This window comes from Acomys russatus, chromosome 32 (genome assembly GCF_903995435.1).
Source record: "Acomys russatus chromosome 32, mAcoRus1.1, whole genome shotgun sequence".
NCBI lineage: Eukaryota > Metazoa > Chordata > Mammalia > Rodentia > Muridae > Acomys > Acomys russatus.
The window spans coordinates 35210367-35352102 of record NC_067168.1 but is presented as its reverse complement, the minus strand read 5'-3'; the positions used below and the strand labels follow the sequence as shown (position 1 = coordinate 35352102).

Here is a 141736-nt window from a genome sequence, read left to right as displayed (position 1 = left end):
ACCAGGACCTCAACATGGGTATTCCTGATCTTAGATCCTGACCTATGACCCTAGGCTTTCCACAGAAAGGTGGCGTCACTGGCACACAGTTCCACTGGCCCTGACCCTGCACCTGATTGTGGGTCCTATGGATTCCCAGCAGGAAGAGGAGCTCGGCCACTCCCAGGGCAGCTGCCACATTGGCATGGATCCCACGCACATTGGACTTGAGGCTGCGCAGGCTCAGCAGGACAGCAGCGGTCAGTACGAGTGCAGTCACAGACACTGCCAGCACCACATGAGTGAACACTGCCAGCAGCTCCAGGTCTCCCTCTAGCCGCTGTGGAGTTGAGGATGGTCACCGGGATGTCGGGTAGAGCATCCCTGCCCCCTTTGATGTCCCACTTCTTTGGGTCACAGAACCCAAGTCTACCTCACGGGGCGAGGCATCCATGAGGACTCCAAAAGTGCCTGTCCGGCTACAGCGACACCGTGCGTGGGACCCATTCCTGTGTACCAGCTCACAGTCTCTGGCTGTCCACATGCCATGCTGGTCCGCCCTGTATCCAGAGGAGAGTTAGACCCACCAGTTCTCTCGGGGATGCGTGCGTCTCATCACACGCAGAGATTTGTGAGATGGTAGGGGAAGGGGAGGGGGCCTGGAGTTGGGGAACAGCGTTCTTCATGGGCCTAATTGCACAGGGCCATAGATAGGGGCCTCAGGGACAGGCTGGGACACCTCCTAGAGGTTTAATAGGGACAAAAGGTTTCCAGTGTGGGGTCCTCACGGGCCAGGTGGGTCCCACTGCACACAGATGGCCTTGCTCCGATTCGCTGTCTGTAGTAGGCGGAACTCAAGGTTGATTGGGGACACCAGGACACCCCTGAGGAAGTTGCGTCCATGGAAAACAGCCACGCTGACCACCGGAGAGTTCATAACAGGGTTCTGGGGGAGCCTGCCGAGATACCCATCTGGTCTTGAACACTGCTGACCAAAGACCCATTGCCCACCTCTCCCTGTCTTCAAACCACTTGCCATGGCTGACCAGGGTCTGGGATACCCCCAGAGCACATGCTATTTCTAAGTACACCAGCTAGCTTCTGCTGGGCTGCCAGGGACTTCAGACTCGCGCCTAGACTGGGCTCTGAGGTCTGAACAGCTCCAGACTGGGCTGTAACTGTCAACCCTTCTCTTCTCCCACCTCCATCTGGCCTCCCCAACCAACCTGTGTTTGCCTTTGTGTATCAGTCAGCTGGCTTATCTACACCTGGGTCGTGTACCCTTCCCTCTCCCATGTGTGTGTGTGTGTGTGTGTGTGTGTGTGTGTGTGTGTGTGTGTGTGTGTGATGGCTCCATATGGGTCTCTGCTGTCACCCTGCACCTCTGCTACTCTTTATAACCAGAGAAAATCCACACGGAACCTGGTTCAGGTAAGCTCCCTGGAGGTGTGTACAGGATCGTCTCTGTTTACCTGTGGACCCGTTCGTCTGCCCATTCAGGGAAGGAGTTCTGGGTGGGCTAGAAGCTCACAAAAGACCCAGGGTTGAAAGGGCTAGAAGCAGCTCTATGCCCGGTACCTGGCGCCCCGGCGCTCAGCCTGGAACTGGGCAGGGAGGAGCCCTCCCAAGGTGCGGTACACCAGAAGAATGACAATGGAGATGCCAGGCTCAGACTCAGGCTCCAGGGAGGCGGGTGGGGAGACCACACTTGAAGCTGTGGTGTTTTCTGCGTTGCTGCGGGTGGGCAGAACTGCCAGAGGAAAGGAAGGGGCCACCAGGGACTTCTTACCACGAGTCACCCACAAACCAACCCAGTCTCAAGCACAGAAACTGGGGAGTGGAGGATGCAGGAGCCGTGGAGGGAGCACGGGGAGGTAGCAAGGCTGGTGAGGTGAGGTGAGGTATATGGAACCGTGAGGTGGGGGAGGTCTGGCAAGGACAGAATTGGTGACAGGGTGACACATGTCAGGCTATGGGGGTGGATAAGGAGACAGGCCCTGGTCCAGCACTCACCAAAAGGGCTCCTACCTGCAGATGGGGATGGCTGTGGGGACTGGGAAGGCAACAGCACATGTGTATGAGGATCCCAGGAATCCTGGCCCCGGAAAAGGTTGCTATGGTAGCGGGGGTAGCGACGGGCTCCCTGAGTTGAACTAGGATGTTCCATTCGGTCAATGCTGAGCACTGCCCCCCCAAAAAGAGAGGTAACTCCTGTCAAAGACCTCCCTCCTATGCCAAGAGTGACATTCCCACCTCTGCCCACGCCACACCCGAGCTTCTTGGTTGGTATGAGTGCAGGGCCTGGCCCTGCAAAGCCCTGGGGGTTGTGGGAGTAGTGTGGCCCAATAGAGTTAGCCCCAGAGCCCCCCCTGCCCTTCTCCCATCCCATCTACCACTCACTGATATTGGGTGTGACTAGTCCGACAGGGTTCAGGTATGTCAGTTCCATATTCCTTGCAAGTGTGGCCGCATACTCTTCCAGATGTCTCACTAGTCCTGCACTACCTGGGGAGCCCCCGGGTGCTCGCTGCCCCAGGGCTGCCCACAAGTCCCCTGTCTCTGGAGCAAGCAGTGCAGAACCAGCCCACAGCAGATTCTAGAAGGATGGAGATAGAGTTGGACGCATGCAGGTGGTGATGAGGAACAAAAGGTTGGGGAAGGCATGAGGGGGTCTAGCAAGGTATTAGTGGGGGTGGGCACGGGGCACAAGAGACAAGAGGGCGGGGCTGGAGCGGACAGAAAAGAGTGAAATTGTAGCACCTTCACTTTTCCAGAGGTCAGGAGGGGACTAAGCTGGGCTTCCAGAACTAAAGAGGAGAAGCCATGGAGCCAGGGCCATGGAACTGGGAACACAGAGTACAACTCACTTCATTGAAGTGGGCATCTTGCGTGGCTGTCAGCCCAAAGCCCTGCTGATGGCTCTCAAAAGCCAGCAAGTAGGCCAGCAGGCGGGCAGTGACTCGGACATCTTGGCTAAAGTAGTGGTCAGTCTGGCCAGTCACCTCCCGCAGCCTTTGAGCCAGCTTCTTGGCCTCCACAGTGTCCAGTGCTGTCTTGTTCAGCTCCAGGCCATCCAACTGCCAGGACAAGGATGGCAGTCGTTGCTCTGTGGTCCTGTAGGCCTTTCTCAAAAGGCCTTACAGGGAGAAAGGCTTGGACAGATAAGAGGGCAGCTAGGAAGTGGATGCCCAAGAGGCCAAGGGCTGAGGTATGTATTGGGCCCATCAGACGCCTGAAAGTCTTGGGTGTAGGAGGGTACTATCTGGGCAGAGTCTCACCAGAAGACTAAGTTCTCGAAAGGCAGGGGAGGTACAGTTGAAGAGGTCGGGCTCCAGCCAACCCTGGTCCTCATCACACAGCCGCACTGCAGCACCTGGGGACGGGCAAGCCTTGGTCAGGCCTGGAGCCTGGGTACTTTTGCTGATAGGTGGCCACAGCACCCTCTTCTATCCCATAAGGAACTGTGAGGTGGGGGTGGGGTGAGGTGGGGCACAGTGACAAACATCTACAGCTGGTTACCTAGATGCCACAGCCTAAGCCCAGGTGAGTCCCAATAGCTTGTTGGTCAATTCTCCCGAGAGGTCTGTGAGCCATTCTCACCACAAGAAAAGTATAAGGATGTGCTATAGACAGATACACACACACACACACACACACACACACACACACACACACACACACACACACGCACATCCATTAGCTGCACACGCACACAGAGACACTGCTTGCTCTCTTGTATACTCACAAGCATGCTGACATAGACAAGATCTTCCAGGAGTATCATATGACCCAAGTGAGGGGAAAGTAGGGTTCTCATACAAGTTTTAACCACCCCAATAGCGACTTCATTATCGCTGCCTTCCCTCAGCTATGGGCTTGGGATAGAAGCTAAAGAAGTTGTGTCCACCAGCAAGAGACCCTAACTTAAATTAAGAACCCCATCCCCTCAAGACAGACGCACGGACACATGCACAGGCACAGAAGGACACACGTGTGAGCATGCACACACAGACAATCTCTGTGCAGCCACTGCAGAGACCTCAAGCAGCAGGGAGGGTTCTGGGAGACCCTCAAGCAGCAAGGAGAAGCTGGCGGGTGACTCTGACCAATAGGGAGAGCCCTACAAGGACCTCAGGAAGCAGGAAAGAGTTTGCAAGGTCTTAGGAAGTGGAAGAAGATTCTGAAGGGTCCCCAAGTGATGGGGAGGGATCCTTTAGGACCTCAGGCATCAGAGAAAGTCCCTAGGCTTCCCAGATCACAGGAAGGGGTCTCCAGGAGACTAGGAGGAGGTTTTAGAGAGCTCAGGCAGCAGGGAGGGGGCTGCAAGGACCTTAAGCAGCGGGGGGGGGGGGTCTGCAAAAGCTCTGGCAGTGGGAGGGGGCAGCGCACCTGAGCAAACACGTACCCCTTACCTGTACCCCGCAATCCTGCCCAGAAGCCAAGAGAAACAGATGGAGGCTGAGTGAGAGTACAGGAAAGGGACCAGAGCCACTAAGAAGTATAAAAGGCCCACGTGAATTTCCACCCTATTCCCAGATCTTTGTGGAGATCAGACCACCCAACGTGGTATGAGAGAGGTGGCTGTAACAATCAGAAAACAGGCCCACCCCACCCTTAGCAATAATACTGTCCACCAAATACTCACCCAAGGCCCCCCGGGGACAGGGTACTGTGGCCAAAACACCAAACTTAGTCTGAGGCCACCACACACCAGATCTCAGGGACTTGGGGCAGGCATCGTAGAGTACTAGGGAGAAAGGGATTGCTAAGCCTGGTGGCCAGGTTCTCAGGAAGTGACACCATACCTAATGTTTTCCATCCCTCCCATGCTCAGGCCCAGAGTCTACCACTCCCCTGATGGCTTCTCAAGAGCTAGCCTGTGAAAGTCTATGAGAGTCAGCCACGTCTGGTAAAGGTTGGGCTCCCTGGCACCTCTGGTCTCCCTCAGGAAAAGTTTCCCCTAGCCCTCCACCTCCAGGAGCCAAGAGTACCACTGCTTCCTTAGCATGCTAGAACCTCTACAGGTGCAGGTGGAGGGACCCTGCTTACCTCGGCAACCACTGGCTGTCACCTCTGCAAAGGGGCTATCACAGCTGTTACACTGTCGGCCAAGGGCTCCTGGACGGCAGGGACACTGCCCACTGTGGGGTGCACATGAGCGCGAGGTGGAGCCCACAGGGTAGCAGTCACACGGGAGGCATGAGTCACTGCCCCTCGGTCGATAGTGGAACTCCTGTTTAGGGATGGGTCAGGGGCCTGAGGTCAGAGGTCAGGCCTATGGGAAGGGTCTTAGGTGAAAAGCTTGGGGAATGAGTAGAATCAAAGGCAAAAGTAAAAAATAAATAAATAAAAAGAGCTCATAGGCTAGAAAGATTTGCCTCAGATGAAGACAAAGAAGTTTAAAGGTCAAGGATGAGAGGTGGTAACTAGATTGTAGGAGACAGACTAAGAGGTAAGGGCCCAAGTCAGGTGGCAGGGAGCAACAAGTTTGTCCAAGGGAAAGTTAAAAGGTCAAGGGTCAGAATCTAGGCAAACCTTGCAGTGGCACTGCCCGCTTGTCTTGTTGCAATTGGGGTCAAAGCCCTTGTGAACATCACAGTTGCAGGGACCACAGGTCGGGCTTCCCCACCAGCCCCGGGGGCACTGCTGGTCCATCCTGGCAACGAGATAAGGTGAAGGGCATCCATGATATTTCAGTGAGCCTGCTTGTTCCTGTAAGGTCTCTCCATCATCTTAGCCCGGAGCCTCTCACCTGTGCTCACAGTGCTGACCAAAATAGCCACTTGCACAGTCACAGGTATAGCCATGGGGGGCTCCTTGGAGGTGCCGGCAGGATCCCTGGTTTTGACAAGGGTTCAAGAGGCAGGCGTCCACACAACCTGGACCGTAGTAACCTGCAGGTTGGGTCAGGAAGCTCAGAACACTGGCCAACGAGCATCGCAAGAAGCAGAGTCCTAACGCCCTGGTTTCTTCCCTAACTCCCTCAACACCCACCTGGCCAACAAGTACAGGAAAAGGTCTGCCAGAGGTCTTTGCAGTCGGCATGGGGAGGGCAGGGCCCCGATGCACAGGGGTTGGTCACAGTACAGCCAGGCTCCACGTTCACTCTGTGGCTGGGAGGTAGCAGGGCTGAGGATCCAGAGGGTGTAAAGCCAATCCACACGCCCTACAGACACAGACAGGAAACGGTGAGACTCAGGTCAAGGCAGCCCTATGGAACCAGCCACCCAGCTGATGATCCCTGACATACAGTCTGTCTCTACCCCTCCCACAAAACCCATCGGCCCCCACAAGCATCCCTAATTGTGCTGTTTCTGAAACGCACTCCAGACAGTCCTTGATTATCTAAGCTAGGCTCTTACTTTCACCAGTTTGACTTGTCTCTGATCTCTCTAGGTCATTAGTTCCCCACCCCATGCCAACATGAACTTGAGTGCTATTTTTCAGGACCCTAATGACTCCACATCATGTTCTCATGGTGATCCTCACCTGTATACAGCCAACCAGACCCTGAGGACCCTCCTCCTTACTGCTGGGGGGCAGGCCTCCCACGTGGAGTTGCTTTACTTTCAGGCCCTGCAGCTCACCCCCGACAGCCATGGTGTCCTAGAAGATGGGGCACAGTCATCACTGAAGGAGAGGCATATAGTAAACCCTCGTCAAACCCCAGAGTCAGACTAGGTTTCTTCTAGCCCTGTACAAGTACGCTTTGCCCCGTGTATCAGAACAGTTTGGGAATGAGTTGCTCCCGAGGATGGAGAACTTGCTGTGGCACGGGTGACATAGCGTAGAAAAGCCTCAGTTAAGAGCTGAGCTTGGGGCTGCAGAGATGGCTGAGGACCTGGGTTTGATTCCCAGCACCCACATGAGAGCTCACAGCTGTCTGTGTGACTCTAGTACACATACACACATGTAGTACACATACATGTATGGAGGCAAATACTCCTATGCATAACATAAAAGAAAAAAGAAGAAGAGTTATGCTCAGATGGGCTCCTCCCTCCCAGGCCCAGAGCCAACCTTGAAATTACATGATCTTATGTTTTGGGCATGTGTACACATGTGGTGTGCCTACGAGTACATAGATGTTCATGTGTGTGTGGGTGCATGACAGTGTGTAGGTGCATGTGTGTGTGTGTACACGTGAAAGCCTGAAGTTGACACCTTGATGGCTCTTCGTTTTACTAATTCAGCTTGCTAAACTCAGAGCTCATCAATTCTGGTTAGTTTAGCTAGCCAGTTTGCTCAGGGGGTCTCCTGTACCTGCCTCCTGGGCGCTGGGATTACAGGCTTGCCTGGCTTGTACACCTGTTCTGGGGGTTGGAACGTGTACAGCTGTACACGTTGCTTTATCCCCTGAGCCATCTCCCCATCACTACAATGCCTGGATTTTGACTTGGGGCAGGTAGATATTAGGGAAGATACCAGAAGGGGCTTTCAGGGTCAGGCAAAAGCAAAGTCCTAACTACAGAGGGTACTCCAAGATCAAGCCAAGAATTTAGGAGCCCACACAAGTAGGGCTCCCTAACAGACCAACCTGGCTGGTGAAGTGGGATCAAAGCGAAGGGGGGCTAGGAGAGGGTCGGGTCTGGTCGTTGGAGGAGCGGAAAGAAGCTAGACGAGAGGTCAAATAAGGCAATTCGGGTGGGAAAGCTGAGAACAGACTACCCTGGGGTCAGAGGTCAGACCTGGAAGAGGCTGAAGTCCAGTGAAACCATAAAGATATGATGGCCTCTTCGGCCACCTGGCTCCTCCTGCAACTCCAGCCGAAGATCATGCCACCGGCCGTCACTGACAGTCATCTGGTCCAACAGGAGGTGGACAGTGTGGCCTGAGGCCCTACTTAGTGCCACAGACAGCAACCCCCGATCTACCTGTAGGTAGAAATGCACAGCCCCAGGGTTAGGTTGGGATGAGGTTGGGTGGCTGGGTCAGAGGGCTCCACAGCTAGAAGTATGAGTTCAGAACAATGGAGCCAAGGCTATGCCTACCACATAGAGAATTGTTCTGGAGCCGGGTGTGGTGGCGCACACCTTTAATCCCAGCACTCGGGAGGCAGAGGCAGGTGGATCACTGTGAGTTCGAGGTCAGCCTGGTCTACAAAGCAAGTCCAGGACAGCCAAGGCTACACAGAGAAACCCTGTCTCGAAAAAAAAAAAAAAAAAAAAAAAAAAAAGAGAATTGTTCTGGAATGCCATGTTCAGATGGGTGGATACAGAGCCGGGGGTCATGGGTTGGTACGGTTATAAGAAAGAGCTATGTGTGCCCTGCATATGCAGGGAACGTTATGGTAGGGAGAGAGTCAGGGTCCAGGGTCCAGAGCAGTATCCAGTATGTTAAGACAGCTGGCAGAGAAATATGCTATAGCATCAGGCCCAAACTCAGCTGTTGGGGAGCATCAGAGATTAGCAGAGAGGGGATGGCAAAGGATTGGAAGAACAGACATACCTGGCAGAGGAGGACACTATGTGGCCCGAGCTGCACTTGCAGCAGGACCCCTTTTGTTGCTCGCGTTCGAAATGCTAGTCCTAGGTACCATGGCACAGACACAGCCATGTCATTTCCAAAGTCCCAACTCAGTGTACCATTGCCATGGAAACGGTAGGGATGGGCCAATGCTGAGGAGACAAGAGAAGTAGGGTTACAGATCCACCCCAAGAACAGACCTTATTACCCTGTGTGGCCCTCCCGCCCCAAGATGCCCACTCACTGAGTCGGCAATCTTTGCCACCAAAGCCCACAGGGCAGTCACAGCTGAAGCCACCCCAGCGCTCTGAGCAGAAGCCATTGTTCTTGCAGGGGCTGGAGGCACAAAAGTGCAACTTGGCCTGACAGCCTGGAGAGAAAGGGACAAGGCAGACATGAGAACACCCGGTGAGGGACCTGAGTGCTGGGAAGGATATTGGCGCCCAGAGTGGATGAGAGTGAACATGGTTTCATCCTCTTGTTCTCCGGAAGTAGAGAGTAAGACCAAGGCCCCACAGGCTGGACCATAGTGTGGATCTTGCCGTCTAATGCCAGATTCGGGTCAGACGTAGAGCCATCCCAGGCAACCCTCCACCTCCTTATGATGATGGAGACAGGGACAAGAGTGGGGACAAACAGGAGCTTTTGGGGCCTACCTGCCACCGTGCCATTGTTTGCAACAAAGGCTGCCATGTCCATTCGGCGGCCGTCAATGTGCAAGTCTCGCATGCAGCCAACGAAGTCCTTGTGGGACACGGGGAAGTTCTCGGGAAGGTTGGGAACACCCCCCAAGAGCAGAGGGCCTGTCAGGTCCAGGGACCTGGGGGTCAGGAGCCTGGGTTATTGGTGGGTCTAGAGCCAGAGTAGGGGTGCTCCTGGGGGGGCACAGGAAGTCGGGGGTAGGGCCAAAGGAAGGAATGGTTAGGCGAAGATACAAGACCAGGCCGGGGAAAGGGTTAAGGCTGTGATTGTGAGGATGCACAGAAGAGACCATGATGGTCTGGGGAAAGGTGGGGCACTCGAAGACTCTGACGAAGCATTTGGGTGGCTGGGAGGGGTGTGGAGGGGAGGGATTGAAGGATTGAGATCAGTGCCCTCAATGTTCGCAGGGTCTGTTTATGAGACTTATGGACTAGAGGCAACTGTGACATTGGAGGCTTAAAGGAACGTAGAGATTTTAGAGGACAGAATGCCTAGGGACTCTCTCTCTCTCTCTCTCTCTCTCTCTCTCTCTCTCTCTCTCTCTCTCTCTCTCTCTCTGAGGACTGTGTGGAAGCCAGAGCCAGGGGTGGGACACAGTATTGGGAGCTAGGCCGAGTAGGCTTTCAGGGTCTTTGGGGAAAAAACGAGGAGTTTGGCGGGCTACGTGAAGGGTTAAAGTGGGCTCTGATAGGCAGAGGACATGGGGATCAGGGGTGGGGGCCTCACTTCTTGGAGCTTGTTTGCACACCAGCAGCTGCACATGAGTAGTTGCCAATCTCGGCACCAAACTGCAGAGCTACAGCCACATTGCAGTCATCCACACTCAACACGGCCACCTTGTCCTTCGAAGGGCCCTGAGCACCCCCTAGGGCATCTGTCCGGGGCTAAAGACCAGGCACGACAATCAACAACGCCCCTATAGTACTTCTTGAGGACTCAGAATCCTGACTCCCCTCCACACACCCCACCCATGCTATGCCAGGGGCGGTGCACACCTTGTTGTAGTATCTCAGGTGCACTGTATGCCACTGTCCATCAGTCAGGCCTCCTGGAACTGTGGGGCTGACCACTGTATTGGATTCACCTGTGGGGAATACATATGTGGAGTGCTGTCTGGGGCTCCAGAGTGGCACCATCCCACCCTGTTTACATAGGTACAGATACTCTTGGGGGTCATGCTGGGTAACTGGATCACCATATCCTCTGGTGACCATACTGGCTGAACCATAGTGTCCTTGAATATAGGACGAACACACAGGAGAAACACAGAGATGGGCCTTTCCGGAGGGAGTGGCCACAGAGCCTGGTCCTCACTGTTGACTGGCACTGTCCAGGTGCACAGTAAGGGACACCTGAGGGGAATCATGCATTGACTCTGCCAGTCATTCCAGGAACACATGCACCCACTCACTGTCACAATAATCCAAAGGATCACCCACCCGTGGAATATGTAAGCCGTACTTGGCCGGCCACAAGCTCTAGAGCCAAAAAGTCATGCTTTTCATTCAGGCGCCCGTTGTAGAAAAGTAGCCCGCTGGGTTGTGCTGTTGCAAACCTGAGTGAGGTGGAACGGGACCATTAGGAGCAGGCATCTCACACCCTCCGTTTGAGAACCAGCTAGCTCATTACTGAGCCTAAAGAATAGCGTGGGAGATGCCAGTGCAGTGACTCTTAAGACACCCCAGCAGAGATCGGGGAGAGGATGGTGTCCGGTGAGGACCTCAGGACCGGGCAGTCAGCAACCTGGGCCAGAGTCACGTAGGTAGGGGCAGTGAAAAGACGTGCAGGGACACGGGGCGGGCACCTACGAGAGGGACAGCGTGAGGTGGAAGCGCTGCCGCAGACCGCGGAACATGACGAAGGAACTGGGAGGAAAGGAGCGTGCGGCCACCTCACAGCGCGGGCCCTCGAAAGCACCACCCGCGGGGCACTGGCAGCGAAAGCCCCCATTGGGCGCGTTGGTGCAGGTGCCCCCGTTGCGGCAGACCCCAGGCACGCAGCGTCCAGCTTCGGTGTCCAGCTCGCAGTCTTCCCCTGCAGGGCGGGACCCGTCAGAGGACGCCCCGCCCACGCCCCGCCCCGCCCCCTCTCCGTCACTCCAGAGGCCAGAGCTGCAAGGCCCAGCCCCTCGGCCTCTGAATGGCTGAGCTGTCTGTGGTCACGCCCTCATAAGATCTTTCTCTCCGCCAAGGCTCCACCCACAGCCTCATTGCTTAGGCCCGTCCCCTAACTCTTCTTGCCTAAGGCTTTTTTAGGCTTCCTGCAAGCAGGGATCAGCAGCGCCTCTAAGGGGTCTCAGTTGCCTCAGAAAAGATGCCCGCAGCTCACTCGCACTCCCTAGTCCCTCCGCTAAGCTTCGCCAGAGCTTCATCCAAGGCTGCACTCCACTTACCCGTGAAGCGTGGGCGGCACACGCAGGTGTAGCCGCCCTCGCGCCGCGCGCACGCGCCGCCATTGCGACAAGGGTTAGAGTAGCAGAGGTCGAGCTCAGTCTCGCAGAAGTCTCCGGTGAAGCCAGGCGGGCAGCGGCAGCGCAGACCGGCGATGGGTTGGATGGGTCGGAAGAGCGTGGAGGCGGAAGCCAGAAAGGGCGCGGAGGAGTCAAAGCGGAGTACCGACACGCATTTCATGTAGTTCTCGCAGGGCTCCCGCAGGCATACGTTGTCGTCAAAGGGCAGCACGTCGAGCAGGGAGCGGGCGGCCAGGGCGGCACGGCGCACGTACAATTGTTCCTGCAGCTCCTCGGAGCTGAACCAGGGCCCTGCAGCACCTGCCCCGGCCCCACGAGGTGCCAGCGCCGAGAAGCTCACGTTGAGCACGGTGCCCCCCACATCCGTGTCGTTCTGGATGTTGAAGATGAAAACATCTTCGGTAGGTGTTGCGAGCACTGCAGCCACGCCTTCAAGAAAATGACCCAGCAGCGGGGACAGGAAGCGCTCTTGCCACATGTTCTCCAGGCGCACAGTCAAGCTGTTGGCCAGCAACTCCTCGGTGATGATAACTACGCGCAGCACACACTGTGCTGTAACACTATGCAGGCCATCTGCAGGCAGGGGCAGGGACAGGGATCAGTTTCAGGTCAAAAGCTGCCTCTCCTTAGAACACAAGAGGTCTGGGGCCAGTAATTACCTAGAGTCAGCAGACTGACCCCTGACAAGGCACAAGTGAGTCTGGGGCTAGTAACTACCACCTCCCAGCTTCAAGGTACTACAAGCTGTTGCTGTCTAACCCAACGGTTCCCATCATGGGGAGAGGCTTGAATCAGTAATTTACCCAGCTCAGGTCTGGCGTTTTGCACTAGGGAGCTCCACCAGCCCTGCCCTCACAATTACTCATGAGTCAGTAAGTCAATCTACTAACACACAAGAGTTCCCTAAATGCTCAGCAATCCATACTCCTAGTCACTGCGATCAATAGGCCACCTCCACTCAGGACACAAGGAGAAACCAGGGCCACCACCCATCCATCCCTAGCTTCCCATCTTTCCCAGTGTACTAGAAAAGGCAGGGCACCCCCTGCAAGAAACAATGTTGGGGGGGGGCGGGGAAGCCAGGCATGTGGTGGCGCACACCTTTAATCCCAGCAATTGAGAGACAGAGGCAGGCAGATCTCAGAGTTTGATGCCAGCCCAGAGCTACATAGTGAAAACTGTCTCAAAAACAAACAAACAAACAAAAAGGAAGGGAAGAGGAGGAAAGAAGAAAATGAAAGAAACAAGAGGGGTGGGTCCGGGGCAAGGATTACAGAGCTCCTGTCTTTGGCCAGCAAACTGCTCTCCCAAGGCACTAGTTGAGGTCCTGGACCAGTGAACACTCCAGAACAACTCTAGCTCAGCAATATCAAGGACCTCGAGATCTCCCCACACTCTGCATCCTCTTCAGCATGTTTTAGTTAGCAAACTGCCTAACACTCTAGACGTGGGCTTTGTGATATGTGGCCATTCTGAGATAAAAGTAATGTTCTTATCTGGTCTTTGGTTGGTTGGTTGGTTTTGGTTTTTCTCAGATTTAGCATGTGTTGGGTGCTCCATAAAGATTGGCTGTTGAGAGAACCTTTTTTGCCAGTGCCAGGAGTCCCAGCTCTAAGGCGGAGGCAGAAAAGATTCTCCAAGTCTCTGGCACCATAGGAAGGAAGCACTTTAAGAGTCTTTCCTGCCACATCCTTTCTCTGAGGGAAGAAGGGTTTGTGAAAGCCCTGTGGAAAGGAAGGCCGTTGGATCTCTGGACATTTTCCAAAGGAAATGTACTTGGATTGCTCTTTGGAGAGCAGCATGGACCCACTTCCTGCATGACCTACCTGAGGCTGTCAAAGTAAGCTGTTCTTCCTGCCCACTGATAGGAGTAAGGGGCAGACTAGACCCCAAGTAACCTTTATCTAAACATAGGCACGGAACGAATGAACTGACATTCTGACTGTCCCTAGAAATACAAGAGCATCAAAACAAAAACAAAAAACCCTCTGGGGGCTGGAGAGATGGCTCAGTGCTTAAGAGCAGACTGCTCTTCCAAAGGTTCTGAGTTCAATTCCTAGCAACCGCATGGTGGCTTGCAACCATCTATAAGGTGATCTGATGCCTTCTTCTGGCCTGTAGGTGCACTGTATAAATAACAATTAAAAAAAAAAAAAAAAGAACCTCTGTCCCCTCCCCTTTGAGAGAGGAGCAATCCCTATAGGAACACTTGATGCCCTAAAATCTTGAGGGTTCTGTAAAAACCATCCAAGTACCTAAGCAGAATCTCTGAGGTCCATGAGAGATCTTACTGGGTACAAGAACTCACCACTTTAGGGATTCTGGTTTGGACCCTGACAAGTTAAGATCATTTGCTCACTTTCCTGCACCCCTCACCTGTTACAGTTACCAGCATGGAGGCCACCAGTGGGCGGTTGTTGTCCAACTTTCTGCTGAGTCGAAGCTCCCCACTGCTCTGGTTGACCACTAGCAGCTGTAGTTCATTACCCCTCTCAAAGGAGTAAAAGAGGTGGTCAGAGACATCAGGATCATAAGCTGGGATGCGCCCAATGATGCCTGAGGGGAAAGTGTCAGAACGGTTGGATACATAGTTGTTAAAGAGGATCTGGAAGTTGTTGAGGACCGGGCTGTTGTCATTCTGGTCAACCAGGCGCACGTGTACAGTGGCACGGCTGACCAGAGGAGCAGATGTGGCCTGCACCACAATCACATATTCCTGACGAGCCTCATAATCCAGGTCAATGAGTGCTGTGAGCTCTCCAGAGAAAATATCCATTTGGAACAGCTCGGGGATGTTCCCTTCCACAATCTGGTACATGATATGAGCATTGGGGCCGTCGTCAGGGTCCACTGCAGTGATCTGGGCCACCACGGACCCTACAATGCTGTTCTCCATCACCCTCACTTCAAACTCCTCAGCTGGGAAGACAGGTGCGTTGTCGTTTACATCTTGGACAGTCACCTGGATGCTGACCGGAGTCCTCAGCGGGGGCACACCACGGTCCACTGCGTAGGCAGTCAGCTCATACACTGGCACTGCTTCCCGGTCCAGCCGCCTCACAGTCCTGACAATGCCAGAGGTGGGCTCAATGGTAAAATCCCCATCCCCGTCTTCACCACTCTGGAAAGTGTATTGGACCCGGCCATTGGCATGAGCATCCCGGTCAGTGGCTGAGATCTGCAGAACACTAGTGAAAGGTGGAGCATCCTCAGAGACCAAGCCGGTATAGTGGGAGGCCACAAACTGTGGAGCGTTGTCATTTACGTCATTGACCATCACCTCCACATATGTGGTATCTGCTTTCTGTGGTATACCATTGTCCCGAGCAGTAATGGCCAGTGTATAGGTCACTTGGTCCTCATAGTCCAGTGGAGCTTGTAGTGTAATGGCCCCTGAGTCCGCATCAATTCGGAACTGGGGCAGGTTGTCTTCCAGAAGATAGGTGATCCGGGCATTTTCACCCACGTCATCATCAGAAGCACTGATGACCACCACAGTGCTGCCCACTGGGCGATCTTCATTCATGCTCACTGAGTAGTGAGCACTTTGAAAGACAGGCCTGTGCGTATTGGCATCTGTGATGTTGACGTGCACATAGCAGTGATCGTGAAGGGCACGGTCAGATGCAGTAAGCACCAGCTTGAAGTAGCGTTCCTGCTTGTAATCCAGTGGCAGAGCCAGTGTCACCAGGCCCACGCCATTTTGAGTGCTGATGGCAAATCGGTTCCGAGTGTTGCCGCCTGTGATTTGGTAGCTGATGGCACTATTGGCATCTCGGTCTACTGCAGTCACACTGACCACGCTGGTGCCCACAGACGCATCCTCATTGAGCCGAAGGTGGTACTCTTTCATGGTGAACTCAGGCCGGTTGTCATTGACATCCAACACAGTTACTGTGACACTGGCTGAAGCAGACAGTGGGGGCGAGCCGTGGTCTCGGGCCTCCACACCAAAGAAGTAGTGCTCCACAGACTCACGATCCAGGGGACCACTCACAGAGACCCAGCCAGTGGCACTGTTTATCACAAACGGTGTGTCTGATGCCACGCCAGTTAAAGAGTACTCCAACCTGGAATTCTCCCCATGGTCTGCATCCACTGCCTGGATGTGAATGACTGAATGACCCATGGGTGCATTTTCCAGAACGGAGACCTGAAAGGGTGTGCTGACAAAGATAGGAGTGTGATCGTTGATGTCTACCACCTGGATGCTCACTAGGCCTGTGTTGTTGGACAGAGGTGGCCGGCCTGCATCTTGTGCCCTGATTCGCAAAGCATACTCTCTCTCTGCCTCAAAGTCCAGAGGTGCCACTACCTGTATCTCACCCGTGAGACTGTCGATGGCAAAATGGCCCCGGCTGTTGCCGCTGATGATGTTATAGTGCACCAAACCGTTGGCATCCTTGTCCTTGTCCGTGGCCGTGACGCGTAGCACCACCGTGTGAGGGCGCACATCCTCACGCACCTGCGCCACATAGCGCTTCTCACTGAACTGAGGCGCGTTATCATTTTCATCTAGGACAGTTATGTGCACTCGCACGGTGGCTGAACGTGGTCCAGGCTCCTGGCCCTGGTCACTAGCCTCCACCACCAGCTCATAGCTTTCCATGTGTTCCCGGTCCACGCGGCCACTGGTGCTGATAAGGCCAGAACGTGGATCAATCTCGAAAGCGGCGGCCGCGGCTGTGCGCGCAGCTGGCGACCCCACGAAGCGGTAGCGCAGGTTAGCGTTAGGTGGTGCGTCGCCATCGGTTGCACGCAACTGCAGGATGGGGTAACCTTCTTCCACATTCTCACGAAGTGTCTCCCGATACTGGGCTTGCTCAAACACAGGCGCGTGATCATTGCGGTCAGCTACTGTCACTGCTACCATGGTGGTAGCTGAGAGGCGCGGTGAGCCGTGGTCCTGTGCCGTCACTCGAAGGTAGTGGCGTTCCATACTCTCACGGTCCAGAGCCGCTGCCGTGCGGATGAGTCCACTCTGAGGATCAATGCTGAAAAGCTCCAGCGAGCGGCTGTTCATGAGAGCCGCCAGCGAATAGACGAGGCGACCGGCCTCGCCTGGATCCGGGTCCTGTGCCACTACCCGCAACACCTCTGTGCCCGCTGCCTCATTTTCAGGTACCAATGTCTGGTAGTTGTATTGAGGAAACTGCGGGTGGCGGTTTGCAGCACGACGGGGACGACCCTGGTTTGTTGAGAGAGTTCGCTTGGCTTCAGGACCAGTTGGGAACCCGGGAGGGTGCGGCCCAGGGCGCTGAAAGAGGAAACGGCGGCGGAAGAAACTGCGGGAGCGCATGCGCTCGGGAGCCGGCTCGGGAGCTGTCCGAGGCTCACGGGGTGCTGAACCCGGCGTAGGAGCTGTCCTCAGAGCACGTGGTGCTGAATCCTCCTCTAGGCTAGATCCCAAAGAGCCGGGAAGGCAGTCCCGCCGAAGGGGTCCCCTCTCCATTTGGGAATTCGCGAATCTCTCACCGTGACCCTTGTGTCCTAGCTCCCACAGTTTCCCGCAGCAGCGAGAGGTTTCCACTCTCTCGCGGATGCTTCTCCTAGCATTACGCTGGAAAGACACTGGCTTGGAGCCACCAGTCTGAGCCAGAAGGTCCGAAGGGTGGGGAGAGCTGTTCCCCAGATCTGGATCCCCTGAGGACAGAGCCTTGAGTGGCACACTACCTCTTCGTAAAGGCCCTGTCCTCCCACAAGAAGAGATCTCTGGGTGCCAACATAACAGATATCCTGGACCCTGACCTGCCTCTTGCTCGCGACTACCCAAAGCCTGGACCACCATCTCCGCGTTTGCTTGCTCAGGGGGCCCTCGACCATTCCGGGCGCTTTGCCTACCTACTCGGAGCCTCATGAAGACAGGCTCCCTGACTCCCAGGCCAGGATCTCCATCCTCCCAGACGCCGGGAGAGTCGGGACAAAGAGCTACAGCTCCACGGCCGATCTGTGCTCTTGGCCGAGAAGCAGTAGCTACCCCTGGGTCCCAGCCCTGGTCCCCGCCGCCCCCCAGCTCCTCCCGGCTAAAAGGAAACAAAGAGAGGAGAAGGAACAGTAGTATCGGGGTTGACGGTCCCCGGAGACCCCACCATAGAGGCCACCTCGCCATCACCCCCCTCCTCCCAGCACGGCCTCCGCCGCCCCCCGCCCGGGTCCGGGCCTTGGGCCCGCCCCGCTGCTCTGGCCCCCTCCTGGGCCCCTGCCGCCGCCCCGGCCCTCCGCCCCTCGGCCTGTCGCTCCGCGCCGCCGCTGCTCTCTGGGCACCATCTACTCCACGGCCAGAGCCCCTTTGGCATACGGCCCCGGCTTTTGCCGCCCCCACCACAGCATCGCCGACGCTGCTGCCGCCTCCCGACGCTCCAACATGGCTCCCAGCCGCTCTGATGGTTTGCTCCACCTCCGCCCCTATGCCCCAGACCCGGTGGTATAGCCCCTTGCGCATGGCAGTTCGGGCGACAGAAGCCGTTTCCGCCATCTTTATTGAAGACAGAAGTGCTGCCCACGGTGCTGAATGGAACGGGGAGTTTCTTCGCTACTCCTCCCGTGCCCTCCCTCTCCTCCTAGTACGCTGTTCCAGCTTGGTTTCCTAGCCTTTCTTCCGATTGAGAATCTCGTCTCCCTTCTAGAGCACTGGTTTCAAGCCCTAACACCCAATTTTGGTATGAAAATGTGTTGTCATGATGTTCTGAGTATTGCCAAGTAGAATCCTGGGACAGGAGGATAATGACCCGAAACTGGCCTGGATCATTAACAGTTTAAACAATAGCGTTAACTATTAACAAGTTTAACGTATTAAACAGTTCACAAATTTCTTGTTTTCTCCTACAGAGTAGAATCTAAAAACGACCATCCTGAGGCAGAAGGAGAAGCCAGCTCTTCTGCACCTCGACAGTCGCCAGCGGTCTCCCAGAGTCGGGGCCCCTGTACTAGACACCACGTTACTCCAGGCTATGATTCTTTCCAGTGTTCTGAGATGCCACGTGGAACCCAGGGTTGCACCACAGCGGAGGGCCCAGCTTCCTCAGATCTCCGCCCCTCGCCTGCGACAACTGCATCCTTTAACCCCTTGAAGAGCCTGACAGAGAGAGGCTCAGTTCTCCCTAGTCCTGATCCAATCTAGCTTTCCGTCCAACTCCTGGTACGCGCGCGTCTCAACTGACCAATGGCTGGACGTGGCGCAACAGACGTCACAGAATACCAGAGAAAGGCGGTGCATTCCAATCAGAGAGTCATTGTTTCTATTGGCACAATGGGAGACCCCGCCCCTCTCGGAGGACTCCATTGTATGACGGAGGAAGGAGGGCCTCTCGGGTTCCAAGCCAGCCCGCAGAAATAATCCAAAAGGCATGCTACCCCGGCCGGTCTCCAAACGTGGCATCGGTAATGAGCCGCAATACAAGGTGCAGAGCACTCAGGCATTCTGGTATCGAGACAGGAGTCAGGCGCAGGACCCCAGAACACTGAACTGGGTGCGGCTCCCCCGGCTGAGTGGTTACTGCTTCAAACAGTCCAAGAACTCCCAGCCAAGAGCTCCGGCCCGCCCCCCAGATGGTAGCTATGACATCACCAGCAACCAATCAACGCATTCTCCCTCTCCTCGGTTTCTTAGGCTCCGGGAGGCCAGACGGGTTTGCACTCTTGTGGCTGCAAAGATCTGGGCCTTGAGCTTCAGCGGCAGTGTTTGGGGTCTTTGAGTCTTTTTTTTTTTTTTTTTTTTTTTTAATGTATATGAGTGCTCTGACATGTATACCTGCATGCCAGAAGAGGGGATTATAGGGTTTAGATGGTTGTGAGCCTTAAGAAGCTCTTCAGACTCTGTCAGGTGCACCATGTGTGCTTGCAGGTAGAATATCTACCGCGGCACTAAAGAAGGCTCTCTGTATGACTGCGGTTCCCGACTGGAGGAGAGGGAAGCGGGACCTGGTTTTCACAGTGCCCGGCGCCCTGTGTGTAGACAGACTAGTTAGTGGAAAGCACAAATCTGAGGCCCAATAAGGAGAAGAGAACCGGGACCACAGAGGAGGTGCCTGAATGACCTTAGGGAACTGGACTTCAAGTACAAGATACCTGAGTGGCACTTTAGGAAGCCATGCTGGCTCTGGCCACGTCGGCAGATGTGTTAAGGCACCACCGCTGAAGGGAATCGAGCTCCGTTTCCCCCGCCAACAGGGTTGGTAGCAGGCCTCCATCCACCCTTAATCGTGGCATCCAGTACAGATGGCATTTGATGTAACCCCCTGTATGTAGCTGCGTCCATTCTTCCTCCGGTTGTGGCTGCTGTATTCTGGAGGCTCCTCAACTTTGTTTCTCGTAAGCGCCCACTTCTGTGTCTAACCAACCCACAGCAGTAGTTCCTAATGCACTGCCTGGAAAGACAAAAATGAGGAGCCTGCAAGATGATGGCTCAGCTGGTAAAGGTGCTTGATATCCAAGTCTGAACTCCTGAGTTTGATCCCTGAAGCCCACGTAAAAGTGGGAAGGAGGGATGCACTCTACAGAGTTGTCCTCTGACCTCTCTACGTGCCACTCCACTCCACTCCATAAGGACCCACCACATTTTTTTAAATGTATACAGTGCTCTGCCTACATGTCCCCCTGCATGTCAGAAGAAGGCACCAGATCTCATTATAGATGGTTGTGAGCCACCGTGTGGTTGCTGGGACTTGAATTCAGGACCTTTGGAAGAGCAGCCAGTGCTCTTAACCTCTTGAGCCCTCTATCTCTACAGCCCCACATTCTTAAATGAAATGTTTAGAATTCCTCCCTCTACTTCCAAGGCTAGCTTTGTCCCTACCTCCTAGGATCAAGTAAGCCCTCCACATGGTTTATCCTCATCCTCTTCTCAATAGTTCCAATGACAGGGTTCATTTAGGGCTCAGAGGCCGAGCTAGATTTGATGTGAGACAAGGCCAGACAGCAGAGGTATGGTACATATATGGATAAGGGATTTGAATAAGCATTACAACAGAGAGTAATAGTAAATTGATGAAAAGGTGCAAGTTATGCCCTTTGAATATCTTTCTTTTTGTGGTGTGTTATTCTTCTATTAAAAGGGGGAAAAGCAGCTGGGCATGGGTGGTGGTGCATGCCTTTAATCCCAGCATTCGGGAGGCAGAGGCAGGTGAGTTTGAGGTCAGCCTAGTCTACAAAGTCTAGAACAGCCAAGCTACACAGAGAAACTCTGTCTCGAAAAACCAAAAAACAAAGAAAAGAAGAAAGGGATGGGGGAAGGCAGGGCTGGGGAGATGGGTCAGTTGTTAAGAGCAGTCTCTGCTCTTCCAGAGGTCCTGAGTTCAATTCCCAGCAACCACATGGTGGCTCACAACTATCTATAATGAGATCTGGTGCCCTCTTCTGGCATGCAGGCACACATGCATGCAGAGCACTGTACACATAATAAATAAATAAATAAATAAATAAATAAATACAGTCTGCATTCAGGAATATTTCTGGATCATTTTTTAAAAAGTGGAGGAAGGAAAGGCAAGCTGGCTTCAGTGGCACACATCTGTAATTCCAGCACTCAGGGAGGCAGAGGAAGGCAGATCTCTGTGAGTTCAAGGCTAGCCTAGTCTACAAAGCAAGTCCAGGAAAGCCAAGGCTACACAGACATACCCTTTCTCAGAAAACAAAGAAATGGGGGTGGGGCGGGGCTGGGATGATGGCTCAGTAGCTAAAGCACTTACCAAGTAAGGGCGAGGACCAGAGTTCGGATCTCAGCACCCACATGAATATTGGGTGGATGTGGCAGTCTGCTCCTAACTCTCTAGCTCAGAGGGCAGATGGGTATCTGTGAAACATCTGGCTAGTCATACTAGCTGTATTGCTGAGCTCTGGGTTCACATGAGAGACCCTACTTCAATGAATAAAGTGAAGAGCATTGGCCTTGGGGCTCTACCTGCATGTGTACCTGCACACACGCGCGCACACATACACACACACACCACAGATATATTAGTAGAAAGAAAATTTCTCATTGTAGGCTCAGTCACTGTCTTCTGAAGAAAGAGGTGAGCTCTCCATCTCTCACAAGGCTGTGCATGAGTAATTTAGAGTTCAGTGCATGTCCCACATGGGCCAGACCTTTGGGCATCCACTTTAGGAGCCATTTCTGGTCAAAATAATGCTCAGCCTACAGATTCCTACTGCTCCCCTTTGCTTCTCAACTCCATCCAAATGCTGTCCTTTCTTGACAGAGCTAAGTGCTCTCTTTCATCCTTTCCCCGCCTAGCCACATCCCACAACTACCCTTCCAAGCAGCTGGAGAGGCATTGTCTCAAGAACACCTGGCCCTACCTGAGAGAAAATCTTTTGGTTCACTACAATCTACCGTTATGCCTACACTTTTATGCTGTAAGACCCTCATCAGGGTGTTTGCTGAAGGAGTTTTGGGAATATGACCCAGTGTTTATGTAGCTCTTAGCTAGCGCTTCTCTGTCTCTTACCAACATGTGCAGGAGCCCTTGGACAATCCTGCAAATTTGAATGTGGGCTTCATAAAGCTAAACCTTGTTTATCTAGGAGCCAGCCCTCCAACAAAGCACAGAACAGCCCAGCTCTTGCCACAAAGTGCATCACAGCAAATGGCGGATGCGGACCAACCCATGTTCCTGCCTCAGCTTTCTGGGAACCCTTTGCTTTCACCATCTCGGTCAGCTGAGAGCAATGGTTTCCAGCCTGCAGTCCTCTAGTGGAAGCAGTCATGGCTGGAAATCAGTGCCATTGACTCTGGATGTGACAAGGAGGCAAAACAACTCAGGGCAAGGAGCAGTGGGCACGTTGTCCCTCTATCCGGTGCCTGTGAGCTCAACATTCTGACAGAGCCAGTGGCTAAGGAGAGATGATGCCTGGAAGATCACTAAGATTCCCTCTACCATGGCCAGGGTTCCTTTGAAATGTCCCTGCGTCATGTTCACTTTCCTGAGCAACTGTGGGGGCCATACCCTTAGCCTCTATTCTGCCTGCTACATGTTTTGTGTGTTTGTGCGTACACGGTAAGGCTAGATGATGGTATCAAATGTTCTTTTCTACTGCTTTATACCTTTAACTTTTAATTTACATTTAAAAACATTTATGTGTATGAATGCTTTGCTTGCATGGACGTATGCCTACTACGTATGTGTCTGCAGAGGTCGGAACAGGGCGCCAGATCCCCTAGAAGTAGAGTTACAGGTGATTGTGAGCCACTATGTAGGTGCTGGAAACCAAACTTGAGCCATCTTCAAGAGGAGATGGTTCTCTTAACTGCCGAGTCACCTCTCCAGCCCCTCTACTTAAGGAAAACAATTTTCATTTTTCATCACATGCATATAGGTGTTGAGTTTGTGCAGTTCCTGAAAAGGCCAGAAGAGGGCACTGGATCCCTGGAACTGGAGGAGTTAACAGGCCAGTTGTGAGCCTCCTGATGTGGATGCTGGAATTGAACTGGGGTCCTTCCCAAGAATGTAGGCACTCTTAACTGGCAAGTCCTCTCTCTACCTTTTTTGTTTTTTGATTTTTGTTTTTTTCGAGACAAGGTATCTCTGTGTAGCTGTCCTAGACTAGCTTTGTAGACCAGGCTTGCCTCGAACTCACAGCGATCCACCTGCCTCTGCCTCCCAAGTGCTGGGATAAAAGGCACGCGCCACCACACCCGGCTTTATCACCTTCCATTTTTAAAACCAATTTTCTTGTGTGTGCACACATGTCGAGGGCAGCTTAGAGTTGCTTCTCTGGCTACTTACTATGTGGGTCTTGGGGATCAAGCTCAAGTGCATGCCGCCACACCTGGCTTTTCACATGGGTGCTGGGACCTCCATGCTGGCAAGCACTTTACTCACTGAGCCATCTTTCCCGCCCCTGGCTCCAGCAGCCTGATGAAATCCTGGATGTGTAAATCTGTGTGCAGAATAGGGCTGCAGGTTAATAAATGCCTGAGGAACCAGACTTTGCTGCTGCCCTTGGGCCCTCACTTTTCCCTGCCCACTTTTAGTGACAGCTTCTATACTGACCTGGAAGAGAAGGGATCTCTGGCCTGTATCAAAGCAGGGAAGTACACCTAAGCCCGGCCTGGTTGACACAGTCTTTCAGTACAAAAATCATAAAACCCCTGCTGAGGTTACAAAATGAAGGAATCATGATGGACCAAGTAACAAGAGAAAGTCAGCTGTGCTCAGGGAGAGCGGAGCTGGAGAAGAGCCTGCTCCACTTAAGACGAGGTACACAGGAAGCACGTGAGGCCTCGGCCTCCACCCACAGCCTAAGAGGGAGATGGAGGACGGAAGAGAAGGGGAGGGACGGAGAACGGCTGGGACTGCAGGACTAGGCGACTTTTAAATCTGACCTATTTTTCCAGTGAGACAGGCTCTTACTATGTACCCCTCGACAGTATGAGCTACGTAAATTAGGCTGATTGTAAGTGTCCACCTGTCTCTGCCTCCCAGGTGCTGGGATTAAAGGTATGCACTACCATGGCCAGCAAGAAGCTATGAATGAAACCGAAAAGACAGAGACCTACAGGTGTGTCCCAGGGTGCTTGGCTGTCACTGGGCCCTCAGAGAAGGGGAAGCACAGGGGGGAGGCCAGTCTTGTCAAAGTCCATCAGCTCTGGGCTGCACGTATCAGTATAAGCTGGAGCAGAGAAGTCCTGAGCCCCGCCCCACCCCACCCATCCTCTCCCCCAGGATCATACAGGGGAGCTCAATTCCTGATGCCTAGAATTTATTTCTGAAGGTGAGCTGTAGCGCATAGGAAAATACACATGGCTTTCAGTCTACTTTTTTTTTTTTTTCCAGAGAAAATAGATTCTGTCATTGGCTTTCTCAGCACCATCATCCTGTTCCATGAGGCTCCAGGATGGATGGCCTGTCTCTAGGATCCCGCTTTCAAGGCAACAGCCTAGCCAAGGCCTCTGGGGCTGAAAGCAGGAGTCTGGGGGACAGCGGTCCATAAGGGGGTAAGGGCTGCACATGAGCAACACTCACTGAAAGCTAAGGCAAAGAACAGAGCTGGCAGAAGGTGCCTCCCTCACCCTAAAGACATGGCTTGCTGAGGCTCAGGACTCAGACCAGGCAGCTGGGAGGGATGGCAGTGGCCCAGCCTGGAGTAGCAGCAGGACTCAGGGTATGCACGTGGGTATGGGGTGGGTGGCATGCTGAAGAGGCAGCCTACCAGCAAATAGAGGGTCTTCAGCTTGCACATTTCCTCTGTCCCAATGTAGTTCCCAGACATGGTCCCCACTCCTACACTTGGCCCCTTACATTGACTCTACTTCAGGAAAGGAGCTCGGCTTAGGTCCCTTGCAATCCTTTATCCCCTCACGTCAGTGCAAAACATCCTTAAACAAACGCCCCAGGTTCCCTGAACCCTGACCAGGGCTGCAGGGAAGGGAGAAAAGAGAACTGCTAGCTGGGGACCTCTCCCAGCTCTGGGAATTCCTTGTACATCTCTTGGACAATCATGCGGTCCATCTGGCACTGGGGTGAGGTCTCTTCCTCAGTCAGGATGCGCCGCAGTGTAGCCTGCAGGTCTGATAGCCGATGGCGGTGCTGTAAGTAGGATGTGGAGCGGACCACGGCATGCATCAGGGAGAGGTACTCCATGCGCAGCTGTGGGAAGAGCAGGCTGGCTCAGCAACCCCCGGAGAAGTACTGGAATTGCCCCCAAAGAGGAACTGGCCACTACTGCCCGATGGACTCTGCAACAACAAAGCAGCTTGCACTCCTCAAATACCAGAACTACATCTTCAGGACCTCGCATGTATCCAACACTAAAGGGCTGCATACGTGAATGAATGAATCATGCCAGGCACGCAGCACCCCAGAGTGTGGCTACCCAGACCCTGCCACTCCTCAGGTGCTAGGTCCCCTAGGTACCACGTGTGTCAGAGCCTTGGCTTCCCCTTCTGTCTCCTGCCCCAGAAGAACTTAATTACACCTGCGACTTGAAACAGCAATCTACTCTCATACATCTCACGCAGACCTGTCCTGTGAGCACCCAACAGGAATATCCAATTGCCTGCTTGTCACTGCTTTGACCCAAAAGTTCAGACCCGAAACGCATGTGTCCTCTTTGATTCTCCTGCATCCGGTCCCACTGGTTTCCCCTGCTGCGTCTACTGCCTATCTTCTGTTTTTGAAACCTGAGCTGCCTGAGCAGCTGTCTGTGCTCTCAGCACCCACCTCAGCACCCACCCTTCACCTGCACAGTAAAGTCCACCACTCTCAGTCCCCTGCCTCATCTGCTCACCTGTTGCCGTGGCCCACTCCGCCCAACACAGGGTCCTTTTTCTCTATGCTTCCCCCTACATCAGGCCATGTACCAGCACCCCCCACCTTTAGAAGATCCTCCATTATCCAATAGTTTCCTTTTAGCACCTGGCTCACCTTTCTATTTCCCAGTACAGAAAATTGGCTACCTTTATTTACAGCTTCCAAGTCCTTCCTCGTTTCCACTCTCCTAGTAACTTAAAGTGTTCTCAACTCTCCATTCAGACACTGCTGGCCGGGCACCGCTGGTTCCCATGCGGCAAATTCCAAGACTAATTCTCCACCCCACCTCCGGCTCCTGGCAGGGCGGCTCCCCTCAGGCACACAGCCTGTGGCTTGCTCCTCTTGCTCACTAGGTTTTGTTCCTTGGTTTCTCCGTGGCTGAGCCTGCTGTGTCACAGCTAATACCCAAGCTTCCCAATCGACCACGGTCATCTCATTTCCTAGGTGGCCACGGTGTCACTGGCTTTCTGTCACATCTCTGCCCAGACAACTCCAACACGTCTCTAGCTCACTCGCTATCCGGAAGCCTTGGTGCCTGGGTATCTTGTGGGTATTTTATTGTTTGCAGGTATCTCCAAATATTTTATTTTTTCAGTGCTGGGGACCAAAGTCAGAGTCTCAGGTATGCAAGGCAAGTACTCTATAAACTGAGCTTTCCCCCAGCCTTGTCCTCAATCTTTTATTTTATTTATATAATATATTTATTTTTGGTTTTTCGAGACAAAGTTTCTCTGTGTAACCTTGGCTGTCCTGGACTCACTTTGTAGGCCAGGCTGGCCTTGAACTCACAGCTATTTATTGAGACAGAGTTTCTCTGTAACAACCTTGGCTGTCCTGGAACTTACTATGTACACCAGGCTGATGCAGGTGGATCTGCCTCCTGAGGGCTGGGATCAAAGGTGTGCCCCACCACATCACATTGCTTGGCTTGTCCTCAATCTTGACCCATTCAAAACACAACTCTATCTTTCCCTAAGGAGCTCCTTGGCCTCCATCATTAATCACCAGTACTCCATCCACCTAACCGCTTAAAACCAACCCAGAAGCAAGCTCTGCTGGGCCCCCTTCCAACACACCCCCGAACCTGACCTATTTTACCATCAAAATGGCCTCTCCTCACCCACTCACGCATGGGCTTCCTTGTCTCCACACTGCCATCACAGGAAGGCCGTGAGCTACTTCCTCTTCTGAGAAGCAATTCCAACTCTCCTCAGACACCCTGCTCCAGTTGCCACAGAGCGGGCTGCCATGTCCTGGTTTCTGAGTGGCCTTCCACGCTTACCTGGCTCTTGCAGCAGCAGCCTTGGCCCCTCATCTCCACTCAATGTCATATACACACCATTTTGGTTAAATTGCCATTCAGCTCCCATCCCCACTGCAGTGACTTTAAGGCACCTTGTCTCCAGGCGACAGGTCTGCAATCTGCCGCACAGTGATGTCAATCATTGCCATCATGTCTGTATGGTAGAAGATAGTGGCTGTGGCAGGGCTGCTGAACACATCTTGCAGGAACTTGAGGACAGAGTGCGGTGGTTGTGGCTCATGTTTGAAGATCCGTACAGGATCATCTAGAAGACAAGGGTTCCCAGGAGTCAAGGGGGGCCTGGTTGGGGTCCCAGAGTCACCAGAGGTAGAGGACTCAAAGCAGGGGGGGGTGGTTATGGAGTCGAGTGGCACCAAAGTGGCACCCATGTGCAGACTTCTAGGCTCTCACCCCCTCTGTTCAGAAGCAAAAGCAGCTTCTCAGAGAAGATCTTAACATTGGTGTGTTTGCTCAGGGCAGCCATGATGACATTCTGGTCAGGAGCTGAGGAAAGACACAGAGGGAGACAAGAGAGGAGTGTGGGTGCAGAGCCTGCAGAGCCCCACTCTGGTCAGCCACCTTCCAGACAGGCACCACCCACCCACCTGTCAGGTGCAGGTTGAGAGCCAGCAGCAGGTTCATGCAGAGGTCTGGCAGCTGTTCGGTGGTGTCCAATGGAAGGCCGTCCTCAACGATGCTTAGCAGGAACTGGGCAAAGGGGGTGCCCAGGTGTTCTGAAAGAGGGGCCATAAAGAAACCTACAGACCCAACTTTTCCTTCCCATATAGTCCAGTCTCCTTGGCTTTCTGTGAGCCTTGGGAACACCCTCTCCTTGTCAGGCTGTGGTCAGTAGGTCTCCAGGGCCTTGGGGCACGTACGGGGCCTACCTCTGGGAATTGGATTCCGCTGCTCAGTGATTCTTACCATAGTGTGCGTAGGGTACTGCCTCTCCCATGGAGAAGACCATGGCCAGGACGAGGGCGGAGTAACAGAGCTTCTGGTGGTCTAGAGGGGTAAGGGAGGCAGTTAGCAATCCTCAGAGGGCCCAGAGTCCCCAACAGGTGATGGGAACACCCTCCACGTAGCAGGGAGCGCCCCACCCCCACCTCACCCTGCGTGTCAGTCTGCATGTCCCGTGCCAATTCCACAGGCAGCACGGATGATACGAGTGTGGAGATGATCGCTGCGTCTAGGCTGCACATGGCACCGAAGCACTTGAGAAGCAGCAGCCGTAGAGACGCGCGGTGTTCCTGGCAGAAGAACCTGTGTGCTCAGTGCCCTTACTCCTGCCCACGCTCCTCTGGGCCCCTCCCCTTGTCTTGTACTTACCATTTGGTAGTAGGCCACCAAGGCTAGGACAGACTCAAAGTCATTCCTTTTGCACATTTTTTTGCACACTTCAGGGTCTGCATCAGTCTGTAGAGAGGAGAGTCACCCAGTGAGACAAGCAGGTGTGAGCAGAAGCGACCCAAGCATTAAAGAGGATGGTCAGGGTAGGAGTCATGTCTCCCGTGCTGGCAGAGCCCTCACCAGGATGTGCAGCAGCTCTTCCAGATAGCAGCGGATGACATCCTCATCCTCATACAGCGCCCAGCTGCGCTGCTGAGCATCATCCTTCCTCCGAGCCAGGTCTGCAAAGATCACCTCAAGTCTCTGCTGGTCGTGGCAGACCTGCCCTGAGGGTAGGGCTGTGCTCAGGTCCTAAGGGAAGAGGGCAAAGCATGACTCAATACCTGTACACCGCCTGCTCCAGGAAGCCTCTAAGGCCTGGCCCCCTAAGCCTAACACTCTCTGAACTGAGGTCTCACAAAACCCACACTGGGTCGGACGATTCCAGTGCTGACCTCCCAGCAGAGTGCTTAAGACTCAGCTGAGGGAATTTCCAACATCCCAACTCTCACTCTAGACCTGGATGAGCAGATCCCACGAGGCAGACACAAAGCCTGTCGCTCCTTGAATATGACTCTGAATCTTTGGTTCCCTGTTCCACAGGTGACATGGGGCCTGTTGTACCAGACCCCGGCTGTTCTGCCCAGCACTGGCATGCAAACCACTGGCCTACTGCACCCTACTCACTCCAACCAAAACCACAGCTGGAGCCTAAGGAAGTCCCTTTGGCCTACTCCAATGCCATCGTGCAGTCAGGACTCACTACTCCCGTTCCTCCTGACCAGTAACCTCATTTCCCCCCAAGACAGGGTTTCTCTGTGTAGCCCCTGCTGTCCTGGAACTCACTCTGTAGATCAGGCTCGCCTCAAACTCAAAGATCCACCTGCCTCTGCCTCCGGAGTGCTGGGATTAGAGGGGTGCGCCTTCATAAGGGACTACAGACATCTCGAAAGGCCCACGTCTCATTCACTATCATCCAAGTTGGCACCTCGGCCCCCATCACAGCTCTCCAAGCAACTTTTCTCTACACTGCCAAGGCTGGCAAGGTACTGCTCTCACCCACATCCTCTGTCTATCCTTTCCCTGCACCCAGAATCCCAAAGACAGAAGGAGCATCACAGACAGTGCTAAGCCCCTCCAGGCGGCAGGGCGCTTTCTCTGCTCCTACCACATCCTGGTCTCCTCTGTTGCCTGCTTCGGGCTCACCTACTCCCACACCATCCGCTCCCACACTGCCTGCGATCCAGCCATCCACCTTCCAACTCCTCCTCCTGTGAGCCACGCTTGGTCCTGCCCCTTGGTCCTCATCCAAGCTGTGCCTCTGTCTAGAATGTTCTTCCTCCCTTCTATGGGTCAACTCAAACGACCCCAGTGCCCAGCACAATGAAAGCCAAGAGTCAGAGCTCGACAGATACCTGTCACAGACAGCCTGGACAAACGTGTGAGGGCAGGAAGGGGGTGGGACTAGCAGGCTGGCTGAGGGTGGGAAGGCTCCTTGGTCATGCTGCCCACCCTCACCTTGCCCTCTACCAGTGAGAGGAGGACCTGTTCCATGACAGGTGAGCTGGCTGGTACGGAGGCCTGGATGTGTCCCACCACGACACCAATGGCCACACGACATAATTCATGGCTCAGACCAGTGTTTCTCCGCACAAGCTCCATCAGCTCTGCCCCAATGGTCCGTGGCACAGCTGTCTCAGCAGCTGGCTTCTCCTCGGTGGAGTGCTCCGGGCTCAGTGCCTCCAGAGCTTCCTGGTCTTCAGGGGCTGGGTTTGTATCAGCTGCTGCCTCCTCCACAGGGGGCTCAGGAGAAGGTGCCTTGGAGGGAGAGGGCTGGGCCTGGGACACGGTGGTGTGGGCACCGCGGCGAGGTACAGGTGGGGGTGTGGGTGAGCAGCTGAGACCTAGCACAGAAGGGCTGGAGCCAGTGTACAGTGTGTCCACGGAGGTGCTGCTGACCGATGAGCCACTGGATGCGGAACTGCCCCCAGAGGGTACTGTAGCACGGCCACCTGTGAACAAAGAGCAAAGGTGATGTTGGGGCAGCCTACTGGGGAGCCCCATGCTTCCTGGCCTTGAGGCCCTGACCCTAGTACAGGACCCAGTTTATCGGCCGGGCTCTCTCCTTGCCATGCCTGGGGGACCCGACTACTCAAACAGGAGGACTCTATATTCTCCCCAAGTTCAGAGTTCCTGTTTTCCTAACATGGGCAGCACAGCCATTCCAAGTGCAGGGTGCTCCCATCCCAATTACCCCAGCCTGGCCCTCTCACCACTCCCTGAGATCACCAGGGCCTCTCGATCACGGCGCTTCACTGGTGGGGGAGGGGTGGTGGGTGCTGCTCGTCGAGGCTGTGGTGGGACCTGAGAGAAGGGAGGAACGATCTGCGGGAGGGCAGGCTGCACCTGCGACCCGAGCGGACCCCTTGAGTCCCACACACCTCCTTCTAAAAAGATACCCTCGCTCCATACCTGGTAGAGGGCTCCATCTGTCCCGAGATGCTCAGAACTGGGTAGGCTATGCTGCCGTTCAAACCCGGTTCGACACACCCCGTTGGGCTGCCGAGATGCAGCAGCATCTAAATGGTGGTCACTGGTGGATGGGGTCATGACCGAAGCACTGGACGCTGAGGTGCCCCTTCGAGACAAGGTCTCTTTCCGGTGATGGATCAGCTTCCTGATAGAGAGACAAGTGGACCACGGTGGTGAGAGGCTCCTCCCTGCTCCCAAAGATCTCATTTTGTACCTGTGGGATGTTGAGACCTAACAACAGCACAGGCCCCTCAGACCGCCATCTTTCCCATGGTCCATTCCGCTCTGTGGTACTTCATAGCAACACTGTAGTATCTCTAGCCCTCATACAGGAGTCATCACACTCAAAGGAAAGTGTTACCTTCTCTTCCCAGATACTCACTGAAGGACTCCACGCTGTTCCAGGCTGTACTTGCCACCATCTCGCATGGCTGTGTTATGCACAGCCTCAATGGCCCGGTCAATAGCTTGGAGGACATCTTGCTCCATGCCCTAAAGGTAGGTGGGCAGTTAGACCTGGGGGCCAAGTGGGGTTGGTCAGCCCAGCCCCAGCCCAGGCTGGAACTAGCTTAGAATTCTGGACACTAGCAGACAGCCAAAATGGAATATGGAATGAAGTGCTCAAATTGTGTCACTCAGGAAGCAGGGGGGCACAGGGCAGACTCTGTGTGGTACTTTACATTTAGAGGCCCCCCCCCCTCAGGATTTGATCCCATAAAACGACTCTTGGCAAAGACAGTTCTGAAAACTACAGGTCTAGAGCGAATCCAATAGGAATCCCAGACTGCGACCAGGAGTGTACACCTAGCCTACCCTTGGGCTTGGCTCAGAGCCTAGCGTGAGATGCCAAAAGGAAGACTCCAGTGTCTGGAATGCTTAATCAGTCACCCTGGATCCTTCACAAAACCAAGGTCACATTCCCAAAACAGCCTTGTCTCCACAGGGACCTTCCCAAGCGCTGGGAGGTAAGACTAGTCCGTCACAGGGCCTTCCCCTTTCATCCTCCCGAGCTGCCCTACCAGTTTTTCAGACCACCTCTAGGAAGCCACTCTGTGCCTGTGGTAAAGGAGAGACTTGAAAGACAAGCCGGATCCCAGGATGTTGACATCCTTGGTTACCCTGAGTCTGGCACAGAGGGAGATGTGGGTTACAGCCATGGGGCTGGCCAGTGTGCACACTCCACAGGAACCCCAGAGCAGAAGCGAGCACACTCTGGGGTCTAGAACTCGTAGTAGTCTTCCTGAGAGTGTAGGCATAAACCACCATGCTTAGCTCCAGAGTGAATTTAAGAAGCTTCTCAGATGGAGGCAGATGGATACAGGGGTCAGCAAAGTCCTTCGGGCGGCATAAGGTATGCAGAGGTGCTGGGTGGGGGGGGCAGGAAGACAAAAGACAGACAGATGGGGGGCGGGGGTTAAAGGGTAAAGCACAGACAATGTGACACGTGAAGAGGGAAGGCCTAGGGGCAGACAGTGAGAGTCAAAACAGGAAGACCCAGACCCAGAGACAGAGTGGGAAAGTTTGAGAAGGATAGGCAAATACAAGGCTGGGTGAAAATGAAACATAAATGCGCAGGTGAGGGGAGGGGGGGGTTAGAGGGGACTAGGGGGGGATGACACAGATGGAGACTGGGAGTGTGCAGAAAGAAACTGAGGAAGTAAAAAGCCGGGCGTGGTGGCGCACGCCTTTAATCCCAGCACTCGGGAGGCAGAGGCAGGCGGATCGCTGTGAGTTCGAGGCCAGCCTGGTCTACAAAGTGAGTCCAGGATGGCCAAGGCTACACAGAGAAACCCTGTCTCGAAAAACCAAAAAAGAAAAAAAAAGAAACTGAGGAAGTGATCATTTCAAAGCCCCAGCCCTACCAGTGCTGGCTGAGCAAGGGGACTCCACAGGCCGGGAGGAGAAGGTAAGACTCCCCAAAAAGTGTCCAGTGAGACCCCAGGGCTTCAGAGGGTGGACTGGGCGTGACACGGTTTAGATTCAACTGACCTGGTGCCTGTCACCCAAGCACCTCTAGATAGGATGAGACTGAGGGTCTATAAAGGAAGTCCGTGGAACCAAGGAAGGGTCCCTTTCCGACAATAAGGGCCAGAGGACAATTCCAAATTTATCACATTATTTCTGTCCTTAATGGGCTGGCACAGGATGTTTTCCGTAGCTGGGGACTAGGGCAAGGGAGGAGTCTGGCACAGCCCAGGCTGCTCTGGGTCCCCCTTCCTCCTACAGTCAGAATAGACTAACTGGAGACACTGCAGCAGGACTCTACTCCCGAGGAAACAGGAACTGGAGCCGCAGCCGGCCCTGGAAGGAGACCAGGCCATCTTCAGAACAGGGGAAGGCTGTGGAGGAGGCTCACTTCCTCACAGTGTGGACAGCTCCCATGCCAGGATGGAGCTCCCAGATTTCAGAAAAAGGAAGTCTCAGAAGGCGGGACTGATGAAGGCTTGGGGGGTAGTGGAGGCAGTACCAGGGAGCCTGTCAGTAGGGGTTAGGGGCCTTGGTTCTGAAGGGGCTGGGTAAATAGTCCTTGGGGAAGAGGATGATAGGTGGGTGAGTTCAGGATACAGAGATATTACAGGAATTGTGAGTCACAGAAGGGACAGGGATGCCTATGGCTCTGGGGTCCAAGTGTGTGGGTTAGGGGTGGGGACTAGAGGGTGTATGAGGTGCCACAGCATCAGTGGAGGGCACAGTGGTCTTCATCTTAGAGGTGGCAGCTCCAAATGGGGCGGGGAGGGAGGCAGGAGTGCGGCCTCCTAGGGGCTCAGGGACAGGGAATAGTAAGGGTCTAAGGGATTGGAGTCTCTGGGTCCTGGTCGAGAATTCTATTCAGATGGAGGCTCTGATTCTGGATACGAGAGAGCCTGAAGTCCTAGCCCCGGAATTAAGCTTCTCACAAGCCTGCGGTTAGATGTCAAAGGCCTAGGCTTTGGTGGGTACTGGCGGCCCCCAGGGTCTCAAGTCCTTTTGGCTCTTGGGACTTACGGTCAGATTCTCAAACTCCTAGTCTGGTAGAAGTCCCGAAGAATTTGGCTGAGCTTCCTGGATCGGTTCTGCGTGTTGGCAAAGGGGTTCGGCCAGGAGGCCTGGGAAGGAGGGACACTCACCTGCAGGCGATGCAGGTAGGCAGGCGGCACGTATCCCGTCTCGCCGCTGCGCGCCCGTGCCGCTAACCACCAATGCGTGCTGCTGCGCTCCAGCACCAGGAAGGTCTCGCCCGCCGCGAACGCCATGGCGTTGGGCTCCGCCGAGCGGAACGCATACAGCGCGCGGTACATGGGGCCGGGCTGGGCCGGGCCGCACGGAGCCGGTGCTGGGTACGCAACGGGGGTTGCGGTGCCGGGAAGCCAGGCCCCGAGTGCCGCGGCGCGCTCGCCCCGCCCCGCCCCGTGACCCACGACGCGTGCGCACGCGCGGCCGCCATAGCCCCGCCCCAGGAGCGAATCGGCTCTAGCTTTGGAGCGCTGCGCCCCCTCGTGGCCCCGCGAGATTCGACGGGACGGAGTGGTGCCCCAGTCTCTAGGCCCCTCCAGGCCTCAGACTCCAGTCAGGTAATTTCGGGTCCTAGATCCCTAGTCAGGGCCTTCTTCCTCCTTAGCCAGCTTAGGTGTGAACAGTGCGTTCCTTCCCACCCTCTGAGGAAATGCGCACCGACCCGGGAACTGGGATATGGTGCTTTGCTTTGAGGAATCCTGATCAGACATTAGAAGTCCCTTCTGGGGAGGGGTCTCCCTGCTGTGTCGCTGAGGTGGTGTACAAGTGTGGGGGGGCAAAACCAAGTCATACGCTCCCCATCTCACACACACACACACCCCCCATTGGCTTCGCATCTGCTCTATTTGGGCACTTCCTCTGGCCCACGCTCCGACTCTGGCAATCATCATTTTGATGTTTTTTGTTGTCCCAAAGGACTCAAAAGTCTATGATCTTAAGGTTATATTCATAATAAATCGCTCTCTCTATATATATGTATGTATGTATGTATGTATCTTTTTTTTTTTTTTTTTAAGTCTGTTATGTAACCCTATCAACCTTACAAAGGTCCTTCTGGAAGGAGGGCGTGGGGCAGAAAGCTAATAGGGCAGGGATTTGAAAGCATGGGCTTTAGAGAACAAGCTCCGAATCCTAAATGATGCTGTTATCAGTCCCAGCATCCAGGAGGCAGAGCCAGAGGAAGGTTAAGTTCAAGATCAAAGAAGGAAAAAGCACCCTTGACCTTCAACTTAATACTAAGCTCAGACCTCCAAATCTTTGAAATCCTTGACATCCCTGAGCCTCAAGGCTTCTGAAGAGTTGCATACTCCCCACCGAAAGCCTGAATCTAGGCAGCACAAGAGGTATACACCATCAAAGTTTGTTTTGGTTTTTCAAGAGTTTTTCTGTGTCACCTTGGCTGTCCTGGGCTCAATTTGTAGACTAGGTTGGCGTCGAACTCAGAGATCTGCCTGCCTCTGCCTCTCAAGTGCTTAGATTATGTGTGCACCACTGAGGCTAGTTTTCTTTCTTTTCTTTCAAGGCAAGGTCTCGTTATGTCGCTCTAGCTGTTCGGGCACTACGTAGACCAGGGTAGCCTCGAATTCAGTGATCCACCTGTCTTTGCCTCCCAAGTGATGGGACTTTAGGGGCATGTGCCACCATGCCTGGCCTTTTCACCCCCCCCCCCAAAAAAAAGACCAGGTCTCACTAGCTGCCCCGACTGGCCTGAACCTAACAGCAATCAACTGCCTCTGCCTCCTGGGTCCTTTAAGCCAGACTACACGCAGCCTTCACTAATGCATTTTTTGGCATGATAGTTATGCCCAGTGCCTAGAAGTCTAAAGCTGGACCCAAGAACTGGAGCACTTGTAGTCCAACTTTCCCTTAAGCTGCACAGGCACATGGGGAAAGCTATGCCAGTTCTACTTTTGTGGAAGAGTGGTAGAGACCCAGCTACACAGTGACCTGGCCACATAAGCATATGGTAGAATATCTGTTTTTGAGGACTGCAAGGTGCTAGACTGGACCACTTTACACAAAGCCAAGACTGTGTCTTGGGTGCAGTGGGTGCAGGCCTGGGTATGGCGCAATACAAGGTAAGGCTTCTCACAAGTTGGGAGGTTCTGCATGCTCCTAGAAAGAATGACAGCATCACTGTATACAATAAACAAAAAGATCTGTATTAGAACATTTACACTCAGGGAAGAAAGAGGTATCTGCATCATCAAATGTGGAATGTTGAAGAAATAGTTAAAATAAATAAAAGACTCTGAGCACGGCTGGGGCTGGCTCAGGCTGGGAGGGGTCAGAGGCCACTGTCTATCAGCTCCAGGCTGCAGAGGCCAACACTTGGCCTTACTGGCCTCCTCCCCGACAGCACAGCTGTAGGGGGGGGGGACGGACACACAGAGTCTCTCAGGTACTGGAGTAGCCAGCAAGCTCACTCCCCACTCTCCTCACTTATCTCTGTGACAATGTCTATCAGGCTCTGGAGCCCAAAGATATAGCCAGCATCCTGGCCCTCATGCACTACACTGTCCTCGCCGTACAGCCTGCAGGTGGTGTGTGCAAAGTCGATCATGCGCACGTCCACTGAGCTGGCACCGATGGGCTTATAGGCATAGGCACCAGCAGACTCATCAGCCGACTCTTCAGAGAGGTCCTCCAAGTCCTCAGCATCTGAGTCCAGGGTTACTTCTGGCCACTCCTTGCCATCATAAATGACCAGTAGGGAACTTGAATAGAAGCGGTAGGATTCCTGTCGTTCCAACACGGCCTTGAGCTCAGTTAGCTTCTTGAGCACAGGGCCCAGGAGCTCCCGGCGCAGGTACCGCCCATTATGGAAGAACTGGAAAAGTGCCTCCTTGAAGCCCTGCACCGAAAGCTTCCGCCCATGGTACTTGTTCATGAACATGAGCTGCCCAGTACCTGCCTGGTACACCTGTGGGAGAGACACCAGCAAGTCAGGGTCAAAGGGCCATCAAGACCTAGACACTGGGAGAGGCAGGGTGCTGTGACTGGCTGATGAGACCCTGTAACCTGAGTGCATCAGTCATAAGGAGCACCCACCAGGACAAGCCCCAACCCTAGGTCCAATCACTGTTCCCCAGCCCCCTATTCTGCAACTAGATCAACAGGGGTGGCTTGACTTTGGATCCTTATATATAGACACATACAGATGGACTCAGCCATCCAGACTAGCCCCTGAGGGCTCAAGTAAGCATACATGCTTTCTTTTTTAAGCAGAAAGAAACAAACTCAGGTAAGGTCAAACCTGAATTTAAAATCATTCATTCACTTATTTGTTTTATTTATTTATTTATTTATTGGTTTTTTGAGACAGGGTTTCTCTGTGTACTCTTGGCTGTCCTGGAACTCACTCTGTAGACCAGGCTATCCTCAAACTCACAGAGATCCACCTGCCTCTGCCTCCCAAGTGCTGGGATTAAAGGCTTGTGCCACCACCGTCTAGCTAAACCTAATTTTTTTTTTTGTTTGTTTTGTTTGTTTTTTGTTTTTCGAGACAGGGTAGCCTTGGCTGTCCTGGACACAGCTTTGTAGACCAGGCTGGCCTCAAGCGCACAGTGATCCACTTTCCTCTGCCTCCTGAGTGCAGGGATTAAAGGCATGCGTCACCACCACCCGGCTAAAAATGTAATCTTTTTATATTCTGGAGATGAGGCAAACTCTCTACCACTGAGCTGTATCTTCAGCCAGCTCAACTCTGTTTTGTTTGGGGAACTAGGTCCTGAAGCCAGAGTCTCATGCGTGCTGAGTGCACTAACAGCTGAGGTGGGTCCCTACCAAATCTGTCTTGTTTTAAATAAAGCAGACTGAGTGTATTAACAGGCGAGTAGGGGAAACTACCTGGAGGAATGTGAAAATTCCAAGGGAGAAATACCTCAAATTTGAACTCTTTGGAGCTTTCAGAATGCTGTACCACAGTGAAGTGACAGCCGCAGGATACCCCAGCAGTGTCTGAGCATACTCCTCACCTGCATGCCACACACGCGCACACCAATGACCGCAGAGGTGCTCTGCTGACACTTTCGGATCTGGTTGGCTGCCTTCTCCTCTGAAGCGTCGTCGCCATGCTGGCGTGTGCCCATCTTCAGGTCTAGGACACAAGGCACCTCATAGCGGGAAGTCAGGTTCTCCAATAAGATGAATTCTGAGTGGTTAAAGACAATACCCCCAAAAAGGGTCTGAACGTAATGGCTCAAGAAGTTCAGGCCCACAGGGCATGCCATCCATTAGCTGCAGTCTCCCATGGAGGGAGTTCAGAGATCCGAGGCACCCACGCTTAGTTTGTCAGAAAACTAGCCTAACTACAGGAGCCAGTGTAGACTCTACACAGGCCTCTAGCCAGGAGCACACACACCATCTTCCCAAACTCAGCATGGAAAAGAGTCTAACAATCTGCCTTTCAATCACAAATCCCGCAGCCTGAAACCTGAACTATGAATAGGGCTATGAAATATATACTTTAATTTAAAAATGTTGGTTTCCTAGTCAAGTCTAGAAGTAGTTTCCGCCCTAGATAGTTTGATGTAGGGTTTTATTGTGTAGCTCTGGCTGGCCTCTTACTTGCAGTGATCCTCATGCCTGTGGAATCATGGGATGGAAGACCATGCCTGCTGTAAGCACCCACACTGCTGCTCCACCATTCCCTACCACACACCAGTGCTGCCCAGAACAGTAATCGGTAAATCCCAGCCCACAACTGCACAGTTTATAACCTAGGAGTGGATTTTATACTTTTGGGGTCTAGAGTTTGGACCCAGGGCCTTGTACCTGCTAGGCAAGTACTCTACTACTGAGCCATAGACCCAGCTTTCCTTTTCTCTTTCTTTATAAACAGAGCCTCACTATGTAGCCCTAGCTGGCCCGAAACCAACAGATTCACTTGCATCTGCCTCCTTAGTGCTAAGATTAAAGCACATGCTACTGTACCAACCTAATTTTTTTTCTTAAGATTTCTAGCCAGCATAGTGGTGTACAACTTTAATCTTTATCTCCAGGAGGCAAGAGAAGAGTACTGCTCTGAGTTCAAGGCCATCCTGACCTATGTAGTGAACTCTAGAACATCCAGAACCACATATAGACCCTGTCTCAAAGAAAAAAAAAAAGGGAAGAAAGAAAAGAGGTCTGGAGAGATGGCTCAGAGGTTAAGAGCACCAGCTGCTCTTCCAAAGGTCCTGAGTTCAATTCCCAGCAACCACATGGTGGCTCACAACCACCCATAATGAGATCTGGTGCCCTCTTCTGGCATGCAGGTGTACATGCAGGCAGAGCACTGTATATATATATATATAATAAATAAATACTTTATGGGTATGTATGCACAGGTTCATGCATGTGTACATATGTATGGAAAGCAGAGGTTGAAACTGTTGTCTTCTTCAATCACTTTCCACCTTATTTTTTGTTGTTGTTGTTGTTGTTGTTTTTTTGAGACAGGATCTCTCGGTGTTAGGCTTGGCTGTCCTAGACTCACTTTGTAGACCAGGCTGGCCTTGAACTCACAGCGATCCACCTGCCTCTGCCTCCTGAGTGCTGGGATTAAAGGCGTGCGCCACCACGCCCGGCCTTCCACCTTATTTTTTTGAGACAGGGTTGGGAGGCAGAGGTAGGAGGCCAGCCTGATCTATAAAGCGAGTTCCAGAATAGCCAAGGTTACACAGAGAAATGCTGTCTCAAAAAACAAAACAAAACAAAAAACCCACAAGTGTCAGCTGGGTATATGCAGATAGTCATGGCATGAGACTGATTCAAGTAAGTCAACTTCTGAGTGACAAGCACCAAGAAATTCTATTTTTAACATTTTTTCCTAGTTTAAAAAAAAAAATTCTGAGCCAGGTGGTGATGGCGCACGCCTTTAATCCCAGCACTCAGGAGACAGAGGCAGGTGGATCTCTGTGAGTTCGAGGCCAGGCTGGTCTACAAAGTGAGTCCAGGACAACCACGGATACACAGAGAAACCTTGTCTCAAAAAAACAAACAAGGGGCTGGAGAGATGGCTCAGTGGTTAAGAGCGCCACCTGCTCTTCCAGAGGTCATGAGTTCAATTCCCAGCAACCACATGGTAGCTCACAACCATCTATAATGTAATCTGATACCCCTCTTCTGCAGATAAAGCACTCATATACAATAAATAAAAATAAAATAAAATAACAAATGAAACAAAAAACTCCAAAAACCAAACAAACAAAAAACTTGAGGAATTTCAACCTATAAGCAGAAAGGAAAAAAAAAAAAAACTCCAAAGGGCGGACAGGGGAAGCACTGAGGTGGTTCCGTGGGTGACCACATGAGGGAGAGAACAGACTCCTACAAGTTGTTCTCCTACCTGTACACACACTGTGTATACCCCTGACCCCAGCCAAATCCCAACCCTGAGTTGGATTCCCAAAATTGCAAAAAAAAAAAAAAAAAAAAAAAAAACAAAGTGTGGGGCCAGGGAATGATAATTTAATGGGAAGATCCTGGTACTCTCTTTGTGAACAACTTATACGGCAGACTCACTCCTCTCAACTGGTGCAGGTTAAAATCTGTGATACGTTCTGCAAGAATCTGCAAATAGGGACCAACAGCAGCCTCTTGGCCACCTGGGCTAAAGCTTATCCAGCACAAGATGGCTTTTCCATGAGCTTCTCACAGAACCTCTTATTCTCCCTTACCTCAACTCTGAGGCCAGGCTCTCTTCCATAGGGAGGCACCAGCTGCACAGTTACCACACATGGTGCCCTGAGCACAGCTCTAACAGAGGTGATTAGCCATAGCTAAGACAGGTTAGGTGGCTCTGTGGGTAACACACCTGCCACCAAGTCTGATGACCTGAATTCAATCCTTGGAACCTTCTTGGTGGAAGAAGAGAGCTGACTCCTGACCTTCTCATGGATGCTGTGGTTCATGCAGGAGAGCATGCATCCCCACACCCGTAAACGGAACACTTTAGGTAGGTGTAGTGGCAAACGTCTGTAACCCCAGGAGCAGCAAAAGAGTGCTCTAGTCCTGCTGGGCTATACAGAGACCCTGCAACCACAAACCAACCAGCTGCCCAACTTCTCTCTTCAAGCCCTCCTCGCTTCCTCTCCACCCTCCTCCCAGGGTAGAGGCGCCTTGTGGAAAGGATACTGTACTGGTTCCGATGCTTTGCATTCTCCTTCATCCTTTGTAACTGCTGTTGATGGCATTTCATGCTCCAAGGGTTATAGTGTTTAAGCTGGGAACTTATATTTCCTTTTTTTTCTACACTGTAGTATAAGACTTCAGATTTCTTTAGCCATTCAAATTCTTCTTCTAACTTATGGCTATAAAGAAATAAGAATTCAATAAATCATATTATCAAAATTAAATGTGAAGTAGTGAAGAAACTTTCAAAAATGATGGAAATTCATGTGCAATGTACATATGCGTCCCACACTCATTAGCTATTTCAATGGGCTCATTTTAACACGTGTGCACTTGTATAAAGTTCATTGAAAATTTCAAAGAGGAACAGCCTACACCAATTCTACAGCAAGATGCCAGCAATGGCTTTTCTACCCAGGTCATGAGGCAGGCAGATGTCATTCCCCCTTTCAGGGCACGGTGACCCCTGGTCTGGTACACGAGGTCCCCTGACTCTAGAGATGGGAAAAGCAAAGTGAAACTGCATTGAATGAGTTCAGTCTCCTTCCCCACAGTACAGGTCCTGCCAACCTGGGGGTCTTCCAAGGCCCTGCGCACACGGGTCTTAACTTTTGTAGAGGCTGACTGATCACTGTGTCTCCCACCATTAACAAGTAACCTGAGGGAAAGGGATGGCTCCAGTCGGCCTGTGGCCTGGCACAAAGCAATTGTAGAAGGAATGAGTCAATTTCCTTTACAGCTGCCACTTCAGCTGTTTATGCAAAATGGCATGTTCTAACCCAGAGCCAATTAGAGGCACCAGACATGTGGGACAAGCTACTGAGTCACTCCCAGGTCTACCATGAGTTCTTGGCTACAGGGAACCAGGCTATGCCACCCCCAACACTTGCTTTCAGTTTTCACCCACCTCTTCATCTTCTCCTCTTTCCGGTGCTGGCGTACCCAATCCTTGGGATTCTTTTCTGTTTCTAAGACATGATGTTTTTTGTTTGTCCATCTCAGCAGCTTACTTTTTGGTTCACAGTCTGAATTGTCTACAGTGCCCACAGTTCCATGGTCCCCCTTTAATGGATATGCTATTAAACACAAGTTCCTGTCTTCGTCTTCTTCAAAGCACACTGACACCACACCTGAAATGGGGGTGAGCAGCAGAAAGGACTTTTAATTCCACAGAAAAATGCATTCTAGCGACATGATTGTAACATTTGTTTTGTTTCTTACCCTGTTCCTTAGTGTCTATGTTGCCAGAGGCCCCAAACTCATCTGCAAACCTAACAAATATCAAAACAGCTAGAAAAAAAGTGACACCATACAAGACAAGCAATTAGGGAGCAAACATGGCCGAGAGGCTCCCTCTCTAATGCACTCAACAAGGGAAAGCAAGGGCCAAAGAATTACAAGACACATTTTTCCATTATTGAAAATGTTTATTAATTTTTATGTAACTCTTCTAATCCCGAGAGACACAAAAACATTGCTCTAGATGTTATGCCCTAAACAGAAACTCCGACAACCTAGAGGCTTGCTTTAAAGCAGAGCCTGAATGCAAGGGAACACAGGTGTGGCCTCAGGTGGAGGCGCTGAGGGGTGAGGGAAGACTGGGCAAGCAAAGCAAAATAAAGCAGCCAACAATCCACACAGCACAGACGCCCTGGCAAAGGCACCCACATGGTGGGCGAGCCAAGCCTTTGTCCTTCTCAGTTATGCATTTATTGGTTTTTTGTAGTTTGTGTCACAAGAACAAAATGAACACCAGCAGATGAGGGGGAGAAACACAGACACATGGTAGCCGTGAAAGCAGCTCTCCCTTTTGGAGTCTCTAGGACCTGCCCCGTGTAACTGGACAGTCTCTGAGGAAGGGGCTGTCAGGTGGGAGCACTTCAGCGGTGCCGACGAGCGCCTTACAGCCGACTGGCTGAACACCTTTCCTCCTAGGCCTCTCTGCCCCACGATCACTCAATCTGCTCAGTCTTTGCTGCCCGCCCGCTTGCTTGCTGCAGGGGAATGAATGCTCAGAGAGAGACGACACTTCTGAGGTGGCCCCAGCTCTGGGCGCAGAGGAGCGAGAAGGGGGGTGTCTGGGGACCACACTTCCCTGTGGGCATAAGGAAGGACCAAGGGGGTAAAAATGGGGCAGGGGTGGCCAGCTAACAAGGGAACTTTGGCTTTGTCCTGGAAAAAATAACAGAAAAGGACCAAGTGAGGGTCCCCAACACCCCCAGTCCCACCACATGCATTTCCAAGTAGAGAGAGGTGACCCAGTCCACCCTGTCTTAAAGAACACTGTTTCAGTTGTCCCAGGGGAATCTAAGTTGTTCTAGTCTTCTTTATACCTGGTAATGCGCATTTTAAATTAATTTCTTAATGAGTTCTCTTCTGATTTATAAAAGGTTACCCCACTCCCCAGAAAAGACCACACCATGCTGGCAATTGATGGTCCCTCAAAGCGTATCATTATAGAAAGAGTCACTACACGTGAATCAAAGGGTTGCCTTCACAGAGCAATCCTGAGCACATTCTGTAACAGCAAAGGGCTGGAGCTAATCAGCACAATCCTCCCACTCCTGCGTTCCATCTGACTCAACCCCGCTCCGGGCCTACCTAATCACCAGGGCTTCTGGTTTCCTGGAGGACAAAAAGCAGGCAGGCAGCAAGAATTCTGGGTTAAATCTTCCTAGTCTTCCCGAACTGTCCCCGTATGGGGACTATGGGTTACCTTGAGCAAGAGACAGCTGAATATAAAAAATAACTATACTTCTACCAAAAATACACTCAAAGCAAATCCAGAAAACAAAACAATTGAGCAATCTTACCAGGGCTTGAAAACTGAGGGTGTGAGGTGCTGGGCTGAGGGCCAAGAGGAGGAGAAGGGAAAACAAACAGGTAAATGGGAAGGGGTGATGGCTCCCAAGACTGCTTCCAGGGCCTTCCACTGCCAAACTCACTCACGCCTCACCAGCCTGGCCACCCCTCTAGCAGCTGGGGGCTCACCTTTGTACTGGGGAGTGAATTTGCGCATCTCAGCTGGGAGAGTCTCGTAGAACTGATGCTCCCTTGGAACCAGGGGCTTGCACAGAGTTGTCTCGTTGAATCGGAGAACGCACGAGTGGCCCCCAACCTGGTGGACAAAGGGCTCCAGCAGGACGCCCTTGGTGCGGGGCTCCACGTCCATGGTCCTGAAGGCTGGGCTCATCCTCCGGACACAGGCAGCAGGGAGAAAGGGGAGGCAGCGGGGTCCAGCGGCCAGCGCGTCCTCGGTTTACTGTCTGTCTTTACGTCCGGGACACTCTGGCGGAAGCAAACACAATGACATGAGGTTTTGAAGTGGCCAGGGAACCGCCTTACAGTCAGTTACCAGCTTTCTCAGCAGGAAGACAAACAGCCTGAGCTCACACAAGGTTCCGCCCACACAGCCTACCCCTGCCCCGCCTTCCTCCAGAAAAGACAAACACTGGGAGAGGGAGGGAGAATAGGGGTGCGGCAGATACTGAGGAGCAAAGACTGGGCTCCAGGGGCCCCTAAACCGCCAAACCCGCCCACCACAGCATTAGAAAGCCACTACAGCAGTCAAAACACAAAGCCACGATGGCGTAAAAGCACAATTTCCAGTACAGTATTTTCTAATTAAGGTTGTCACACTTAAAGGTAAATGGTGCCTAAGTTATTCTAATTATATTTTTATAAAGTGGATTTTAATACAGGGAAAACCAACTTACGCATTGTTTAATAAGATGTACTCCCTTCAGGGTGTCCACAAACAATACCCCTTGCCCAAAGCCAAAGGCAAGCCTCATTAACCTTATTAGCAGTGGAGCGCTGAACCTGCTTTAATGATTAACGTCTGTATCTAAAAACAACCGATGGAAGTTGGCTGAGTCCATTAAAAAGATACACAGTGTTCTAGGTCACCAACTATTTTATCAGCTCTATCCTGATGGCTAAAGGCTGAGGCACAGCTTTAAACCAAAGCTGTGTTCCTGGAACAATCAGGGCTCTTTCATCCACCAGAGTGTGGTCCTTAGATCTGTCTGCCTGGTCACCCACAGCCACACACAGCACACAGCACACAGCATGTACTCAGGTAGCTGTTTGAGGGCAGGTCAGGCTAGTTGTTTCCTGACTACAACTGACAACGGCAGGTGTTCTCATCACTCCATTACACATCACCTTCCAGGGGCTGCTCAGAGACCTGGCTGGTGAACTCCAGTTTCCAGGATTTCCCCCAGAACTGGGAGTAATAACAAAGAGCTCGCTGCAGGTGTACCCACTGTGCTCTCCCACGGGTAAGCACCCACCACGGCACAGGCCTGTTACTGCACTTCTGACTCCGCCCTCAGCAGACTTTGTACGAGATGGATACCACTCTCTTAAAAATTTATATGGGAGGGTAGGGAACATCCAGAAGGAGTGCAGAAGGTGAGCCATAGCTCCCAAAGGCACCCTGGAGGCTACTGATGGGCTCCCCAACACAACTTCCTCTGGCACCTAAAGTCTCAGGTACTCCTGCCCAGGTCTGGCCTTCCTAGCATTCACACAGGACATTAACTTGTCCCATGAGTGCTCGCATTCAAAACGTTGTCCAGGACTCCCGTTGTAGACCAGGCTAGCCTCAAACTCGTAAGAGATACACCTGCCTCTGCCTCTCGAGTCCGTGTGCCACCACACCTGGCTTCCCATTTTTCTATTTTCTACCTGAGTAGCATCTTTCCGGAGAGATTTAGTTAGTGTCAATGTTTTATCTTTTTTGTTGGTGGTGGTGGTCATTTCTTCCTTTCAGAGAGAACTTAACTGTGAACTCAACAATAATAAATTCATAAACTTTCCTATATGGAAACAGAGATCCAAGGGTCCTGATCTCACCTGACATTACCTCTCGGACTCTAAGAATGCATACACTGTCTGACACAGTTTGAGCTTGCAATAGCAACGAAGTCTAACCTATTCCAGTGTTCTCTTCCCCACAAGGCAAGTGTTATTCAGGCTCAAAAGATAAAAAGAACACACACACCCTAGCATTGCAACCACCACTCTTCAAATGACGGGGCTCTGCTCTGCCTCAGCACTCAAGCTTTCTGTTTCTGTGGATGCACAGAGAAAGCAATGTCAAAGGAGAGCTACTGAGTCACGCCAGCCTGTCAGCACCACACAGGGCAGGACCACACTCTTTAAACAGAGTACAACCTGCTCCCCAGTGCCCAGGCCTTGGGAACATGATCCAACATCTCTGTCAAGATATAAAACTGCCTTTGCTCCAGGAGCAATGCTAGGCACCAGGCAGCCCCAGAGTTGAGAGGCCAGGGCAGGAAAACTTCCACAAATTTAAGGCCTGTTTGAACTAAACTGGATTTTTCAAGTCTTTTGAAACCACTTTTCAAAAAAGAGATGGCTCAGCATACCTTTCTTCCAAAAAGCCACATACCGGTGGAAGATGAGAGACTCCATAGAATTGCCCTCCTGACGTCTACACCTGCATCCACACAAGCATCCACACACGAGCCATTGTTAAACATCCCCGCCAACGGACTAGAGCAATAACAAAGTCAAACCGAGTACTTGAACCCACTGGAATGTGGGAAATCATGCCTGTAATCCCAGTGCTGGGGAGGCTGAGACAGCACGATTCTTAGCATTCAATGGCCGGACTGACCTATGGATTCTATACTCATGTGCACCTGTACACACACACATGCTCCCATATAAGCATGCATACACACACACACACACACACACACACACACACACACACTCTGCATGCTGTTCCCTAAATGTAGTCAACTAAGAAAAGTATCTTTCCAGGTATCTCTCTCCATCTACCCCTCCAATGGAAAACTTCAAATGGTTCCATGGTATCTCTGTACAGTGTGGTCCACTGGTGCAGACAGAGGCTGAAAGGCCCAGCATCTTAGGTCTCCAAAGTGTGCATTAATTGCTAGACATAATATGGCAACTTTGCCGCCACCTCAACCTAACTAACTCCCGTCTCCCCACCCCTCTTTCTGAGACAGGGTTTCTCTGTGTAGCAGTTGTCCTGGCCCTCACTATGTAGAGCTGGCTATCCTTGAACTCACAGAGATTCACTTGCCTCTGCTTTCCAAGTGCTGGGATTAAAGGCGTGCACCACACCTAGCTTCACCCAACTCTTGAAGTTCATGTACAGTGATGTTCCCAAGAGAATCATCTTGGGTAGATATAGGAAAAATAAAGCTCATTCTTGCCTGAGCCAAATCTGATGACAGAGAAGCCTCCCAAATGTTGAGGTGGAATGGGGAAACCAGTTAGCCTGTGAAGTGGACCAGATTTCTTTGCCACTGACTCCAATCCTTGGTTCCCTTCCTCCTTTGGGGATCATTTTCTGGTCTGTAAAATGAGGCTTTGAGTAGACTCTGTTCCTCCAGTTGTAACCAAACAAGTGAATAGTAATTGGTAGCTTTTTTTTTTTTTTTTTTTTTTTTTGGTAAACGTTTCACATAAGGTAAGCTCTATTCTGCAATTCTTTTGCTTCAATTATGTTTAATTTCAAAACATGAATTTAAGAGTGACTTCACTGTGCAAGGTCTCACACTTTGCAGCAGTAAGAAGGGGCTTCTAAGTACTCTGTGCTATCCAAGCCTTACAAAGCCCATCAACTTTTCCCCTTAAGACCTCAGAAGAGGGGCTGGAGAGATGGCTCAGTGGTTAAGAGCACTGCCTGCCCTTCCAAAGGACCCAGGTTCAATTCCCAGCACCCACATGGCAGCTCACAACTGTCTGTAACTCCAAGATCTGACACACATAAATTAAATAAAATATTAAAAAAAAAAAAAAAAAAAAGACCTCAGAAGAAAGAAACGCCCATGCCAGGTGTGGTGGCGCATACCTGTAATCCCAGCACTTGGGAGGCAGAGGCAGGCAGATCTCTGTGAGTTCAAGGCCAGCCTGGTCTACTACAAAGTGAGTCCAAGACAGCCAAGGTGAGAAACCCTGTCTCGAAAATCAGAAAGAAAGAAAAAGAAAGCAGAAACTCCGCTTCCCTTGGCTCTCTCTGCTCCACATGCAGTCTGAGTAAGATGTTACTAATTTTTTTCTCCAATACAGCAGTTTTGCTATATAACCTAAAACTTTGGGCAATCTTCCTGCCTCAGACTCTGAAATGCTGTGTAGTTATAGGTATGCGCCCCTGTGCTCAGTCTGTTAGTGATTTAGGAACATCCAAAGACTAAGGGTCAGGTCTTCGGGAGCTTCAGATCAGCAATGGTTATTGCAAAGCTCTTAGAATCTAGAGAAACCAAGAAAACATACAAAATCTTAGTTTCTGATTTAGCAGCTGTGTTAGCTTTCCACATTGGCTCACAGTTCTGTGACAACAGAGTAAATGCAGAATATGGCATGTCCTAGAACAGGACATACAATACAATAAGCCCCACAGCCACCCCAAGATCAATTAACCATCAATTTAAGGATCAGCTTAAACAGCACCTTATCATTCTTAACTTTCGTTTGTTTTTGTTTTTGGTTTGTTTTTTTTTGTTTGTTGTTGTTGTTTGTTTTATACTGCAAGTTAAACACCAGAGACTGAAGCCCCTGGGCTCTTAGCTCACTCGTTCAGAATTTACTTAATGAGACAACAGTGGGGCCCACAGGAGCCACTTACTCTGTCTCAAGAAAAGCCCCAGGGTCAACTAGTCACCCAGGACTGTGTAAGATGCCATGGCCTCATAGTACAAAACAACCCTTTCCATTCAAATCTCCGTGAGTCCTAGGGGCACCACTGACATCCGCTCCCTAGGGGCACCTCTGACATCCGCTCCCTAGGGGCACCTCTGACATCTGCTCTGCACAGCTGTCACACTGTCCACAGCTACACAAGCAGGGACGGTCGCTGAGGCTTTCCTACACTGGTACACAAACCACAGTGACAGAAAGAGCTAAGCAGTCACTAACAGGCCAGACTGAGGCCCCAGACACTTCCAAGAGTGGTAGCTTGAAGAGCATGTGACTGGGATAAATCTGCCAAGAACTCATCAATTCATGGATTTAAAATTGCCTCTCTTGGGCTGGAGAGACGGCTCAGAAGTTAAGAGCACTGGCTGCTCTTCTACATGGCAGCTCACAACTGTCTGTAACTTCAGTTCCAGGGGATCTGACACTCTCACACCAATGCATATAAAGTAAAGTTAAATTAAAAAACAACAACAACAACAACAACAACAACAACAACAAAAAGCCAGACAGTGGTGGAGCACACCTTTAATCCCAACACTTGGGAGGCAGAGGCAGGCGGATCGCTGTGAGTTCCAGGCCAGCCTGGTCTACAGAGTCCAGAACAGCCAAGGGTACACAGAGAAACCCTGTCTTGAAAAACCAAAAACAAAACACACCAACCAACCAACAAAACAAAAAAACAAACAAATATATATATAAAGTCTCTTTGCCTGACAGTGTTTGCGCACACCTTGCACGCCTTTAATCCCAGCACTCGGGAGGCAGAGACAGATGGATCTCTATGAGCGTGAGGCCAGCCTGGTACAGAGTTTCATTGAATATCTTCAGTCACATACATCAACGTAAGCCTTTTTCAGACGTGTGTGTGTGTGTGTGTGTGTGTGTGTGTGTGTTGCCCAGGCTAGCTTTTTTTTTTTTTTTTTTTTTTTTTTTTTTTTTTGGTTTTTTGAGACAGGGTTTCTCTGTGTAGCCTTGGCCATCCTGGACTCACTTTGTAGACCAGGCTGGCCTCGAACTCAACAGCGATCCACCTGCCTCTGCCTCGTCTTTTTTTTTTTTTTCCCGAGACAGTGTTTCTCTGTGTAGCCTTGGCTGTCCTGGACTCACTTTGTAGACCAGGCTGGCCTCGAACTCACAGCGACCTGCCTGCCTCTGCCTCCCGAGTGCTGGGATTAAAGGCGTGCGCCACCACGCTCGGCTCCCAGGCTAGCTTTGAATTCACAATCCTTTAGAATAGCTTAGCCAGGATCAGAAATATATACCACCACATCCAGCTTTCAACTCACTATGCAAGGGTCAAATATTGGCTTTTCCTATCCACAATTTCCTCATTAATCTGAGTCTTGAGAGAAGAGGATGTCCTGCTGTACTGCCCATGATGGCCTCAAACTGGGATCAAGTGATCCTCTAGCTTGAGCCTCTGGATCGCTGTGAGATCGAGGCCAGCCTGATCTACAAAGCGAGTCCACAACAGTCAAGGCTACACAGAGAAACCTTGTCTCAAAAAAACAAAAACAAAAACAAAAAGCTGGGCGTGATGGTGCACACCTTTAATCCCAGCACTGGGGAGGCAGAGGCAGGCAGATTGCTGTGAGTTCCAGGCCAGCCTGGTCTACAAAGCAAGTTCAGGACAGCCAAGGCTACACAGAGAAACGGTTTTGAAAAACAAAAAAATAAAGGGGCTGGAGAGATGGCTTAGTGGTTAAGAATACTGTCTGCTCTTCCAGAGGACCCATGTTGAATTCCCAGCACCCATATGGAAGGTCACAACTGTCTGTAACTCCAAGACCTGACACCTTTCACACAGACATACCTGCAGGCTAAATACCAATGCTCATAAAATAAAAATAATAAAAAAATAAAAAATAAAATAAAATGTCACTCTGTCCCAGACACACTCAGCTATGCACCTTGTTTTGTTTTCTTCTCCTTGCTTGTCAACACATAACACTATTTATATTGTCTGTCTCTTTTTCTCATCTCTGCTTGAAAACAAATTCTGTAAGCTAGGATTTTAAAAATTGTTTTGAGATAGAATCTCTCTACACAGCCTTGGTGGGCCTAGAACTCGATGTACAAACCAGGCCAGCCTGAAACTTAAAGATTTCTGTTTGCTTTTGCCTCAATGTGTGGGATCAAATGTGTGCCAGAATTTTTTACAAAAATATCTATTTTCTATGTATGAATTGCTTGTGTGTCTGCATCACATGCAGGCACAGACGCTACAAGAGGGTGTTTCATCTTCTGGGACTGGAGTTACAGAGGGTTGTGAGCCATCACGTGGATGCTGGGAATTGAACCTTGGTCCTGTGGAAAAGCAGCCAGTGCTCTTAACTGCTGAGCCATCTCTACAGCCTCAGACATGAAATGGTTTTGGCTCTTCGGTTTACTCGTGAATCTCCAGAATACAAAACAAACAACAAAACTCAGCAGCACAGAATAGATGCTGTCTCAAGTCACTACTACATCTTGTGACTATCATCACAGACCATCAGGATGCAGAAGACCCCACAAGTGTGTCATCTAAACTCACAGCAACCATGCATTGAGCACAGCTGTTAAAGTAAGGCATGCTACACACTTTACAAATACGCTCCAAGCACAGACAGAGTTGTTCTGCACGCATTACTGCCACCTTATCAGGTCTGCACTAACTAAAGTTCAACATAGGCACATGCACCTGAACACTCGCCTAGGACCTGCTGCTCTGGAAACTTTCCATAGAATCAAAACCTGAGCTCTTTGGTGTTTGGTTTTAAGACAGGATCTCACTTGTAATTCTGGCTGTCCTCAAACCGAAACCCACTATGTGGACCAAACTGGCTTCAAACTGAGAATTCTATCTGCCTCTGTCCACCACCTGACCCCCCACTCCAAGCACCCAGAGTAAAGATACGCACCACTACAGCTGGTTGGTTTTGGTTTTTAAGACATTTTTATTTATATATTTATTTGTTTGTTTGTTTCTGAGACAGGGTTCCTCTGTGTAACCCTCGCTGTCCTGGGCTCACTCTATCAAACTCAGAGATCTACCTGCTGCTGCCTCCTGAGTGCTGGGACTAAAGGTGTACACCATCACTGCCCAGAGACTTTTTTACTGTTTGAGGCAGTCTCACTGTGTAGCCTGGCTGGCCTTAAGCTTGCAGTGATCCTCCTGCCCCGTCTTCCTTGTGCTCGGATTGTAAGTATATGCTATCACAGCTGGCCAAAACCCAAACTCTTTTTTACTTTTTAAAAAAATTTATTATGTATATGGTAGCCTGCATGTATGCTTGCACACCAGAAGAGGGCACCGGATCTCACTATAGATGGTTGTGAGCCACCATGTGGTTGCTGGGAATTGAACTCAGGACCTCTGGAAGAGCAGACAGTGCTCTTAACCGCTGAACCATCTCTCCAGCCCCCCAAAATCCAAACTCTTAATGCTATGACAACTAACCTTTTAGAAAAATCTTTCTTGTGGAAAATCAAGCAAAACAATTGTTCAGTAGAGTCACATCTTAGAATGTGATTGTGACATTCCTATTCCATTACAGTTTAACACAAACTAGTATTCAGAAATTCTTTATTAATCACAAAGATTCAAGGAGATCAGGCTGTTCTCCTATCACTGAAAGACAATCATATTTTGCAGTTAACCCAGTGCTATGAGCTGTTCCCAGGTATATACAGCAAGCCTGTCCAACAGTAAGTCCGCCACACAGCCTGAGGCTAGGTGTCTCATCTCATTACCCGGGTCTCCATGGAGGCTGGGCAACTAACGGAATACAGTCCATTAATGAATATAAAGAAGGGATGTTAGCAACCTTTAGGCACGAAGGGCACATGCCTATACTCCAAGCATTTGGGAGTCAGAAACAAGGACTGACACGTTTGCCCACCAAGCAGAGATACAGGTTACAAAGTAGGACATATTCTCAAGACAAAATACACAAAAATGCTACATAATCTCTATTGTTTGAACTATAAAGACTCAGAAAAAAGTACCAGCTAGCAGGGTGTGGTAGCACAGGCCTCTCTAATCCTACTCTCAGAAGGTGAAGACAGAAGATCGAGAGTCATGGCCATCCTGAAACAAGTGGCCAGTCTGGGCTACATACCATGACCCAATCTCAAAAAACAAGAAAAAGAAAGGAAAAGAAGAAAGGAGGGGAAGAGGAGAGGAGAAAGGGAGGGAGGGAGGGAGGGAGGGAGGGAGGGAGGGAGGGAGGGAGGCAGAAGAGGTAGTTATCAGCTCTGTCACAAGGAACTGTCATTTAAAATGCTGAAATCGGGCTGGAGCTGGTTTACTGTGTGCTGGAGAAATGGCTCAGCAGTTAAGAGCACTGCTGCCTTCCAGAGGACTTGGGTTCAATTCCCAGAACCCACATGTCATCTTACAACTGTCTACAACTCCAGTCTCACGGGACAGCCTTCCTCTTCTGGCTTCCGCAGGCAGCAGACATGCATGTGGTGCACACGAATGCATGCATGCAGAACACCCATGCACATACATATATTTTTTTTTTTTTATTTTAAATGGTTCACTAGGTAAAGGTGCTTGCCCTGGTCGTCTAGGTTCGATTCCTGAAACGCACAAAGTGTAGAGAACTGATTCCCCTAAGTTTCTTCTGACCTTCACATGCCTGGAATGTTTGAAACTCCTTGAAACACTCCCCAGTTCTGAGCACACGTCACCTTTTAACACCAGGAGAAAAAAACAGAACTGTGGAATATTCCCAAGACTGATACAAAACCCTAAGACGGCTGTGCAGCTCTTAAAGGTTTTAAACCACCCACAAAGCAATGCTGATATAGCACACACTTTGGGCCTAAGAACTTCACTCCACGTTGGAGACCTTGATAAACGGTCCACGCTTTAACAAGTGAGGATTATGGCCCAGGTGTATGTAAGACACAAGATGGTCAGAGGAGAAAACAATCAACTTCTCAACTTGTTTTGTTTCTGTTTTCCGAAACAGGGTTTCTCTGTGTAGCCCTGGCTGTTCAGGAACTCTCTTTGTAGACCAGGCTGGCCTCAAACTCAAGAGATCCTCTTGCCTCTGCCTCCCAAGTGCTGGGATTACAGGTGTGCACCACTACACTCAGCTTTCAACTTTTCAACTTTGGATAATAATGGGGAATGACTTTAACAGAAATGACAGGTCCTGGAGCTGGAGAGATGGCTCAGAAGCTAAAACCACTGGCTGCTCTTCCAGAGGACCGGACTTCAATTCCTGGCACCCACATGGCAGCTCATAACTGTCTTTTAACTCCAGTTCCAGAGGATTCAACACCCTTTCCCAGACATAGATGCAGGCAAAATACCAATGCAAATAAAATAAATAATTTATAAAAAATAAAGAAAAAAAAAAAAAAGAAGAAAAAGAAGAATTAGAGAGGTCCTGGGAGTTTTGCTTTCTTTGAAACAGGGTCTCCTGTAGCCCAGGCTGGCCTTGAACCTGGTAGGTAGCTGAGGATGACTTTGAACTTCTGATCCTAAGTATACCTCCTAAACACTGGGATTACAGGTAAATACCACTACCCTCAGTGTATGTATCCTGGGGACTGAATCCAGGGCTTTACACAATACTAAAGAAGAGCTACATTCCAGCCATCTTTTGTTTTTGAAACAAGAGTCTCCCTATGTCACTCAGATTTGCCTTAAAATCACCATCCTAGCCGGGTGTGGTGGTACACACCTTTAATCCCAGCACTTGGGAGGCAGAGGCAGATGGATCGCTGTGAGTTTGAGGCCAGCCTGGTCTATAAAGAGAGTCCAGGACAGCCAAGGCTACACAGAGAAACCCTGTCTCGAAAAACCAAAAAATAAAAATAAATAAATAAAAATAAACTAAAATCACCATCCTCCTGCTTTGAGCTCCTGAGTGCTGAGATTATAGGCCTGAACCACCACAAGCTCCTGTTTATCAGGCACTTACTGTTTACATGGCTCCTCTGTTCTGCCCACTCCCTGGGAGAGACAGGCACTCATTATTGTCCTTACAGGTGTGGACATGAGGCACTTATCATCCAGGTCTCACCTCAGAAAAACAGCAGGAACCGGAAATCAAAGACTCACTGCTAAGAGCAGCAGTCATTCTGCCTCAGAGGAGTCACTCTATCTTGGGCTCCAGAACTGGGTGTTCATTGTTACCATCAATGCCATTTTCTACAAGTTTATTTCTCATTAAAAAAAATGTGGGCTGGACAGATGGCTCAGAGGTTAAGAGCTCTGGCTGCTCTTCTAGAGGTCCTGAGTTCAATTCCCAGCAAGCACATGGTGGCTCACAACCATCTACAGTAAAACCTGGTGCCCTCTTCTGGCTCACAAAATGCAAGCTTGCAGAATACTATATTCATAATAAATAAACCTTTTTTTAAAAAGTGTGTATGCCTGTGTGCAAGTGTGTGCATCTATGCATGGAAGCTAGAGACTCTTGGGGGGGACATCCTAAAAAATGCCAGCCACTTTCTCTGAGATAGGTTTTTTTGTTTGTTTTGTCTTTTAAGTTTTTTGAGATGAGGCAGTCAGTTATCTTCCAGGAACAATCCGGCCAAAAAATGAGCCAGTCTTGTGAGAAAACGCCTCAGACTGTACCAGGCACAGCACTAATACAGAAGTACCTGCTGGCTAGCCTTTACAAAGATGGTTTCTACACCATCAGCCCACGCCCACCACCCCTGCTTTTTTCTTAACCATTTTTAAAGACTACTTCAAAGATATAAAATCCAACTATATTCACAGTCACGTTTAGAATTTAGAATTTAGAATCTAAAGATCACTTTTAGAACTACCTCCTTGTGAGAAGCGCAATGGGCTCTGGTCAAGGGAAATCAAACTGGAGGATGAGGAAGGAACACCATAAGGCACTTCTCCTTTACCATCTCACCACTCAGTGTGTCCACGTGCTCACGCATCCTCTCATTCGTTCATTCGTTCGTTCATTCATTCATTCCTGTCCTCGCTCTCATCACAAAGCTTATGTAACTTCCAAAGTAAAAACATTCTTTGAGAAACAAATACCATTCCTGTCCCTTCCTCTAGACCTAGGCTTTACTTAAGTGTCAGCCAACTCACCAATTCAGCCACTGAACCTACAAGCTGGTACCCAACAAGGTCTGTACTCCCAAATGCCCCAGGACCCTTCACCCTGGGCTTACAGTTCTCAATGTAGATGCAGCATCCCAACTAAGCAATGATGTCATCAAGCATAGGCCTTGGGAAGGTGCCCTTCAGTTGCTGAAGACCCTACCATGAGCAAAGGAAGCGGGACTGGCACTCCCACATTCAGATGTGGACAATTAGTAAGAAAGCTGCAAACAGCCTGGCATGATGCTGCACGCCTTTAATCCCAGCTCCCCAGCAGGCAGAACTCTGTGAGGTTTGTGTAAAGATATTCAAGACAGTGGCAGGTAAGAATTTAGGTGGTAGCATGTCTTTGATCTCAGCACTCGGGGACGCAGAAGCAGGCAGTTGTCTGTGAGTTCAAGTCCAGTCTGGTCTACAAAGCAAGTCCAGAACAGCCAAGGCTACACAGAGAAACCCTGTCTCAAAAAACCAAGGGGCAAAAAATAAAAAATAAAAAAATAAAAATTAGGAGATAATGATCTCTTAAGTGGACTTCATCTCAAAAAATAAAGTGCTGGGTGTGGTGGTGCATGGCAGGCAGATCTCTCTAAGTTCATTCTGCCTGGTCTACATGTCAAGTTAGGCAGGGTGACATGATTTTTGTTTTGTTTTGTTTTGCTTTTCGAGACAGGGTTTCTCTGTGAAGTCTTGGCTGTCCTGCCCTTTTCAGGGTGACATGATGAAACTCTGTCTCAAAAAAACAAAAGTTCTTTGCTCAGCTATGTTAAAAACTTTCATTGTCTCCAGTAACCTATTTCCAAAACTAAAAATATTAAAAATTAAAAATTGAGTAGGGAGAACAGTTTTAGAGAAAACATTGTTATCGAACGTTCATTTTATACTTGCAAAACAAAAACAGTCTATTACTCTCATAAAATATGCAGTGAAGGGTGATACAATATTTTTGCATTTCCCAATGGAGCCAAGCGCCTGCAGCCCATGGGCCATTGCGTTTCTGTATGTGTGCAGCAGGAGTTTGGAAAGGCTGTTAGCTCTGAAGCAGCCACAGCTAAAAGTGAAACACAAAGCTCAAGACAGGCCAGGTGTGGTGGCACATGCTTTTAATCCCAGCACTTGTGAGGCAGAGACAAGTGGATCTCTGTGAGTTCGAGGTCAGCCTGGTCTACAAAGAGAGTCCAGGGCAGCCAGGGCTACACAGAAACCCTGTCTTAAAAAACCAAAACCAAAACAACCAACAACAATAAAAGCAAAGACCAGGACAAGGAGTGGTACTGTGGGCTAGTATGAATGGATGGGTTAAGACAGAGTGATGGCCCAGAGAGCTGGGGCTGTAAGTACCACAGGGTCAGTGGAGAAAAGCGAGCATCCACTCATAAATCTAGCCTCCTGAGATCCAGAGGTAGGCAAATCTGAGTTCAAGGCCAGCCTGGTCTACAGAGCAAGTTCCAGGACAGCTAGGGCTACACAGGGAAACCCTGTCTTGAAAAATAAAAAATAAAAATATGCATTAAAATGTAACCATATTAAAATTTATGATTATTTTCCATCATAAAAAATTTGTAAGATAATCCTCCCATGACATAACTTCCCTTGCCAGCAGTGGAGGCAAATGCCTCTAATCCTGGCACACAGGAGGCAGGGGCAGGCAGATCTATAGGCTCAAGGCCAGCCTGATCTACATAGTGAGTTCTAGGCCAGCCAAAGTTAGAGTGAGACCCTGTCTCAAACAAACAAACAATAAACCTCCCCTTAAGAGGGAAAATTCTTCCCTAGTGCATCCTCTTTATGAGCATACAATGGAAAATTTTCACCTCAACAAGCCCGCCCCAGGAAGGCTCACGCTCACCCTGGTTGCCTAGATACCAGCGACATCCCTGGGGCTTACAGAAACCCCTGACAGCCTCTGCAAAGGAAACTAAATTCATCAGGTAGCAATTACTCCTCCTGGCACATTCCAATGTCCAGATACTTGATGGTACAGACCAAAACCTGTCTCCTAGGAAACTCCAAAGCACCAAAGCCTATTACATATGATAAACTGGTTTCTACGACTGTAACAGGTCTAGTTCTACTTCTTATGCACTTGAATTCTAGTCTTAAAATCAGAAGGCAGGTAAACCAGCCTAAGTAATAGCCAACAGTTCAATCTACTTGACCTCCAAAAACATTTAGTAGACAATCAAACGCCTTACTCATGCCAAATACATGCACTGACTTTATATTTCTATCTGAGATAGTGGCTAAAATTAAAACAAACCCCTGCAATCACACACTCTCCACGGCAAGGACTTAGTAAATAAACATCTTCTTTCTCTTAAAATGTTATTCCAAGAAAAATGCAAATACAGCAAAATTTTAAGTACGGAAAATGAACAAAGTGCTATATAAACAAGGTCCTTTAAACTTTTTAAATGTTGGCCTGCAACGTATGTGCTAGGTTTCAAAACTTCCAGTACTTTTTTCGTGAGTCTTTTATTTTGATAAATACTTATTCTTTGACCATTTGAAACATGCATACAATGCACCGTGATCATATCCCCTCCCCCAGCGTCCACTCTTATCACCCGACTGTCCTACATCCTCCCTCAGTACTTTCTCTTACAACTACTGGAAATTATTTTGTTCTTGCCCTATGTCCATTTTGCTAAAAATGTTTATTTACATGTGACGATCCTTTGGCATGTAAGAGCACTAGGTTTCTCTAGTTCCTACATTTTCCACTCATCTTTCTGCTAGTACAGCTTTCTTGATATTTGAGAGAAGTTAAAATCCCAAAATGAAACAAGTCATTAGGAAGGATGCAGAAGACAGATGCGGCCTTGTCATCAAACGTGAAAGAAATATCCCACTGGTGGTAGAAACACCAGTATAATAATAATAATAATAATAATAAGAAGAAGAAGAAGAAGAAGAAGAAGAAGAAGAAGAAGAAGAAGAAAAAGGCATCTTCTAAACCATTTTAAGGTCTTTTTAAAAAAAAAGGTTAGATACGCAGATCTCCCAGAAGAAGAAGAAGAAGAAGAAGAAGAAGAAGAAGAAGAAGAAGAAGAAGAAGAAGAAAGAAGAAGAAGAAGAAGAAGAAGAATGAGAAAAGGCATCTTCTAAACCATTTTAAGGTCTTTTTAAAAAAAAGGTTAGATACGCAGATCTCCCCTCCTCCGCGATCAAATACCTACTGACTGACTGGCACAACTGACGTTCAATACGCAAAATGGCTGCACGTCAGCGGGCCCAGGTAACAGTACCTGAAGATCAGGGCTGGCCCCTTCGTCCAATGATAGAGACCCCATACTCAGTGAAATGGGAGATTGGGGCCAAGGGACGACCTTTTTCAGACAAGAGATCTTGCCCACCGGAAGACCCCCGGAGACCGCCTCCAAAACGGAGAAAGATACTGTCGTCGTTCCCTGTCCCCCAAGTTCCAGTAGACCCTCTCCATGGCCGGGGGAAGATTCTGCCCTCCCATCAATGACCTGGTCTCCCCAACGACCAGAAGGTACATAATGCAACCCTCCCCCGGAAACAGAGGAAAAATGACTCCACAAAAAGGGGGAGGCCGCTTTACAATGACAGCGAGAGGACCCCCTTTTCTAAATCATCTGGGAAGCCTCCCCAGTGATCGGGGAGCCCGCCCGCTAACAGCACCGAAAACCTCTTCCCTGAAGCCCGTGGGGCAACCGGGCCACGGGCCGGCGGGGCGGGCGTTACCTGCGGCCACAGCCCAGTCCCGCGACGCTTCCGTCCTATTGTTTCTCTTCCACCAAAATGGCTGCTGCCGCGCTCAGCCCCGCCCCCCGAGCCTCGCTCCCGGCGCCCCTCGCTATTGGCTCGCACCCGAAGCTGCGCAAGCGGACTGGGCAGTCTGAAACACTCTGTTGCTAGGGCGCCCGGATTCGCTTGGGGGGGGGCGGGGGGGAGGGGGGTTGCTGCTTCCGGAATGGACGTAGGTGAGGGGGGGAGGGGCAGGCAGGAGGCGGAGCGTTGTCCTGGGTGAGGAAAGTGACCAATCGGGTCTATTGCGTAGTTGAAGTAACTGATGGGCTGTGTGCCAGTTGGGTCCACTGCAGGATGTCTAGGATCCGGGAAGATGGATGGACGGGCAGACAGGCCTGGTTTGCCTCGCATTGGGGAGCTTCTTAGCGTAACAGGAATGTCAAGGCCGATATTCTTTCTGTGACGAACTGCAAAGCTGGTCACCCTAGCAGATGGATGGACTGAACTGCATGAGAGTTACGGCTAAGATGGATAAAGGGGTAGCTAGCTATAGGAAGCAGGCCGAGGAATGTCTCCAGACCATCATAGACAAACAAACGGCTAAGACAGGAGGCCAGTGAGGCGGCTCCGCGGGTTAAAGGCACTGATGGGAGTACAGTGCTTGGGACTCATAGGGTAGAGTGAGAGAACCAAGTCCTGAAAGTTGTCTTCTGACCTCTGCAAGAGCATTGTGACAGTCTTCGCCCCCCTACCCCCATCAAGGGGTGGCCAGGGGAGTGGGTAGAGAGTCCTTGGTGATAGACTGGTGGCTCTGAAGACAGGTCTACCAAGCTGCAAACAGAGAGCTCATCCAAGACTCCTTTGTTTTGTTTTGTTGGGTTTTCAAGACAAGCTGTGTAGCCTGGACCCTCTTTGTAGACCAGGCTGGCCTTGAACTCAGAGAGATCTGCCCGCCTCTGCCTTCCTGAGTGCTGGGATTACAGGCCTGTGCCACCATGCCGGGCTGACTCACAACTTTTTAAACTCAAGTATTTATTAAGCACCTACCCGCCACAGGAAATGCAGTAAAGCAGTTTGGTTTTGTTTTTTTTTTTTTTTTTTAATACCCTGCTCTCTAAAGATGGGCAAGAGAGACTCCTGTTAGCAACAGAGTCCCCTGGAATCCCTCCCTGAGAGGCTCTCACAGCGCTATGTTCATAGGGTTTCTTCTGATTTTTCACTTTTACATTTTCCCCTTTGTCTCTATGCACTTTTACCCAGCCTCATAGTTTTGTTTTTAAAATACCGGTTGATTGAGTTGAGATTCCCTGCCCCGCCCCCCAGCCTTAAAATTTCAGCACTCCTCCTCCCCAGCCTCCCACTTGGCTGGGATTGCAGGCATAAACCAGGGTGCCCAGCTTTCAGCTCATGTTAATCATGTTAACCCCGAAAGTGCTCGCCCAGGTCAGACTCTTCCTGACCCAGTGTTCGGCTGTTGATAACCAACCTGCACTTCGGCTTCCTGTGCCCCTTGGCTTGTGGTGTTGTCTCTGCTCTTGTTCTGCTCTTTTGCACTTATCTGCTGGGTAGGGCGTTGTGCTGTGTCAGGCACGAGGTCACTTTTTGACATGACTGTGACTGGAATATCTGAACCCCCTACATGTCTCTCTGGCTCAGAGTCCCAGCTCTCTCCCTGTCCCATGCTGTTGCCATAGATGCCTTCAGCCCACTCGCCACACGCCACAAAGAGGGTCCAGAGCCAGCTGGCCTCTCAGGATTCTCTACTCCCACCTAACTCCATCTCCTCTCCTGGTCCCCGGGTTCTTCACACACCCTGCCCGGGGCCACCCTTTGGCTCAGTGGCTGGCCTCCAGTTGTTCTCCATGGCTGAAAGCACAGGTTCCCACAGGCTGTACCCCGGCACTCTCACACTCTCTCACTAACTGCTCTCTTGGTCCCCAGCACTGGAGGGTTATCTTTGTCTTCTACCCAGTTCTACTTTCTCTCCTTCATAGAAATCATCTCATCACATTATGGGAGGTTCATACACCCCAGGCTGATCTTCCTGCCTCCGACTCTCAAGTGCTGGATCAGGTGTGCACTCCCTGGCTATTTTTGTCTGTTGGAAATTAAGCCTAGGGCTTCATATGTACTAGGCAGGTACTCTATCCATGGCCCTCACACGGATTTAAAGATTTATTTATTTATTATATATACAGTGCCTGCATGTACACCTGTACGCCAGAAGAGGGCACCAGATCTCATTATAGATGGTTGTGAGCCACCATGTGGTTGCTGGGAATTGAACTCAGGACCTTTGGAAGAGCAGCTAGTGCTCTTAACCTCTGAGCCATCTCTCCAGCCCCTTCTCACCACATATTTTTTAAAGTAGGCGTTTGCTATCCTTCCACAGTGCAGTGGTTGGGGGTGGGGCGTCTTTGTTTTGTTCATTGATGATGTGTCTTGAGTACCTCAAATATCAACTAAGTTCCAGAAATATTTGCAGATTGATTTGCCCTAAAGAAGACCGATGTCCAAAACAAACAAACAAAAAAAGAAAAAACAAAAACTGCCAGGTGGTGGTGGCACAGACCTTTAATCCTAGTACTCGGGAGGCAGAGGCAGGCAGAGCTCTGTGAATTTGAGGTCAGCCTGGTCTACAAAGTGAGTCCAGAACAGCCAGGGCTACACAGAGAAACCCTATCTCAAAAAACCAAAAAAAAAAAAAAAAAAAAATTTTTTAAAAGACCCGATGCTCATCAGTAATTATTGTAGAAAAAAAAAAATAATAATAAACCGGGCGTGGTGGCACACGCCTTTAATCCCAGCACTCGGGAGGCAGAGACAGAGGCAGGTGGATCTCTGTGAGTTCGAGGCCAGCCTGGTCCACAAAGTGAGTCCAGGATGGCCAAGGCTACGCAGAGAAACCCTGTCTCAAAAAACCAAAATAAATAAATAAATAATAATAATAATAATGAAAGCGAGAAGTTGGGGCAACGAGAGAATGTGGACGCTATTCCAGGAGTGGTGGCTGTGTTGTGCTGTTCCAACGTCAAGACTGCTTTTTACCTCAGATTAGGCTGGTCTCAGAGCAAGGCTCCTTTCTCCTCTGAACAGGACCAGAAACATTTAGTTTATCCTAAAAGTCTGGCTGCAGTCTCTCTTAGGGCAGCCCCACACAACGGTAGGAAACGCCACGCTCCAATGAGCAGACTCAAGCACTCACAAGTTTGGTGCCTGGAGTCCCACACCTGCCTTGCATAGCTAGCCATTCCAGAGGAGAGACCGTCCACACGCTATAATGCATTCCTCAGCAAAATAGATCTCTGCCAGACGATGATGCCGATATGAGCCCTTCGCAGCTGTTCCACTGGATAAGAACACTAAACAAGCAGACGCTGGGACAGGAAAACACTGCCCGAGCTGAGCAGTTGGGAGAACACTTGCCTCCGACGCCTGCTCAGATCCCCGCAGCTCTAGAAACACAATGTGCTGTAGCACATGCCTATAATCCCAAGACTCAGGAAGTGGAGGCAGGAGGATCAGAAGTTCAAGTTCTGGGTTATCCTTGTCTATATAGCAGGCTTGAGGCCTAGGCTACAGGAGGAGACTTGTCAAAGAAAGAAAAAAACCAGCCTGCTTGCAGCACCTTCAAATGTGTGTGTGCAGTATCTATATGGTTTTTTGTTTTTTGTTTTTTGTTTTTTGGTTTTTTTGAGACAGAGTTTCTCTGTGTCGCCTTGGCTGTCCTGGACTCACTTTGTAGACCAGGCTGGCCTTGAACTCACAGCGATCCGCCTGCCTCTGCCTCCCGAGTGCTGGGATTAAAGGCGTGCGCCATCACGCCTGGTGCAGTATCTATATCTTGACCACTGTGCTTATATTATCTAATTTTATTTCTGTCCCTGCAACTGCCACTATCTCCCTCCACCTCCTCCTCCTTCCTCCTCCTTCCTCTTCTTCAAAGTAAGTCAGCATAGATAAATGAGATAATAGACTCAGTTTGACCCCAAATTGCCAAGAGCAAACTTTTTTTTTCCGAGACAGGGTTTCTCTGTGTAGCTTTCGCTGTCTTGGACTCGCTTTGTAGACCAGGCTGGCCTCGAACTCACAGAGATCCACCTGCCTCTGCCTCTCGAGTGCTGGGATTAAAGGCATGTGCCACCACCACCCAGTCCAAGAGCAAACTTTTCTTGCCCTGAGAGAGACAGGTTGGCACCCCACTCCCCGTGGTTAGTGCCCAAGGAGAATGAGGCAGTCTGAGGGTCGGTTTTTGTAGTGAGAGCAGAGAGCAGGAAGGATTAGTCAAGTCAGGCCCACAAACTACTTTTTGGGTAAACAGGTTTTTGAAACTGCGGGTTGGGAGACAAGTCAGACCGTCTGTTTTTCAACCTCCAGGCACTTGGGTCTGCGATGGAGTTGGCTGCTTTGTGGGATTCGATGGGTAGCAGATTTCTTGAAGCCTTGGACCTGATTTATGGCCTCCCTTATTTGTGGGGGAGGGGGTCCTTTACTTCTTCTTTGTTTGATTTTTTTTTTGAATTTTTTTTTTTTATTAATTTATTCTTGTTACATCTCAATGTTTATCCCATCCCTTGTATCCTCCCATTCCTCCCCCCCCCCTTTGTTTGATTTTTTGAGTTACAATCTTACTCTGTAGCTCAGACTGGCCTGAAACTCACCCCACAGCCCAGGCTGGCCTCAACACTACAAGCGCGAGCCACTGCAATGAAGTGGATCTGCCTCCTTCTGTCATCAGCAAATTCTTTCACAGCCTAAACTGCTGCCAGCTGTCACTACTGCCCCTAGCACAACAAAGATTAGCCCTAGGGTTGGGCTCAGGAGCCACCACCCCAACCTAGGCAGATAGCTAGAAAGCCTAGCCCAGTTCCTGACCCAGATATGACTGCTGAGTAGAGTGGCCCTATAGACACCAGGCATTCAGGTCCTTGAGGCCACTGTTCTCCCTGCCCCCCATCCAAGCTTCCATCCCAGGGCTCCTACAAGTGGACAGATGGGCAGAGTAGCCCCAGCATAACTAATTCACTCTCATTCCTTCTGTTAAGTGCTTGCTAGGGGCTGACGTGGACTAGAGCCTGGGAGGATGGCAAGAGTGGCTTTAGCAAGACAGTTAGTGAATGGTGCAACATCTGCCCTGTGAGGTGATGGGGGATGGGAGACAAGGGGTGGACGTAATGGACATCGAAAGAGCAGATCTTAGTCCAGAGGCAGCAGGAAGGAGCCTCTGAGCAGGCGATCCCATCCCGGAACTGATTACCCAGAAGGTACCTTGCTGCGTAGGGAACCCGACAGAGAGCACAGAAGGTGCACAGATGCTGAGGAAAGAGCAGGTTTGGCAGGGTGAAGGAATGTGGCCGAGTGGAAAAAATATCTCAGAACTCCGCGGAAAGATGCACATTGCTCAAAGGCAGTAGATATCCGTGACCTCAAGGCCAAGCCCAGGCAAACAACCACAATCCAGAGGGAGGAAAAAAGGACTGCCGAAACCGATGCAGCCAGCTCGTCAACTTACAGAGGCAAAAACCTTCGTGGAAGGACAAAAAGGCCGCCTCAGCTAAGGTGAACTAGGAAGATCACAGTAAAACTCTTGAAATTTTAAAAAAATTGTATTTATAAATTTTTATTTATTTATTTATTTTTTTTCAAGACAGGGTTTCTCTGTGTAGCCTTGGCTGTCCTGGACTCACTTTGTAGATCAGGCTGGCCTCAAACTTACAGAGATCTGCCTGCCTCTGGGATTAATGGTGTACACCACCACGCACAGCTGCTATTTGTTTTATTTTTATTTATGTGTATGTGCCTGCTTGTCAGAGTGTGCATCACTTGCAGGAACCAACAGAAGCAAGAAGAGGATCTTAGGCTCTCAGAATGAAACCTAAGTCTTTCCAAGAGCGCCAAGTCCTCTTACCAGGTGAACCAAATCTCCAGCCCCACAATAAAATTCTTCAACTCCAAGTAGAAAAATATTTGAGGCATTAGATCAGATAAAAACAAGTCAGTCAGGTGCAGTGGCACACGCCTGTAATCCCAACACTCGGGAGGCAGAGGAAGCCGGATCTCTGTGAGTTCGAGACCAGCCTATTCTACAAAGTGAGTCTAGGACAGCCAGGGCTACATAGAGAAACCCTGTGTCTTGAAAAACAACAACAAAGAAAACAAAAAGTCACATATGGAGGAAGAGGGGGCCAGGCAACCCTAAACTCTGCTCTATAACACAGGCACAATATGGGCCCACCTACACCCACCAAAGGACAGTCCTCCCTCTAGGCAGGATAGAAAGAGGGGACGTCTGTGGCCAGAGCACTCTGGACAGACTCATCTGCTCTCTGAAGCTGGGTAGGCAGGGTCAGCCCTGAGTGGGAAAGACAGAAAGTGGTCTTCACTTGGGAAGAGGAACCGCCTTACTCTAGAGGCACCTGAAACCTCTCACCAATTCAGAGTCAAGTCTGTTTGCCTTTCCCCCTTCCCCAGCGAAAACTCTACAGATTCCTAGGAATCCCACCCCAAATCCCTTTTATGGTAAAAGGAAATGCCCCAACCTCCCTGCGGTACCTTAGTGGCTCCTGGTTTAATCTTGCCTGACTATAATGCTATCCACGGACTATCCAGGGCTAGCCTATAATCTCAATTATATGAAAAAGGAAATAGAGGGCTGGAGAGATGGCTCAGCGGTTAAGAGCACCATCTGCTCTTCCGGAGGTCCTGAGTTCAATTCTCAGCAACCACATGGTGGCTCACAACCATCTATAATGAGATCTGATGCCCTCTTCTGGCCTGCAGTCACACATGCAGACAGAACACTGTGTATGTAATAAATAAATAAATCCTAAAAAAGAAAGAAAGAAAGAAAAGAAAAAGGAAATAGAAATAGTAGAAAAGACTGTCCCTTGGAATCCTGTTAACAGTGAAATTCTAAAGGCTTTAAGAATCCTTCACACAGTCACCATTAATATACATGTCCCAAACAGCACCACCAGCCAGGGATGAAGTGTTCAACAGCGGGAGCCTATGGGAAACATTTCGCATTTAAAGTACAACTTGTTGATTGCACCCTATACTCTAGTCTCATGACCATCTCTTGACACAAAATACAATTGTTTTGATTTTAAAAGTCCCCATCAGCCGGGTGTGGTGGTGCACGCCTGTAATCCCAGCACTTGGAAGGCAGAGGCAGGCAGATTGCTGTGAGTTTGAGGCCAGCCTGGTCTACAAAGTGAGTTCAGGACAGCCAAGGCTACACAGAGAGACCTTATCTTGAAAAACCAAAAAAAAAAAAAAAAAAAAAAAAAAAAAAGTCCCCATCTGCACACGCCTTTAATCCCAGCACTCAGGAGGCAGAGGCAGGCCGATCTCTGTGAGTTCCAGGCCAGCCTGGTCTAGAAAGTGAGTCTAGGACAGCCAAGGCTACACAGAGAGACCCTGTCTCAAACACAACAACAACAACAACAACAACAACAGACAGTACATAAAAGAAAGCTTTAACAACCCAAATTATAAAAAATTAGGAATATGGCCGGGTGTGGTGACGGACGCCTTTAATCCCAGCACTCGGGAGGCAGAGGCAGGCAGATCGCTGTGAGTTCGAGGCCAACCTGGTCCGCAGAGAGAGTCCAGGAAAGCCAAGGCTACACAGAGAAACCCTGTCTCAAAAAACAACAACAACAACAACAAAACACAAACAAACAAAGAAAAAAGAATAAATTCAGTAAGGAGGGGGCTGGAGAGATGGCTCAGAGGTTAAGAGCACTGACTGTTCATCCAGAGGTCCTGAGTTCAATTCCCAGCAACCACATGGTGGCTTATAAGCATCTATAATGAGATCTGGTGCCCCCTTCTGGCCTGCAGGTGTACGTGCAGGCTGAACATTGTATACATAATAAATAAATAATAAAAATAAATAAATTCAGTAAGGAAAGTACCAGGTAGGAACTGTTTGACTCAGCAAACCCATCGGACTTGATTAAAGGAGAAGAACCACACAAAGGGCTAGCCTGTGGTCAAGTGGGAAGACAAACTAAGTTCATGACTTAGTGCGTGGTCCAGATAGCAGCTCTCAGGTTTGTCTTCTCAGGGCAAGGTCTTCAGCAGAAGGCAGTACCTTACAGAGGGCTAATCAGTCTCTGTTCTGAAGGCAACGCTATGATCTCCCGACACTGTCTCTCCTGAAGAAGTCGTTGCAGTCCTAACTCCTGTCATAGATAAAGCCCACCCATCTTAAAACAGTGTATGCAGAATTATATAATACCCTTTTTTTCTGAAATTATTTTTGTAGTCTTTGAATGTTTCATACATGTATACAATGTATCTTGGTCATGCCCATCTCCCGTCTTCCTGGCCCACTGCCCCCAACTTCATGGCTTTTAAAAAAGATTTACTTTATTATGTTAGAGAGAGAGAGAGAGAGAGAGAGAGAGAGAGAGAGAGAGAGAGAGAGAGAGAGAGAGAGATATTTAGGTGCCTGTGGAGACCAGAGCCGGATCCCTTAGAGCTGGAGTTACAGGCTGTCGTAACCACGACATAGTGCTGGGAACCGCACAAGAGTCCTTTACTGTACGTGGTCTTAGCTGCTGAGCTTGTTAGTACTTCAGCCCGCTCAGGTGAGGACCTCCAGTGCGAAGTGGGCAGCCCACCAGTGGCCACGCCCACAAAAGAAAAGCCGCTTTCCCTCCCCCACTTCTCCTCCTCCTCTTCTTCTTCTCCTCCTCCTTCTGTTTTTGTTTGTTTGTTTGTTTTGGGTTTTTTTTGTTTTGTTTTGTTTTTTTATGGTTTTTTGAGACAGGGTTTCTCTGTGTAGCCTTGCCTGTCCTGGACTCACTTTGTAGACCAAGCTGGCCTCGAACTCACAGCGATCCGCCTCCCTCTGCCTCCCGAGTGCTGGGATTAAAGGCATGCGCCACCATGCCCGGCTTGTTTTGGTTTTTTGAGACAGGGTTTTTCTGTGTATCCTTGGCTGGTCTAGACTCTCTTTGTAGACCAGGCTGGCCTCAAACTCACAGTGACCCGCTTGCTTCTACCACCCGAGTGCTGGAATTAAAGGCGTGCGCCACCACTGCCCCGCCACTTTTCTTTTTTAAAGAGTTGGGAGGTTGTGTTGTCCGGGCTAATCCTGAACTCTTGGATGCATGGGTTCTGTCAGTTTCCCAGGCGCCTCGGACCACTGACCAGCTTGTGCTACCACACCCAACACATCCAGCTTAAAATTTACATTCCTATATTTATTGTGTTGTACATGCATGTACACACAAGTAGAGGTCAGAGGACAGCATTTGGGAGTCAGCTCTTGCCTCCCACCATGTGGGCTTTGGGGGTCAACCTCAGGTCACCAGGCTTTCCTGCAAGTACCCTCACTGCAGAGGTGCCTTCCCGGCCCCACAGCTAGCTTCTTAAATTCAGCATTACAGCTGCAAATTTTACTCATATTTTGCTCTATTGTATATAGTGCTAAGCTTCTCTTTTAGTCACTATATATTATTCTATCATATAACTATAACATGCTCGACTATTCATCTGTTAGTGGGCATCGGGTTGATTTCAATTTTGGCTGTTGTGAATATGGCTGCAATGGATGTTCCCTTTTCAAGTCTTTGTGGACACGTCACTTGTTTCCACTGAATAGAATTTAGTCTCCTTGTGCTTTTCCACCACCATCCCTAATAATCGGCTTCTGAGTTCGTGTTTGAGGTTTCCGTATCGCAAGCCGGCAGCATCCTTTCCACATATTAAGGCAGCAGCATCAGAATCCCAGCGGAGGCTAACACTAGCCCCGCCCCGCCCCGCCCCGCCCCTTTATCACTAAGCAAACATCCTCTCACAGCCTCCGCGTGTTCTTGCCGACCCTCGGGCTACCTACCTATGGCTGCTTTTAGATGCTAGGAGGCTGAGAAGTCAGGAGGAAATGGTTTCAGGATTGTCTGTGAGTCGGAACAGGACATTTGATATTCTGGACAAAGTCTGGACTTGTTAATTTAAAAATAATGAAGGAGGAAAAAAAGAAAAGAAAAGAAAGAAAGCTACAACTTTAACCCCAGCACTTGGGAGGCAGAGGCAGGCGGATCGCTGTGAGTTCGAGGCCAGCCTGGTCTACAAAGTGAGTCCAGGACAGCCAAGGTTACACAGAGAAACCCTGTCTAGAAAAAAAAGAAAGAAAGAAAGAAACAAACAAACAAAAAATACGTAGCAGAAAAGCTGTGGAGAGAGGTAAAAGATCAGCTGCTGGCAGGAGTGAGAGGATAAGAGAATGCAGAACCTAGAAATGTGGGGCGGTGAACTGGTCGAATATGATGCTGTCACAATCGGCACCTCCATTGCACACCTTCCGAGCTCCTTGCCTATATGCTACGGCCTGAATGCTTGTTTCTCCACACAAACTCCTATGTTGAAACCTAATTACCTACGTGATGGTATCTGGAGGTAATTAGGTCATGAGAACCCCTCTTCATGCACAGGATGGGTGCCCTTATACAAAATGCCAGGGAGCTGCTTCAACCTTCAGTCATGTGGAAATGAAGCGAAGGTGCCATCTACGACCAGGAAATGAGCCTTGCTTAAGACACCAAATCTTGGGGGCTGGAGAGATGGCTCAGAGGTTAAGAGCACTGGCTATTCTTCCAGAGTTCAATTCCTAGAAACCACATGGAGGCTCACAACCATCTAAAATGAGATCTAATACCCTTGTCTAGTGTGCATGAAGACAGAAAACTCATATACATAAAATAAATAAATCTAGCCAGGCGTGGTGGCGCAGGCCTTTAATCCCAGCACTCGGGAGGCAGAGGCAGGCGGATCGCTGTGAGTTCGAGGCCAGCCTGGTCTACAAAGCGAGTCCAGGACAGTCAAGGCTATACAGAGAAACCCTGTCTCGAAAAACCTAAATAAATAAATAAAGAAATCATTTTTTAAAAAGTCACCAAATCATCCAGTACTTAACTTTGCCTTTCTTGGCCTTCTGAATAGTGAGAAGTTCTTTTTTTTTTTTTTTTTTTTTTTTTTAAATTAAAAGATTTATTTATTTATTTATTATGTATACAGTGCTCAGGCCAGAAGAGGGCACCAGATCACATTATAGATAGGTGTGAGCCACCATGTGGTTGCTGGGAATTGAACTCAGGACCTCTGGAAGAGCAGATGGTGCTTGTAACCTCTGAGCCGTATCTCCAGCCCCCACCCCCCGCCTTTTTTTTTTAAGCTACTTTGCCCGTGATACTTAGCAGTTTGAATAGACACAGACAACGGACATCACAGTGAGCCACATGCAAACTGTGGCTCTTGTTGATATGTCAGTATTGCTTCATTCATTGTGTCGGGAATTGACTGTGGGTGTGGGTGTGGGTGTGGGTGAGGCCATACGAGGGCTCTGTAATTTGGGGTTTGTTTTGTTTTTGAAACAGAGTCTCCTGAAGCCCAAGCCTCACACTCACTATGCCACCAAGGCTGTCCTGGGATTCAAGAGTCTCCTGCTTCTTCTGCTTCCCAAGTTGACTACAGGCATGCGCCACTCCACTGGCTGGGACTCTGTTATTTCATCCCCATTTGGCTGTATCCTTACACTTTCAGGGGCCAGAGGCATGGCTCACCAGCTAAAGAGTGTTTGCCGTGCAAGCATATCGTCCAGAGTTCTGATCCCGGTGCCCACAGAAGAGTGGCACACACCTTTAAACTCAGCACTCCAGGAGGCAGGGGCAGACGGGATCTCGGTGAACTTGAGGCCAGCCAGAGCAAGTTCCAATCAGCAGCCAACAAGCAAACATTCAGGAGTCACCAACTTGGTGTCGTGGAGCATGCCTTTATCACAGCACCGGAGAGACAGACAGAGCTCTGTGAGTTCGAGGCTAGCCCGGTCTACATACTGAGTTCCAGGACAGTCAGGTCTACATAAAGAGACCATGTCTCAAAAAAGAAAAAAAAAAAAAAAAGTCACACTAACTCTTGTATTCCAGGATGTGAGGAGATGCTGCACAGAGGTGAACTTGCCTAGAGCAATTCAGCATACTCAAGTTAAAATTCATAAAGCCCGTGGGGCTGGAGAGCTGTCTCTGAGGCTAAAAGCACGTACGCCTCTTGAAGAGTACTGGAGTTCTGTTTCTAACACCCATGTCACGCAGCCCTGAAACTCCAGCTCTAGGAGGCTCTGAGACCTCTGACCTCCTCAAAGATCTGCACACATGTACACACACACACACGCACAAACACACACATGCACGCACAAACACAAACACACACACACACGCACGCACTCACACACACACACACACATACACATAATTAAAAAACAAAAAAACCTCCCAGCACTTGGGAAGCATAGATGGGCAGATTTCTGTGAATTCAAGGCTAGCCAGGCTTACAAAGTGAGACTGTGCCTGAAAAATAATTAAGTAAGTAGTCCGTACAGCCCTGTGTGAAGGGGATTTCAAGTCTTGAAGCCAACCCTAGACTACTTATTACTGAGAGTTTATATCAATAAGCCAAAAACAGAAAAACCAAATATACACATTTGGGCCTCATTTGGGGGTTCACATTTACAGAAATGAAAGCCCCGTGAGGGTGGTGGGGGCAGGAGGATCAGGAGTTCAAAGCTGTCCTCGGGTACATAATCAAATTTGAGACTAGCTTGGGCTATATGAGACCCTGTCTCAGGAAAAACCTGAGGAGATGAAGGAGAAGAAAAGCGGGAAGGAGGAAGAGGAAGAGAGGGAGGAGGAGGAGGAATTAATAAAAACACTGAGAAAAGAGCCAGATGCCTGGTGTATTTGTTCTTCTATAGTGTTTGGTGTGAAATGATGGCCAGCCCCAATCATCCAGAGCACTGCTGGAGATGACGTAAAACCTCCTCACTGTTGTAGTTTCAAATGCTATAAGAAGTTAACCAATTTAGTTCTTAAAACAGTACTTGGGGGCTTTACCAATTTATTCATTTTATGTGCGTGTCTTTTGTTCACACATACACGTCTGTGAATCACATATGTGCCTGCTGCCTGTAGAGTTTAGAAGGTGGTGTTGGAGCCCCTTGAACTGGAGTTACAGATGGTTGTGAGCCACCACATAGGTGCTGGGAATTAACCCAAGTCCTCTGAAAGATCAGCCAGGGCTCTTAACCACAGAGCCCTCTCCAACCTGATACACATGTGGAAGCCAGAGTTCAACCCATCCAACTGTTCTCTCCTTCCTCCAATCGGGTCCTAGGCTTGGTGGCAAACATCCCTAACAGCTGAGCCATCTCTCCAGCCCTGGTCTTTCTTTGTTCCTTCCTTTCTTATTGTTTTTTTTTTTTTTTTTAAACATGGCTTCATTCATGTTGGTGGGCCTCTCCTATGTCTTGGGTGCTGGGATTAAAATGATGCCTCAGTAACATGGTTTATGGAGTGCTGGAGATTAGTTGTAGGGCTTTGTGCATGCTAGACAGTTGCCAACTGAGCCCAAGGCAGTATTTGTTTTTCTTACAAAGCTGCAATTCAAATTGGATGTGGCCACAAATCTCAGCACTTGGGATGTAGAGACAGGAGAACTAGGAGTTTGAAGCCAACATCAGCTACATAGGGAGTTTGAGGCTAAAGAGATTTTTGTTTGTTTGTTTGTTTGTTTTGTTTTGTTTTGTTTTTCGAGACAGGGTTTCTCTGTGTAGCCTTGGCTGTCCGTGACTCACTTTGTAGACCAGGCTGGCCTCGAACACACAGAGACCCGCCTGCCTCTGCCTCCCAAGTGCTGGGATTAAAGGCGTGCGCCACTACTGCCCGGCGAGGCTAAGAAGATTCTTAAGAATGACCTTGGGGGTCTGGAGAGACGGTTCAGTGGTTAAGAACAGTTACTGACCTTCCAGCTGGCAGAGTTAATTCCCAGCACCCACATGGCGGCTCACAACCATCTGTAAAGCCGGTTTCAAGGGATGTGGCGCCCTCTTCTGGCCTCCACAGGCACTGCACACATGTGGTACACTGACATTTTCAGACAATGCATCCATAGACATACAAAAAAAATAAATCTTAAACTGGGCGTAGTGGCACACGCCTTTAATCCCAGCACTCGGGAGGTAGAGGCAGGCGGATCACAGTGAGTTCGATGCCAGCCTGGTCTACAAAGTGAATCTAGGACAGCCCAAGGTTACACAGAGAAACCATGTCTGGAAAAACAAACAAAAAATATTATTTTGTTCTTTTCTTCTTTGAGACAGGGTCTCGCTATGTAGTCCTGGATGACCTGTAGCTCACTATGTAGACCAGGCTGGCCTTGAAGTCACAGAGATCCACTGACCACTGCTTCCCAAATCTGGCAAAATTAAATTTAGAGGGCTGGAGAGATAGCTAATCAGTTAAGAGAATTTACTGTTCTCCCAAAGAGCCCAGGCTTGATTCCCGGCACCTATATGTTGGCTTACAACCACCCACAACTCCAGTTCTGGGGGCTCTAATAGCCTCCTTTGACCTTCATAGGCCCCACGTGGTACCCAGACACATATGTAAGCAAAACACTCATAAACAAAATATGAAAAAATGTTAGATATGATACTTACGACTATATAAAACAGGCATGTGTCAGTGCTTATAATCCAAGATGTCTGGAAGGTGATCATCAGTTATACAGCAAGTTCGAAGCTAGCCTGTGCTTCATGAGACCCTGCCTTTAAAAAAAATGTGTTTTGTCTAAGACTATATACGATACAAGGTTAACTTGCTTTACTGCCGGTTGGGGCTGGTGTGTTTCTTTTCTTTTTTTTTTTTGGTTTTTCGAGACAGGGTTTCTCTGTGTAGCCTTGGCTGTCCTGGACTCGCTTTGTAGACCAGGCTGGCCTCGAACTCACAGCGATCCACCTGCCTCTGCCTCCCAAGTGCTGGGATTAAAGGCGTGCGCCACCACGCCCAGCTCCTGGTGTGTTTCTTGTGTTCTATCTTTGCACTTTCTTTCAGCAGCTCAAACACTAGAAATCCCCTCACAAGGCCCAGACTAAATCCTAAGGCCATCACTGTTCTCATAGAGGGAGAAAGAAGAGCCCAGGGCACAGCGATCTCAGTGTTTGTCTACTATACCTGCTTGAGATAAGAATGATCAGGGGAGACGAACATCTCTTAAGAAGGTAGGTAGGGGGCTGGAGAGGTGGCTCAGAGGTTAAGAGCACTGGCTGATTTTCCAGAGGTCCTGAGTTCAGTTCCCAGCAACCACAACCACATGGTCGCTCTCAACCATCTGTAATGGGATCTGGTGCCCTCTTCTGGCCTGCAGGCACACATGTAGGCAGATCACTGTATACACAATAAATAAATAAATATATATATATATAAAAAAAAAAAAAACAACAAAAAATAGCTGGGCAGTGGTGATGCATGCCTTTAATCCCAGCACTTTGGAGGCAGAGGCAGGCAGATCACTGTGAGTTCAAGGCCAGCCTGGTCTACAAAGTGAGACCAGGACAGCCAAGGCTACACAGAAAAACCTTGTCTAGGGGGAAAAAAAAAAAGGAAAGAAAGAACCAACAACAAACATAAAAGAAAGTAGGTATCGAATCTCAGCATTTGGGAGGCAGAGGCAGGTGGATCTCTATGAGTTCGAGGTCAGCCTGGTCTACAAAACAAGCCCATATGGAAAAACCAAAGACCAAAGCCAAACCAAACCAAAAAAAAAAAAAAAAAAGGTGACCCTTGAAGCAATAACTAGGAGTCAAGCACGGTGAGTTCTGCTGAGTTGGCACATGCACTGGTTGTCACAAGATATCTCTGGGGAGGATGGAGGGAGCATTGGCAAGTATGGGAAGCAATGAAAGAATAATGGTATGGTACTCACAAGCTCATCTCCAGGCTGTTGTCAAGAAGGGAGCGGATCAGTGAGGCAGGAGTTACAGAGGATTCTGACATTTGTAACCTATGGCTTGGTTTTCTCCCTAAAAACATGCTAAGGTCATTGGGAGGGTCATGGTAGGGGACAAGACGTTACATGTGGCCTTCAGGTAAGGCAGTGAGCACTATAGGAACCCTGAAGAAAGATGCATAAGGGAAACTGAGGCACATCCTCCTCCAAAGTCTGCTGGCATTGGGTCTGGTGTCTGTGCTAGTGTGTGTTTGGCCTACGCTCCCTGCTCTTCACTGACTGTAGCTAGAGACTAAGGAAGCACCTTTCTTTGCTAATAGCTGGGTCTGGAAGCAGGTAAAGTTGAGTTGGGACCAGGTGTTTATGAGAATTCCCTTCCCTTTATGCTTCTACATTTGCAGCCCATTCTCCTTACTCCCAGTCCCCATGGCAAAAGTCTGCCTGGGCCCCTGGTACCGAAGATTAGACACACAGCTCAAAGCTATAAACATGATGTTCTCATTGGGGCTAGAAGTGGGATTCAAGTCTTCTGTGACCCCATCCTTACCCACAGCCACAGACCATGGGTCAGTCAGGAAGGGAGCTGGCTGCCACAAATCATTGCACAGGAAAATTACCAAGAAAAGGGTTTCACAGGGCCAGGGTGGAGGCAGTTTCCAGGATGTCCTGGACGAGTACACTTTGTCCCCAGTGCTTGCAGGCAGCACACAGCCCTGAGGAGGCAGCTGAACAAGTCCCTTTGTGCTGGATAGCTTGCCCAGTCAGGGAGAGTCTCCCCCTCCCACACTCAGTGCACCCTCGCCTTCACATTGTGAGCCATGCCTTTGTGGGTTTGTAAATACGTTTTTTTTTTTTTTTTATTTATTCTTGTTACATCTCAATGTTTATCCCATCCCTTGTATCCTCCCATTCCTCCCCCCGCCCCCGTAAATACGTTTTTAAAGTTTTTAACATTGTATAGGGCATGGGAAGAAAGCGCATGAGCCGGTGACAGTGCGTGCGCTCACACACACACACACACAGCGAAGGGCTGACAGAGTGAAGGTCAGATGACAAATAGCAGGAATAGGTTCTTTCTGAGGACTGAATTCAGCTCGTCATGTTTGATGGCTTTTAACATTGGGCATCTTGCTGACCCTGAGCTTGGCCTTCAGTGTAAGGTTTAAGGAGACTAGCTTTGTTTGGTTTGGGGTTGTAAGGCCCATTCTATCAGAGAGTAGGGTCTGGTTTTGCTATGAGTCAGAACATTCCTGTCTTGGACTGAGCACAAGAGAACACATCGGCCACAGGACCCTAATGCTTACTAAAGCCCCTAGCTGACTGGGGAGGGTCTTTAGGCAAAGCCAGGGGCAGAATGGATGGACGCCCTCCTATAAGTCTGTTGCTGTTTCACAGAGGGACAACCTGAGTCCCAGATCAGAATTCCCATCTGCCCTCTGGGCAGCTGCCACCAGGAGCTGTCAGCAGAAATGAAACATCCAGGAGTCCCAGGTTTGTCCTAGGGAACTGTCCGTTTGGGATTCGGATGGACGGAGATTTGGAGGCTGATGGTGAATCGGAGTTTGGGATGAGGTTTCCAATTCTCCTTTGCGATTGACTGGAATTCTGGGGTTGGAGGCCAAAAGCGCAAGGCAGCCCAGGGATAGACTGGCCCCTGCTGACTAAGGTGGAAAACTGCACGTTGCCGCTCACTTTCAAGATGGAGTGAAGGTCACACAAGGCAGATACGGGCAGGAAAAATGGATTTTTGCCAACCATCTCAACAGAAAACAACCTAGGCCCAAAATGCATCTCTGGCCAACTTTTCCTGAGTTTCAAGTGACATGCAATAAAGATGAGAAATTCTGAGGAGTCCATACCTCACCAATCCAACCTTCTCTTTTGCTTCTGCTGGGAGCCATCTATACAGAATCACATGAAAGGAGGGGCCACCGGGTCCTTATTTGTTTACACCGCGTGTTTAAGAGGCAAGAAGCCAGGCAGCTGTGGGTGGCACACACCTTTAATCCCAGCACTAGAGATGCAGAGGCAGGTGGCTATGAGTTCAAGGCCAGCCTGATCTACCAAGTTCCAGGACAGCCAGGGCTACACAGAGAAACTCTATCTTAAAAAAACAAAAGAAAGAAAGAAAGGCACTCGCCTTTAATCCCAGCACAGAAGCAGGCAGATGTGTGAGTGTGAGGACAGCCTGCTCAAAACAGCCAGGGCTACACAAAGATACCCTGTCTTGAAAAACAAAACAAATGAAGAAAAGAGACAAAGGGGGCTCCAGAGGTCTTCAGTTCAATTCCCAGCAACCACACGGCGGCTCACAACCATCTATAATGGCATCTGATGCCCTTTTCTTACTTATAGGTGTAGGTGTACATGCTAAATCAGAGAGAGAGAGAGAGAGAGAGAGAGAGAGAGAGAGAGAGCACACTTTATATCTCAAGATTGTAGACACTGGAGTCATAACCACTTAAAGTAGATGGCCTTAGCTGCTGTCCACAGGAATCCAAAAACATAGGCAATGAATTCCATCAGCACGAGTAGAAAGGTCTAGAACCCCCTGGTGGACTACATCACTGTTGGAATTCTTGGGCTTAATATCAAAGACATTCACAAGTGAGTCATCAGCATTTGTCCAACAAAGCAATGAACTATGTCACATCTAATATATGACATTTCAACTCAGAACTTGCCAGTTGTCATCTGAATTTGGAACTGAATATGTCCCTAACACTGACTTTGTTTGCATATTCAAAACCAATCAGGAAACTGTGTACCACTTGCTATATTTGTAATGAGGCAGATTTGTCTTTTGAGACAACAGATAAAACAAAACTTTAAATTGACTTCTGGGTACAGGAAATGGCTCATGCCTATATCCCAAGAGACTGAGGCAGGATTGTCACAAGTTAAGGCCCAGCCACCACAGCGTGCACCACCATGGCCGGCTTTGAAACTGTGGCACATTTACACAATGGAATACTGCTCAGCCACTAAAAACAAGGAAACATTGAAATTTGCAGGCAAATGGATGGAAACAGAAATGATTATTTTGAGTAAGGTAATAACCCAGACCTAATAAAAACACACATGGTATATACTTGCTTATAAATAGATGTTAGGGGCTGGGCGTGGTGGCACATGACTTTAATTCCAGCACTTGGGAGGTAGAGGCAGGCAGATGGCTGTGAGTTCAGGGCCAGCCTGGTATACAAAGCGAGTCCAGAACAGGCAAGGCTACACAGAGAAACCCTGTCTCGAAAAACCAAAACAAACAAACATGGACAATTTGGCTTCTAGAGAGTCAGGTGTCAGTTTCTTGGGACCTAGGTAGGTAATTCCTATGTCCCTATCACTTGCCTATTTATACATCAGGCATCTGTCCACTGAAGGTAACAGGCAGTGAGCTTCCTTAGCTCTCTGGGGAAGACTGTCGAAGCACAATAGGCTGACATCCTTACTAGTTGAACCATAGTAATACAAAGACATTTCCTGGCAGACAGGAAATGATTTCTGCTATCACTGGTATCTTCCTCCTGGCAAGGGGTACAATGGGTACCCTTGCCCTTATCTATAGCAGCATGCCATGTTGCTACGGTTCATTTTATGTCCACTTGTCTAGGTTATGGGCATTTGGTCAATCAATATGAATATTCTTGTGAGTATATGCTTTGGATGAGATTAGCATTTAACTTGGTAAATGGAATAAATCCCTTTGCCTTGCATCCTGGTGATGTAACTCAGTGCTAGAGTGTTTTTCTAAGACCCTAGCTTTGTGTCCTTAAAGTAGGAATTTTCCTTCTGGCCGTTGACCTGGCACATGGCCTTTTCTCCTGCTGTCAGCCTCACACGGAGGCATAGCTTTTCACGGCTCTTGAGGCTGCTGACCTTTAGACAGGACCCACAGCACTGGCTGTCCTGGTTCTTGGGCCACTGAACTTAAGACGAGAAACTAAACCGCACATTCCTCTGCGTCTCCAGCTTGCTGAACCACCCTGCAGGTCTTCAGACTTGCCTCAGTAAGCATGTGGACCAAGCCCTTAAGGCACACCTCAAAACCCTCCTCACCCTCCCCACCTTGCTGATTGCTTCTTTATAGAACCTACTTACTACAATGAGCACGTTCTCCTCCCTAGTTCTCAAGGGTCCTATCAATCCCAACAGCACAGCCACCAGGTGACTGCTGAGATGGCCTGGGACCCTTAAAAGAGAAGACAAATACTCAACACAGACGACACCAGGGAAGCCACACATGATTTGTCAGCCTTTATTAGTCAAGAGTGAAGCCAAGCCCTAGAGTTTCCTTTTAAAAAACAAACAAACAAAAACAACCCAACCTTGTTTACAGCAAACAATGATTAATTCTTAGTGACTTTTAAGTATATGTTCAATACCATAGATCAAGAATTGTTTGCTTTCCAATCATCTATTCTTTTGAGACTAAAATACAAGTGTAAAACAAGTTAAAATAAGATTCACCCCAACGATTTAAAAAACAAATTCCAATCGAAAGACATTTTGAACACCATGTATAGAACTCAGGACCTTAGAGTATTTTTACCTTTGAGGTAGCACAATAATGCTTAATTGGGGTTTTCTTTTTATTATTACAATGAGTTAAAAACAAAACAACAACAAAAGAAAAACTGAGGAATCGAGCCTTTGCTCAAGGCGGGCTAAATGGTTTTCTGCAAATCCTCCAAGAGGTGAGCAACTGTTTTCATTCTTTTTTTTTTTTTTTATATAAAGATAGCCCTGCAGTGTATAATAGGAAACCCATGGGATGCTGCTTCCCATAAAATAGACATTAGAATCACGAAGGGACGTCAGCAGTTGAGACAGGAGGAACAAGAGGTAATCGTAGTGAAAAATCAAAACCACCCATTACTTGGCGAGATTGGTTTACAAGTGCGTATCAAAAACAAAAATTCCAATTATCAACCGACTGAGAAAGATAAAAGATGACATTCATGGGTCTTTCTTTCTCTGTGCAAATGCTTTCATCTTTTAAAAATGAAGACTGTGACATGCCACAACATGCTGTGTGCTCAGGGTGCCAGCAGCACACAGCGAAGCACTCCACCATCATGAGGAGAGTCTGGGCAACCAGGGTGAACATCACCTCTCTGCTAAAGAACTTTTTATTTTTGCCACTTTGCTGCTGAGTTTGCTTTCTAAACTGCTCAAAGAAAAATTCAATGCTGACTTCTGAGACTCTCTATCAGGAACATAGAACTCTTTAAGAAGACTCTGAACTGAGAGGACAAAAGCACAAGAGCTCATTGCCCTGCAGAGAATTCAATCAAGAGAAGAGTAGGTGGGCGAAGCTGGAGGAAGGAAAATACTGCAGCTGGACCTCTGAGGAATATTCTCTGCCATCCAGAGCCAACAGCAAAGCCAGGGAAGAGGGAGGAAGCCCGAAGCCTGAGGAGAGAGGGGCTAGAAAGGAACCCGTCTGACACTCTTCCCTGGGAGGCCCAACCATCAACCACAGGGGTTGCCTGGCACAGTGGGAACAGTGCAACCTTGAGGAAAACCTGTCTGTCACCCTTGAACTCTAAGCTGCAAAGGGAACTGGAACACTGTCGGGTCCTGGCACTGTGGTAACAGCTGTGTCTTTCATCACTCACACTAGTTCTGCAGACTAGGTGTATCTCTCCCGTGCCCCCATCACAGGTCACACTGCAGGGAGGAATCAAGCGGTCGTTAGAGAACTTGGACCTGGTGCCTCCTCTGTAAGAGAGCAGCCATCAGTGAGGCAGGGAGGGTGCCTGGGCGTGTGAGGGCAGGCTGAGAGGGCCTAGCCTTAGCAGCCTGCAGGAGTAACTCTGGCATGAGATTCACAACCATCCCTAACCAATGCTGGCATGGAGGGTGAGGTGAGGGTTCAGAGTTTTTGTAAGCTCTTGGGGCTGCACTTCTGGACTATTCCTTGCACCCAGTGCACCTTTGCAAAAGCCAGGTATTATTCTGTCAAAGTGCAAGGTGTGGTTTAGTTAATAAAGCAATACCATAGAAAAGAACGTTAGGAAAATTCGGGATCACCACAAGGGTTTTCCAGTGCTAGCTGCCTGCTTCATAGTAGTTACAACCATGCAGCCCCAGAGCTGTAACACAGGCTACATGGAGCAGTCTGGAGAGTCCTGCTTTCACTTCATGGAACACAAAAAGAGTATTAACCAAAATTGTGGTGACATCTACTCTGGACATTTCTTGGCTACTGTGACCATAGCAAAAGCTGAGACTTTTCTCAGGGCCTTCATGGTTAACTTTATGTGTATAATATGTCTTTTCTTTCTGTGGTTATTATAGAGCTGAGATCAACCCAGAGCCTTGCACACGCTACATAAGTGCTGTGCCCAACCCCTACCCCAATAATACCAATTTTCGAAAACAGATATTTAGGACAAATGCCTGAGTCAGCTGACAAACTCCATGTATATGAATATGTCCAAGGTGAATTCCCTAAATAGAGAAATAATTTCCTTAAAAAAAAAAATAGCTTCTTTTTTAAGAGTTAAAAAATTGATGATTACTAGCCAAGCTATGCAACAGTGCTGGAAAAAGGAGGAAATGGGTTCTCTGTGCAGCATAACCTCCTGTCAGCCTACTGTCATTAGCCAGTGAATAAGACATGGCAGGGGTTGCTCAGGGAAGTATCTGACTCAGGTCAGATAAAGTGATGACACCTCCAGACCCTGGCTCCTTGTTTCAGCACCATGCTCTAACCAGCTGAGCTAACCAGCTACCCTGGCTCCTTAGAAATGGGTAACAACTCATTTATGAAAACTGCACAGAGGTTAAACAAAATAAAACTTACTAAAAACAAATAACAAAAACCCTAACCCAGATAACCTTTCCTGGCACTACTGACAAGAATGCTGAATCCAAGTTTCCTGCTAATGTGAGTGTAAGTATTCAGTTAGTCTGCTCTGTGTGGACCTGCTGCGCCCTCAAGAGGGCCTTTTTTTTGGGCATCATGGGTTTGGACTCAGCTTTATGGTATGTAGCTGCCAGCAAATAGTACAGGGCCACTGGGGCACAGGCCTCCATATGACTGCTACCATTTTCCACTGTGAAAGCAAAAGCAGCAATTGTGAACACACTGTGGACTCTCAAAAGACAAATGAGGAGACTGAAGGCTCTACCATTTCCTCCCTTGTGAAGGACTGTGGAGGTATCTGCAGACCTCGGGGAAACTTTCAGAAGCAACATTAGCAGCAAGAGAGGAAAGGAGGATGTTTACACTTTGGACTTTGTATCAGGCACTTAAATTGCTGGAGAGACATGCCATTCTGAACTAAAGATGTGAAAACTGGTTGGAGTAATCGTTACATAAGTGGTCTAATGACGGGCGTTCAGAAGCAAAGTGGAGGTGTGGGTGTGGGTGGAGCCTCTGTCCATCTTTCAGTGCTGACTTTCAAGATTTCTAAATGCCCTTAACCACAGCAATGGCAGCGGCGGTGACAACAGCAGGAACGATTCTGTTGTGTCTGTTTTCTGTGTGTGTTCTGTGGCTGACTGGAAGGTTTTGATGTCACACTGAGAAGGCTCCGAGATTCATCACATCTACTGCCCTGGGTCCAGCAGATCCAAGTTGGAGCCAAACATCTTCACCAGCTGCTCTTCATAATGAGAGATGTTCCTCTTCATGATGTCCATGCAGGGTCCCAGGAGCCTCTCAAACGCTTGAACATCCATAACTGCATTGTTAGAAAAAGAGGTGTGGGAGAGAATGACTTGTTTACATTAACAACTGAAGCAATTTCCTGTGTGCAGTCCTTTCCCTAAACACATTACTCATTCATGTTACAGGAGACTACGTTTTAGGGTTCTGGGCACTTGGGAAAGGGGATGCGTCTGTAGGAATGCGGCAGCAGTGCCTGCCTGTCTTGTTCCTCCACGGGCCTCCATCACTTTGCTTTCACATGCCCGTGGGCCTGTCTTACAGCTTGTATTCACTGCTCAGAAATAAATTCAGTAAAGCTTTAGTGGCACAGCTTGTGCTCAGAATGTGCAAGGTTCTAAGTTCAATGCCCTACAACTCCCTCACAAAAAATAAAAAATAAAAAAATAAAGCTTTACTACCCGAATTAATTCACATAAATGATCCAGACCTACATCTGAATAAGAGCTGGCTAGCAAGGCTGCTGACAGAAAACAAACAAAAACCCCTGTATATTAGAAAACATTAGTAATACACAAAGAATTTTTTCATTTTAAAAGCTTTTATTAGTGCATACGAATCATACATGATAATGATTTTTATTATGGTATCTTAATACATCAAAATGTATAGTTTTGATCATATTTACCCCACCCCATTTGTTGTCCAACTCTCACTCCTCCCCGTCCCCTTCCCCGTCCTAGCTAGTTCCCTTCCTACTCTCCCTCTGTTTTGAGGGAGGGAAGATCAAGCTAATTAGGGTTATGTCATGTGCAGCTTATCAGTGGCTACACTATGAAGGCAGTCTTCCCCCCCCAGCAACCGTTAGCTGCCCACAGCTGGAGTGGGGCTTTGTAAGCCCCTCACAACCGTTAGCTGCCCACAGCTGGAGTGGGGCTTTGTAAGCCCCTCACAACGAGAGTGTTTCTTACCTAAGCATTTGACATCTCCAACCGCATAAGCAGAAGCAGCTCTGGGTTTGTTGGTGACCAGGGCAAGCTCTCCGAAGTACTGCCCCTTATGGCAGTGGGCAATCTCAACCTCCTGGTTCCCATCATTCTTGTTTGCTTTAGTCTACAACAGGTAAAGAATATGGCCCTGGCTGATTCTAAGATCACAGATGGGCATTTCCAGTTGCATACACTCAAATTCCTTTCTCATAAAGTTCAACAAAACTACTGAAGAATTCACTTTGCAGAAACTCTTAACTGTACCCTGTAAACTCAACAGATAAATCTTCGTGGCCTGGTACAAACAAAGAGTTGTTTCGGTTGGGATTCTACCTAAGCCCTAACACATTTTAGGTTAAGACGGACAAGAACTGGCCAGGGCCAGCATTTTCTGTGGAGATGACAAACTCTGGGAGATGTGACTGAGCCCTGTTGAAGCACGACAAGGCCCTCTGCTCATTCTTCCCTTAGTAACAAGCCAGAGCACAAGACTATGTGCTGGTTCCAGACAGTCTGGGAGTGTTCTTTTCAGGTACTGTCTGCACCTGCACCAGCGATGCACCTCCATTCTTTTTTTGGGGGGTGGGGTGGGGAGGATTTTGTTTTGTTTTGTTTGTTTTGGTTTTCTGAGACAAGGTTTCTCTGTGTAGCCCTGGCTGTCCTGGACTCACTCTGTAGACCAGGTTGGCCTTGAACTCACAGAAATCCACCTGCTCCTGCCTCCTGAGTGCTGGGATTACAGACATGCGCCACCATGCCCAGCTCCGTTTGTTATTTTTTAAATGATATTGTGTTGACTTTTTGAAAACAAATGTTTTATTTTCATATGTGTGTGTGTGTATGCCATGTGAGTGTAGGTGCTCATGAAGTCCAGAAGAGGGTATTAGATTTTTTGGAGCTGGAATTTACAGGAAGTTGTGAACAGTCTTGGAGCTCACTCTATGGAACAGGCTAGCTTTAAACTCAGAGATCCTTCTGCCTCTGCCTCCCAAGTGCTGGATTAAAAGTGTGTGTCATAATCACCAGCTCTGAAAGGGATTTTTTTTTTTCCTGAGACAAAGTTTCTCTGTGTAGTTCTGGCTGTCCTAGACTCGATTTATAGACCAGGCTGGCCTCCTAGGCTAGATTTATAGACCAGGCTGGTCTCCAATTTAGAGATCCACCTGTCTCTGCCTCCTGAGTGCTGAGATTACAGGCATGTGCCGCCTTACCTGGATGCTCTGAGCTTTTTCTTTTTCTCCCCGAGCCAGGGTTTCTCTGTATAACAGCCCTTACTATCCTGGAACTCTGTAGACCAGGCTGGCCTCAAACTCTTGGAGATTCACCTGTCTCTGCCTCCCAAGTGCTGGGATTAAAGGCGTGCGCCACCACCGCCTGACCAGGATGCTCTGAACTCTTGAGCCATTTCTACAGCTCCAGTTCTTTCTTAAAAGTTAGAGGATAATTTGTGAGAATCAGGTCTTTCTACCATGGGGTTCTAGGGGTCAAACTCAGGCTCTTCCCACTAAGCCATCTTGCCGGCCCTTCTTTGTTGGTGGTGTTACTGTTCTCTCCAGCACTGTGTTTTAGTGTGTACGCATATGGATGCTTGTGCACATGAGTACAGATGTTCAGAGAGGCCAGAAAGGGCTCCAGATTATCTGGATCTGTATGAGTCATCCTCTGTGGGTGCTGGAAAACAGATTCTGGTCCTTTGCAAGAGCATCATGCATTCTTTTTTTTTTCTTTGAGACAAGGTTTCTCTGTGTAGCCCTGGCTGTCCTGGACTCCCTTTGTAAACTGGGCTGACTTCAAACTCACATTGATCCACCTGCCTCTGCCTCCTGCCTGGCTCATTATGCATTCTTAACTATGGGGTCCATCTCTCCACCCCTGCAGTATTTATTATCTTTAAATGTAAATTTAGAACTGACACTTTAGTTTACATATCTAGTCTTTTCATTCCTCCACACTTCTGCCCTGACAGCTCTGAAGCTGGTCTGCTGCTCCAGGTGAACCAATGTGCTTTCTAATGTATTTATCTATTTATACATTAAAAAAAAAAAAAAGATTTATTTATTATTACGTATACAGTGTTCTGCCTGCATGATGTACACCTTCAGGCCAGAAGAGGGCATCAGACCATGTTATAGATGGTTGTGAGCCACCATGTGGTTATTGGGAATTGAACTCAGGTCCTCTGTAAAAGCAGTCAGTGCTCTTAACCTCTGAGCCATCTCTCCAGTCCTATTTACGTATTATTAAAAGCAGGAGTTCTCTACATAGGTCTGGGTGTCCTGGAACTCCCTATGTAGACTAGGCTGGCCTTGAACTCAGAGATCTGCTTGTCTCTGCCTCCCAAGTGATGGGATTAACGCATGTGTCACCACACCTGGCCTTTCTTTCTTAAGACGCGTCTTATGCAGCCAAGGCTGGCCTCACACACTTTATGTACCTGAGGAAGATTTTGAACTTCTACTCTTTCTGCTTCTACCTCGTAAGTGCTGGGATTATCGGTATGCTCCAAGCCCAGCTTCTGTTGCCAACTTCTGAAGCATCTTTGGCATTGCAGACATACTTGTGCCCACTTAGTACATTCTGAACTTAATACATCCAGAACAGCACTGACTACACTGTCATACACAATAGCTGCTTTACAATGCAAAGTCTGATTCAACAGTGTTAGATTCCAAACATGGGACCCCTAACTCTAACCCTGTTAGTAACAGGCAATTCCACTGGCCTGTCCTCAGGGACCTAGCAACTACTTATGTCATAATTTGCCACTGCTGGGTTCATGCTGCATAAAAAGGGCCCACCAGCCACCCCAGATCTCTTTCTCCCTTCATTCCTCTCCTCTACACACACGTGTCTGTCCATCCCGCCCCTTCCCAGTCTGCATAGCAATTTTCCTGGACTCATTTTCTGAGACCAGTGAACCCTCCTGAGAGCTACCTCCAATAAACCTCATTTTATACTTTTAATTTGGCTTGAATTGGCTTATTTTCTCAGTAGAGAAAACCTATTAAGTAGGTCTAATGCAGAGCCCAAGACTTCGAATTTCTGATGAGCTCTCTGACTTCCCAGCGCCCCAATGCTGTTAGTCCCACACATCAAACACTACATTGTCATGACAGACAGTGCCAGTGAACACTTTAGAAATGTGCAAATATGTTTTGTTTTTTGTTTTTTGTTTTTTTTGTTTTTTGGGTTTTTTTGAGACAGGGTTTCTCTGTGTAGCCTTGGCTGTCCTGGACTCTCTTTGTAGACCAGGCTGGCCTCAAACTCACAGCGATCCGCCTGCCTCTGCCTCCCGAGTGCTGGGATTAAAGGTGTGCGCCACCACGCCCGGCCTATAGAAATGTGCAAATATGTATCAGTAGTTTAAAACTGCAAGTAAAGAGCATGGAAGGGGGCTAGAGAGATGGCTCAGAGGTTGGGAGTACTGGTTGCTCTTCCAGAGGTCCTGAGTTCAATTCCCAGCAACCACATGGTGGCTCACAACCATATAGTGAGATCTGGTGCCCTCTTCTGGCAAGAAGGCATACATGCAGGCAGAACTGTATACATAATAAATAAATAAATCTTAAAAAAAGAAAAAAACATAGAAGTTCCAAACTCTTGTTTTATGTGAAACAACAGTTCTATTAAAAACAAAAAACAAAAACCAAAAACCTTACTGGGCCTGGCAGTGGTGGTGCACACCTTTAATCCCAGCATTCTGAGGCAGAGGCAATGGATCTGAGTTTAAGGCCAGCCTGGTCTACAGAGTGAGTTCCAGGACAGCCCTACACAGAGAAACCCTGTGCTGCATTGTTGTTATTACTGCGTGTGTGCACAGGCTGTAGTGCACATGTGGGAGGCAGAGGAACCTGCAGTAGCTGGTTCTCTCCTCACATCATATGGGTCCTGTGGGTCAAGGTGGGATGCCAACTCCTCCTCAGCCTAGCAGCTCTATTTTAAACTAAGAACTGAGCTTTCCCTTAGACACTAATAAACACACATGGCTTGTTTTTCATATATTATAATTGGGAATAAAAATTTACTTAGTATACTGCATGGACATCAAGCTGGGCAGTGATTAGAGTATTGCCTTTAGCTCTTTTGTTTTTTTGAGGCAGGATATCACTATGTAATCCAGACTATTCTTGAATTCATGATCTTCCTGCCCCCACATCTTCCCTGCCTATAGCTTAAACCTTTACTAAGTATATTTTGTAATAGGTTTCATACTAGATTAATTTATATATCTCTTACTATTTCAACAAATTGATATAGTCAAGAAAGAAAAGATTAGAAATTTGGTTTTTTTGTTTTTCTGAGACAGGGTTTCTCTGTGTAGCCTTGGCTGTCCTGGACTCACTTTGTAGACCAGGCTGGCCTCGAACTCACAGAGATCTGCCTGCCTTTGCCTCCCGAGTGCTGGGATTAAAGGCATGCGCCACTACCACCGCCACCACTGGGCTGGAAATTTGGTTTTGATGGATTTACTGATAAGAATAACTCCTCGAAGCTTGGGAGTATATCTCTGCCTCTATAATGCTTGCCTTGAATTAATGGAACCCTTGGTTTGCTCCCCAACAGCAGATAAAGCTGGGCATGGTGTCATATGCCTACAATCCTAAGCATATGAGAGGTGGAGTCAAGGGTAGCAAGTTCAAAATCACCCTCAGTCACATACACAGTTAAGTTTGAAACCAGTCTGGCATACAGGAGTGCCTCCCCCCGCCTCTCTCTCTCAAGAAAGAGTTAACGGGCATTTTCCCCAGCTACAGGTCATCAATTTTTTTTTTTTCCCCAGACAGGGTCTCTCTGTGTAGCCTTGGCTGTCCTGGACTCGCTTTGTAGTTCAGGCTGGCCTTGAACTCACAGCGATCCACCTGCCTCTGCCTCCTGAGTGCTGGGATTAAAGGCGTGCGCCACCACTCCCAGCTCCAGGTCATCAATTATTAACATCTCTCTATCCATGAACGCCATGACAGTAATGCAATGGAGACTTTCCCTAGCAGTGTCCTAAAAACAGGGATGCTTTCTTTACATTCAATTTTCTGTGTACCTATTACATAATGTTCTTGTATTTATTAGTGTTTTTATATTTTTCTTACTTATATCTCTTATTATACTGTTACTTATACTCTTTATTAATGGTAGTCATACACCTTAGAGCAGTGAGGGCTTGGCACTCTAAAGTACAGGTTACACTGTACAAAGTGAACACTGACACCTGGCACAGTGTGACCCAAACTCACCTTGCTTTTAATCAAGATGCTCACTTCTCCAGACTCTATAATATAAAAGCTGTCAGCCTTTTCACCCTGAAAAAGAGGAGGTTAGGTCAGCATCACATCCAGCAGTGGAGACTGTGAGTGCCGTCTGGCCTCAGCTCTCTATCTCCAACTAGACAAGCAGATCAATGAATGGCTAGCAAATTCATAACAAATCAGAGGATCCTGATCAGTAAGGAATTAACCCAATAATGACTATCATGCTCCCTCTTGAATATTCATATTTATCTCCAGGAACATGACCAGGTCACCAACTACGCATTATCACTGCACTGACTGCCTATGTTAATGCGCTGAAACCCATGCAGGGACCAGTAAACAAGAATACTGCAAACAGAGTCAAAGGAAGGACTCGAGTATGAGGTCTACCTCTGGGGTGGGAGGAGCCAGCATGGCACTGCACACTTGCAACCTCAGTACTGCAGAGACAGGCAACGGCAGATCCCTGGGGCTTGCTAGTCAGCCAGCCTGGCCTTAGTGAGTGTTAGACCAGTGAGAGGCCTTGGGTTGTTTGCTTATTTTTCCTGAGATAGGTGTCTCTGTGTAGCCCTGTTTGTCTGTCTTAGAACTTGCTTTGCAGAGCCCAGGCTGGCCTCAAACTCCAGAGACCTACCTGCCTCTCTGCCTAAGTGCTGGGATTAAAGGAATGCGTTACTACAACCAGCGAGACCTTGGACTTTCTTTTACTTTTCTTTCTTCTAAAGTAGATTGTTTCAAGAGCAATGCTATCAAGGTCATCCTCTACAGACAGCATGGATGCACATGGTGCAGTAGGTGCCTGAATGCCATCTTTCTAAGCTTTAGGCTCAACAAGTCATTCAGGTAACTCAACAAACAATGAACTATGTAGTCATTGTGTGCAGGGCACTGTTCTAGGGACATGAGGGATGCATCAGTGGATAAAACAAACTAACCAAGAAATACGATAATCAGTAAATTATACAGTTGTACTGAAGGGCGGCAAGTGCTGCAGGAAAACAACAGAACAGGGCTACTGTGTACAGCACAACTTCAGGGAAGGGTGAAATCTGAGCAGAAGCTAGAAGGAAGAGACACCCAGGCAAGCAGACAAAGAAGAGGCTTCTGGCTTATTTCACTTTTTCATTCCTCACAATTAACTTCTGGAACAAACTATGGATAATTCAATAGAAACCATGTGCTATCAGTTGTTGTTTTGTTCTGAGATGGGTCTGGCTGGCCTGGAATTCATTATGTACGCCTGGTTAGTCTCAACCTTTCATCAGCTCTCCTTCCTCTGCCTCCCAAGTACACTACCACACACCCTTTAAACCCCACATGGGCACTATTTGAGGCTGACTCGCCTGAGTTAATCTAGCCCCAGGCTGAGCATGCTGGCTTATGCCTATAATCACAGCATTCAGTCATCTGAGGCCAGCATAGGCTATGCAGCCATATTTTGTCAAAAAACTTTAAAAAATTTTTGTGTTGCAGTTTGGACATAAAGTGTCACCTGAAGGCTCATGTATTTGAATACTTGGTCCCCAACTGGTAACACTTTCTTGGGAAGTTACTGAGCCTTTAGAACACAGGGCCTTGCTTTGTCAATACAAGGGAATCTGTGAGAGTTACAGTCTAGCCCTGCTTTTCATCTGTTCTGATTACTGTTTTTCCTGCGAAGGACCAACTACCATGGACTGACTTGTTCCTCCCACCATGATGAGCTGACGGCCCCTGAAACTGAGCAGAATAAATCTTCAGTAAGTTGCTTCCATCAGAAATTTGGTCACAGAGATAACAAAAGAACTGACAAGCTGCTGGCATGTCTGAACAAGAAAAGAGGCACAAACATTATAAGGAATAAAAAAGAGAACATCAGTCTGTACACATGCTACTGAAATTTCAATGATACAATAACTTGAGAAGAAGAGATGAGCTCCTAGGGATGGGCCACCACACCCAGCCTCACTGGCTGGCGTTTTGTGCAGACAGTGTGTGGTGTGAGTGTGGGATAATGTGGAGAATGGTTTGCCTTTTTTTTTTAATAATTAATTTTATTTTAGCATGAGGGTGTCAGAGCCATTGGAACTGGAGTTACAGACAGTTGTGACCTGCCACGTGGTGGCTGGGAATCGAACTCGGGTCCTTTGGAAGAGCAGACAGTGCTCTTAACCACTGAGCCAACTCTCCAGGCCCGGTTTGCTATGCTTTAAGCAGAACAAATGTGGGCTTTTTCTATGTAGCTCATTGCCTTAATAAATATGTAATATAAATGCAAACAAACTTTTACTTTATAAAGTAAATATGAACATTTCAAGGCATTTGTATTTTGTATATTCAAGGCAAAAATTGAGTGTTTTTTTTTTTTTTTTTTTAGGGGGGTTGTTTTTGTTTTCCAAGACAGGGTTTCTCTGTGTAACAGCCCTAGCTGTCCTGAACTCCCTTTGTAGATCAGGCTGGTCTTGAACTCACAGAGATCCACGTGGCTCTGCCTCACAAGTGCTGGGATTAAAGGCATGTACCATTACGCCTCTAATTAATTCCTTTTCTATACTCCCACTTATCTCAAATGCATTATCACAGTGTGTATTACTTGAGTCTTGTTTCTCTTACTCTTAAACTATATAAGGGTTACCTAGAAAGCAAAGCCACTCAAAGATGTAAGCTGGAACAAACATGCTTTTGTCAGTGCTTTATCCCTTCTGGTGGGCTTTCCCCTGCTCTTTCCTCATAAGTCTGACTAGTTCTCAAAGCTCTGGTGGGGTGGGTTCCATGTACGGAATTCAGACACACAGCCCCGAGACTGACACTGATCTAAAACCATCCTCTGATTCCATCTGTGCTCAAGGGCAGACACAGTGCCCAACTCAACACAAGCACATCACTTCTCAGTGCTCTTGTCAGACCCATAGGCAGAGTTTATATCTGGAAAAGTCTCTAAAACTATTTACATGTGTGGGGAGCCCTGCTGGATTCTGCCATGTGAGAAATCCTGTGCTTAGGCTACATGCTGTGACCTTAGAGTTTCTGACCTTTGCTGGAGGAGGTCTTGTGTTTTAGGCTATCCTTGGACTATTTACCATTGAAAGAAGTAGGGAAGTCCCTACTGGCAACCACCCAGCGGATCAAGAAAGTTCTTACAGGGAGCTATTCAGGCTATTGTATTCTTGCCTGGGGACTAGGGAGAGTGGGATTAGAATAGATCCTATTGACCTTGCTATATAAAGTCTTACTTGTTGGCATTAAAGAGTCTTGATCAGAGATTTCCAGACTTGGCTCAATATCTCTCGTGTTTCTGTCCCCCACTTTCAATCCCCACTCCCTCATTCTGGTGAACACTGGTTCGATTTGTCCCGTGGGCCGGGACACATCATACATGTAAGTAAAATACAAATACAACAGAGAAAACTATCACATAATATTTTTAAAAGACATTACATGTAGGCCAGGAGAGCCAAGGATGTAGCTGAGGGTGACCCTGAAACCCTGACTCACCTGCCCTCACCCCCTAAGTGCTGGGATTCTAGCCATGCACCGTCACGCCCATTTTGACGTCTTCTGTTATTAGAATGGTTCATTCACTGGGAGGATCTTAATTACCCAAAATTAACTTGCTAAAGAGCTGGGCGTGGTGGCATACGCCTTTAATCCCAGCACTTGGGAGGCAGAGGCAGGTGGATCGCTGTGAGTTCCGAGGCCAGCCTGGTCTACAAAGTGAGTCCAGGACAACCAAGGCTACACAGAGAGACCCTGTCTTGAAAAACCAAACCAAACCAAACCAAATTAACTTGCTAAAAAGATACGAAGGTTCTATCAAGGGCATCTCATAGGTATGTTTTACCACTGGATGCTGAGGATACTGGTGTCAGCACAAAGACAATGGAGAGCACAGCCCCGAGTCTTCTCTGGATTCTAGTACAGGTTAATAAAGCTTACTTAGAGTCAATAGAACAAATGACAGGAGTCTGAGCACAGTGGCACATGCCTGTCACCACAACTTGATAATCTTAAGGGCTAAGGATGCAGCTCAGCAGCAGAGACTTTGCTTAGCATGTGAGTTCAGTCTGTGTACTTCAACAAACGAGCAGCAAGAGCTCCCCGTGTCTCAGGGAGTGGACATCAGTGGACTTCAGAGTCTCTGTAGGAGGAATGACATGAGCTTCCAGTAGAGGAGACCATGTATATTTGTTTGTTTTCTTTCTTCTCTTTTTAAAAATTCTTTATTTTTTTGGTTTTTTTGAGACAGGTTCTCTGTGTGTAGCCCTGGCTGTTCTAGACTCACTTTGTAGACCAGGCTGGCCTTGAGCTCATAGCAATCCACCTGCCTCTGTCTCCCAAGAGCTGGGATTAAAGGCGTGCACCACCACGCCCAGCTCCTTTTTTTATTTTTTATTTTTATTTTTTTGAGATAAGGTCTTCTACATAGCTCCAGTTGACCTGGAACTTGCTTTATAGATGAGACTGTCCTCAAACGCACAGAGCCCTACCTGTCCTTCTTCCTGAGTCCTGGGATTTAAGTTATGTGCCATCATGTTCAGCTAAATCTTAGGGTTTTTTTTTTTAACTTTTCCTTTAAAAAAATATTTATTTTATATATGAGTGCTCTACTTGCATATATACCTGCGTACCAGAAGAGAGCATTAGATCACATTATAGATGGTTGTGAGCCAGCATATGGTTGCCAAGAATTGAACTCAGGACCTCTGGAAGAGCAGTCAGTGCTCTTAACCTCTGAGCCATCTCTCCAGCCCTAAATCTGTGTTTTCTATTGGAGTCAGAGTAACACAATGTGGACCAGGCTGGCCTTGAACTTGTGAACCTACTATCTTAGTTGCTGTTTTGTTTTTTTCTTGATTTTTGAGACAGGGTTTCTCTGTGTAGCCTTGGCTATCTTGGAATTCCTTCTATCGACCATGTTGGCTGCTTTTCCTCCCAGGTGCTTGGATTAAAGGCATGCACACCACTGCCCAGCTTGCTGGCTTAGCCTCTTAGATGCTGCCGTTACAGATGTGCAATACCAGACTCAGACCACAGAGAACACACTGTTCCTTCAGAGGCTGACTTCCAGGAAAGGAGCTGTGTGAGATCCCAACTCACCTGAGTAATTATTCGCTCTCCATCTTTATAGATCTTTTCTCCGATCACATCCACAATCTTCATTCGTTCTGACATCTAAGCAACAGATATAGTTATATAGCATAATACAACATACGGAAAAAAACCTTGATTGAATGCCATTGTCACAGAATTAGGTTAGAGCAGTATTATTTGAAAATGTAAGAGTAGTTTTAACAGCTTTTCCTAAACCACATAAATAGACACATATTCAAACTTTACCTCTAGTGATTTAAAGAGTGGCACAGACTCAATAAATGATTCAAACATCTTCCTCTTTTTTGCATTGTTTTTCACGATGATTCTTCTAAAAGTCACCCGGTCCTACAAAAGAAGAAAAAATAGAAAAATTCTAGTATATGTCTGTGTAAGAGAATATCTGTTGTTTAGATAAGCTGAACCACTGCTAGAGAGCTCAGGAAGTCACTGTATCAACAGAGTCGAATGATGCTGGAAGGAAAAAAACAACCTCTAACCTGGGCAAGGCAGAAGCCTCCAAAACTGTAAATTGGTATGCTCAATGAGCGCCACCTATGGGCCATAGAGAGCACAAAACTCCCACTAAATAAATACCTGGGTGCTCTTAATAAATATTGATTGATACTCTTACCCTTGCATGCTTAAGGCTTTGAGAAACCCTGAAAAATCTTTTAAAACATATCTGCTTTATATGTAAAACAAAAACACCCCCACCCAAATACCTGGGTGCTTACAGCCATTATTCAATGCCAGAAGGCAGCCCTCAGAAAAGGCAAAAGTAACGGCAACTAACGCCCTCCCGGGGCTTGTACTGTAATGAGGAGACAACAACATATACAGGGCCATGGCTTTAATCAATACTTGGGAGTGAGGCAGGAAAAACACATTCAAGATCACTCTGGGCTACATGCTGAGCTCTTGGCCAGCCTGGATGATAGTAAGATCTCATGTCAACAAAAACAAAACAAAGCATAAAATATGTAAGAATTTTTTTACTGACATATGCTGGGGAAAAATATATAGGAACTTTAAAAGTTCAAGACAGCATTTGAAACCAAAATGTACTAGGTCCAGGTACAGAGGAAAACACTAAAATCGTTGCTAGGATTGACCCTAGGCCATTTACTCTCAGCATAAGCATATGCTCTCAGCCACTCGACAAGGTAAGGCAGAACATTCAAAAGTACTAGCACTTGAACAACTTAGTTCTGTCCCACAAGAAAACAAAACAGTTTTGCCGGGCTTGGTGGTGCACACCTTTAATCCTAGCACTCGGGAGGCAGAGGCAGGCGGATCTCTGTGAGTTCTAGGCCAGCCTTGTCTACAGAGTGAGTCCAGGACAGCCAAGGTTACACAGAGAAACCCTGTCTCGAAAAGAAACAAAAACAAAACAGTTTTGAAATGTAGCTCACTGAGAGAGTCCAGGATGCCCGCAGTTCAATCTTTAGTGCAGCCAGAAAATGTTTCTTAATTCTTTTTTTTTTTGGGGCGGGGGGAGTTTCCAAGACAGGGTTTCCCTGTGTAGCCTTGGCTGTCCTGGACTCACTTTGTAGACCAGGCTAGCCTCGAACTCACAGGGATCCACCTGTCTCTGCCTCCCGAGTGCTGGGTGTATTTTTTAATTCTTAAAAACTGAAAGCAATCACAACAGGCAAAACTGATGGAAGATTATGTTGCAGCAAAAATAATACATTTTCTGGGAAACCTAAGGGAGGGACAGAGTTAAATTAATGAAAAGACAGGACAGGTACTCAGGATAAAAAGCAGGGCATGTGAAAGAGCAGTGAAAAAGGATACTGACAGGCTGGGCGTGGCGGCGCACACCTTTAATCCCAGTTCTCAGGAGGCAGAGGCAGGTGGATTGCTGAGTTCAAGGCCAGCCTGGTTTACAAAAGCAGTCTAGGACAGCCAAGGCTACACAGAGAAATCCTGTCTGGAAAAACCAAAAAAACAAACAGTAACAAAATAAGAATTTATAACATACAAAGTTATTTTCACACTTTGGAATATTATGCCATGATATATAAAATTCAACTCAGTATATCTTATAGACCAATGTAGGCCAAGAATATTGTAGAAAGAGGCAATTAAGACTGAGACACTAAAGCTGGAGAGCTGGTTCAGCAGTTAAAAGCACTTGTCTGGCCGGTATGGTGGCACACGCCTTTAATCCCAGCACTCAGGAGGCAGAGGCCAGCCTGTGAGTTCAAGGCCAGCCTGGTCTACAAAGAGAGTCCAGAACAGCCAGGGCTACACAGAGAAACCCTGTCTCGAAAACAAAAGTGTATTATGTAAATTCCAAATGTTTACATATTTTCATTATCTCCATTATTATGGCTAAAGAATAAATACTGATTCAATTTTATATTTTTTAAGATTAATTTTACAGCTGGGCGTGGTGGTGCATGCTTTTAATCCCAGCACTCCGGAGGTAGAGGCCAGTCTGGTTTACAAAGTGAGTCCAGGACAGCCAAGGCTACACAGAGAGACCCTGTCTCAAAAAACCAAAACCAGAAAAAAAAAAAAAAGATTACTTTTACATTCCAGGATAGAGTTTATTGTGGTAGCTGCCCATGTTCTTAAAAAGAATCTTTCCTGCTGTGTGTTATCTGTAAATTTCAATTAGATCCTGCTGGTTCACATAGTTAGGCTCTTTTATAGCCTGGATCATTTCCTGCCAAGTAGTCCTGTCAGTGTTAGGGACAGTCTGCGTCATCTGTAATAAGATCTGTCTGGATCTGTTAGCTTTACTTACCTAGAAGCTCTGCTGCTACTCTTTGTACACATATTTAGGGCTGCTATGATGACCTGGTAGACTGCACCTTTCACTACACTTTGTCCTTGTAATTTTCTTTGTTCTTAAGTCTGATATTAAGATTTTTTTTTTCCTTTCCCTCTTTTTTTTTTTTTTTTTTTTTGTTGTTGTTGTTTCTATTTCATTTTGAGACAGGATCTCTCTGTGTAACAGCCCTGCCTATCCTGGACTTACTTTGTAGACTAGGCTGGCCTCGAACTCACAGAAATCCACTTGCCTCCGTGTTCCAGTACTAGGTTTAAAGGTGTGCACCACTATGCCTGGCTAGATTCTTTCCTTTTTTTTTTTTGTTTGTTTGTTGCTTTATTTTTTGAGACAAGCTGTCCTGGATGTGGTTGCTGGGAACTGAACTCAGGACCTCTGGAAGAACAGCGAGTGCTCTTACCCTCTGAGCCGTCTCCAGCCCAGTTATTTCTTTCTTATTGGCATTTGCATGATGTATCTATTTCTATCATTTTTTTTTACTTGCTTTTATTTTTGTATTTGAGTGAGTTTGTTAGACAGCATATGGCTGGATCATCTCTTTCCTTTTTGTGTGTGTATGTGTGGGGGATGGCTGGTGGGGGGGGGATCACTTGAGTCCTGAGTGCTGGGATTAAAGGTGTGTGCCACCATGCCTGACTGGATTATTTCTTAAATCCAATCTGGTAGTCTTTTTAAATTGGCATATATGTTTACTTTTTGTTGCTCTTTTTATTTTATTTTTTTATTTATTTATCTTAAAGACTTATTTATTTATTACATATACAGTGTTCTGCCTGCATGTACACCTGCACACCAGAAGAGAGAACCAGATCTCATGATAGATGGTTGTGAGCCACCGTGTGGTTTCTGGGATTGAACTCAGGACCTCTGGAAGAACAGATGGTACTCTTAACCACTGAGCCATCTCTTCAGCCCCTTTATTTTATTTTTAAAATTTTATGTACATGAATGTTTTGGCTACATACATGTTTATATAATCATTGTATCCAACATACACAGAGGCCATAATAGGGCATAGGATCTCCTAGACAGGAGTTACAGATAGTTGTGAGCTACTATGTGCATGCTAGGAATTAAACGTGGGTTTAGAGCAGCCAGGGCTCTTAACCATTGAGCCATCTCTCCAGCCCATTCTTACTCTTTCAAAATAGAAAAAAGTTGTATTTATCACTATGTGTGTAGGTATATTCATAAAAGTTTAAGGACTTTCACAAGTCAGTTCTCTCCTTCCACTGTGGGCTCTGAGAACTGAACTCAGAGTGTTTTTGTTTGCTAAGCTGTCTCATGGACCCTGTTGTTTTATTGAGATAGGGTCTTGCCATTTGCAGTGCTGTCTAGCTTGGACTTAACTTTGTAGACTAAGTAAGTGGCCTCAAGTCTGTACCAATCTCCCTGCCTGTAAGTGCTGGGATGATGACTGTACTACCACTAGCTCATTAGATAACATATTAATTACTCATATTAAGGCTTGCCCCTACCATTTTATGTTTCCTGTTGTTGTTTTTTTCTCTTGATGTTTTATACCATTTGTTTCACTTTTCCCACTTTCTGGAAGTTGGCTTATAAAATTTGAGTACATCTCTATACATTTTTTTTGAGATGGTAATATCCCTATGCTGCCTAGTTTGACCCTGAAATCCTGGGCTTAAGTAATTCCAATTCTCATGTTTCAAGCCTTCTGAGTAGCTAGGACTAAGAAACATACTACCGCATTCAACTATAGACCTTTTTAGAGGATGTTTTAGGCTTACATTATACATATGTAATTCACAGCAATGTATTAGCAATACCTTACTAGTTTGTTAGGTTTTACTTCAGTGTGGCCTCTCTCCTCTTATAAAATGTAATTGTCTCAAATACTTCTTCATGCACAACAACCATCTCAGTTAATGTATAAACTCTTCTTGACAGGGTCTCTCTGTGTAGCCTTGGCTGTCCTGGACTCGTTTTGTAGACCAGGCTGGCCTCGAACTCACAGAGATCCGCCTGCCTCTGCCTCCCGAGTGCTGGGATTACAGTTATGCGTCGCTGACCCTGGCTGAAGATGTCCTAATTCTTGAAGGATCTTTTCAGGAATCATATAATGTTGGCTGACAGGATTTTTACTTTGGATTCTCCCCATTCATAATGTACTTCTCTGCATTCAAGAGATTTCTATCTTTAATTTTTCAGAGCTTTATGAGTGTACTGGGCTATCAATTTCTTTGCTTTTCTTTTTTGAGATTCACTCTTTTTATAGTTTGTTTTGTTTTTGTTTTTTGAGACAGGGCCTTACTATGCAGCCTTAACTGGCTTGAAACTCACAAAGCAAACTATGCTGACCTTGAACTCATAGAGACCCAGCTGCCTCTGGCTCCCAAGGGCTGGATTAAAGCCATGTACCACCTGGCAGGATTCATTATTATACACACACACATATACATATACGTGTGCATATATATATGTCTCTTACCAAGTTTAGGAAATTTTGATTCATCTATTATTCTTCCATTAATCAAAAAGATGTTAGTTCTATGACAAATTAATTCTTTACAGATTTATTTATTTATTATTATGTATCCAATGTTCTGCCTGCATATATACCTTGCAGGCCAGAAGAGGGCATCAGATCACATCATAGATGGTTGTGAGCCACCATGTGTTTGCTGAGAATTGAACTCAGGACCTCTGGAAGAGCAATCAGTGCTCTTAACCGCTGAGCCATCTCTCCAGCCGGACAAATTAATTCTTATAAGTTAAGTAGAAAGGACTACAGATATCCTTATTTTAAAGGTGAAATATGCAATCTGTGCTGTAAAATATTTTTTTGAAGAAAGAGTTACAGATTATGGATATGTAACAATATAAAAAGAAGGTAGCAGTGGACAATATGACACAAGAGCTACAGTGTTTTTTTTACCAAAGACAATGTGTTATCTAACTTGGTGTTTTACTTTAGACAATGCAAAATTCCATTTCACTGAATATGGTCATTAGCATTCTTGATGATCTAAGATTATTGGACATGGCCATAGACAAAAGGACACGTGTACAGCTGAATACAGAATAAACTGCTATTGATACAACTAGCAATGGAAAATACTAACTAGCAAAGGCTTTTATAACACCACCATTACTACCACTGTTCTTTCTCCTCTGTTGTGTTGTATGAAAGTGATAGGGTGTCAGCCTGCAGCCCTGTTGGGCTACTTAGTACACAGAGGGTAACCTCTTAACTCTGTAATTACCTAATAAAAACAAGCAAAGACATAGCAAGAAGTCTGTCACTACAAGGATATAGACATATTTCTGTAACCTAGAATAAAGGATTTGTTGCTTAGTCACTGAGGAAAATTGGAAAATGTACATTTACATGAGACTTTTTACAAGACAATTTTCAGACAATTGGCTAGAAGAGATAGTTATAACACTACACCAAGCATTTTCTCACTCACCAATCCCCAAAGGGAGCCTTCTGAGGTGGCAACAATGGTAGCAGCTCTTGGGGTATTGTACATCAGAGCTAGTTCTCCAAAACTGCCACGGTTGTCATACTGACCAACAGAACGTGTTTGATTATCTTTTGTTACTAAAATGTCATAGGTTCCCCTAGAAGAATGACAAGAAATAATTAATTACTGCTGATAAGTTTGAGAACTGACAGATGCATATAAAACATAATAGGGGCAAAGTGGGGACATAGCTCAGTTGATAGCGTTTGCCTAGCATACAGGAAGCCCTGGTTTTGATCCCAGATCTAGATGAACCAGGCATAATGGTACATGTATGTAATTACAATACTCAGGAATTGGAGGCCGGAAGATCACAAGTTCAAGATCATCCTCAGTTATACAGTCAGTTTACTGTGAGTCTAAGATATATAACACCCTACCAGGGGGGTAACCAACATAATTTTGTTAAAATGTACAAATGATTTTTGCATTTGATGATATTGTTGTTGTTATAATATTTTATGTGCACGGATGTTTTGCCTGCATGAATATTTGTGCACCATATACATGCAGTACCCACGGAGGCCAGAAGAGGGCATCAAATCCGTTTCCAGCTCTGCATTTGACTTTAAAACCTTAATAAATTGTCTTTGGCTTTTTCCTCCAAAGAGTTTTACTTCTTTCCTAGTCTACACGCACTTTCTCCCTTACTTTTGCCTTATTATACTGGATAGGGCTTTCAGAATTGTCTATAACTCCAGTCCCAGGGGATACAATGCTGTTTTCTGGTCTCTGTGGGCACCAGGCATGCATGTGGTACACGGACATGCATGCAGGCATATCGTCCACATAAAGTATTTTAAAATGTAGAAAGCCAGGAATGGTAGCACACATCTTTGGTTCTAGCACTCAGGAAGCAGAGATAGGCAGAGACAAATTCTGTGAGTTTGAGGCCAGCCTGGCCTATATAGAGAGTTCCAGGGCAGCCAGGGCTACCAAGAGAAACTCTGTCTCAAAACAAAGCAAAAATCTGAACAGTGCTGGAAAAATGACTTAGCAATTAAAAGCACTTGTTCTTCTTGAAGAAGACCCAAGTTAGACTCCCAGCATCCATGCCATGCAGTTCACAGCCACCTCTACCCCAGCTCCAGGGTACCCACTGCCTTCTTTTGGCCTTGACCAGCACCTGCACATATGTGCCATGCATGCACACAGGCGCCCAGACATACATGCAAATACAGTATTTAGAACTTCCTTTAACAGGGGTCAGTCAGACACCTCACTGGTACAGGTATTTGCTGCCAGGCCTAGCAACCTGAGTATTTTCAGTCTCTGAGATCCATGAGGTGGCAGAGAGACTTGGCTCCAGCAACTTGTCTTGATGTCTGACTCTCACACACATATAAACACAGAACAAGTGAGCAAATGAAAAAACAAGATAATTAAAAATGTTTAGCTGGGTGTGGTGGCACACTCCTGTAACCCCAGCACCCAGAGAGGCAGAGGCAGAGGCAGAGGCAGGCAGATCGTTGTGAGGCCACAGAGGTATACAAAGTGAGTCCAGAACAGACAAGGCAAAACAGAGAAACTCTGTCTCAAAACACCAAAACCAAAAAAAACAAGCAAAGGTTTGATAAATTTATTGGAATTTTTTTTTTGATAAGCTAAATTTATAACAATTACTTGATGAAAACCAATAAAAGAATCTCCAAACTCAGGGAAGTAATTAGAAAATTCTAAATAAGGCCTATATCTTGGCTGCAATAGTATAAAAACATTTATTTCTGATTTAAAAATTGTTATGTGCCTAAGATAATGCCCTTGTTTTTAGGAAATACAGGTGGAGGTATTCAGAAATAAAGAAACATTACGTTTGAAACTCACTTTGTGTTGTTTTGAGACAGGGTCTCAGATGGCTCTGGCTGGCTTTGAAGTTGCTACATAGCTGAGGATGACCTTGAACTCCTGAACCTACTGATTCTATATTCTTTTGCTGTGATTACAGGTGTGACTACCATGCCTAGCTTTCTGCAACTTATTCTGAGCAATTTGATATACTAAAATGTGGCATTACATTAACCTGGGGGGCTGGGCTTAAAATAATTTTCTATACTATTTATACAAGGATTTTGTTTCTTGAACTTTGAAATGACTTTAAAAAGGAAAAAGTGAGCTGGAAAGCTAGCTCAATGGTTAGAAACACACAGTGCTTTTCTAGAGGCCCCAACTTCAGAGTCCAGCCCCCTGGTCAGTGTACAACAGTCTTTAACTCCATCTCCGAGGGATCTAACACCCCCTTCTGGCTTCTGAGGGCACTGCACTCAAGTGTATAAACCTCACTCCTCACCACCTCATAATACATAAATAAATAACCTTTATTTTGTATGCATATACACAAATACAAATTTATGTAAATATGCATACACATAAATAGACATTTTAATATTAAAGAATAATTGAAGATAATGAATGTATGATAACATTTTATTATGTTACTTTAGGACTGAGGAGTCCAGAAGGAAGACCCATTCTTCCTCAGGAGAACACATTCAACTCAAGAAGCTAAGATGCAAGTAAGCTGGTGAGGTAAACCCAAATACTTTGTTTTTCCCAATATGGCCTACACCTGGTGCAGAGAGGCGTTGTGGCATGGAGGTTACAGAAGTACATTTATTTTAAAAGCAGACTGGAGAGATGGCTCAGAGGTTAAGAGCACCAGCTGCTCTTACAGAGGTCCTGAGTTCAATTCCCAGCAGCCACATGGTGGCTCACCACCATCTATAATGAGATCTGGTGCCCTCTTCTGCCCTGCAGGCAGAGCACTGCATACATAATAAATAAATAAATTTTAACAAGTGACTCCAAATAAAACAGTCTGGAAACCAAAGATTCCCATGACAATGCAGTCACAGAAACTCTTCAGGGAATCAAGTCAATTAAACAAATGACATGTTTACAGAGCACATCACGCCATTCTTTGCCTAACTAAAAGCAAGATTTTCAACTGTAAGGGCTATCTCCCCCAAACAGAGGTTTTACTCGGGGCTCTCAGGACAGCCGTGGACAGAGAGGTAACTGTGATCCCTAGAAAGGCTTTGGGAAGTTTGTTCACCTGGTTCTAGACTTCTCTGGGCTAAAAATAGTATAGAATGAAGCTTTTGTCTTAAATTGTAAATCTAAGAAGCATGGCCAAACATGTAAAAAGTGTCTCCTACCGTTCTATGACATAAAAGTTGTCTCCATCATCTCCTTGGTCAATGACATGCTCGTCAGGTTTGACTATCTTTTCAAACATGGCATCGAGAACTTGAGAAAGCTGCTCCTAAGACACACACAAAGATAACAGACGGCTTTTACATTTGCTGAGAAAACTGGTCAGCCAAGCATGGTGGCACATGCCTTTAGTCCCAGCACTCTGGAGGCAGAGGCAGAGGCAGGTGGATCTCTGGATTTCTAAGTTCAAGGCCAGCCTTGTCTACAGAGCAAGTTCCAGGACAGGCAGGGCTACACAGAGAACCCCTGTCTTGAAAATAAAATTAAAAAAATAAAAAATAAACATAAAATTAAATAAAAAAAGAAAGGGTTTGGCAGTTGTGCTTGCTGTTTGCTATTGAGGTCCGAAGAAAAATAATGCCGTAATTCATTTCCAGTAGCTCTTAGATTTCTACTTAAACTTTGGCCGTGGTATAGAGCCTTATAATCACACAAAGTGGGGTAAATACAACCTTTGTGGTTTGTTTTTTTTTCCTGGGATTAAGGGTGTGTGCCAGCACACCAGGATGCCCATTGTTTTTGGTTTGTTTGTTTGTTTATTTGATTGTTTTTGGTTTTTCGAGACAGGGTTTCAGAGATTTGCCTAGAGTTGTTAGAGTGAGTAGCATTCTAGAAGCCCTGGGTTTGATTCCCAGTGTTGTAATAAATAGACAAGCACTTTAATTCCAGCACTGGGTTGATAGAAGGATCAGAAGTTCAAGGTTACTCTAGGCAGAATTCAAGGCCAAACTAAGATACATGTAAAGGATCTCCTCTAAAAAAGAAAAGAAATGGGATGGGGAGGCGGATTTTCAAAATCAACATCCTTGGTCATCAGAGAAATGCAAACCAAAACTATAGTAAGGCTTCATGCCACCCTAATTAGAATGGAGTATTATAAAAAAGAAAGGAAGGAAGGAAGGAAGGAAGGAAGGAAGGAAGAAAGGAAGAAAGGAAGGAAGGAAGGAAGAAATGCTGGTAAGGAAGAGAAGAAAAAGAAGCCCTTGCAACTGACAGCAGAAATGTAAATTAGTGGGGCTGATATGGAAAGCAGTGTGTAAGCTCCTCAGGAGACTAAGAACAGAGATGCATAGAATCCTGCTATATCACTGCTGGGTACTCATCAAAAAGAAATGAAGTCAGGAGACAAAAAATACATATTCATATTTTTATGTTACTATTCAAAAGAGCCAAAATATGAAATCAGCCTATATGCCCATCAACATGTGAGGGGGTGAAGAAAATATGGTATCCACACAATGCAGTGAATAAAGAAAAATGAACTCGTTGGTAGCAAATGGATGAAACCGGGCAGCATCATGTTAAATGAAGTAAAACAGACACAAGGACAGGTGGTGTGTGTTTTCTCTTATGTGTGAAAACTAAACAAAAAAGATAACCTGAAAATAAAGAAGAACTACAAACCACAAGAAAGGAAAGAATAGGAGAAAGGTTGGAAGAGACAGTTACAGCTGGGCGTGGTGGTGCACACCTGTAGTCCCAGCACTCGGGAGACGGAGGCAGGTGGATCTCTGGAGCTCAAGACCAGCCTGCTCTACAGAGTGAGTCTAGGACAGCCAGGGCTATACAGAAAAACCCTGTCTTGAAAAAGCTTAGAGAGATTTACATATGTAGAAATATCAATCAAGTCCATTCATTTTCACAATTAGCATGCATTAATAATCATTATTTTAAAAACAGAAAAGCTTCCCAACAACTTAGAAACTGGTTATCTAAATCATGGCTCCTATTTCACCAGTTGCACCAACAAGACTGCCATCTACCTGGATGGCTCCAACACACTACATAAAACTGTGTGCTGATACTTTCCTAAAGGTGTGGACATTAACAGGCTTACTAACTAAAGAACTGTATCTTGTAGACACACATTATCTTGTATATGTTTATCTCTGCTTACGCCAGCACAGCACTAACGGTTTAATTTCTACCTCATCAATTTTTATGACTAAAGAAGGAAACTTTGAGAGAGCATTTTACCACACAATTTTACTTAATAAGTGGTATCTAATGGACAGCTAATATAGCTTCGCTTATATATAACACACATAATTACATACTTACCAATATTACATGTCAGAACCAGAAAGCAACTATAAGAATAAATACAATACAAAGGAAACAATACTACTAAATTCTGATCAAACACTGGTCTCAGACTCAAGTTAGAGTCCCTCTGTTAGAAAAGAAAATTAAAGAGTGGCAGGGAGTACAAAAAAATATCAGCTTTACACTAAAGTTAAAATAAGGAGAACCAAAGTTCAAGGACATCCTGGGCTATATGACAACATATTAAAAAAAAAAAAAAAGGTGGGGGGGGGGGTGCAGGGAAATGGCTCAGTCAGTCTGAGTTTGATTTCCAAAAACCCATTTTTTATATATATAAAAAAAGTATACAGCATCTAAAGAATGATGCATAGCCAGGCATGGTGGCACATGCCTTTAATCCCAATACTTGGAAGGCAGAGGCAGGCGGTCTACAAAGCAAGTTCCAGGACAACCAGGGCTGTTACATAGAGAAACCCTGTGTGTGTGTGTGTGTGTGTGTTGGGGAAGGGGGGAATGACATGTAAGGCTGATTTCTGGCCTCTACGTACACACGCACCCCTTTCATAACATGCACCTACACATAGATACACAGAATAGCTGAGTCACAGAATACATATCTCAAATATGTGAGGTCCTCAATTCAATTCTCAGGACCAGAAATGGGAAAACAAAAACAAAAAACTAGCTTTAACTTAGAAAGGAAAGACTTTATTTCTGTGAAATTCCACGTAATTTCTGTCAGAGTGACTATGCTCTTCCTAAAATAAATGCCAAAAGGCATCTTTAATTCCAAAGTCCCATGGGTGTTGAATACCATACAAACTAACAGATACTAAAAAAAAAAAAAAAAAAAAATGCTTGCTACTGTGTGCCATCCACACTTGTGTAAAAATGTAGACCGTAGACCGTAGACCGATATTCCCTGAAATTTTTTAGTTAAATGCTGCCAAAAAATAAAATTCTACAAGTAGAAAAAATACTGGCACTACACTCCAATTTCCATGTATACTACAGACTAAGCAGCACCTCAGGGCCAGGTCTCAGGAACCTGCCTTCTCCAGAACTGTGATGAGGTGTCAGGGACAGGGGGTCATCTGTGCCAGAGGGAACAAAAATGACATAACACAATCAAATACAATATGTGCCTCAACTGAGAAACAGAACAAAAAGCTAGGAATACAGTTCAGTTGTAGAGTGCCTGCACAGCATGCTCTAGGCTATGAGTTCAATCCCCAGTATTGCCAAAAGAAAAAAAAAAAAAGAAAAGCATTGATTCTCAGGCAAAGTGTGTTGGCATACACCTGTAATCCCATCATTTGAAGTCATTCTTAGTGACAGAGGGAATCTGAAGCCAGCCTGGCCTATATGAAACCACAACCCCCACAAAACAAAATTAATAATGTATAATTAAAAAGTTATTTTCATTCTTAGAAAATATATGCCAAAGTCTTACACATGGATAAAAGCTTAGAACACAAGTTCTGTTCCCCGTCACCAATGTACACATGAAGAGAGTAAATGATGGAATGTTAGCCCGCCGGCACAGCTCGAGGGTGGGGGCTGAGGAAGGGGCTCAGCAGGCAGGTACAGCCGGGCGTGGTGGCGCACCCGTTTATCCAGCACTTCCCAAGCAAAAATAAAGGTGAAAGTTAAACACAGGAGAATTTCTGGGGCTTTAGTTTCAGGCTCATATGAGACCCTGTCTTAAGGTCATAAGGCTGAGAATGACAGAGCAGGACACCCAGTACCCTCCTCTAGCCTCTGCAAACACATGGCATGCATATCTAGATATACACATGCATATACTGCATGCATACACCACACACATGTTGTTTTGAAGGCATTTAAAGGTGTTCATGGTACCATTCTTTTGGCTTTACTGTAAACTTGAAATGAAAAGTTTCGTGTACGTTTGTGTTTGGAAATGTGTCTGCATACGTGTGGAGCCCAGAGATTGATACTGCGTGTCTTTCCTGGATTGCTCTCTACTTCACCTTTTGGATCAGGGTCTCTCACTGAACCCAGAGTTCACTGACTGGCTAGACTGGGAGGCCAGTGAGTTCTGAGAATCTGCAGGTCTCTCCCACTGTGCTCCTGTTATAAAGATTTGGAACCACATTGGGTTTTTGTTTATTTGTTTTTGTTTTTTGTTTTTCGAGACAAGATGTCTCTGTGTAGCCTTGGCTGTCCTGGACTCACTTTGTAGACCAGGCTGGCCTTGAACTCACATGACCTTCCTGCCTCTGCCTCCCAAGTGCTGGGATTAAAGGCATGCGCCACCACACATGGCCCATGTTGGTTTGGTTTTGTTTTTTAAATCTGGGTGCTGGGGATAAAAAAAAGGAATTTAAGAAACAAATTTGAAAACTTGAAAAAATGGGTGATGGTGGCATAGGTCTTTAATCCCAGTACTCAGGAAGGTAGAGGTAGGTGCATCTCTGTAAGTTCAAGGCCAGCCTCCTCTACAAAGTGAGTCCACGACAGCCAGGGCTACACAGAGAAACTGTCTTAAAAAACCAAAATAAAGGCCGGGCGTAGTGGCGCACACCTTTAATCCCAGCCCTCGGGAGGCAGAGGCAGGTGGATCTCTGTGAGTTTGAGGGCAGCCTGGTCTACAAAGTGAGTCCAGGATGGCCAAGGCTACACAGAGAAACCCTGTCTCGAAAAACCAAAACAAACAAACAAACAAAAAAACCCAAAATAAACACATACATACATACATACACACACATATACATACATACACACATGCACACATACACACGCACATACATAGACAGACGTCAGATTCCTTCTGTTCCTCTCCTTGTCTAATTGCTTTTTTTCTTTTATTCTTCCAGCAAGGTCTTGATGTGCAGCCCAGGTCATCCTCAAACATGAGATCCTCCTGTCTTAGCCTCCTAGTACTGGTCTGTGTCCTACCATGCTCAGATCTCTTATTTTTCAGTAAGAAAATGGTAAAAGTGTATCCTATACTGGGAAATAAAACTTTCCTACAATTCTGACAGTACAAAATTGACAAATGGGGGCTGGAGAGGTGGCTCAGAGGTTAAGAGCACTGGCTGCTCTTCTAGAGGTCCTGAGTTCAATTCCCAGCACCCACATGGTGGCTCATCTATGATCAGGTCTGGTGCCCTTTTCTAAATAAATCTTAAAGAAATATATATTCTGGCTATGGAGATGGCTTGTGGGTAAAGTACTTGTCACAAAAGCATGAGGACCTTAGTTTGAATCCCTGGAACCTGCATAAAAGCCAGGAACAGATAGATGTGCACCTATAAACCCAGCAGTGAGTGGGCACACACAGTGGATTCTGAGAGCTCACTGGAAGCCAGTCTGGCTAAGTGACAACTAGTGAGTTCCATGAGAAAACTTGTCTCAAAAAATAAGGCAGAGAGCCAGTAATGTGGCCCAGAAAGTAAGGGCCTTTGCCGACAATCTTGATGACTTGAATTTGATCCCACAGCACAAGGAGAGAACTGATGTATTTAAGTTGTCCTTTGACCTCCACACAACTGAAAGAGACACTTGGCTACATATCCTGTGTGAAACCCTACAGATACACAAAACTGGAAGCCATTACAAGAGGAGTCCCATATGTGAAGCATAAGAAACAATCCTCCCCACTCCACACACACTTTGAGTGGATTAGCTGCTGTGATAATGAGACTCACATAGCAGCATCTCTAGGAAAATCAATTCCTTTACGAAATAAATGTAGACCCTCCAACCAAAGCCAGGAAGGACCATGTCACCTTGGCATTACTTGGCACCATAACTAAACTACATGGTTTCTAAATTATTGGTATTACTAAAGGCATTGAAAAACTATGTCTTCAGTAGGTGTTATAGTGTATGACTTTAATCCCAGCACTCAGGAGGCAGGAGCAAGTGGGTCTCTCTGAGTTTGCAGCCAGCGTAGTCTACATACGGAGTTCCAGTACTAGCCAGGCTACATAGTAAGACCCTGTTTTGTTTTGTTTTGTTTTGTTGAGACAGGGTTTCTCTGTGTAGCTTTGGCTGTCCTGGATTCATTCTGTAGACCAGGCTGGCCTTAAACTCACAGGGATCCACCTGCCTCTGCCTCCCAAGTGCTGGGATTAAAGGCGTGCGCCATCCCTGCCCAGCTCAAGACCCTGTCTTAAAATGAAACAAAACAACAAAACTATATCATCATTATAATGGTCAACAGAACAAAAGCATTTTTGGCAAATAAATTAATATGAAAATATGTGCTTAAATTCTGGCTAATATGCTAAAATTTGATTAAATGTCAAATAGGAAAAAAGCTAAAATATCATAACAAAAATACTTTTCAAAGCAATGTTACCTGATCAAGGTTTTTGAAAAGAAGAATATCTTTGCAAGCTTCCTGAAGCCTGCATCTCTGCTCATCAGTTTTGGGATGCACTACCTGTCAATTGAAATAAAGCCAAGAAAATTATTTTATTCCATTTGAAAATCACCTATTTAAAAATTAATATATTTCTTTCTTTAAAAGTAAGAAAAGCCAAATATATATGTGTTTGTATATATATTATATATGTGTATATATATTTTTGTACACATATACACACACATATAGAATATATATACACACACCTACACAGACCCACTTACCCATATATACATACACATACACAATTCTAATTCTACAAAAACAGCAAGCAGTCTACTGCTATGGAGAAGCAACTTAATATGCAGTACACACAGGAGAGAAACACGACTCTGGAGCCACCTGCTGTGTGTGTGGCTGGCAATCATTAGCTGTCTGTGGTGTCTGGAGAGTAGAAATTGTTCCTTCAGTAAATATTGAACATCTACCCAGTTCCAGGCACTCTCCTAGCTCTAGAGACAACAGTGAACACATAGATAAAACTGTATGCTCTCAGGGCTGGAGAGACGGCTCAGTAGTTAAAAGCACTGACTGCTCTTTAGAGGTCCTAAATTCAATTCCCAGCAACCACATGGTGGCTCACAACCATCTATGATGTGATCTGATGCCCTCTTCTAGTGTGCAGCTGTATATGCAGGCAGAACACTGTATATGTAATAAATAAATCTTTAAAAAAGAAAAACGAACTGTATGCCCGTCTTTTTGAAATTATTATTATTTTTATTTTTTAAAATTAATTCTTTTTTACATATACATTATATTATTATTACACACACACACACACACACATTACATACAGTAAAAAGAACCACAAAGCAATCAGGAATTACATAAATGTTACATTCATAGTGTTTTGGCTATTCGTATTTGGCAACCTTGAAGTAAACATCTCTCCTATCTTGGTGAGTCTAAAATTCTGAATGTAAATCAATATCTATCTTATCTCATCTCTATCAACCTAAAACATCTATCTAGACCTAAAAACATCTTAAATCAAAACAATTTTTAACTAAAATGAAATTATTTTTATTTTTAATCATGTATATGTGTGTCAGTATGTAGGAGCATTTGGGTACAGAGGCTAGAGATCCCCAATTTTCCCAGAGCAGGGAGTATAAGGTGGTTACGAACCACTTGTGGTTGCAGGGAACCGAATGTGGCTTCTCTGCAAGAGCATCAGGTCCTCTTAACCACCAAGCCATTTCTCTGACCCAGAAAGAGTATGTTAAAAAAAAAAATCAGGAGTTCACATTGTCTATTAACATCTACATAGAGAAGGCAATTAACAACAGCTACATAAGCTACAGTTATATTAACAGTAATAGTGACATTTACAAACTAGTTGTCATAAGGATTAAATCATGTATGTAGAGCCTCTAAAATAGTGCCTTAATTTATTTAGTAGGGTCTTTAAAACTATTACCATTATTAGGGACAAAAATTTTTGCTGGACTAAAAAGAAATACTACAACCTAACATTGATATTATAATTGAGAGATTTTTTGTTTTGTTTTGTTGTTTTTCCAGACAGGGTTTCTCTATGTAGCCTTGGCTGTCCTGTAGTTGCTTTGTAGACCAGGCTGGCCTCAAAACTCAAGAGATTCGCCTGCTTCTGCCTCCCAAGTGCTGGGATTAAAGGCCTGCGCCACCACTGCCTGGCAATTGAGAGACATATTAAGCTACTTCCTAAACATAGTTTCTACCAGAAACAAGTGTTAAATTTGCAATAGGAAGGGCAGACTCAGCAGGTAAACAGGTGCTTGCTGTGGTAGCCTGGCAACCTGAGCCCAATCTCCAGAAGCCACATAAATGTGGAAAGAGGGAACCAATTCCATACATTTGCAATGAGAAATTAGGGATTGTAGGTGACAATCCTTTATTAAGAGACATCTTAGGTTTTTCCATTTTTCACTGTTACGACAATGTAATGATCTCCATTCTGCATCCTTACGAAGAAGTCACCCTAGTAACTGCTAAGTCTGACTATGTCAGCTGACTAGGTCTAAGGTTTCTGCAAAGCCAGGGAGGCCCTCGTCACCAAACCCTCAACCAGGGCTGGTTTCAACCTACTGTCTAAAAAAAATGGCATTCCATAGATACTTTAATTTTTTAAAATTTATTTTATTTATTTTTTTGGATTTCAAGACAGGGTTTCTCTGTGTAGCCCTGGCTGTCCTGGACTCACTTTGTAGACCAGGCTGACCTTGAACTCACAGAGATCCTCCTGTCTCTGCCTCCCAAGTGCTAGGATTAAAGGTGTGTGCCACCACGCCTGGTATTGTTTAGGCATTTTTCCAGCATGCTTTTTCTTTTTTTTTTTTTTTTTTTTTGCAAGATGTTCATCAAAATATGAACACAGGAGCACTTATCTTCTTTACTGGTTTGCTGACTTTCCTTCATGAGTCACCACGTGGCTGTGCTGGGTGGCACTGAGGGTCAGTGAGGCTCAGCAGGTAGAAACACTGGTCTTGTACCAAGCCTGACCTTCTCACTCAGTCTCTGGAGCCCACAGAAAGGTGGAAGGAGAGTTATACTGTGTGTGTGTGTGTGTGTGTGTCTGTGTGTGCATGCGTGCTGTGTCATGCACACTCCCCTGCCCCAAATAATGCCAAAGTGAAGGTCAGAAGGCATGATGGGCTAGGCATGGTACCACATATATGATCTCAGCACTGGGGAGGTGGCAACTTTTATTAAGTCACAAGACATTAAGTTTCACCTTTGTATTATTCATACAAAATTTGTTTGGTTTTTTTGTTTGCTTTTTGTTTTGTTTTTCGAGACAGGGTCTCTCTATTTAGCCTTGGCTGGCCTAGGCTCACTTTGTAGACCATGCTGGCCTGGAACTCACAGCGATCTGCCTGCCTCTGCCTCCTGAGTGCTGGGATTAACGGTGTGCGCCACCACGCCCGGCCTAAATTAGTTTTTGTTCTTCTCTTCCTTCTTCTGTTCTCCAATTCCCCTTCCTATCCACACCCCATTTGGCCTTTGTACCCTCAGTGACCTCCTTTTCACTTCACCCAGCAGATGTCCTTTGCCCTCCTTAACTTTCCTCTGTACACCCGACCCCTCTCCTGTGGTTGTCTACAGCCACTCTCGCACAGGCACACAGACATTAACAGTTAGGGTCTGGATATGAGAGAGAGCACCCGACCTCTCACTGTCTTATCTGAGGTATGCAGCAGAAGAGAATCAATAGGGAATGCAGTTCCACATAACACTTGAGATTTAGTTCTTACCCTTGGATCATTATCTTCCTCTTCTTCATCAGGGTTAAAGGTTTCCGCACAGACTAAAATTGAAAAGGGGAAAAAAAAATGGAAGTTATAAAATGAGTGAGTTTTAAAAGAAAAAAGAAAGTATGGGTGTTATGTGTATGTACATATTCATATCTGTGCTAGCCTGTGCCTTTTGCAATCATTCTAATCCTTATTTATTTATCTATTTAAAAAAAGATTTGTTTATTATTTATGCCCTGGCTAGAATTATTTTTTTTTTAAATAAAATTTTTTGTTGGTGGTATTTGGTTTGGCTTTTCAAGACAATGTTTCTCTGTGTAGCTTTGGCTGTCCTGAATAGTTTATCTTTTCAGTTTAGAGATGAATTTCTTTTCACTTAAATATTCCTATCTTTAAAAAGAAGACTTATTTATTATTTATACAGTCTTCTGCCTGCTTGTATGCCTGCTTGCCAGAAAAGGTCACCAGATCTCATTATAGATGGTTATAGAAAGGTGGAAGGAGAGTTATACTGTGTGTGTGTTTGTGTCTGTGTGTGCATGCGTGCTGTGCATGCACACTCCCCTGCCCCAATATGCCAAAGTGAAGTCAGAAGGCATGATGGGCTAGGCATGGTACCACATATCTGTCTCAGCACTGGGGAGGTGCAACTTTTATTAAGTCACAAGACATTAATTCACCGTTGTATGATTCATACAAAATTTGTTTGGTTTTTTTTTGCTTTTTTTGGTTTTGTCATGAGCCACCATGTGGTTGTTGGGAATTGAACTCAGGACCTTTGGAAGAACAGCCAGTGCTCTTAACCTCTGGGCCATCTCTCCAGGCCCCAAGAGATTCCTGTTTTAAAATAAGATTTTAGCAGTATGTCATAAAAGAGAGCACATACCTGATACTCGTCTAGTAAATCTGGTAGGAGCCGGAACTGTAAAAAAAAAAAAAAAGGCAACATTTAGTCATCATTATGTCACATGCCTCTGTTCTTACCCTTGCTTTTTGCAAAGACAAAAGAAAGCACCCCAAAATCAATGGTGGGTCAGCCCACACTTTTCTATATTTGACTACAAATTATTGTTTTTTTAATATTTTATTTAATTTATGTGTGCTGGTGTGAGGGTGTCAGATCTTGGAGTTACAGACAGTTGTGAGCTGCCATGTGGGTGCTGGGAATTGAACCTGGGTCCTTTGGAAGGGCAAGCAGTGCTCTTAACCACTGAGCCATCTCTCCAGCCCCTACAAATTATTGTTATTCAATATGATCATATAAAGACAATATAGAAAATATTTACATTAGGGACCAGAAGACAAGAGCCAAGGTAACTGTCCTCTGAGAGGCTCCACCCAGCAGCCAAACATTAGACGGAGATCTGAGAATCTTGTGGAAGAGTTGGGGGAAGGACCTGAAGGGGACAAGAACTCCACAAGAAGACCAACAGAGTCAACTAACCGAGGCCCATGGGTGCTTACAGAGACTGAACCACCAACCTAAGTGCATGCAAGGACTGGACCCAGGCACCCTACACTTACGGAGCTGATGGACTACTCAGTCTTTATGTAGGTACCTTAGCAACTGCAGCAGGGGCTGTCACTGACATGGACTCTGTTGCCTGCTGTTGGATCACTTCCCTCTAGCTGGGACAGCCTTGTCCGGCCTCAGTGAAAGACGATGTGCTTAGTCCTGATGCAACATGAAGTGTAGGTGTGGGGTGGCATGGGGTGGGAGGCAGAATGGGGAGAGGCTCACTTTTCTGAGAAGAAGGGGAGAGAGGAATAAGAGAAGAGGGTAGGAGAGTGGGACCTGGAGGAGAGGAGGGAGGGGACTGCAGCAATCAGTATAAAATGTGAATAAATAAATTAGAGATTAAAGAAAAATGGAAAAAGAAAATTCCCTAAAAAGAAAAGCACCTTATAACTTCAATGTGCCAGATGACCCAAGACCTCTGTCAGGCCGTTCATGGCTCCCTGCCCTCTTCTGGCTTCCACAGGCACCTGAGTATGAATATGGAGTATATGCAGCTAAAGATAACCTGGAATTTATACTTACCTATACACACACCAAGACACACACACACACACACACACACACACACACACACACACACACACACACACACACTCTCTTTCTCTCTTTAAATTTTCTTTTGAGATTCTGTTATGTGCATAGGTATTTGCCTGAATGTACATCATGGGATACCTGGTCCCTGAAGAGGCCAGAAAAGGACCCTGGAAGGGACGTTGCAGACAGCTGTGAGCCACTAACTGAGTGCTAAGAACTGAACTTAGGTCCTTTGGAAGAATAGTCAGTGCTATTAACTGCTAAGCCATGTCTCCAGCCCCAATTTAAAATAAAGCAAATCTTAGTGAGTACAGGTGCTGACCACCAAGCCTGATGACCTGAATTCCAGTCCTATATGGTAGAAAGAGAGAACTCTTGAAGTTGTCCTCTGACCTCATGTATACATGTATACTTGGCCAAAAACACCAAAAATAAATAAATTTGTAACTATAAAAATTCATAAGGAGCAGGGTGTGGTGGCACACATCTTTAATCCCAGCACTTGGGAGGCAGAGGCAGGCAGATCTCTGTGAGTTTGAGTCCAGAACAGCCAGAGCTACTATACAGCGAAACCCTGTCTTGAAGAAAAACAAAACAGAACAAAAAATGGCACTGGAGAGATGACTCAACAGTTAAGAGTATTGGCTGCTCTTTCAAGATCCAGATTCAAATCCCAGCATCCACAAGATGGCTCGCAGAAAACTGTAATTCTAATTCCAAGGGATCTGACACGCTCTTCTCACCTCTGTAGACACCTGGTACAGTATGGTACACACACATACAATCAGGAAAAATACCCATACACATAAAAATAAAATCATTAAAATATATCTAAGTATGGTAGTACATGCACATAAACCCAGTGCTTGAGAAATTGAGGCAAGAGTATTACAAGTTTGAAGCCAGACTGGATTATATTCCAAGACCCTATCTACAAAACCAAAAACAAACCAAGCATAGACCTGTAACTAAAAGGCAGGACCACTTGCCTTATATCTATCTGTGAAGCCCTGGGTTGTAGGCTTTGAAAAATACAAGTCTGTTTCACATCCTACTTTTTTTTTTTTTTTTTCTTTTGAGACAGGGTCTCTCTGTGTTAGCCTTGGCTGTCCTCGACTTACTTTGTAGAACAGGCTGGCCTTGAACTCACAGTGATCCACCTGCCTCTGCCTCCTGAGTGCTAGGATTAAAGGCATGCGCCACCATGCCCGGCTTCACATCCCACTCTTGGGATCAAAACAAAAACATGTTTACATCCACAATACTGGGTTCAATCCTTAACACAGGGTGGGTTGGGAAGGAAGGGAGGGACAAGAATGAAAAAATATATTAAAGGCAGGGCTTAATCCCAGCACTTGGGAGGCAGAGACAGGTGGATCGCTGTGAGTTCGAGGCCAGCCTGGTCTACAGAGTGAGTCTAGGACAGCCAGGGCTACATAGAGAAACCCTGTTTCCAAAAACAAAAAACAAAAAAACAAAAAACAAAAAAAAGAAAAAGAAAAATCTATCTGAACACATTTAAAGAATGCTTGTCTGCTGATGACTGTCTGAGGCTGATATGTTTTTATTTTCCTCTGTAAGAAGGATTTATCATTTTATCCCAATGCAAACCACTCATCTATTTCCTTTTTCCAATATCCCTTACTCAGAAACTGTTTTCTCTGTATTGTTTTGTTTTTCGAGACAGGGTCTCTCTGTGTAGCCTTGGCTGTCCTGGACTAACATTGTAGACCAGGCTGTCCTGGAACTCACAGCAATCCACCTGCCTCTGCCTCTGCCTCTGCCTCCTGCATGCTGGGATTAAAGGTGTGTGCCACCAGCGCCCGGCTTGTTTTCTCTATCTTTATCTCTCTACTTTAAAATACTATAGCTTTCTAACATTTGCATCTCTTCATGTTAACAGCCCAGCAGAGAGAAGCAGAAGCAGCCTCAGCTTACTGGAGAGGGGTCTGTCTCTCCAGCATTAGACACTGTCTTTAATAGCTTGACAATAGGCTTGAAGCAGTAGGAAAATAGAAACAACATCTCACTTTGATAGTGTTATTTTATAAGCCTATTGGCTGCTTTTCTTGTTACTAGAAGACAACAAAATTATAGCAACCTAATTTATTCCTTTTTAGATAATAAAAGTAAAACAATAGATCACTGTCAGAAAAAAAAATCTCAAATGCAAGCTCATTAATGATTGCTGGAAAAAAATAAAATTTGAATGCTATTTTCCATTCATCTACATGCCTGAGTTTCCCTCATTTGCAGGTTCATTCTGTGCTGGTCCTGTGGTCTTGGCTGTTCTAGGTACTATGTCTGTCAGTCAAAGGCCCTCATCTTCTCACTTTATTATCCTCTTGTCCTAGAAGATCTCAGTAATGCTCTTAATTTCAAACAGAGGCCTGCTTTATACCTCTCATATTTGTCCTGTAGGATTCAGACAAAAATACCCAGTTGCCTATATTCTGATCTGTAGGCTGCAGGAAAGAGAACTAAGTCTAACATAGGCTTTTAAAGCCTCAAAGCCCAAACCCAGGGGGACACTTCCTCTAACAAGCCCACACCACCTACTCCTTCTCAAACAGTGCCACTCCGGATGACCAAGCAGTCAAATAAATAAGCCTATGGAGGCTATTCTCACTCAAACCACCACACTGAGTGAACACCTACTGGGGCTTTGAAACTAGTAAGAGTTCTCTCTTTCAGAGTCATCAAAAGGAAGCTTTAACTGACTTTCCATATAAGGTCATGTTCCTTTCACAGGCTCTGAGAAAACCAAGTACCCTCCCTTCAGAGCAGTGATGCCATAGCATGATGCTAAAATGATCTAAGTCATTTATTTAGTTGATCATGGTTTTCCTTCCAGGCTATAATTGCCCCAAGGAATAAAATTAGGTTTTTGCCCATGTAGTCTCAAAGCCTGGCACATTACAGAATTTTCTGTGGATTGTTTGTGTGTATGTATGTGTGTCCATGATTGTATGTAAGAGGATGAAAAACAAAAGCAAATTCCACTGTGTGTGTGTGTGTGTGTGTGTGTAGGTCAGAGGACAGCTCTGTGGAATTTGCTCTCCCCTTATATCTTTATCTGTGTTCTAAGGATCAAACTGAGGTCACCAGATTTGATGGTAGGCACATTTACCCCCTGAACCATTATTATTACAGATATTTTGGATATATTTTAAATCATACTATCACAAATATGCACCAAAATAGTCATCTTTAGGGTATGATATGACTCTATATTCAACCAAAAGTTAGCTAGCTGAACCCAGGGATACAGAGGACTAGCTTAAAGAGAAGGTGATTTGGCTGGGTTTGGTGACTCAATCCTAGGACTCAGGAGTCAGAGGCTAGAGGATCTCTGTGAGTTTGAGGCCAGTCTGATCTACACAGTGTGGTTCAGTACAGCCAGAGTTACATAGTGAGACTCTGTCTCAAAAGACAAAAAAAGCTAACTAAATAATAACAAAGAGAAGCTGATTTAATAGTGGGGGGGAAAAAATCTATGACCTTTATTTCATTCATTACTTACTGAGCACCTACTGTCTGTTAGACATTTGAATTTGAGCAGAGAACAAAGCCACCTGTTCTTACGGAGTTCACAATCTAATGTGATGGCAATAAACAAGCACAACCTATAATAAAACAAAAGCCTTAGCAGGTAAAGAGCAGTACCAAATTTGGCATTATAGGCAGCTAAGAGCAGAATAGCTTTTAGTATTCTTTTTTTTTTTTTTTTGAGACAGGGTTTCTCTGTGTAGCCTTGGCTGTCCTAGACTCACTTTGTAGACTAGGCTGGCCTCAAACTCACAGTGATCCGCCTGCCTCTGCCTCCCGAGTGCTGGGATTAAAAGCATGCACTACCCCGCCAGACCTTAGTACTTACTCTATTTGATGGTTATATTCTACCTTAACTTTTAAAAAAAAAAAAATTTAGTTTTGGGCTGGAGAGCCGCTCAGCAGGTAAGAGTACTGGCTGCTCTTCCAAAGAACCTGAGTCTGGTTCCCAGAACCCACATGGTGGCTCGCTCACAGCTGCCTGTAACTCCAGTTTCTAAGGGATCCAACACCCTCTTGTGGCCTCCTTGGGCACATGATGATGCATGCTCAACCAAAACTCCCAAACACATGAAAAAATGCATGGGAAACTTTTAGTTGTGTGAGAGGAGTGGGATGTGTCTATCTCAGCACTCAGAAGGCTATGGCAAAGGATCATGAGTACTGGACCACCTTGCCAGTACTCATGCCAAGACTTTGTGTCTGTCAAAAACAAAACCAAACAAACCAAAGAATACATAAACTGATTTTTCTCCTTATGAAACAGTGACTACTGGTGCAAAGCTCAAAAACGACCAACAAAAAAACCAGTATGACCCACCAGTTAAGAGACTTTCCAGAGCTGAGGATTTGCCTCAGAGTAGAGAGCTTGCCTCATATACATCCATCTCCAGAACTGAGAAACAACAAAACTCCAAACTAAACCTCCCTGACAGCCTGGCTTATAGCATTGTTCTCTCTAGTAACCCAATCTGCAGCTGCCACTCTACTATCTGGGGATATTGTTTATAGCATCTCTGTTTATAATATGCTTTTAATATAGAAATCCTTTCTGTTCTCAAAAAAAAATTTAGTTCTGAAAAATGCATGAATATTTTAAACTCAGAACATGTAAACACAGCTGTCCTCTATAAAAAGCAAAAACTTGTCTAATCTTATGCTAGCCACATTGGACAAACTGGGCAAAATACTCTTCATACAATTAAAAACAAAACTAAAGATAAGAGACAAAGACTAGGGCTGGAGTGATGGCTTAGTGGTTAAGAGCACTGTCTGCTCTTCCAAAGGACCCAGGTTCAATTCCCAGCACCCACATGGCAGCTCACAACTGTCTAAAACTCCAGTTCCTGGTCTACAAAGCAAGTCCAGTACAGGAAAGGCTATACAGAGAAACCCTGTCTCTGAAACGAAAAACAAAAAAAAACAAGGAATCTGACACACCCACACCAATGCACATAAAATAAATTTATTTAAAAAAGAGAGAGAGAGACAAAGACTAGAAAACTGGAGCTTGACGTAAGACTACAATCCCATGTAGTCAAGAAGTTCAAAGTCTATTTAGGTTACTAACAGATTCAAGGCTAGCCTGGGCAACTTAACAAGACACTGTCTCAGTGTCAGATAGCTCAGTAGATGTAGGCAGTTGCCACCATGCCTAACAACCTAAGTTTGACCCTGGCAGGAGAGAACTGACTCATGGGTTAGCCTTTAACCATTTCCTGTAAGCCCTGGGATGCCTCCCCATACTAAATAAACAAATGTAAGTGAAAAAAATTTAAGTAAAAAATTCTCAAAGCTGTTATCTCACCCTATATAGCACGCTCAAATATTGTTAAAGATTTATTTCATGTGTGCTGAGTGAATGCTACATGTGGATCTGAACAGAGGTGGAATTACAGGTGGTTGTGAGCCACTATGTGGGTGCTAGGAAACAAATCTGAGTCCTTTGGAAGAACAGTAAGAGCTCTTAACCACTGTGTCATCTTTCCAGCCCTGCTCAAATGCTTTTTGTTAATTATAATTTTTCTTATCATTTATTTCCTTATTGTGTACATGTGTGGAGGTCAGAAGACAACTTGCTGGACTGAGGTCTCTCCTTGCACCATGTGGGTTCTCGGGACTGACTGAACTTGGGTCTTCAGGTTTGGCAGCAAGCCTCACTTAACAAGCCATCTCTTCAGTCTCTGGTCCCTAGTTACATTTCTTTTCTTTCTTTCCTTTCTTTCTTTCTTTCTTTTTTCTTTTTTTTTTCCCCCCTGAGATAGGGTTTCTCTGCATTACCCTGGCTGTCCTGGATTCACTTTGCAGACCAGGTTGCCTTCAAACTCACAGTGATCCATCTACATCTGCCTCCTGAGTGCTGGGATTAAAGGCATGAGCCACGATGCTTGGCCCTAGTTACAGTTCTTAAAGTTTTACTGTATCTTAATATTATGCCAAGCTTGCTTGCTTGCTTTTTTAAGACAGTCTCTCTCCACACCAGGCAGTGGTAGTGCATGCCTTTAATCCCAGTACTCTCAAGGCAGAGGCAGGTGAATCGCTGTGAGTTCCAGGCCAGCCTGGTCTACAAAGTGAGTCCAGGACAGGCAAGGCTAACAGAGAAACCCTGTCTTGAAAAACAAAACAAAACAAACAAACAAAAAAAAGACAGCCTCTCTCTGTCTAGCCTCGACTGTCCTAGAACTCACTAAATAGACCAGGCTGCCTGTACTCACAGAGATCCACCTACCTCTGCCTCTCTAATACTGGGATTATAGGTGCACACACTGGCACACCTGTTTTGCCAACCATTTTAAAGGTATCACAATAAAGACTCTTCACAACTCTTTTTTTTTTTTTTTTTTTTTTTTTTGGTTTTTCGAGACAGGGTCTCTCTGTGTTAGCCTTAGCTAACAAGTCTTGGCTGTCCTAGACTTGCTTTGTAGACCAGGTTGGCCTCGAACTCACAGCGATCCGCCTGCCTCTGCCTCCAGAGTGCTGGGATTAAAGGCGGCACGCCCGGCTCTATTATTCTAATAATGGATCAAAAGCAAATTAAAATGCCCCAACTTCTGCTGCCCTCACAGGATAGGGATACCTGCTCCTACAGGCAGGGAGGCTCTTGCTGTCTAGTGCTGCAGCTCAAGCAGAGTAAGATCTGCTCAACTAATGCAGTCTGTCACAGCAACGGGCCTGCACCACCTGAGCCATGACTCCCTCTTCTTCAAGCGAGGTCACTGTGGTTACGCTTCACAAATGACCTGTCAGCCTTTTGACCCCAGAGTGCTCACTGCCAGTGTTGTTGTCCACTTCTAACTTAGATGCAGGACAGTGCACGTAGTCCATGCTGAGAGACTGTACACTGCCACCATAAAGTAACACTGCAGGGGGAACTTGACCCCAGCCACGCCAGTCACAGTTTCCCCCTGGAATACATCAAGCAGGAAACAAAAAAGCTTGCTCTCCATCTTGGAGCAAAAATACAAAAAGCACCAAGGAGCAAGTGGAAAGCTTCCATAAGGGAGTGAAAGATCATAAATGCTTATCACAGAAAGAAAACGCAGTTATAACATCACCAAAGGAGTAGAGCACCCAGAGGAAAGGCCAGTATCACACCTAGTACAATAGTCCTAACAGGACATGAAAACAAAACAAAACAAAACCCAGGTACCAGCCAGCTGATCTGGGTGAGTTTGAGGCCAGCCTGGTCTACAACAGGAGTCAAGGACAGCCAAGACTACAAAGAGAAATTCTGTTAAAAAAAAAAAAAAGTTACCAAGACCAGAAGAAAAGAATATAGTAGCAATTGTTTGAAGTTTCCTTTTTCAGACACTATCCTAAAAGGGAACACTTTTGAAATCCTACCCCTTCTTTAGGGAAAAAAAAAAAAAATCCAAAGGGTCAGGAGTTTGATTCAATGGTTGTGTACTTGCCTAGTATTCACAAGGCCCTGGGTTGAACACCCAGAACTGAAGAACAAATAAATAAATATCAGTCAGGCACGGTAGCACATGCCTACAGTCCCAGCACTTGGGGAGCAGAGGCAGGCGGATCTCTCTGGTCTACAAAGTGAGTCCAAGACAGCCAAGGCTACACAGAGAAAGTCTTGAAAAAAACAAAACAAAAACCCAAAATCTGTCTAGAAATGAACACCATGAATACTTTATTCATACAATAAGTTTTTGCCAACTATCTAGAAAGCAGTAAGACAAAAGTGGTTTTGAGTATGAAATCTGAGCCCTCAGCGTGGGTTCAAATCCCAGAACCACCTCAATTACTTACAGCCTATGGGGAGTAGAGGAAGCCGTGAAGGAGGGAGTGTGCATTGTCTACGTGGCAAGGCATGTCACGCTTCAGATCCACGGGAGGTTGGCAAAGCCTCTCCCAGGCTTCAAACTAGCAAAGCCTTTCGCTGGTCCAAGTGTGAATGTTGACAATGTGTACAAATACAAGTGTTTATGACAATTGATCAGTGTGTAAAAAGTAGTAACTGCAGCTTCTTTCTCCTGGATGTTTGCGGCCTGAGACTGCTTGGCTGTAGCAGCTCCTCCACACCGTGCAACAACACACCAGCCCTAGCTTTCTGCGTGCCTGTCCTTTCTTCATTCCTTCACTGGCCCTAGGCAGGCCAGGTGCCAAGCTGTGCAGGTTGCAGAAGCAGACCTTGGACAAGTTATTTAACCTCTGAGTCTCAATTTCCTCATCTATAAAAACAGGATAATAATAGCACCTACCTTATAGGGTTGTTGCTTGGCAGAAAAAGGACCTTTGAACTGTTTATTTAAAAAAGAAAAAAAACAGTTCACAGGCAAGAGGAAAATAAAAGGGCGAAGGCTTCCTTCTATGCATAAGAGAAAGCACATACAAAGGAGAAAAAATCAAAACAAACAGCAAAAGATAAGCTTCACTCATGACTTCTGTCCTCTTCAGACTCACATTCCCACTGTTGGCTGAATGTCAGCTGGAATTCTAGCCCTGAGAGCTGGCCTTGCAATTCAACAAGTCCAGAATAGAACTAATCAGCTTTATGACTCCTGATTTTCTGGATCCTGATTTTTGGGGGCAGTACTTTCAAAGTCTCCTATCACTCCTCAGAGCCTCCTAAATGCATGGCCTAAAACAGTGGGTCACCGTGGAGACAGAACTTGGCTGGTCAGGGTAGAAGCAAGGTGTGTTAAGAGCTAGAGGCAGGTCAGAAGTAGCAAAAACTCCAACTCTAGGAACAAAATTTAGCGGGCTCCAAATAATCACTTTCTGTTGTATGATGAAGAGCAGCTCTCCATGGAGCTCTAGAATACCCCATTAGCTACTTCTACTCCCTTCTGGCTATGTGGCAGTTTGCTGATCCCAACCCTATTTTGTTTGCTTTTTTATCCATTTTATGTGTATGGATGTTTGTCTGCATATATATCGATTTACTACAAAGACAAGAGGATCAGTAAGTAGTTCAAGGCCAAGGCCAGCCTGGGCTACCTGAGACACAAGCTCAAAAACAAAACAAAACACAAAAAGAAAGAATATTCCCCACCCCCCCCCCTCCAGTTTATTGAGACAGGCTTTCTTTGTATAGCCTGGCTATCCTGGATCTCACTCTGTGGAGCAGGCCTCGAACTCACAGAGAGCCACCTGCCTCTGCCTCCCAAGTCTGGGATTAAAGGGATGCACCACCATAGCATGACCAGGAACAAAGAATGAAAATAGAGCTGGGAACTGTAACTCAGGCCTACAGTCAATAGCGCTTAGGAGACAAGACAAGCCCATCATCAACAGGTTCTCCACAGCAAGCTCCAGGCTAAGCCTACAAGGCCTGTTTCAGAAAACAAAACAGGCCATGCGGCTGGGAGTCAGTTCAGTGGAAAGGCACATGCTTACTGTGTGGCTATGGAGCCAGGACATCAAGCCAGATCTATGTCTTTCATTTATGTAAGTCAAAATTCAGTGAACTTAATTAGTTCAAACCAGTCATCAGGGAATAAATATATATGGACCTACTAAGGGTTAACTTTCTTTCTTTTTTTAATTTTAATTTTGTTATTCCATCACATGTATCCTCCCATTCCTCCCTCCCCCCTGCTTTCACCCTATTCCTCTCCCCTATGTCTGTGACTGAGGGGGACCTCCTCCCCCACTATATGGTCATAGGCTATCAAGTCTCGTTTTGGTAGCCTGCTTATTCTTTCTTTGAGTGCCACCAGGCCTCCCCACCAAGGGGAGGTGGTCAAATATGGAGTACCAGAGTTCATGTCAGAGTCAGTCCCCACTCTTCACTGTGGAGAATGTAGGGTTAACTTTCTAAGCAGACTTGGTAGCCTATAATCCCAACACTAAGGAGGGCTAAGAACAGTCTGAGTTGCAGAGTAAAATTATCTTAAAATTTTTAGTACAAACATACTTAAACTGGACCTTGAAAACTAAGAGGCTCATCATTCTTGCCCACACTAACCTCTTTTGGTTTAGATTCTAATCACATCACAGTGTCACAGTGGAGGACAATGTAGTCTCCCAGCACCCACACTGACTGTTTCAGACTAGCTGCCCACAGTGCTTGCCAAGAGCACAAACAGGGTGATGTCCCCTCCCCTCAGGAAGCATTTCAACTAGTCCCCAGCTGGTAGCAGCATTTCCAAAACTTGCCTGGACACAAAACTTAATAGTATGCCAGTTGGTAATCACAGTTCCTACTAAATGTTTAGGTTAGAACACAAAAGAAAAAAAATAGCCTCAGTATTAATGTTTTAAAAAATCAACTCTGCTGGGTGCTGGTGGTACACACCTTTAATCCCAGCACTCTGGAGGCAAAGGCAGGTGGATCACTGTGAGTTCGAGGCCAGCCTGGCCTACAATGCAAGCTCAGGACAGCCAAAGCTACATAAACAGAGAAACCCTGTCTCGAAAAACAAAAAAAAAAAAAAATTTTTTTAATTTTAAAAAATTAAAAAATCAACTCTAAAAGAACAACAAAACAAAAACAAAAAATAAACTATAACAAAAATTGATTTTTTAAAATAAAATTTAAAAAAATATTTACACAACTCTATAATAAAAAAAATAAAAATGAGCCATTTTAATTTTCTTAAGAATAAATTTTCAGCTGGGCAGCGGTGGCACACTCCTTAAATCCTAGCACTTGGGAGGCAGAGGCAGGTGGATCTCTGAGTTCTGAGTTTGAGGCCAGCCTCATCTATAAAGTGAGTCCAGGACAGTTTAGGCTACACAGAGAAACCCTGTCTTTTTTTTTTTTTTTTTTTCTTCTTCAAGACAGGGTTTCTCTGTGTAATAGCCCTGGCTGGCCTCAAACTCACAGGGATCCCCCTGCCTCTGCCTCCTGAGTGTTGGGATTAAAGGTGTGAGTCACTACAGCTGGCTGAGAAACCTTATCCTGAAAAGGAAAAAAGAATAAATTTTGATAGGTGTGGCAGAAAATTTTTTGGAAAACAAAAAATACATTTTCAAGTGGCTCAGCAGCCAAAAGGACTTGCTGCTCTCTACAGAGGCTCTGTGTTCAGTCCCCAACACTCCCATGCAGGCTCATGACCATCTGTAAGTCCCGTTTCAGGGAATCCCATGCCTACTTCTAGCCTCTACAGGCTTGTATGCAGGAAGACATGTGGTACACATAGAAATACACAAAACACATATACATAAAACTTTTTAAATATTTATTTATATATTTTTGATTTTTCAAGACAAGGTTTCTTCATGTAAGCCTGGCTGTCCTAAAATTCACACTGGTCCACCGCCTCTGCCTCCCAAGTGCCAGGATTAAGGGTGTGTGCCACCACTGCCCAGCTTATAAAAATAAGATTTGATGCTAGGTGTAGCTGCAAATACCTTTAATCCCAGCACTCTGGAGGAAGAAGCTGGTGGACCTCTGTGAGTTTGAGGACAGCCTGGTCTCCACAGTGAGTTCTAGACCAGCCTTGGCCACACAGTGAGATGCCATCTCAAGAATTAAAATACATAAAAATAAAATTTCACATATTTTGTAATGAGATACACAATACATTAGTAATTCAAAGGAAATGACACAGCGAGCGAATTAGTAAATCTGAATCATTCAATTACATGCAGGTCATGAACAGACATGTGCCTCCATCCTCTTAATGTCTAGATGGTATAAATATGTAGAATGACTTCATTTACATTACTCAATTATAGCTTTTTAAAGAAAATTATCATTTCTATCCCACACTGACACTCTCTAGCTCCAGTAGGTGGAGTATAACCTAGACACTTGTCAAGTGCACACTGTATGACAGCTGCTCTTCACACAGTTGTTTAGAGAACAGCGCAGAAGTGTACCACCTGGCATTGATAAAAACCAGAGATAGGCTGGAGAGATGGCTCAGAGGTTAAGAGCACAGACTGCTCTACCAGAGGTCCTGAGTTCAATTCCCAGCAACCACATGGTGGCTCACAACCATCTATAATGAGGTCTGATGCCCTCTTCTGGCTTGCCAGTGTACATGCAGGCAGAGCACTGTATACATAATAATAAATAAATAAATCTTAAAAAAAAAAAACAACCCAAAGAGATTATACGGCATCTTTTTTGCTGTTGCTTCTTTCTTTTTCTCCTCTTTCTTTTGTGGGGGGAGGGTTTCTTGAGACAGGGTTTCTCTGTGTAGCCTTGGCTGTCCTGGACCCAGCTAACCTATTTTCAGCTCCAAAATTGAAAATCACTGCTTTCAATCAGAAAGGGTTTGAGTGAAAGCAGTAAGGTATAAGCCAGTCTTCTGTGACTATATCTTGTTCTGTAGATTTGACTTAAGAGCATTTAAATAGCGTATATAATTTTAATATTACATATAAAAATAATCCTTGGCCTTTTGATATGGAGTAGCTACAATCCCAGCACTTGAGAGGTAGAGGCAGGAGGAGCTTGCTTGAGGTCAGACTGGCACATAGTCAGTTCCAGACCAGCCAGGGCTACAAAATTTTAAAACTCAAAAAAACAGAAAAGGAGCCAGGCAGTGGTAGTACATGGGAGACAGAAGCAAGTGGATCTCTGTGAGTTCAAGGCCAGCCTGGTCTACAAAGCAAGTTCCAGGACAACCTGGACTACACACAGAGAAACCCTGTCTCAAATAAAACAAAACAAATAATAATAAATAGAAAAGGAGCTGGGTGGTGATGGTGCACACCTTTAACCCAGTACTCAGGAGGCAGGAGCAGAAGGATCTCCGTGAGTTCGAGGCCAGCCTGGTCTATGGAGCTAGTTCCAGGACAGCAAGGGCTATACAGAGACTCTTTGTCTTGAAACAAAACAAAGCAAGCAAGCAAACAAACAAAATACCAGTAAACAAAAACAAAAACCATAAAAAGGGGGAGCCTGGGAAATCCCTCAGTAAAGCCCGGCCACTTAAGCATCCACGTTTTCTCTGCAGCACCATGTGCATAGTTGAGCATGGCTGCTCATGCTTCAGGTTCCCTGGCTGGCCTGTCAGATAGTCCCGGGGCCCAGGGAGAAACTACCTCAGAAAAACAAAGTGAAAGACTCCTGAGGAACACACCAGAAGCCTCCAAATGCGTGTACATAAACAAATAAGTGTGCATTTACAACAGGTGTACACACACATTCATTGACACATATGCATCGAAGATAAAAACTAAGACAGGAATGGTGGTGCACACCTTTAGTCCCAGCACTTGGGAGGCAGAGGCAGGCGAGTCTCTGAATTCAAAACTAGCCTGGTCTACAGAGTGAGTTCCAGGATAGCCAAAAAATCCATGTCTAAAAAAAAAAAAAAAAAAAGGAAAAAAAGAAAAGATAGAAACTAAGGAAATTTATATCAATCACAAAGAGAGCTCTGTGGGCTGGAGAGTAGGTAAAGCAATTAGAGGCACTTGCAGTTCCTCTGAAAGGTGGGAGTTGACTTCCAGCACTTGGTGGCTCACTCACAACCAATCATAACTAGTCCCAGGGGAGTCAGAGGCTTTGGCACTATACACCCATGCACATACATGGTACAGAGCAGACCTGCAGGTAAAATAGCACCCACAGACATAAAACAAAAAATCTAAATGAACTCTTTAACTGCTTACCCTAGTGAAGTATATCCTAAGGTAAGAATTAAGAAAAATATAAATATATATTTGGTAACAGGGTCTTACTACATAGCCATAGCTGGCTTGGAACTCTGTTGGCCTAAGGAATTTTCTGTATTTTGAGACTGAGTCCATTATGTAACTCTGACTTTCCTGGAACTCACTATGTAGACCAGTCTGGCCTCCAATTTACAAAGATCAACTAGCCACTCACTCTTTTTGTTTGTTTGTTTGTTTGTTTGTTTTGAGTAGCCTTGGCTGTCCTGGACTAACTTTGTATACCAGGCTAGCCTCAAACTCAATAATTGGCCTGCCTCTGCCTCCCAAGTGCTGGGATTAAAGGCATGTGCCACCATGCCCACCCGCTCAGTCTCTGACTCTTGAGGGCTGAGAAAATATTTTAAAAGAAAAATGTAAACTGTTTTCTAATCCCACAGTTAAAATTATGATTCTGAGATTGTTATTGGCAATTTAAAAATAAAAGTCACAGCCAAGCATGGTCTGTCTGTAATTCTAACACTCTGGGAGGCCCTCCTTATCAGTCTCTCACTGATTCTTTCCTGCTCAAGCACACTAGAGACGTGAGGATGGTAATAACCGGGGCTTTGTGCTGCTTTTTTAAAAGGAGGGGGGGAGGGTGCAGTGGGGCTAGAGAGATGGCTCAGCGGTCTGCTCTGTCTGCTCTTCCAAAGGTCCTGAGTTCAGTTCCCAGCAACCACATGGTGGCTCACAACCATCTATAATGTGAACTGATGCCCTCTTCTGGCCTGCAGGTGTACACGCAGGCAGAGCATTGTATACATAATAAGTAAATAAATCTTTTTTTTTTTTTTTTTTGGTTTTTCGAGACAGGGTCTCTCTGTGTAGCCTTGGCTATCCTGGACTCACTTTGTAGACCAGGCTGGCCTCGAACTCACAGCAATCCGCCTGCCTCTGCCTCCCGAGTGCTGGGATTAAAGGCGTGTGCCACCACGCCCGGCTGCAAGTAAATAAATCTTAAAAAAAAAAAAAGCCGGGTGGCGGTGGCCCACGCCTTTAATCCTAGCACTCGGGAGACAGAGGCAGAGGCAGGTGAATTGCTGTGAGTTCAAACCCAGCCTGGTCTACAAAGCGAGTCCAGGACAGCCAAGACTACACAGAGAAACTGTCTCAAAAAACAAAAACAAAAACAAAAAAAGAAAAAAAGAAGAAAGAAAGCGCTTCGTCATGCTGAGGGTTTTGGACAGTTTTTTGGTGAGAAGGGATACCTAGCCTGGAACGCAGTTTTAGGTAGATAAACTAACCCCTAGTCTATAAAACACGTTACTCTTCAGGGCCATCTTTGATTTCTCAGCAAGTGCGTAACTGAGCTACATGAAACACTGTGTCCCCCGTCCCCCCAGACTCAAAAAGATAAAAACTAAAAAACAACAACAAAGGCCTAGGTCCAAGATAGTGGCGGCAGTATCTGCATCCCGAGTTTCTGGCCTATTAGGTTGTCCTGGCCCGTGGCAGCACGGACCTGTGAAGAACAGCATCCACAGCCAGGCCTGGGCGTGCCTGTCTAAAGTCCTCACCTACATCACTGCGAGTCGAGTAGGAGTGAGTGTGCTGGACATTTTCCTGAAGTCTCACCACCATGGAGGGTTTAAAAGACCCCAGTTCATCGCCAACACCCATCTCTATATCAGGACCAAGCCCTTTCCTTGCGGAAATATTAACCATTCCCTCCTCTTAACCCTCGGGTGAATCCGTTCCTGACCGGATATGAGGTCAAACAGGGGAGACTGGACCATCACCTAGGCAACAGGGTCACAGTACTGGTTTGGACCGTTACTCTGCATGTAGGCCAAAAAAGTGTATTATACATTAACCTCATGGTTTTTGTTTGTTTATTTTGTATCAAATGATGACTACCACAGCTATTTTCCATCCCTTTACTTGTGGGAGAAGACTGTTTAAACAAACAAGAAACAAAGTTTAAAAACAAATGTACAGCAGGGCGTACATTTAAGCACATGCCTTAAATCTCAGCACTCCGGGAGGCAGAGGCAGGTGGATCTCTGGAGTTCAAGGTCAACCTGGTCTACAAAACAAGTTCAATACTTCTCTCTCCAACACCTCCCCCGTCCCCCGCCACCCCCCCCCCCAGACAGGGTTTCTTTGTGTAGCCTTTGCTGTCTTGGATCTCTATAGACCGGGCTGGCCTCAAACTCAGAGATTCATCTGCCTCTGCTAGGATTAAACCCCGCCTCTTCCCTGCTGTTTTTTTTTTTTTTTTTTTTTTTTTAAACAAGTTTATGTAAAGAGGTTGACTGGAACAGAAAACTAGCACTCATTTTTATAGTAATTTACCCCAACTCGGGAAAAAACTGCCCCACATTTGACAGCTATCTACCAAAAAAAGGTGAGGGGGGGCGCACAAAATTGTCCTTGTTTTTATGATAATAAATAACAAATGAACACAGTATGTAAGGACTTTTTGGTTAAACAAAATAATTTACTGGAATATAAAAAGAGCTGACTGAGCACTCCACTAATAGAAAAGAAAGATTTTTTTTCAGAGAACTGGTAGTTTTCTCCATATCATCTCCATTTGATGCCAACCAGACACAACACTGTCCACTTAAAAAGAAAAGAAATAGTGGAAAGGCAGTAAGATGGCTCAGCAGGTATTTAAAAAAAAAAAAAAAAAAAAAAAAAAAAGGCAGGTGGTAGGGTTGATCACCTTTAACCCCAGCACTTCGGAGACAGAGGCAGAAAAAAAAATTATTTTAAACCCTGAACAGAGGTAGAGGTAGTGCCATGCACCTTTAATTCCAGCTCTCAGAGGGCAAATCTCTGAGTTCAAAGCCAGCACAGTCTACATAGAAAGTTCCAACACAGCCAGAGCTATTGGTAACAACTGGGGCTTTTTGCTGCTAAATTATTAGTAAGACCCTGTCTCAGAGAAGAAACACACACACACACACACACACACACACACACACACAAAACAATAAGAGCTCAGGGCTCAGTTAAGGAGGCTGAGGCAGGAAGATTTATTTAAGTTCAGGAGCTTTCTTTCAGCCTGGGCAACATAATAAGATCTCAAAAGATCTTTACAAAAATAGCCAAGACCAGGAGCCAGGCAAGGTGGAGCACACCTTTAATCCTAACACTTGGAAGGCAGAGGCAGGAGGATCTCTGTTAGTTCAAGGCCAGCCTGGTCTACCAAGGGAGTCCAGGACAGCAAGGGCTCTGTGTAACAGAGAAACCCTGTCTTGAAAAACAAAAAAAGTTAAGGCCAAGCTGGAGAGCTGCTCAGCAGTCAAGAGTATGTCCTACTCTTAGAGAACAGAGCCAAATTCTACAGCTCCAGCTCATGTGCATATCATAATTAAAAACAATAAAATGAAAAAAGATATCCAAGACTAGTAATGTTCAATCATTTTACTAAATCCCATTCTCTCTCTCTTTTGAGGCAGAACTTGCTATGTAAACATAACTGGCCTCAAATTTATGAAACTCTTTGCCTCTGGGGTTACAAGTGTGCATCACCACACCCAGCATACAAGCCATTTTCAAAATATGGTGTGAACTGAAATTAACCAAACTCAGAATTATCTGAAGATCTAACAAAAGAACTCTGGAACACTGCCCAGCAAGACAGTTTCTGTTTTGTAAGCAGAGACACTGCACTGGACTCTTGGATTGAAACAACAAGACAAATCCCCTACTTATTAATGGTCATGGAGCCAACAAACATGAAGCCTCAATAATGTGCCCCCAAAGAACAGAACTCACAAAGCCAACAAAAAAAGTAGAAAACCAGGTGGCAGCTCATGCCTGTAATCCAAACACTACAAGTAGGGGCAAGGGGATCCCAAATTCAGGGTCATCTTTGGCTACACAGTAAGTTCAAGGCCAAGGGGGGAGGGGGCTGATTAGCCCTTCTGTTTTTTCCTAAGAGTTATATATAGTTCAGATATTGCATCCAGGTCTTCAGCACGTTTGAGCTATTTTGTGTGTGTAAGATGAGATACTTTAAAAGAGAGAGAGAGAAAGAGAAAGAGAGAGGAAGAGAGAGAGAGACCGAGAGAGAGACAGAGACTTTTACATGAGGATACTACTTACTTAAATTATTCAAAATATTTCCCCCCAACCCCCCACCTCTGTCATGAACTCATTGAAGGGGACTAAGACCAGTTATTCCATCTCAGATTTCAGTGTTCTCCCCCCCCCCATAATAATAATAATTTATTAAACTTTCAGATCCCTTAGAACTGGAATTACAGCCAGTTGTGAGCTGCCATGTGGGTATTGGGAACTGAACCTGGGTCCTTTGGGAGAACAGATAGTGGTCTTAACTATTGAGCCATCTCTCCAGCCTTTTTTGTTGTTGTTGTTAGGGGTTGTTGTTGTTGTTGTTGTTTTGAGACAGGGTTTCTCTGGATAACCGTGACTATCTTGAACGTACTTTGTAGACCAGACTGGCCTTGAACTCACAGAGATCCACCTGCCTCTGCCTCCTGAGTGCTGGGATTAAAGGCATGTGCCACCATGCTCAGCACATGAATAGCTTTTACCCCCCCCCCCCAATTTTTTTTTGAAATATAGGGTGGGGGAAGAAATAGAGGATCTAAAGATAATCCTCCAAACCTACACTAAGGTACTCGGCAAACATTAGCCATTATTAGGGAAATACAAATCAGAACCACAATGGATATGAACAAATCAGAACCCTCAACACATTAGGGGCTGCAATGTAAAATGGTAACCACTTAAGAAAATTGTCTGTCCCAGCATGGGCCCTGGCCCCCTAGTATTTAATCTCAGTGAGCTCAAGGACATTCTGGCCAATACAGCATGCTCCAGAACAGCCAAAGCTATATATTGAGACCCATCTAAGGGGAAAAAAGATAAAGAGTAGTTTGGGGGTTAATTCTTCGTTGAACTCTTTCCTACTCAAAGGAGTTCTTTTTCAGTTCCTTAATCTATTTCCTATAATCTACATTTGAGTTGCTAAAAGAAAGAAAAAGAGGGTGGGCAGTAGTGGCACACAATTTTAATCCCAGCACTGGGGAGGGAAAGGCAGGCAGAACTGAGTTGAAAGTTAGCCTGGTCTACAGAGTGAGTTCCAGGACAGCCAGGACTACACAAAGAAACCCTGTCTAAGAGAGACCGGGGGTGGGGAGGGGGGGGAGTGGTGGCTCACAACTTTAATCCCAGCACTCAGAAGGCAGGGGCAGGCATATCTTTGAGTTCAAGACCAGCCTGGTCTACAGATTGAGTTCCAAGACAGCCAGGCTACAAAGAGAAACCCTGTCTTAAAAAAGAAAACAAAGAAAGAGGAAAAGAGCCAGGCGTGGTGGTGCACGCCTTTAATCCCAGCACTCGGGAGGCAGAGGCAGGAGGATCGCTGTGAGTTCGAGGCCAGCCTGGTCTACAAAGTGAGTCCAGGATGGCCAAGGCTACACAGAGAAACTGTGTCTTGAAAAACCAAAAAAAAAGAAAGAAAGAAAGAGGAAAGTTCAGACCTGAGCTCAGCTGCCAAGCTGTATATGTAAGGAAAAAAAGGAGGGAGGGCTTGATATTTCTGGGTATATACTCAAGAGTAATGAAAATACACACCCACAAAGGCAAATATGCACTAGAATTAGAGCAGCACATTCACTCTACTTACAAAACAGAAAACCTAAATGGCCATTAACTGATGATACAGTGTGGCATATCCAAATAATGGAACAGTTGGAGTATTGGAATGCACAGTGTCCCGCACCTTTAATCCCAGCACTCAGAGGAGGATCTTTGTGAGTTAGAGGCCAGCCTGGTCTACAAAATGAGTCCAGGACAGCAAGGGCTACACAGAGAGACCCTGTCTTGAAAAAAAAAAAAGAAAGAAAAGAAAAAGAAAAAAGAAAAAAAGAATATTGGAATGCAAACCAGAAACAGAAGGCCAAGTACAACAACAATCCAGGAAAGCTAAAGAGGGTAGATCTCACTTCACTTTGGAGTCACACACAAAGGAAAAGGAGGAGGGGGTGGGGGTGGGGAAGGAAGAACCAAGAGCTAGATTTAATGATAAACATTACCACCATCCAACTCCAGAATGTTATTATTCCAAGTAGAAGTCCTGTACTCATTAAATATTTGAAGAGAGGGATGTAGCTCAGTGCTAAAACTTAAAAAATAACCGTGACTAGTGAGATGACTCAGTGCGGGTCTACCACAGAACCCTGTTTCAATTCCCAGCACCCATATGGTAGATCACAACCACTTGTATGTAGCTTCAGTCCAGGGGATCAGATGTCCTATTCTGACCTCCGAGAGCTCCCGAATACAGCAGTCAGTATACATACAAACATATAATAAAAAATAAACCTGCAGGTGCTGGGCATGGGATATACATTTTTAATTCCAGCACCACTCAAGAGGCAGAGGCAGGCAGATTGCATGAGGTCAAGGCCAACGTGGTCTAGGCCATCCAAGGCTACATTGTGAGCACTTGTTTAAAAAAAAGAAGTAATAAATTAAAATAAATAAAAATTTATAAAAAGCAGACTAATGCTAAAGTTAATAAAGCATAATTGAAAACAACCAGGAAATGAAATTGCTTGACATCTTTTTGTTTTGTTTTGTTTTTTGTTTTTCGAGACAGGGTCTCTCTGTGTGTTACCCTTGGCTGTCCTGGACTCGCTTTGTAGACCAGGCTGGCCTCTAACTCACAGCGATCTGCCTGCCTCTGCCTCCCAAGCACTGGGATTAAAGGCGTGCACCACCACCCGGCATTTGACATCTTTTTTAAAAATACAATTTATTTAACTTTACTTTATGTGCATTGGTGTTGGGGTGTCAGATCCCTGGGAGCTAGAGTTACAGTTGTGAGCTGCCATGTGGGTGCTGGAAATTGAACCTGGGTCCTTTGGAAGAGCAGACAGCGCTCTTAACCACTGAGCCATCTCTCCAGTCCCGTTCCTTGACATCTTTACTTAAATCAAATGAAAGGAATGCTACTTGCATACTTCCCTGCAACCAATACACTAAAGAATGTGTTGATTATGCTCACCGATTTGACTCAACTGTTGTAATCATATACAAATTTTAAACTTCTAAATTGTAAACGATTATATTAAAGGAGAAGAAAGAGAAGAAGAGGAGGAGGAGGAGAAAGGAGGAAGAAATGCATGATTAACTGAGCAGGGATAAAATGGCCTAACTGAAATTTCCTTTAAATACTTAAGCAAAGGAAGAGGGGAAAAATATAAAGATGAAACATCGGTGAAAAATAATGACAACTGTTGAATGTGAGTGACGGCACTGGGGGCGGGGGAGGTTCAAGTGTTGAATGTGAGTGACAGCATTCAGGGAGGGGTTTCAGCTCCTCTTTCCTCTGTAAGCTTACAAGGTTTTCACTGAGGTAGAGAGGCCTGAAGATCGCCACATGTACGAGGCCAGCTTGACCTACCTACTAAGTGCCTGTTTAATCAAGGCTACCCACCTCATCTCAAAAAAAAAAAAAAAAGTTTTCCGCAGAAACTCTTCCCAAACTGAATTCTTTGCAAATGAAGTTATCATTCTGCTTGTTCCGGACGAGTTTCGGGGTGCGGGTGCTCAGGCTTATGGGGGGGTCTAAAGCAGAGGCAAAGCAGCTTCTGGCGGGACCGACTTAAGCTCCGCGCCACCACGCGGACCAAAGAACGCGCACGCTTCATTCAAGGCTGAATCTGACAAATCACTCTCTGTGAACGCTCGGGCTCAGAGAACCGCGGAGCTCAATTTGGAACCGGCACACGCCGGGGGAACCCAAGCAGCTCGGCTGGCGAGCTCTCGGATCTCCGCCCAGGGCAAGGCCGGGCGCTGCGCCCTCAGCCCCGCCGGTCGGCCCTCGGGTCCCTCCCTGGACCCTTCGCTAGGTGCCCACATCGCACCTCGGCCTCGGCCCGCCCGCCTACCTTCCAGGTCCAGTTCGTCCGAGTCGGAGTCGCTCTCCTCGTCCTCCTCGACGACGGCGACCGAGCAGGACTCCTGCACGTGAAAGGTCGTCGGGGTGGCGATGAACGAGTCTGTATCCAGGGCGCGGGCCTCGCGCAGGCGTGTGAAGTACTCCACCGCGAAGTCGACGAGGTCGGGCGGCTGCTGCCGCAGCACCTCCACGGTGTAGCCCTGTAGCAGCTCCGTGAGCCCCGGCGGGATATGGATGTGGCTCATGCCGGCGACGGCCGAGGGGACCGGCGGGTCGGGGCCGCCGGCGGCTGCAACCTGCGCGCTCCCTCACGCCGGCCTGTCACTCGGCGCCCGCGGTCTCCCGCGCGGCCCGCCTCGGCCTTCCTCGCGTCGCGCCTTCTTTCGGCCCGGTGTGCGTTTGTTGTGCGGGCCGCGTGACCCTTCCGCTACCAAGCCAGCCTGGCACCGCCGCTGCTGTCACCCGGCCGCAGCCCCCGCCGCCGCCGCCGCCGCCGCCGCCGCCGCGGGGACCGACGGGCTGGCGAGCTGGACGGGCGCGGCAGGCGCCCGGGTTGTGACGCACGCGGCCGCGGGCGTGCGCGTCCCCGCCGAGAGCTGGCCCACAGTGCGCGTGCGCCGCCGAGCCACCGGCTCTTGGGGCAGACCATGGTCAAGGTGCCGGAGGCCCCGGAGACGAGGAAAGAGTAGCCCAGCTGAGAGGCGGGCTGGTTAGTGCGTCTCGCCTGGTCACAAAGACCTTTCACTTATGCTTTCAGAACGTGCTCAGAGCCTCCTCTCAACGGAGTGCCAGGACACTGACGTGACACAGGACCACCTCCCCTTGATCCCTGCCCTAGTGGAGGACCAGAGGGTTCACTCTAGGGAATGCCATTAATGCTAACCCCAGGTACTGAATAGGACTCGCCCAGAGGAAGATCTGGAGGAAAGGTGTCTGAGAACAAACACCTGGTCAAGTCAGGACCACCTTGACTGACAGGTAGAACGGTGCCACTACGGAGTCTAGAACTAGGTCCTGAGCTGTCAAAAGGAAGAGGCTCTGTAGGAAGTAACAGTTTCAGAGAGTTAGTCATCTGGGAACTTTAGCAGAGAAACTGCCCTTCTGAAAGCTCACTCAGCCAATTGTGGACAGTGAGCTGGGCAGACCTTCCGGCTTGTTCCTCTTTTTGGACACTTCCATCCTGGTCTTCCTGTCTGTATAGACTTGTACTTTTCCTTCCTCCCCACTCTCAACCCTGGGCCCTGAGCCACACTATTTGGTGAAGTTGAGCAGGACCACAGGCACTGTTATCTTTTGCTTCTGGGAAGAGGGCGGAGGTGAACTGGAGAGGCCAGGCTGTTACCCAACTTGCTCCCTCCTATCACCGAACTTGACTAGAACAAACCTTCCTGGGGTATCCAGCCACAGCCTAGGTGCTGGCCGAAGACCCAGTGAGAATACACCCCTCCCTCAGCCTCCCGGAACCAGCCAGCAACTGATTAGCTGTCGATGTGGGAGGAAGCCTGAAAGGTGTTTGAGATGGTTAAACACCACCTGGTAATTACCCAGTATTAAGATCTCCACTAGCACCGCCCATACGGGCTTGGCACAAGCCCAAGACCAGTCAGTGCTGCTGGGAACTGAGCTGCCCGTAGTGACAGGGAATACCTTACTGAGGTCTACAGTGAAGAGGCCAACCCAGGCCCTAGGCTACACCTACCTGCCATCACAAAGGGCTGTGCGTCCCTGAATAGGACATGGTCCTCAAGCACACAGCAGTGTTGGATGTTGAGTGATGGAGATGCAGTGTCCAACGGGGTGTTGGCTGGACACGTGTGGCATACTTGTGGAGGACGAATGAATGAATGAATGAATGAATGAATGAATGATAGATTTCAGCAACTACAACAAAAGAAGCAGAAGCTACTCTCCTGACTTCACACTCATAACATGCACCCTTTCCCTCCAAGCTGTGCTTCTAATCACAGAACAGGAAGACCTCATTAAAGACAGGCAGCCAAGAGCCGGACATGGTGGTACATGCTTGTAATCCCAGTGCCTGGGAAATGGAGGTAGCAGGATCAGAGTTCAGTGCCAGCCTCTGCTACATAGTGAATTCAAATCTAGCCTGGGTTACATGAGACCCGTGTGGTGGCACAAAAAAAAAAAAAAAAAAAAAAAAAAAAAAAAAAAGAAAGAAAAGAAAAGAAATGCAATGGAGACGGGTCTTCCCAACTCTTGAACAGACAGGCTCTTTTTTGTATGTTTGGTTTGGTTTTGGTTTTTCTTTTTTCTTTTTTTTTTTGTTTTTGTTTTTTGTTTTTGTTTTTTGTTTTTCGAGACAGGGTTTCTCTGTGTAGCCTTGGCTGTCCTGGACTCACTTTGTAGACCAGGCTGGCCTCGAACTCACAGTGATCCGCCTGCCTCTGCCTCCTGAGTGCTGGGATTAAAGGCGTGCGCCACCACGCCCAGCGGTTTTGGTTTTTCAAGCCAGGGTTTCTCTGTGTAGCCCTGGCTGACCTGAAAGTCACTCTCTAGATCAGGCTGGCCTAGAACTCAGAGATCTGGCTGCCTCTATCTTCTCAAGTTTGGGGATTAAAAGTGTGCACCACTACTACTCGGCCAAACTAACTCTTATAAGTTTTCCAGGATTTCCGCTCTTGCCATTAAAACCCAGAAAATGTAGGTGTGACTCCCATTACACCATAATACCTAGGGAATTGCCTCTCTCTGCGCAGTCCTACAGCCAACCCTTTGCAAAGGTAAATTCAGAACTCCGTGTCCTAGTCTTCCCACATGATCATGGGAAGTTTTGTATGTTTTAAATAGGGCACAGGCAAATGAAGAGCTAGGACTCTGACCTCAGTTGCAAAATAGAGGAGAGAAAGGCTGTTGACAGAACTGGGTGTGGACAGGGTCTCCTGGTGTACTGAAACTCTATTGGCCTCTGCCAGAAGCAGTCTGGTTTCCCTGACGTGTTCACAAATGCAGCACAGCTCAGCCATCCATCTGTCCAGCAAACAGAGGGCACCCTAACCTAGGATAGTGACACATGACTTACAGTCCCCACTACTCAGGAGAATTACTCTTGTGCACAGGAGTTTGAGGCAGCCTAGGCATCGTAGAGGGATTGCTATCTTTAAAAAAAAAAAAAAAAATGACGCCTTTAATCCCAGCACTCGGGAGGCAGAGGCAGGCGGATCACTGTGAGTTCGAGGCCAGCCTGGTCTACAAAGTGAGTCCAGGATGGCCAAGGCTACACAGAGAAACCGTGTCTCGAAAAACCAAAAAAAAAAAAAAAAAAAAAGAAAGAAAGAAAGAAAGAAAGAAAGAGTGAGCAGGTTGGGCTGGAGAGATGGCTCAGTGGTTAAGAGCCTTTGTTGTTCTCATGGAGGGACCAGAGGATCTGGGTTGGATTCCCAGCACCCACATAGCGGCTCACAACCATTCATAACTCCAGCTCCAGGGGATCCACAGAGGCCTCAGACCTCTGCAGATACCCATGGTGCATACACATGCTTGGAGCCAAAACATTCATATGCATAAATAAACCTAAAAAGAATTGTTTTAAAGCAGGGCTAGGCTGTAACGTGGTGTTAGAGGTAGTACCAAGCCTACGTGGGTTCAACACCAGGAGCAACAACAAAACCCTCAAAGGGCTGAAGTGAACAGAGATTAGACACCCTACTGCTCCTCATCTGTCTCCATCTATCAGTAAAGGGAGACAGCTTGCAGGTGCAACCTGACTACCTCCCTTACTACTTGGTCCCCAAAGGGGGTGGGGTGGGGGGTGCTCTGTCTCTTCCCTATCCTTGAATAAGTAGAGGAGCAAGGGCTGTCAAGAATGCCCATTTACATTAATGAAAAGGCCTTGCAACAAAAGAGAACATCGGGGACCTGAGCCCTGCTTCTTCAACCTTTGTCCTGAATCCATCCACCCTGCTTGTATTCAAGCCTGTCGGGCACCACCACGTACTGTTACCATGGCAACCAAACCCACCACTGCCAGTACTGACAAACAGCTGCTAAGAGCAAGAGACTGGAGTGGGTGGGAAAAGCCTAGCGCAGGAGCCTTTCAGGAGCCAGAGCAATCCAGTGGATGAGGCCCCCTCGCTCTGTGTGGTCTTCCTCACAACCCCACACCACCAGCCACAGATACAGACATGAATACAATGAGGCTAATTCTCAGAGGTGTTTACAGTTGAGGATGCACTTTGCACAAGTGAGACACAAGTTGTTTGGTTCAACAGCAGGGAGGGTCCTGGCAAAAGAACTGCTGTTTCCAGTAAAATAGTGAATTTCCTACACTCTTAATAGGTTTTATTACTTAAAACCATTCTGTGCCCCAAGGGAGGGAGAAGCTAATACTCCTTGAAGCCTTGCCCTTGGCCCAGGTCTCAGCTTACTTACCTCATACCCTTTATCTACTAAGGGAACTCGGCTCCAGTGGAAACACAACCCATTCACCTGACCAAGAGGCCATTTGTCAACCTTAAACTCTTTGATTCTCCTGCTCTCACTCTGGAGAGTTAGGATTACAGGCACGTGTGTCACCATGCTGTTTATTCAGTGTTGAGGACTGAACCAAGGGCATGCCTGACAACACTTTAACTGCATTCCA

At 46.9% G+C, this 141736-nt stretch overlaps 4 protein-coding genes across 6 annotated transcripts in view; all 4 read right to left on the bottom strand.

Annotated features, from left to right (window-relative positions):
• Positions 1-17726, bottom strand: part of Celsr3 (cadherin EGF LAG seven-pass G-type receptor 3) — a 26067-nt gene extending 8341 nt beyond the window's left edge. For both annotated transcript variants that reach the window (XM_051140360.1, XM_051140361.1), the window contains exons 1-25: positions 13994-17726; positions 11540-12190; positions 10956-11181; positions 10587-10702; positions 10143-10231; positions 9874-10031; positions 9102-9265; positions 8690-8815; positions 8428-8597; positions 7668-7853; positions 6469-6585; positions 5974-6145; positions 5732-5873; positions 5515-5635; positions 5029-5212; positions 4625-4726; positions 4392-4406; positions 3258-3352; positions 2847-3056; positions 2380-2575; positions 2008-2163; positions 1558-1729; positions 768-935; positions 413-539; positions 113-319 (exon numbers count right to left, since the gene is read on the bottom strand). In XM_051140360.1, coding sequence (XP_050996317.1) covers positions 113-319; positions 413-539; positions 768-935; positions 1558-1729; positions 2008-2163; positions 2380-2575; positions 2847-3056; positions 3258-3352; positions 4392-4406; positions 4625-4726; positions 5029-5212; positions 5515-5635; positions 5732-5873; positions 5974-6145; positions 6469-6585; positions 7668-7853; positions 8428-8597; positions 8690-8815; positions 9102-9265; positions 9874-10031; positions 10143-10231; positions 10587-10702; positions 10956-11181; positions 11540-12190; positions 13994-17726 — 7803 coding nt within the window. The remainder of the gene's footprint in view (positions 1-112; positions 320-412; positions 540-767; positions 936-1557; positions 1730-2007; positions 2164-2379; positions 2576-2846; positions 3057-3257; positions 3353-4391; positions 4407-4624; positions 4727-5028; positions 5213-5514; positions 5636-5731; positions 5874-5973; positions 6146-6468; positions 6586-7667; positions 7854-8427; positions 8598-8689; positions 8816-9101; positions 9266-9873; positions 10032-10142; positions 10232-10586; positions 10703-10955; positions 11182-11539; positions 12191-13993) is intronic.
• Positions 17727-24299: 6573 nt separating this feature from the next.
• On the bottom strand, positions 24300-34453 carry Nckipsd (NCK interacting protein with SH3 domain). Its single transcript, XM_051140366.1, has 13 exons — positions 34198-34453; positions 31473-31582; positions 31031-31235; positions 30832-30922; positions 30077-30570; positions 28700-28870; positions 28499-28585; positions 28281-28419; positions 28094-28174; positions 27775-27903; positions 27581-27673; positions 27262-27434; positions 24300-25203 (listed from the first exon to the last, which is right to left on the bottom strand). The coding sequence occupies exons 1-13, from the start codon at positions 34366-34368 to the stop codon at positions 25000-25002; spliced, it is 2148 nt and encodes a 715-aa protein (XP_050996323.1). The 5' UTR covers positions 34369-34453; the 3' UTR covers positions 24300-24999.
• Positions 34454-36477: 2024 nt separating this feature from the next.
• Ip6k2 (inositol hexakisphosphate kinase 2) lies at positions 36478-44480 on the bottom strand. 2 transcript variants are annotated; one of them, XM_051140348.1, is made up of 5 exons: positions 44192-44480; positions 42108-42330; positions 41204-41379; positions 38062-38237; positions 36478-37007 (listed from the first exon to the last, which is right to left on the bottom strand). In XM_051140348.1, the coding sequence occupies exons 1-5, from the start codon at positions 44391-44393 to the stop codon at positions 36507-36509; spliced, it is 1278 nt and encodes a 425-aa protein (XP_050996305.1). In that variant the 5' UTR covers positions 44394-44480; the 3' UTR covers positions 36478-36506. The 2 variants fall into 2 exon arrangements, with proteins under 2 accessions (XP_050996305.1, XP_050996306.1); XM_051140349.1 differs by lacking the exons at positions 36478-37007; positions 38062-38237; positions 41204-41379; positions 42108-42330 and adding an exon at positions 42337-43640.
• A 38291-nt stretch (positions 44481-82771) lies between these two features.
• Prkar2a (protein kinase cAMP-dependent type II regulatory subunit alpha) lies at positions 82772-137629 on the bottom strand. Its single transcript, XM_051140352.1, has 11 exons — positions 137126-137629; positions 114471-114506; positions 113585-113637; positions 110283-110366; positions 103849-103955; positions 100637-100790; positions 94646-94747; positions 94406-94480; positions 89315-89380; positions 84069-84210; positions 82772-83173 (listed from the first exon to the last, which is right to left on the bottom strand). Exons 1-11 carry the CDS (start codon positions 137379-137381, stop codon positions 83040-83042), a joined length of 1209 nt encoding a protein of 402 aa, XP_050996309.1. The 5' UTR covers positions 137382-137629; the 3' UTR covers positions 82772-83039.
• Between the last annotated feature and the right edge of the window lie 4107 nt (positions 137630-141736).

Bases quoted from the DNA above. Each gene is read 5' to 3' on its own strand.
- Nckipsd (XM_051140366.1), bottom strand. From the start codon at position 34,368: ATGTACCGCGCGCTGTATGCGTTCCGCTCGGCGGAGCCCAACGCCATG. The intron at 27,674-27,774 runs GTGGGTGGGTGG...GTCTTTCCTCAG, and splicing joins TCTCAACCTGCACCTGACAG to CTCCTGACCAGAATGTCATC. The intron at 25,204-27,261 runs GTGCCTTAAAGT...CTCTTCCCACAG, and splicing joins ACCTGTCGCCTGGAGACAAG to CTGCGCATGGAGTACCTCTC.
- Ip6k2 (XM_051140348.1), bottom strand. From the start codon at position 44,393: ATGAGCCCAGCCTTCAGGACCATGGACGTGGAGCCCCGCACCAAGGGC. The intron at 41,380-42,107 runs GTGGGTGAAAAC...ATTTCTTTATAG, and splicing joins AAAGAGGAGAAGATGAAGAG to CCATAAGTTAGAAGAAGAAT. The intron at 38,238-41,203 runs GTATCCTTTCCA...TTAACCACTCAG, and splicing joins AAAGCATCGGAACCAGTACA to AATTCATCTTATTGGAGAAC.
- Prkar2a (XM_051140352.1), bottom strand. From the start codon at position 137,381: ATGAGCCACATCCATATCCCGCCGGGGCTCACGGAGCTGCTACAGGGC. The intron at 103,956-110,282 runs GTAACATTGCTT...TGTGTGTCTTAG, and splicing joins TTTTCAAAAACCTTGATCAG to GAGCAGCTTTCTCAAGTTCT. The intron at 94,748-100,636 runs GTGAGTGAGAAA...CTTCTTTTGTAG, and splicing joins AAGGCTCCCTTTGGGGATTG to GACCGGGTGACTTTTAGAAG.